The sequence below is a fragment of the Lithobates pipiens genome, unplaced genomic scaffold (genome assembly GCF_037356315.1).
Source record: "Lithobates pipiens isolate NorthernLeopardFrog02 unplaced genomic scaffold, aLitPip1_a1.2 Scaffold_13, whole genome shotgun sequence".
NCBI classification, from domain to species: Eukaryota; Metazoa; Chordata; class Amphibia; order Anura; family Ranidae; genus Lithobates; species Lithobates pipiens.
Window position 1 is genome coordinate 406655968 of NW_027507718.1, and position 144179 is coordinate 406800146.

Below are 144179 nucleotides of genomic sequence, written 5' to 3' on the forward strand. Positions count from 1 at the left end.
TGTCAGAGAATTCGTAGTGCTGCTGTGACAGGGAGAGGCGAGCTGCGGGCTGCCTGTGTATCTCCCCCGTTCGCCCCCTCCCCTTTCTCCTGTAAGTCAAAGGGAGAAGAAAGAGTTGGGTTTGCAGCGACGCCACCCACTGTACACTGTTTCCGTCCCTCCCTATTGGCCACAGCCGAGGGCCAATCAGAAGACACTGGGGGGGCATCATGGGAAATGTAGTCCCTCAAGATTGGCGGCCCCAGTATGTCCACAGACAGCATGCTACAGTCCCCCAGCATGCATGCAGTCTGCTGGGGGGAGAACCTGGAATCTGGCAAAAAGCAGAAGAATTGAGTGCTAAAGGAGAAGATAAAAACCGAGTACTCTGCTAGAGGAAGCCAGAGAAAAATCCACGCTGTACCCACACCACCAGAGAGCCACGCTGTACCCGCACCACCAGAGAGCCATGCTGTACCTGCACCACTAGAGAGAGACACACACTGTACCCCCACCACCAGAGAGCCAAGCTGTACCCGCACCACCAGAGAGCCATGCTGTACTCGCACCCCCAGAGAGAGAGACACAGTGTACCGACACCACCCGAGAACCACGTTGTACCCGCACCACCAGAGAGAGAGCCACACTGTACCCCTGCCACCAGAGAGCCACACTGTACTTGCACCACTAGAGAGAGAGCCATGCTGTACCCACACCCCCAGAGAGAAAGTCACACTGTACCCGCACCCCCAGAGAGAAAGGCACGCTGTACCCGCACCAACAGAGAGCCATGCTGTACTCACACCACTAGAGAGGGAGCCATGCTGTACCCGCACCACCAGAGAGGGAGCCATGCTGTACCCACATCACCAGAGAGGGAGCCATGCTGTACCCGCACCACTAGAGCGTGAGCCACACTGTAACCACACCACGAGAGAGAGCCACGCTGTAACCGCACCACCAGAGAGAGAGCCACGTTGTATCCGCACCACGAGAGAGAGAGCCATGCTGTAACTGCACCACCAGAGAGGGAGCGTAACCGCACCACGAGAGGGAGCCACGCTGTAACTGCACCACCGGAGAGAGAGCCATGCTGTATCCGCACCACCAGAGAGGGAGCCACGCTGTACCCACACCCCCAGAGAGAGGGCCACGCTGTACCCACACCACAAGAGAGAGAGCCACACTGTACCAGCACAACCAGAGAGAGAGAGCGCCATGGTGGCTACCGCTGTACCCGCACCACCAGAGAGAGAGAGCGCCATGCTGTACCCGCATCACCAGAGAGGGATACACTACCAGAGAGGGAGCCTCTCTAAGTGGCAAGCACCGTTCACTTCACTAGGGAGATTTACACCTTCAATAATATGTCTTCAGGAAACCAATTTAAATCCTGAGACGTTACATTACTTAAAACTAAATCAGTTTAAAACTCAGTATCATTCTACATATGCATCATACTCTAGAAGAGTGTCTATACTTACATCTAATGGATTGGATTTTACATGTAAACAAATTAAAAAGGTTGATTTATATTTTTATATTGTACATTATCAGACCGTTCATATGTGATTGGAAATATATATCCCTCCAAGTTATTCAACAAAGTATTTAAAGAATATATTCAGTTTATATTTGATAAATGGGAAAGTACATATCTATTGATTGGTGATTTTAATAATATATGGACTCTGCAATAGATAAATACAACATATACAATGAGGCCTACGGCCTTTGCGAGATATATAACGGAACTGGGATTAATAGATCTCTGGAGACAGCATAATCCAGCAAATATGCAATTTTCTTGCCTTTTAAGTAGTTATAAAACCTTTTCTAGAATAGATTTAGCGTTGGGACCTTATTCTATGCTACCATATCTTTATATTAAGTATGAGGATAGGGGTATTTCGGACCATTCCCCTATAGCAGTGATGGCGAACCTAGGCACCCCAGATGTTTTGGAACTACATTTTCCATGATGCTCATGCACTCTGTTGTGTAGTTGAGCATCATGGGAAATGTAGTTCCAAAACATCTGGGGTGCCAAGGATCGCCATCACTGCCCTATAGTATTAAACTTTTCTTTTAGGACCAAACTAGGATGTACTTTATGGAAGGTGAATCCATATTAGTTGTCACTTTTTCCTTCGTCTGAAGGAATTATGACTGAACTAATTACTTATCAGAATATAAATCTAATTTCAGGTTCACTTTTAATATATTGAGATGCAATGAAAGCGTATCTTCAAGGTCTCTCCTTATTGCACAAATCTCAAAAATTAAGAAACAATCTACACAATGGGAAAAAAACTCTAGCTGATAATATGATGAGGGCTGAACTCCTATTTATAACTAATCCAAATGAAGATACAAAAAAAGAATGGCTTCATAGCCAACTACATTATACAGCAGTGGCTAAGAAGAAGGTAGAAAAGAAAATATTTCTTCCTCATATTTTGAGGACGGAGAGGGGACAGAACATCTATTAGCAAATATTGTAAAAGCTCAGCACCCGACATCATATATAACTGAAATGCAATCATCTTTAAATAAGAGGGTTAATACTACTCCAGAAATATTGGAAGTATTCAGGGAATATAATCAGGCATTATATAAGAGCAGGGTATCCTACTCTGAGGAGTCCTCAGGGAGGGAAAGGGAAAGAAAACTAGAAGCTATTTGGAGGAAGGTACCATACACTGTCGAACGATATTGGAGAACCCTAAGTTGTAGTGCAGAATGTACTTATGCTTCTACTATGTCTCCTATATTATATGTTAAGATACTTTAGTCTGAAAGGTGCAAGGTTGTTTGTTTTGTGTGCTTCCTTACCTTATGATACCCTATGGATTAATTTGACATATATGTATCACAACAAAAATATCTTATGGATTGACTTGATATATTATTTGTTTATATGTATTATAACAAAAAAAATTAAAAAATTATTTGATTGAGGAGGGAGACATGCTGTACCCGTACCACCAGAGACGGAGCCACGCTGTACCCACACCACCAAAGGGGAGGAAAAAGGAGCCACTGCCAGGGTACAGACATGGTACACTACTGACTGTCGGCCTGGGCAACCCAAAGTGAGCAAACATCCAGACAAAAGGATCGCTGTTGTGGTTTCGCTGGGTCTGGGAAGAGGGCCTGTTGGCCATTATCCATTACTGCTCCCAGGGACTGAGCCATTAGGATGTGCATAACCTGCTATCCTCTAGGCCTTATTGACCACCACAATCAATTCCAACACTGGGCCTCTTGTCCTCTTGCCCTAGTGTGGGCACCGGGACATCTGCGGCCCGGGGTCCCACAATTGCCGATGAACATGTTTTCTGGGCGGGCCAAGTCCCAAAGTAAAAAAAGAAAAAAAAAACATTTATTTTGACAACTGCATGGAAAGTCAATGCATACCTAACTCTTGACTATCAGGGAAACAAGACTTGGACAGATGGGCCATGTCCAGGAAAAAGACCAACCAGGTATACCATAGGTCAGGCATGTCCAAAGTCCGGCCCGCGGGCCAATCGCGGCCCGCGTTCCGGTTTCGGACGGCCCGTCTGGTCATGTTCACATATATATCTTTTGTGGCCCCCAACGAATCCCCAATCGCCGGGGGCCACAAAAGATAGATGTGCTGGCTGCCATGGAGGGGGCGGGACGAGTGCCTTGGATACAGGACAGCGTCCTGTGTAAAAGGAAGTCCCGTCCTGCGCTGCCATTGGACAACCGTTTTGTCCATCACAGGAGGCGGGACTTTCAATTAAAGAGGCCGTCGATAGAAACAGGAGTTTCTCCTGTATGTCTATCGGCGCTCATCTCGCCCCCCTCCCTGTCTCCTCCAAGGCTGCAGAGGACGTGAATCAGGCTGCACTGATGGTAATGGTGAGTCTGCATTCATGGAAATGTGTGGGCTGTATTCATGGCAATATGGGGGCTGCATTCATGGCAATGTGGGGGCTGCATTCATGGCAATGTGTGGGCTGCATTCATGGCAATATGGGGGCTGCATTCATGGCAATGTGGGGGCTGCATTCATGGCAATGTGGGGGCTGCATTCATGGCAATGTGGGGGCTGCATTCCTGGCAATGTGTGGGCTGCATTCATGGCAATGTGGGGGCTGCATTCCTGGCAATGTGGGGGCTGCATTCCTGGCAATGTGGGGGCTGCATTCATTGGGGGCTGCATTCATGGCAATGCGCTGGGGGCTGCATTCATGGCAATACGCTGGGGGCTGCATTCATGGCAATACGCTGGAGGCTGCATTCATGGCAATACGCTGGAGGCTGCATTCATGGCAATACGCTGGAGGCTGCATTCATGGCAATACGCTGGAGGCTGCATTCATGGCAATACCGTGGAGGCTGCATTCATGGCAATACGCTGGGGGCTGCATTCATGGCAATACGCTGGGGGCTGCATTCATGGCAATACGCTGGGGGCTGCATTCATGGCAATACGCTGGGGGCTGCATTCATGGCAATACGCTGGGGGCTGCATTCATGGCAATACGCTGGGGGCTGCATTCATGGCAATACGCTGGGGGCTGCATTCATGGCAATACGCTGGGGGCTGCATTCATGGCAATACGCTGGGGGCTGCATTCATGGCAATACGGGGGAGGCTGCATTCATGGCAATACGGTGGAGGCTGCACTCATGGCAATATGCTGGGGGCTGCATTCATGGCAATACGCTGGGGGCTGCATTCATGGCAATATGGTAGAGGCTGAATTCATGGCAATACGCTGGGGGCTGCAGATGGGCACTGACCCTTATTTTGCTTCACATGTCTTTATTTAAAATGTAAGATTTTTATTTTTATTTTTTTCCTGAGACTTCCTTTTTAAAGTTAAGGTGTGTGGTATAAGCCGATTAAATACAGTATATCCAAATAACACACCCGAGCTCATCTGTTCACCACACACAGCACAAAGGCAAGATAATTCTTGTTGGGCCGTGTATTAGTGCTCGGATGAACACACTTAGACCGAATTTTAATGGTTTAAAGAATGTCAGACAAAATGGTCGGCCCTCGAGCATGTTCACTTCATCAAATCTGGCCCTTTTTGAAAAAAGTTTGGACACCCCTGCCATAGGTTAAGTTGATTACTTCCAAACTTGTTTTTTTCAGGTACAGGAAGGTCCAAGAAAAGACGGGATAATACATTAATTTAATCTTTCAAGAGGATATCAATAGAAGACAGAGCCCTCTACAATAAAATCCAAATATAGAGAAGAGAAAGAACCCTTTGTTGAACATAAAAACTGTAGGGTGATAACCCTGAATTTTTCTTAAAGAGAGAGTAGGGTGATCAACAACACCTATATAAAAAGGAAGGCATGAGACTATATTGTAACTCAAACTGGCATACAATAATCAATAGGATGAGAAGGAGTGATTCCAACCAACACCTATAGATGTTTTAGAGGTGAGGTAACTATGCTCCAAGCCTGCCTAACCTGTTATAACTAATATGATGTGCTGGGCTTCTGGTGTGTCCCTGTGCCTTAGGAAGGAATGGGCTGCTTTCAAGTCTCCAGGCTTACCTGTCCTTAATGTATTCATTGCTATGTATGATCCAACATGGAGGCTCTCATAGACTAGTGTAAGAACCACACTATACATGTGGGAGCAACCAACAGGGGGATCTCGTGAACACTTGGGAACTGTCTTTTCTGGAGAACCAGACTCAAGAGTAGGCAAACGGATACATCCCTTAGGGGATTCCTCCCAGGAAGGGACCAGTCCAGCAAATAGCTTCCAGAACAGCATGTAGAAACCAACTTGGTGCCTTGGCCAAATTCCAGATTCTCTATTTAAGGGAGAACTGAAAAGGCCTGTGGGACTTCAGGAGAAAGGGGGATCATGCTAGATGGGAATTGCCCAAACAATCCTACAAATCTTTAAGGTGTGTGAGAGAAAGAACTGACACATACCAGGAAAGAGTCAAAGGTCCATAGGGGGTGAGCTTATTAGCAAGAATTTGAATTGAGCAGCTTCCTTCGAGGATGGCCCACAATTTCCTTCAATTAAAGTGGAGGTCTACCCTAAAAGTAAAAATGACATTAACATTCTACAAAAAATATATAAAAAAAATTTGAAAAAAAAAAAAATCTTTTTTACTTACCAGAAATGCCTATTGCCTAAAACGGCCGGACCTCCGCTTTAATTACTTCAATACTGGGCACTTTTACCCCCTTCCTGCCCAGGCCAATTTTCAGCTTTTAGTGCTGTCACACTTTGAATGACAATTGCGTGGTCATGCAACACCGTACTCATAAGGAATTCTTATCATTTTTTTTCACACAAATATAGCTTTGTATTTAATCACCACTGGGTTTTTTATTTTTTTGCTAAATAAATAGAAAACAACGGATCATTTAAAAAAAAAGAAAATGAAGAAATAAAAAAAAACATTTTTCAAAATATTTTCTTTACATACTATCACCAGGGCAGTAAAGCATTATCATATAACTGGTGTGGTGGTGGTCAGGGACACTAAATAGTGACAGTATGAAATATTTTTTTTTTAATTTTTTCAGTTTTTTATTACATTTTTTTTTTTTCTTTTTTTTCCGATTTTGTTTTCTAACGCACTGTGACCAGAGCAATTCATTGTTACCATAGTAACACTGTACTACTCTGGGGAAGTGATAAGGATTTATTTTTCTTTTTACACATTATGATTGCATATACTAATGAATTTCATAGGTATAAGCAACCATTTTTACTGAATGAAACTAGTTCATTCAGTGTCCTTTGTTGATCACATTGTACAGATGTGCTGTGATTGGCCTGTCTGCACCATGTGTTCACTGTGACCACTGTGAATTGTCATGTGAACTGCTGTGATCACATGACACTGGCAGTGGGCAGGTGCAGTGATCAGTCATCAGTGACAGATCGCACCACTGAACCCCCCCCCCAAGAGGCGTGTTCTGGGAGGATGAAATATGACATTTTCCCAGAACAACAGTGCAGTCATTTTACTATAGGCCTAGCGAGAAGGTGTTAAACTGTGACAAGACTGAAGTCATGCTTATTGGCACCCCCATCAATTATGTAAGGCCAGCCCTGATAGCTTGTCTATAGACGGCACTGTATTTGAGCATCAGCCTAAATTGAAAAATCTAGGGGTGAAATTTGATGCTAGTTTAACCTTTGATCCATTCGTACAACATCTTTTTTCCACTTGAGAATCATTGCTTGGCTGTGTCCTATGCTAGCATGCACTGTAGCTGAAAAGTTGATCCATACATTTGTGTTCTCCCAACTTGACTCCTGCAATGCTCTAATCACTGGTGTACCTAAATCCCCTAATAATTGACTACAATATGTACAAAATTCTGCAGCCAGAATCCTCACTATGTCTGGTACAAGTGACCATATTACCCCTATCCTAGAGTCCTTGCACTGGCTACCCATCAGGTTTTGCATAGACTTTATGGTCCTCTTGCTCACCTATAAGGTTCTTCATGACTTGGCACTGTTATCTGTCCGAAATGTTATCAACTTACCCCAACCCCGTCCACCTCATAAGCTCCGTTCCTCAAATTCTTGTATTCCGTGTGCCCCCCCTGCTCACCTACACTTGATGGGAGACAGAGCCTTATCTATGCCCCAAAACTCTGGAATTCATTTCCAAAGAACAAAGAGTCATCTTCTCTAGACTCTTTCAAATCAAATCTAAAAACTTTTTTCTTTAGACAAGCTTTCATGTAATTGTCCCTTTTTTCCTTTGTGTTATCCTGTGTCTAATGTTTTCTTTGTAAAGCACTTTGAGAAGCTACCTTTAAAGGCACCATATAAAATAACGTTTATTACATTATTATTATTATTATTATTACTAGCACTAGATAGTTAATTCAAATTGCGCAAAGATTGCAGATGATAATGACTTCTGGAGAACACTAAAGAATCTGGTCCCTACTATAAAAGGGAGCAGTAGAGACTGATCCTTGTCGACCTTGTAGGTCAAGAGGTCCCTTAGGAGAGATGGTGCTGAGAAGGCATCTGTGAAAGGGAGATTCCTCTGCAGTGAGGAGTTTGAAATCCAATGGGATGGCATTCCCAAGGACAGGCTCCTATTAGAGTAGGAATCAGAAATGCCAGGGTGCGAGAAACTCACCAGAAGGCTGAGAAAAGGCAGCTGAATGAGGTGCCTGATTGACAAATCTAGAATAATAAAAAATCTACAGGCGGAAACCTGAGAATACAAGCTGGCAAGGAGCTAATTTACCAAGGAAACCAGTAGGCCCCCCACTTTTGTTAGTGCCCACTTGCAAAAGAGGGAGTGCACATTCATGCAGAAGGTTGAAAAGGAAGGAGGGCTTGGCTTCAGGATCTGCAGCTTGAGTGGGATGTAGCCTCTGATACATTGATACATGGTTATACTGATTTGATCACCTACAAGTTAGTATTGCAGTTGTAGATGAAGGTTGGGTTTACTCTGCCCCATTCATAGGTCTTATGAGGCATCTTGTGAGTATGTTTTCTACGATTGAATAAAAGATTTTATTTACGTATTTACGCTATGGGAGTTTCTATTTTACATTTATGAATGGCTCAACCGTGTGGAAAGATGAGTTGGTGTCCCGGTGTGATGACCCTTTGAGATCCCTGATAATATATGCCTATTTGATTTGGGATTTGGTAAGCGCGCATTCTTACTATTTATCAGCACGGTGTTGGTGAAGGAAGCTTGTTACTGTACCTGTACTGGATTTCCTTTGGAGATATATTTTTGCTCATTGGACTCACGTTTATGACTACACTTCTATGAGAAACATTTTCTTTGAGCACTTTGTGTATTATTTATGGTGCCTGTGACTGTTTTGTATATTTATTGCACTTTATGGATTGCATGAATTTATAACTATTTCAACATATTTCTTATTCATTTATTTATTAATTTATACTGTATATATTTTTTCACTAGATTGTAACTGTTCATAGTGCATACACAGTATTTTGTCTACACGTTATGGTTATTATTATTTTTTCACTTTTTATTTTTTCTTATAACCTTTAGGGGTTAATTTTTCTCACTAGAATTTGTTATATGGGAGAGCGCAGTTATAATTTTCTGATTTATATTATTTATTTTAATGCATAGAATGCATTAGGATAATAAAAACTTTTTCTGCCTTTAAAACCACTTTATGCCTAGTACACATGGGCCGAATATATCAACTGGTTCAATAAAAACCAGCGCACATTCGGCTCGTGTGTATGGAAGCTGGTCCAACAGAAGCCAGCTGCTCAGCCAGCTTCTGTCGAAATGAGCATGCTAGAAAACCAGCAGCCAGGTGTCTCCCTGTCAGAATACAATAGAACAACATGGAAGACTGCTGTACTAACATCTGATTATTACTACATAGGCTCCGACCAGAGCTGTCAGTTTTTTTTCCGTTCAACCCAGCGGTGGTGTGTACTAGGCTTTAGTAGTATGGCTTTTACGGTGAATGACTAGAGTGTCAATAGTGGCTAGAGACCACTTATCAGTAAATTCTCTTTCAAAGGGAAAAGGGTCTTTCACATTGTCAACAGAAGCCCACAACTTCACAAGTTGTTTCCAGTCATCCTAGAGGATTGTTTAAATTCACATTGAATTGTAAAAATCTTTGCAGGTGCGAGAGCTCCAAAAGACTCTGCACTTGGAATAGCTAGCTGATACTCTAACTGCATGGTAGAACGCACTGCATCAATCAGTTTAAAGACAACTACTTGTAAATCTGAGACTTATGGGATTTTCTGAAATACAGTCTCTTCAAAATTTAACTGTAAAGACTCTGAATCTGAATCACAGATGAATTCTTAAAATTTGAATCACAGATGATAATAAGGGCCTACGTAAAGGCATACGTAGATTGAACTTCAGTTGGTTCAGCGGGGACTGGCTGAATTTTGATCCATGTAAGGGGAGGATGGTTGTACACAAGCCAATCTACCAATCGACTGCTGTACAACTGTCCTGTTGTTTTGTTGGTACTCGATCAGCGCTGCAAGTTTTAACTGGCAGCAGTGATTAGTATATTATGTAGGCGGGGAAGTCTCCCCTTACAATAGCTCAGGGGGAATGATTCCTCCATCCCCATGCGCTCCACCATCCACATTCGCTGGTTGAATGAAAAAAAATGACTCCTTTGGCACACTAAGCAATGGAGGCCAGTTAAGGTCAAAGTTAGACTTTGTCACAGATGGCACCAGAGTGCGCTTAGAGCCTCTTCGATCAGATTGCTCCATTAAATGCACACAAACCAACAAATAAAACTAAAGTAGATATAAGGCGTCTTGTAGGCACAGGAGATGTCTCAGCCCCATGTGTCAAAGCTATAAAAAGACTCTGATGAGGAGAAAAATTAGAAGAAAACTGATTTAACCGGAAACTGCGTAGAGGGTTCTTTACGGGAAGAGCGGTAAGAGTGTGTAATTCTCTTCCACAAGCAGTGGTTTCAGCAGGGAGCATAGATAATTTCATAAAACTATTAGATAGGCACCTAAACGTCCACACCATACAGGGATATACAATGTAATATTGACATAAAAGCGCACACACAGGTTGGACTTGATGGACTAGTGTCTTTTTTCAAACTTACAAATTATGTAACCCTTTACTATTAGGGATCGCATGATCTAGGTTACAAGTGTCTGTTTCTTCTGAAAATACTGAGAAATCTTGTCTAGAAGCAATAGTGAAATAGGAGCTGCGGTCACCCATTGTGGTCATTGTGTCTTTAAAAAGACATTTTGCGCTGCATAGCAGAAAACTAACCAAAATGAGGAAAGGAGTAAAAGTTTAAATTCAATAATAAAAAAAATTAAATTAAATGGTGGGAAGATAAATATGGAGCACACACGCAATACTCCACCGGGCACCAGCACTCACTTCCTTTAATTGCTAAGGGTTAAAAAGGTGGTGGTGGGAATTTCAAAATGGTGCCCAGGGATATCAATTGTTCTCAGGCTCCTAGTCCTTTAGTCTGGTGTTCTGTTGAGAAATGCCCCCATCGGATAGTGCCTGGCCTGAAGTGCGCATGTGCAACCCATGCGCACTAGGTATCAGCACAACAGCTGATTTTAACAACAGCTGTTGTTACGGCCAGATGGTGCAGGCACACAATAGCCGACAGAAATTTATTTTCTCTGTCAGATTGTGCCCTGCGCTCCGCCGCGTTCCCGTGGCTAGTTCATGTCTATGATGGGCACTTTTCTAGACTTTGTGGGCGCAATTAGATGGCCAGTGCAGCAAAATTATAAAACTTTGTGATAGGCAGATTTTAACATTTCTTGTGTGTGCAATTAGATGGCCAATGCTGCAAACAAATAAAACTTTATACTCAAAAAATAAAAATTGATACTGAAAAATTAAAACTTTGTGATGCCCTGGGCACTTTGGGGCAGAATTAGGGATGTATGTATACAGCGCACATGTATTAGTGATGGATGTATACAGCACACATGTATTAGGGATCTATGTATATAGCGCACATGTATTAGTGATGGATGTATACAGCGCACATGTATTAGGGAAGGAGACCTTTCTTCCCCGGAGGACTTAGTAGCTGACTTTATCAAGCATTGTGAAGACAACAGAGCAATATAGACATAAGGGTGGGCTGTCATTGATTGGGTGACATGACACATCACTAGGAAAGATCGTGTTGGCTAAGTCTGTAAACATCTGATCAGCCTGGGCTCTACTTGGATAAAAGGAAGTGATGGCAGGGTCAGACGACAAGAATGTTAATTATAAGTGATGATTTCTGTGCCTGGGTGTTTGTGTCTAACAATCTACATAATGTGTAAAGTGAGTGCAGCAACATAAGTGTTTATTGTCCGTCAGAACATCTCCACATACATGAGACGAGATGTCAGAGAAGAAATGAAATGAAGAGGAGTAAACCTCAGGCTGCCCCATGCTATATACTGGCGATCTCATATCTGGATAGAGGAGGAGAATTTCACAACTTACGGAGACACAACTGAGGGAGGCGTAGCTACAGGAGTGGCGCCTGTAAGTAAAGTCCTTGATAGTCATGTAAGGGGAGCAAACAGAGGGGTCAGTTCTGATAAGAGTTGTCACAGGAGGTCCCTCGCACAATACACATGGCAGGCAGGGCGGTGAGGTTGGCACACATAGGGTGATCAGGTAGGGCGGTGAGGTAGGCACACATAGGGTGATCAGGCCGGGCGGTGAGGTTGGCACACACAGGGTGATCAGGCAGGGCGGTGAGGTAGGCACACATAGGGTGATCAGGCAGGGTGGTGAGGTTGGCACACTCAGGGTGATCAGGTTCCTGTTCTTAGGGGAGGTGGGGTCCTGGTCCCCAGGGAAGATGGGGTCCCTACGTGAGATGGAGTCCCCTTTGCCAGGGGAGATAGGGTTCCTGGCCTTAGGCAAGATGGGTTCCCCATCCCTAGGGGATATAGCGTTCCTGTCCCTAGAGGAGAAGGGGGACTCTGTCCCCAGGGGAGAAGGGTGTCTCTGTCCACTGGGGAGAGAAGGGTGTGCTCTCTTCCTACAACCACCCAAGGACCAGCTCTTCAAATTTTGGCCAACCCTGGGGCCATCTCCTTCTACTTCAAACAGCCAGGGACCCACTCCTTCTCTGCCAACCAAGCAGGTGCCTTCTCCTTTCCCCCAGCTGCCCTCTTCTTCACTAAATGGCCACCCAGGGGCTCTCTCCTCCTCCAAACACCCAGGTGTCCTCACCTTCTCCCCCAGCCACCCAGGGGCCCTCTCCTCCTCCAAACACCCTGGTGACCCCTCCTTCTTCCACGTCCACACAGGAGCCCTCTCCTTCTCCCACGTGTACTCAGGAGCCCTCTCCTTCTCCCACATCCACCCAGGGGCCTTCTCCTTCTCCCTAAGCCTCTAGTAACACCAAAGTGGGTCACACATGTGCTCTGCCCTCTGGGGACCGGTACCCACCGTCCTGGGATGCCATGATGATGTCTCCAGTGTGAGGGCTACAGGTAAACTTGCACTTAGCTTCTTTGGCCCCTGATTGGAGGAAAAGCAGCAGAAGCGATTCAGCCTGCACTTGACAGAGATCACAGACCAGTGGCGGCCTGTGCGTTGTGGGTGCACGAGCGTCGCCCCCTGACACCTCCACCGCCCTCCCTATTCATGTGCCTGGCCCCTTTCAGGACACCGGACACATGAAATACTATTGCGGGGATAGGCGGGGTGTGTATTTTGAAGCATGCAATTAGAGCCAGATGCTCTAATAGGCTTCATAATAGGGTGGGCTCGGGGCGCAGAGCACTACATTCCGATCCCACCCTGTTGTGTGGCATAGCAAATTCATTTTCGCTATTTCTACACTAACGTTCCTCCCTGCCAATCAGGAGGCAGGTCAGTGAGACCTGTCTCCCGATTGGTCAAAGCATTAGGTGATCCTATTGAATACCTAACGCTTTGGTGGAAGAGGAGACATGGTGGAGGAAGTCTGAGGAGCTGGGTAGACACAGGAATCGCAGCCGTCGCTACACGTGGCGTGGTAAGTGCCACTGGACCTGCCGTACGCAGGGGTTAGTAAAGTGACAGCCGAGCCGGGGGACGCTCCTGGCTGCATTTGACGGGCACAAGTGACTGCATATGATGGGCACAGTGGTTGCATATGATGGGCACAAGTGGCTGAATAGGATGGGCACAAATGGCACCCACAAGAAAAGTAGAAATCCGCCCATCACAAAGTTTTTATATTTTGCAGCACTGGCTATCTAATTCCGCCCCAAACTACCCATAAATCCGCACACAAGAAATGTAAAAATCTGCCAATCAAAAGTTATATTTTTTTGCAGCACTGGCCGTGTATTTGACGCCCATCAGTTAGCTAAACACGCCCCACAAGCATAAATCCGCCAATCACAAAGTTTCTTTTTTTTGCAGCACCTAATAATGGCCAAAAGTGTCCATTAATTTCGGCCACAAGAAATGTAAAAATGTGCCCATCACAGAGTTATATTTTTTTGCTGCACTGGTCATCTAATTCCGCCCACAAGAAATCTAAAAATCTGCCCATCACAAAGTTTTATTTTTTTGCTGCAGTGGCCAGCTAATTCCGCACACAAGGTGTAGAAAACCACCCAACATGCACATGAGCTCGCCACTGGAGCACGGGGCAGAATCTGAGCGAAAAGAAAAAATCTATTGACTCTTCTGCGCCTGCGCCCTCTCACTGTAAGAACAGCTGATGTTAAATTCAGCTGTTCTGCTGTTACGTATGGCGCATGCGTTGCGCATACGCAGTTCAGGCCGGCACGTCTCGACAGAAAACCAGTCCGCTGTATACATACATCCCTAATACATATGCGCTGTATACATGCATCCCTAATACATGTGCGCTGTATACATGCATCACTAATACATGTGCGCTGTATACATACATCCCTAATTCCGCCAACTCCGCCCATCATAGACATGAACTAGCCACGGGAGCATGGGGCACAATCTGACAGAGAAAATACATTTATTTTGGCTACTGTGCGCCTGCACCGTCTCCCCGTAACAGCTGTTGTTAAAATCAGCAGTTGTGCTGATACCTAGTGCGCATGCATTGCAAATGCGCACTTCAGGCCGGCCTTATCCGATGGGGGGGTATTTATTGACAGAACACCGGCTGGCCCTACTCACTATGTGAGTCCTGAAGATCACAGTCAAGGCTAGCACCACAATCTCCAGTCAAGTGGTGGCTTGGGTACAAGATTAAGCCAATCCAGACTGCTGCTGTATAAAGAAGCATAATTAAAGTCTTGATTGAAGACACCAAGGAAAAAAAAAGTACAGAGTAAGTCAAACAAAACATAGCTATAGAATTTGTCTCAGCAGAGCTGAGGAAAAGACATCCAAACTCCTAGGACAGTATAAAAAAACTGAGGCATGACGATTGAAGGCAGCAGAACAATTACTGTACTTATCTTCAAATTTATCTTTTGCAGCAGTCTTTTTTGGTTCCCAAAGCTGGTCTTCCCCTTCCCAAATTGGGCATTGCTATGTAGTGTATTACTGGAAACTGATATCAAAATAGACTAAAGGTACCCACACTATTTTCATTTTGAACAAACACTAAACAATCATTCACACTTATGTTTTTCGGCTTGTTTCCCTACATCTGACTATGCTCAGCATGCAGAATCCCAATCTATCTGTCCCTCTTCACACTTGTAAGCTCAGTTGCTCTTTGCTCAAATAAAGGACATGAACTTTTTAGTTTTTGTAATCGGCATTATTATGCCTGAAAAACACTCGTTCCCTAGAACTGCTCTTTTTCTTTGCCCAGCCTAGGAAACCAACATCTGAAGCTTGATACGCGATCAAAAACAACTTGCATAAGCCTTGTAAAGCCCTTATGCACCCTGCTTAAGTTAAGTGTTTCAAATGAATGCATAACTTCATCCATTGTTGATTTTTTTGTAACACTGCTGAGAGCCAAGCAGCAATGTTTTGTAATATATACGGCAGTACTAATATTCCAAGCCAGGCCAGATGAAGTGGAAACTCTGACTGAATAGCGTAGAGTTCATCTCTTTTTCAGAACAAATAATGTCCTTCATTAGGGCTTCTACACATAAAGTCTGTGGCGTTCCCCAATGGAGGTTACAGATAACCTTATTTTTGTATATAGATTGTAATTATTTTATGTACATGGGGTCAGCTATATATATATATTTTTTTACAACTCAAAGTCTTTGACAGGTTCAGTATTTTGCATTTTACTCCCCTTTCCTCTAATCCTAATTCAGAACTATAAAAAATATAAAAATAATGCTCCTTCAGAGTAATTGGGGGCTGTACGTGAAGCTGATAGATTCTAACAGCTGCCATTAGAATCTGTGTTTATTGCTTCACAAGGGAATGCACGTCCACTAAGCTGACAAAAATATAGACCTCTAGTAAGTCATTCTTATGGCATTAAATTATATGAGTATCAGATACTAACATTGATTTTACATGGAGTTCACAATTTTATGGACAGATGGGGCACTTCTATCTCAAAAAAATGACATCAGGCAAAGCTCAATGTCTTCACAAAGGTGTTGTGTCAAATGCAATATAGTCATGTGCTACTTCTTTATTCAGCTTGCATGTGAATATATGAACATACAGCTCTTTACAAACCATTCCTAATGCAACACTAAGGTGCTCAGCTATATATACCTCCCGTGATTCCTCCTGATGTATAAATGTATAACAAAAATCTGCACCGGTCAGATTATTTTCTTATAACAGACAGCTGTCTCATGTCGTTGGATAATAATAATATTATCCAAATAATAAGTCAAAATGTATGCATGGCCAAACATGGACAACTAGAGCCAGTGTTTAGCTAAAAACGGTCAGTCTGATAAGAACTGGCCAATTTTTGTCCAGTTTATACAGCTGTCTGTTCTATGGCCATGCTGGAAAAATAGCATCTGGTCAGCACTGCCAGCTAATGTCTACCAGCGCTGATCAGTGTGTTCTGGCAGGGGCTTAGTCCCCGTCAGAACACAAAGGCACAACAGGGCAGATTGAGTGCTGTGAACAAGGCTTATCGCCGAAAACTAGTCTGCTGCTGACTGTACTCACTGTGAAGGCTTGAAAATAAATAGGCTTGATGGTATGGAGTTGCCGGCTGCTTTTATTCGATGACCGTTTGTCTATTGGTGTGTGGGAGGACACCTCAGCTTGGACACCCTGACTGCAAACTTCGAAAGTAATACTTTGTTTCCCACTGCTCTGAGTCATACAATCTTTGATCAAAACAACAGTGCAGATTGCCGCACTAACAACGCTTGTGTTAGTACGGTGATCTCTGTTTTTTATTGTTCAGCACGCTGGGTTAAACGAAAAAAACATATAGTGTGTACCTAGCTTAAGGCTTGTTTGTGAATGAATGACTTGTATAGCGCTACCTATACGAACTGAATCGCCTCAGGGCGCTTTTCTTGCCACCAGTGTCCATCTGCAGCTGTTTATGTGGTCCTTTAATCTGTAGAGTCCCGACACACTTACAACATTGACATACACATATTATGGCTGAATTTGGACAGGGTCTAATTAACCTACCAACATGTCTTTGGAGTGTGGGAGGAAACCGGAGTAAATCCACACAGGCACAGGGAGAACATGCAAACTCCAGGCAGATAGTGTCGGGATTTGAACCAGCGACCCTATTGCTGCTAGGTGAATGTGCTAACCAATACACCACTGTGCTGCCTTGTAACTTATGTATCTCTATTTACAGCCTGTGGAGCAAAGCTTTTTATTAAAAGGCACTGTAGCTCAATCTGCAATTTACATACATAAGTGGATAATTCCTCAGCAACGATTCATCCCAAAACCTAGGGATCATTCTGAATGGGAGGATCAGCCAGACAAATGGAGACAAATGCAAAAGGGAAAGACCAATGTAACATCCATGGGACTGTTTATTATTAACAACGGCTCTTAATAACCAGGCAATATATCTCAAATATTTTGGAAACTTGCAACACTACTTACATCTATTTACATACATACAAAAATACTTTTGATATTTGGTTGGGAAAAAGGGAGGGGCAAAATGAACGTACTGCTACATTCTTATATGTACAGAAACAAAATAACAAACAAAAAAAGGAATGTCAACATCCAGTCACATTAAATGCAACAACTACATCACAAAAAAGGAAAAAAAAGTACAAAAATATAGCATCTTGAAACCATTAAAATAAAAATGTCTGACTAAGTGCCCCCAAAGTACCTTATTATTAATGGTCTGATTGCAAAGAAATGTTGCTTTAGTTTGCCCAAGGTCCTCTTTGTAAGCCTTGGCCAAACCATTCAGTCATCTAACAGCAAGAGCTAAAAGCATTTTTTTTTTTTTTTTTACAATTTTCAGAAAAGGCCAACATTTCAAAAGGTGCAAAAACAGCAAAGATAAAAGCAGTGCAAACAGGGGATGGTGCCTTGTGCACCTTTCTTATAAGGAACTGTAGGCTTTCTAATAAAGGGTTAACAATAGAACTCATAAAACCATCTATTTTTTGCCTTTAAGTTTGTTTGATAAAGATCCTTATCTGTAATGATTTAAAAATTTATGAGGGTCTTTATCTTTAGTACCGGCTCTAATCTTAAAAGACTAAAAACAGCAGTTATTATTTTGTTAGTACACCACAATAGTGCATTTTTATGCCACTGATGATGAGTCCATGAGCTCACAGCTTAGCATAATAGAAACAGGGCCAGTGCATATGCAACTTCATTTCAGCTATAACACTGGCATCACTTGGCATGACATCCCACCAGTACTAAAGAAGGCAAATTACCCAAATAATTTAACTCTAATAACTAAAACATTTGCCAAATCTCTCATATAGGAATAAGTGCACAAAAGAAATCCTTAATAAGAATATGCAGAAACTAATTTGTATGTAACCGACTCAGTAGGATGAAATGTGATATGTATTCCAACTGCTGGATTCCATGGGCATATTATCTGACAGCTTGTTAGCAGCAGTGCAATGGCTAGCCGATTGGGTAACTGTTACCGCAGCAGGGGCAAGTCTGCATTGTGCCTCCTTACCAGCATTTGTAAAGTGTTAAGAATCTGATAGGAACATTTTAAACTCTTCACAAAGATTTTCTGAATAAGGCTGAAAGTGTGTGAAAGTATTCAATAGGATTCTGCTTTTGCATTATTTTTGCAATTGCAAGACATCACAACATTGGCATGCTTTCCTATGTTACAAGAGGTGATTGTAGCCGTATTAAAATATCACGGACAGTACTCAATTTTGTTATGTTACAAGCAATGTCACATTTTACAGTCCCGAACAACACTCAGATAATCAGTGAGTTTGAAGAATGGATCTTAGAATTTACATCCGATATTGTCACAGGACATTATGAAAGGCTGACCTTTCATCTGATGCGTCCATACAAAGCCATCTCCATAAAGGAAGAACACATGAAAGTAAGTGATTATAGGCAGAGGTCACTGTCTTCAGATATCACATTTCCTGCAGGGGATGTTGCTGATAGCTTGTCATTCTGTAACATGTTTGGGCCCCCCTGGCAGTGACTGTTCTTTCTTCAGACTCAGCAGCTACATTGTGTCTCTTCTTCTACCCTCTCTGTGTTGCACAGTGGTAAGTCTGTATATGGAAGAGTGTGTGATGATGGAACATAAGGGGTCCCCAAGTAGCTTGAGGTGACATGAGTTGTCATTTAGAAATCCCTATGTGCTAGTAAAGGCTGAGTGGACGAGGTGCTGCTTCCTACGGAATTGATCCTCACGGAGTGATCCACCGGAGTGTGATTTGGACACACAGGAGACGTGTTTGAATATGTTTGTTTCTGAGAAAAGAAGAGGAATTGAGATTATTTCTTAGCTCCGAGAATCATATTTAATGCATTCTCTATAATAATCTATGGATTCCAGTGTGTCCACTAGACATATTTCTTAATTAGAGTTGATGGTGCATGAAGACAAATAACACTTAGAAGGCTTGTTTGATTATAAGTTGCGAGATAACAAGTCCAGAATTCAGAAACTATTCAGCTTTCTATAAGTATAACTAAAGGCAAAACTTTTTTTTTGTTTTATACAGAGTGGTGAAGGATTAGAAGACCCGGTAAGGTCCTTTTGTCATTGATAGGGAGATTTACCACCTCTGTTTGACCTGTTTATCATTATTACAGAGAATTTAAGTGAAACAAAACCCCAAATTCCTGTTTTTCAGAACAGGAACTCTGGAAATTTCCATGATAGACACTTGTTCTACTGATCCCGGAGACAACCAGGGAACACTTTGGAGGGATTTCCTCTTTTGGGACAGGAAAAGAAAAGAAACTTCTTCAATGAAACACAGATCACTATCCAAAAAATATGAAATGAGTGCCGCTTTTAGTTCTAGTTTACATAAATAATATAGCCAAATTCAGGTGGATTTATTAAAGCAGTATAAACAAGAAGGACAATGTGCAAATAAACAGTAACCAATAACGGCCTGGTTGCCTCTATTTAGAACAGTCAGGGCAATAAAAAAAGGATTGCTGACTGTTTGCTATGGGTTACTCCATATTGCTTATAACTGGACAAATATATGAAAATTTACATTTGTTTGTCCTTTGTATCACTCTGTTAAAAAACAAGTGTGGGTCAAATTATACCTACAATCCATATAATTATTAAAGGTAATATTAAATCATTAACCCCCCCTAGCGGTATTCCCGAGTCTGGCTCGGGGTGGAATTTTTATACCAAGAACGGTAACCCTGAGCCAGACTCGGGACTGCATCGCTGGATCCAGGAGGAGGTTTACTTACCTTCTCCCTCGGATCCAGCGTTGTCTCCCCGCTGTACGAGCGAGCCGTGTCTCGCTCTATCTATCACAGAGCCGATCTCCGTGCCCTGCGAGCGTTGCGACGCACGGGGACGGAGATCAGCGCCAAATTCAAAAAGTGAAACAGATAGTATACATACAGTATAATGTAATCTTACAGATTACATTGCTGTATGTAAATATTTCACATCCCCTTTGTCCCTAGTGGTCTGCCCAGTGCTCTGCATGCAGTTTTATATAATAAAAACTGTTGTTTATGCCTGGAAACTGGAGATTGTCCATAGCAACCAAACTGTCATTTTACATCAAAAATGGTTTTAGACCAGCTAGAAAACAGCAATAATAAATTGGAATCACTCGCAGAATTGAGCGACAGCGATTTGTGGGGAGATCCGTCATCAAATACTGAAAAGTAATGACAGTGAAAATTCTGCAACTGAGCAAAGTTCAGTGTTTTTGATTTGATTACATTATTGAATAATTTTAATTATTGTTATATTATTATTTGGTACAATTATTTATAGTTATTTATTATATTATAATTTATGATTTCATTTTTCAAACTTTATCATACCCGGGATGTCTGCTAGACTCTGGTTTGGACAGATTTAAGAGAGTTATTCCTAAGAATTACAGGACTACAATATAAAACGCCAAATTTTCATGCAAAATAATGGTACCGCTTTTAGCACCTAAAATCTGAAATAATCGTACCGCCAGGGAGGTTAAAGGTAAATATACAGTTTATACCCACTTATAAGTTACTATTACCTAAAGAGCTTCTCATTTACCTGCAAATTTTCACAATTAAAGAGAATAGGCTTGATTTTCTAAAGGCAAATAGGCCGTTCACTTTGCAAAGAAAATCAGCCTTAGGTTAGTGAATGAGGTGAAGCCATTCAATTGTGTTTTTATTTTCCTTGCACATTTTTGCCACATTCACTAAGCTAAGTTAAAATTCCCCTTGCAAAGTGAACAAGCATATTTGCTTTTAGTAAATCAATCCCAAACTCCTTAAACTGGAGTAAGTTGTTCCTTGAAAATATTATTTACTAATACCTGACGCCTTTATTTTATGGGGTGTCACAAGAACAGGAACAGAGGGGAAATCTTCCATTGGAGACACTCGTTCTGGTGACCCTGGGGAATGTTTGCCTTAATTATTGGACCATTTACGGAGCTAAAACAGCCAAATGGAATACAATAACACAAAAAAATTTTTTTTTTTAAGTGTTTAGCTTAAAAATTCGAATTAAGGTACAGCTTTCAACTATTTAAAAATTAATTATCTAATTACAACAATTTTTCTATTATCCAAGCAATTTTGAAGAATTTCCTGTAACACTAAGCCTTAAATATGTTCTAGGAGCACTGTGCCTTTTAAATGTAAATTGAACTTACATGTCCTTTGCTGTCTGACATCTGTTGTTCAACCATCTGTACAATCTGTTTAAAGGTTGGTCTCTTCACTGGGTCTGCATTCCAGCAGCTCTTCATTATTTCATAGCTGGAAAAAAATATATTTTCAATTGACAATGCAACAGAAGCAATTTTTCAATAAAGAACGTTGAAAGAGTCGAAGCACATTAAAAGAGTTGAAGATCACATTCCCTAAAGTTGCCTCAAAGAATATCTCACTGATTCCAACAGCACTAAAAGACCAATTATTGTCCATGCTGTAAAAAATACTGTAGATTACAATTAATACACCAGAATGATTCTATACAATGACAGCTTTTCTTGCTGTATACACATTTCTGCATGTCATTGTAAAGCTAAATAGTCCTTTAAACATCTAATAATTCTTTCACTCTTATGTTGGCCATACATGGATTGAAATTCGGCTGGTTCAGCAGGAACCGACCGAATTTCGATCTGTGTGTAGCGCTCTCTCATTAGACCAGCTTGTGTCAAATGGTCCTGCTGGAAAACCAGCACTGGATCACCGAGCACATGCAGCCAATGGGCTGCAGCACTGATCAGTGTATTCTGATGGTGGGGAAGTTCCGCTGTCAGAATACAAAGACACACCAGGGAGGATTTCCCCATTCACCTCAAATGTGTGGGGAAATCAGCTCAGTTTTTCTTTCAGCCAGCTGACTTGAGGCTGCATTCACACCTGAGAATTTTAAAAAGTTCAAAAATGCCCAACAAGCAAAATCCCATTCATTTAAATGGCCCCTGTTCATATCTGAGCGTTCTGTCGCCTGAAGCTCAAAAAAGTACACAAGCTTATTTTTTGGGCAGATTACAGGCGGTTTTCTGCTTTTTACATTGGTGCCCTTTTGACCTGTACAAAACAGCAGCAAAATCGCAGTAAAGCACGTAAAATAACATGCTCAGGTGTGAATGCAGCCCAAATGAAAAAAAATAAAAACGGGAGCCATGTATCGCCAGCTTTATTCAATAAGAAAGCACAGAATTTAATGACAGTGTGCAGAAATGCGCTATAACCCATTCTTACATGATTTCAAAAGCCCAGCTCTCTCTGGAGGCACTAAGATGTTTCCTTTTGTCATTTTTTGTACAGTAGACATTTAATGGCCTTTTTAAGCCATGTGTATTTTGGGTGTAGGGACTGTGAGTAAAACCAGATTTTTATACATCCCTAATACTTTTGGAGATATAAAAATTATGGGATTTCTTTTTCCCTGCAAAAGATATCACTTTTGAAATTTACGTGGCTTTGTCTGCAAAGCTGCAACATTTATTCACAGAGATCTGTAAGTGAATGCACTACAAGTCCCATATTCCACTGCAGCAGACAAACTTGTAGTTCACAAAGGACAGGTAACTGGAGGAAGAGTCTGCAGGAGCCTAAAATTATATTCCCTGTTCGTGATTGCAATGCAGGCAGATTTGAAAAAAATAAGAAATTAACATTTTGATGTAAATATATGAACATTTTAATTCTTTTTGTAAAGATGGATTTAATCTTTGAGTTTTGTCTGCATTATTTATGTACATTTAAATAAAAAACATAGTTACAAAGTTCACATGTTCTAGAAAATAAAATGTTTTCTGTGGTTACTTACAGTTCAGCTGGAGCACATTCTGGGCTTAACATGCGGTAACCATCCTTTATCATTTTGTAGAACTTGGAGTCCACCGGCATGTGAGGGTAAGGGCTGCTTCCTGTACATTAATCAAATTGTGAAAAGTTACAACACGGGCAGAGCAGAATGAAAGAAACCATTCACCTATCTGGACAGGAAATATATAAACAGAACACTTTTCAAACAGACCATTACCTTAAAAACTCATTATACAAAAAAAAAAATTGTATGAACTTTAAAAAATGAAAGCATATTTAATTAAGTGAGTGATAAAGCTACACAAAAAAGAAAATTAAGTATATGAAGCAGAAAATTAATATTACTGTAAAATGTAGTACATTAAAGTAATATAAAAATAAAGTATACAAAATCCCTATTTATAAAAAATGCCATATATATATATATATATATATATATATATATATATATATATATATATATATATATAAATAAATAAAATGAACACAACTGTTTAGCTGCTTGGAGATTTAGCTTTTTCTTTATATATATATATATATATATATATATATATATATATATATATATATATATATATATATATATATATATATATATATATATATATATATATATATATATATATATATATATTCTCATTAAACGTAAACTCCAAGCAGATAAACAGGGAATGCTGTTATGTCTTAATTAAATATATGAAATTAATATTCCAATACAACTTATGTATTTATCTGCATTAGCTTATTAAAGCCCTAGTACAGTAGAACTCAAACTGGGAGGGGAAGGGCAGCATTAAAAACCGGATGTAATGACAGTGACCATTATGACAAGAAGAGGAGCAGCAAAGGGTGAGCTCATCAGTCCGCTGTTGCCCAATCATGGACTGGAGGCAGAGACATGACCCAGCTAACTTATTTAACTGCAGTAGATAAAAGACAGGTCGGTAACTGTCTGCGCTGTGTGGCAGAGTTGTGTATTATCTGAACAGCCAGAAGGATACATTTTGTGGCATGGTTTACTGCTCCCATTTCAACTGCGTATTTAGCTGTCTGCCTAGAGTTCAGCTCTCCGATAAACTTGTGTACACGGATATGATTTATGCTCAAAGGCCTCAGTTAAAATATCTTCTTATTCTCTAATTTTTATTCCACTCTGGAAACATTTTTGGAATTCATAAGCCTTTTCTTTTTTTTTTTTTTTTAGAAAATATAACTATGGATGGATGTTATTCAATTTAAAAAACCCACTGGCTGAGGAATCCAACTATTGATATAATTAACCTGGATCTGGAAGTTCTTCCCAAATTATTATGGAGTCCTCCTCCTCCTGTTGCAAAAAGTGTGGTTTCACTCCTCCTACTTATTTTCCACAATATAAAGAAATGAAAGATCCACCAAGAGTGAGACCCCAAGTAATGGCCAAGGCATGTGGGTGTATCTAGGACCTCAAGAACAAGCCAACAGGTAATTCAGCTTGCCTGCATCTACCTAAAATGTCAAATCATTTTTCCTGTAGTCACCTCTTTTCCCTGGATTTAATATATAGTACATAGAATGACAGTAATGTATAACATACCTAAAGAAAAGATCTCCCAAAGAAGTATTCCATAGGACCAGACGTCACTTTCAAAAGTATACACACAATGAAATATGCTTTCAGGAGCCATCCACTTGACTGGGAGCCGAGCCTGGGAAAATGGTATTGAGAGCTCTAGTTAATCAGTAGTGAAGATGATAATGCCTTCATACTGAGATAAATTACAAAAGGAATGTTGCTTTAAGGTAGCTAGGTAAATATTTTCTGACCTAGAAAACCTCTTATACCACAGTTAGACTAACCCAGATAAAGGAGAGGCCAGGCCACAATCGTTGCTCTCCTTATACAAATCGTGTTATAACGGCACTTTCCAATTCTGAAATGTCTGTAGTGACAGATTGTACTTCAGATACTCTGAGCAATTTACTTCAATATTTGCTGATATTACAAGTCAGATCAAACCACTTTGTTGATCAAACATAAATAAGCATTTCTGTCACTATTACAATTTCGGCTTCATCTGCTACATCTCTGCTTAACGCAGGCGGCGTTTATTGACATTTTTATACAGTCTCTGCCTGTATTGTGTTTTGCATCTTAACTCAATCTATTTCAGGAGATAAAACAGAAGAATTGTTCTGCTTTTTGTAAATAGACTTGTTCTGGGAAGAAATTAACATTCAAACAGAATTAAACTAATATAAATCTGACTTTCTAAAACATCTTGTAAAGTTTCCTTTTAGCAGTTAGGGAAAAATTTTCTATAAACCTACAGAACCTCCAAGATGTTAAGCCAGCGGGTTGAACGTAAAATAAAAACCAAAAAAAAACAAAACTGTCAGCTCTGGCCGGAGCCTCTGTACTAATGATCCGATGTTAGTAAAGCAATCTCCCTCGCTGAGCTGTGCATTCTGGCAAGAGGATGCCATTGTCTGAGAGTGCTGATCTGGAGTCGGTTGTCTGCTAGTTTTCCAGCATTCACGTCTGACAGAAGCCGGGCAAATGGCTGGCTTCTGTCAGACCAACTGACATACACAAGGGCCGGTTTTTATTGAACTGTGGTCCAGCATTTGGCACCTGTGTACAGAGTTTTACAAAATATAGTCAATTTAAAGAGGTTGTAAACCCTCCCCCACAACTTTGTCCCATGTAAATCAGCATAAAAAACCCTAATGAACACTGCTTCTAGATATCTCCTTACTTGCTTAGTATTGTTGTAATCCTTTTTGTTCTTTAGAATGACGTCACTGAACATGCCCAGATTTCCCCTGATTTACGGCACACTCTCTATGTGCTTATCTATCTGTTATCAGGACTTCCTACAGCACAACACTGAACTTCCAGGAGGCTGCATAATCACTCAGAGCTTCCTACTACATCCCATGTGACCATGCGACATCAAATGCAGTGTAAAGCAGGGAATGGGACAGCATTACTGCAGTCTTATCAGCTGAAGCTGATAGGACTCACACAGGCAAACACTAGATAATCAGCACAAGTAAACTACTATGAAATAAAAAAAAAGTCAGCTATGAACAGGGAAGCAGGGTTGTCATAGAAACGTTGGATTGAGAAGGAAGCTTGGTTAACAGTACAGGAAGTGCTCAATGTAAGGGCGGAAATACACTCTACTGTGGACTCGCTGCCTAACCCCTGGAAACAAGTTTTTTAAAGTTTCTTTAAACAGTAAGTAATATGCCATTTGGGCTGAATTACAGTGGCTATAGTTTGATAATTACTTATTATAATGGACTAAATGAAAAGAAGCAGAGTGGGAGAGTCTACTTCCTCTTTAATGACATTTAATCTGGTAATATAATAATATACAAATAAAGTTGGTTTTGTACATGACAATATCCAGTAAAAGTCAAAAGTCATGAAACTTTGCGTCCTGTCTGCACCAAAAATTAAAGCTCTTGTTGCATTTGGCAGGCACTGCCAACGCAGGCGGTGAGGAGGCGAAATACTGTATCGTCTCCCAGCCTACTGTCAACCACCCTACAAAAGGATCCACCATAGATCTCTTTTAGAAGTGTGGCAAAGGCTGTTGCACATAATAACAAGCCTTTATTGTATCTAACAGTTCTGATAATGATTTCTTACGTTTTAAATAACTAAAATACTTAGATCTCTATTTCTTAAAATAAAATGATTTCTAAAATTTTAAACTAAAATTCCTAATTTACATTAACAGGCAAAAGTACTGTGTGAACCTGTCAAAAACTGGTTCTAAAGGCAAAAGTTTTTTTTTTATCTTTATGCATTCTATGCATTGATAAAAAAAAACTTCTGTGTGCAGCAGCCCCCTCATACTTACCTGAGCCCCATCTCGATTCAGCGATGTTGCATGAGAGCATCGGCTGTCCGGGACACTCCCTTCTGACTGGCTGAGAAACAGCAGTGGGTGTCATTGGTTCCCATTGCTGTGAAAGTGTGTGAGCCAATGAGGAGAGAGAGGGGACAGGGCCAAGCCACGGCTCCATGTCTGAATGGACACAGAGCAGTGGCTCAGCTCAGGAGACCCCATAGCAAGCTACTTGCTGTGAGGGCACTCAGCAGGAGGGAAAAGGCCAGGAGAGCAAGTGAGGGACCAAGAAAGGGAGGATCTGGACAGCACTGTGCAAACACTGCACAGAGCAGGTAAGTATAACATGTTTGTTATTTTTAAACAAAAAAGCAAGACTTTAATATCACTTTAAGTACACATCAGATTATAGATGTTATCTGAAATGACTGATTCAAGTACTGACTTAAATTAGGGAGCTGTTGGCTCAAAAGTATCTGTAATTTCTATTTCTAATTTCTTACAACTGTGCTACAACATTTTACACAGCAAACGATATTGATGTAAAGTTAATTTAAGCTATTAAAGGATCACAGTGGTATAAGACTTGATTCCACCACACATCTACTACTAAATATTAAAGCTTTCTTTTATCAGTAAGGGTTATTAAAGGAAAAAAAAATACGCTCACCTATATTGCTATAGTTTATGGCAGATGTAATACCTTTTCTGTCAACAATAAATCAGTTTAAGACGATCGATAGATTTTATATTTTTCACTGAAAAGTACATTATGAACAATCCTTCCATTAAGAACATCAAAAACGTGTCTCACAGGTCTACTAAAGTGTCATTTTTACATGAAATGCTAAATTATATCACCAAATCATTAAGCAGTCTACAAGCGAGAGAGTGCCCTGATGCGATTTGCTATCTTCTCTGTGTTTTCTAAGTCAATTTGAGAACGCTGAGTGACGCTAACTGAATTACACCTGTTTTGACTTACATTTCCTTTAACCACATAATTTGAGTCATTCTTGATGTCTCGGGCAAGGCCAAAGTCACAGATTTTCGTTATTCGACCATGAGTGAGGAGAATATTTCTTGCTGCAAGATCTCGGTGAATGCACTGTGGACAAAAAAAAAAAGTTTATAGAACACCCACTAGAAAAGACCTACTTTATAGAAGAATAGCAGAATTAAGAAGAGGGGGGAGTTCATTTACTAAAGTTGACGAATATCCAGTCGTGTTCAGGAGAATTATAGAAACAGAAATCTGGGAATCTGAAGTGAAACCAGACCAGTATAAAATTAGTCTTTACTAAATGTGGTCCTAATGAAACACCCAAAAAACACTTCTCAAAGGAATAGAATAAGAGTTTTTACCTAAAGGAATTGCTCAGGATCACACACTGAAATATTCCAGCTTGCTGGAAAAAAACACTGTGTGATGGGTGTGTTGCTTGCTTTGTCTATAGAGAGAGGGTAAGAAAGATAACTGAATGAGCCAATACATAACATTGGCTAATGAACATCTCCAATCTATAACGTCTGCATTGACCATCATTTTTATTCAAACCATGTACAGGCAGTCCCCGGGTTATGCACAAGGTCCTGTAGGTTTGTTCTTAAGTTGAATTTGTATGTACCGTATATACTCGAGTATAAGCCGAGATTTTCAGCCTCTTTTTTGAGGCTGAAAGTGCCCCCCTCGGCTTATACTCGAGTCATCGCCGTCTGACTGCTCGATCAGCGTATCGAGCAGACAGACGGCGGACATACTACAATTCGAAAGCCGCGCCTCCGCCTCCGCCTGTGATAGGCGGAACACTGAATTTCCCAGCAGCCTGTGTTCCGCCTATCACGGACATCGTCTCATCCTCGTCCGTAGTACGAGGATGAGACGATGTCCGTGATAGGCGGAACACAGGCTGCTGGGAAATTCAGTGTTCCGCCTATCACAGGCGAAGGCGGAGGCGCGGCTTTTGAATTTTAGAATGGCCGCCGAGGCGCCGACGAAGAGCGGCGATCCTGGCAAGGCACGGGACGGAGGCAAGGCAAGACACGGCACGGGACGGGACGGAGGCAAGGCACGACACGGGACGGAGGCAAGGAGGCAAGGCACGGCACGGGACGGAGGCAAGGCACGGCACGGGACGGAGGCAAGGCACGGGACGGAGGCTCGGGACACAGGTAGGCTGGACACACACACACACACACACACACACACACACACACACACACATGGACACACACACACAGGGATGGATGGATGGAGACACACACACACAGGGATGGATGGATGGATGGAGACACACACACACAGGGATGGATGGATGGATGGAGACACACACACACAGGGATGGATGGATGGATGGAGACACACACACACAGGGATGGATGGATGGATGGAGACACACACACACAGGGATGGATGGATGGATGGACACACACACACACAGGGATGGATGGATGGATGGACACACACACACACAGGGATGGATGGATGGATGGACACACACACACACAGGGATGGACGGACACACAGGGATGGACGGACACACAGGGACGGACACACACACAGGGATGGACAGGCATGTCTCACCCTCGGCTTATACACGAGTCAATAAGTTTGCCAGTTTTTTGGGGGTAAATTGGGGGCCTCGGCTTATATTCGGGTCGGCCTATACTCGAGTATATACGGTATGTTGGAACAGGTACATTTTTTAAGTGTAACTTCAGCCAAAAAAAAAAAAAAATAATATTTCTAAGTTTTATGGATAGCATAGGGAAGGGTTCACACCCCTGTAGTATTAATTTTGCTGTCTATGCCCCTGATCAGAAGATTTCACCTCACTTTCTGTGACAATAGGATTTTGATAGGATTGGTGATAAACCTTTAGTGGAGACAACTTTTTCTCATAATAACTCTTAAAGGAGTGAATTTCCCTGCCATGGGGTAGATTTCCTCTCACTTCCCTATGTTCGTAAGTACAAGTCATTCGTAGCTTGAATGATCGTAATTTAGGAACTGCCGGTAGAGTTTTATGTAAGAATACTAGGACTAAGACACTTATGGGGTCTATTTAGGGGTCAGTTGTCATGACATGGTCCTGGTAAGTTTTCTACAAAAAAATATGAATGGGGGTGATTCTTAACAGCTGTGCACACGTTCAGACATTCCCACAGCAAATTTTTAATAAACAGACCCCTAAATCTGGTTTGATAATTGGATCAAGAGTATGCTTATATAAATGCATAATTAGAGAAAACATGCTCTGAATAATGAAGGTGGCAATTCCTGACCTAGTTGCTTGGCTTTCGCAATGATGTCCTGCTCTAATACTTTATGGTCTTCTGGTCTCTTATCTGGGGCCATCATGCAGCAAGTGACGTCAGAGACAATTTGGAACACCTGGTGTACATACTTGGTACCAGGACAGTGAACAGAAAGTAGTGAAGAAAAAAAAAATAATATGACAGCCTGGGTATGAACGGTAGGGCCCATATTTCTATCAGTACCTGTAAAATTGCTCTAACAACAGGTAATTACACCACACAATAACTAATTTTGAAGTGTGACAATTTGTATAGGACACAACATGGAGCAAAGCAACTGCATAAACTACTTTCTTTGTGCTAAGTGAAACATTTAGTCCACAGAATGGATTTTTAATGGAATTTTTTGAGAGATTCCCAGTAATAGTTTCTCCAGAAGGGATTGACTGTTCTTAAATGACCATGTATGAGGACCTTTACAAGTTATTAAAGAGGGTTTGCTGGTCCTAGTATTATGGTAATGATATCCCGACGACAAGTACAAATGTGGGCATTGTCTCAGTGTATTAACTCACATTTTTAGACGCCAGGAAGTTCATGCCCTGTGCAACTTGATATGAAAAGCTAATCAGATCATCTGTATCTAGAGCTAAATCATCCTCTTCAGGCATTGCAATATCTTGATCCACATAGGATCCTGTTCAAAATAAACCATAAAAACAGTTATATAAAAATTTCAAACACAACGACTCTGATCTAAGCAATCATCACTTAATCTGTCCATACAAGCAAACAAGGACTTTGCTACTGAGATGTCTGCTTAGTGAAACTATGTGAAACATAAACCAAAAAATGTTCAGTCTGAATACAACATTACTCATAAATGTAATTTTTTTTTTAGCCTTAATGTTGGTATAAATTATGTTGCTTTCAAACAACGTTATGTTTAAATGCCAGCCAAAGCTTACTTAAAAGGAAACAGACATTTGGGTAACAAAATAGCTAAAGGGTTAGCACATCCAGTTTGCTGTTTTTGATTCTTGGTTATGTTGCCCAAGGACAATATCTGCATGGAGTATGTATGATCTCCCAGTACTGAGAAGTCATATTTCCAGCAGCAATCCATAAACATACTGACAATTTAACTTAAAGTATATGTAAACCCAATGGATGTATTTACAAAAGTATTGTAAATACATTTAAATTTGTAGCATTAACTAAAATAATTGCTGATGAACTTTCATGAAAGTCCTTGTACAGACATTTGTCCCTGTCTCCCAGTTGTACTCCTGCATTGTCACCCATTGTCACCCCTGGGCTTTCAGCTATAGACTACAAGTGGACATTTTAACACATATTACTCAGGCATGTTGTCACCATCAAGAAACCCACTTTGAGAAATGCCATGCAGTCATCACTGGAGTGCATGTAGGCAGGACGTGGTTGGAAAGAGGTTTCAGGAGACTATTAAAACTGAGATTAACAATAAAATGGGAAAAATATGATATGCAGTGTTTAAAAAATGAAATGCCATTTAGTTAAGTTGGCCATAGATACATAATTTTTTTTCTTTGATCAGCCAGCAGGAGCCCCCCATCCACACAATGGCACTCCTCCACTGTCAGAATACACTGATCAAAGTTGCAGCCGATTGGCTGCATAAGCTGATTGAGTGAAAGATTTCCAATATTCCCATTTGAGAGAAGCCAATCATTAAATCAACTTCCCTCAAGCAGGAACGGCTTGAAAGTCCTTGCTGAATAGGCCAATTTTCGATCCCTCTAAGGCTAGCATTAGGGTTTACATCTGCCTTAAATTCACACAGGATTGCTCCCACAATGGTAGGATTGTAATTTATTTCACAGGCATGGACAGATATCTAATTAAAATCAATAAAAAGGTAAATTGTTTGGAAATATTAATGAAAGGCTGATAATGTTAGGTAAATTGATTGGATCATAAAAATAAAAAAAAGACCATCACATTTAAAGTGGTTGTAAACCCTTACAGACCACTTTGACCTACAGGTAAGCCTAGATTAAGGCTTACCTGTAGGTCCAAGAAATATCTCCTAAACCTGCGTAGGCGCACTGGGCATGCCGCTGCTAACGGCGATATGACGTTAGTGGCGGCTCCCATGACGTCTTCACTGCTCCGGCGCTGTGAGTGGCCGGAGCAGCGATACACGGAAGAAGATGGACGCTTCGTGCTACAGGGGACAGCGGTGACATAGTAGCCCATTATGCTATACCTTTGCAGGGAGACAAAGAGGAAGTAAACCCATCAGGGTTTACTTCCTCTTTGAGTGGATACACATTGAAGGGACAAAGCATAAAGAATGTTGGCCTATACATTATGCAATGATAAACCATCATTTGATGATAGATGTGTTTGAAGTTAACTGAGTTGTTTCATTCTATAGGCTTTATGAGGATGGTGACTGTTGTGTTGGTAGAAATTCCAATTTCCACATGGACCGATCGCTTATTTTATTGAACATGACTTTCTATTGATCATGGTCCATTTAGTGTAACACATTCCAGACCTCATTCTTTTAACAAAACAAATCAAATATTAGTCTTTTTAGATATTTAAAAAGATAAAACCTGATTGGGTGTTATCATGAACAATAACTCTCACACATTCTTAGCTATAACATTTTTGATACATACAGATTCCATTACAGCTGGAATAGGACTCACCTGATTTCCGCTTGTCGGTTTTAGTTGGCACTACATAAGGTACTCCTGGCTTCATGTCCATGTATTCACTCATCCCTTCACTGTAAAACAAGAGGAGGAATAGGATTGAAAACAATGTCCTTGTCCTTGTCTACAACTGCGTAAATGAATATTCTAAGAACAAAGACAAGGATATGTGTTGTTTGATTTGGCAGAAGAACAAGCATAACAAAAGCCTTACATCCATATTCTTCAGCTCTAGCAGCACAGGATGAATGTCTAATTACTGATTGCCGAAGCTAAGCGCGGCACCAGTGCTGCTATCAGTAATGAGCCCATGGAAGCAGTTATTCTTTCATATGTGACGTCCTATCGCACCTGCACTTTCTACACTCTTATGTACCATACGGTATTTATATAATGTTGTGGCATTAGAGCTGCCGTCTTATAAAGTCTGCAGATGGCAGGAGCAGAAGTTTTAACAATTAGGTTGTATCAGAAGAAGACAGCAAGTGATGAACAATAGATCAGTCCCTAGAGAAATGTTACACCAATGTGGCTGACACGAAACCTGACCTACTACATAAGCCTTCATAGGTCAAAGAGAAGGCAATGCTTTCCTTTTATTCTTCCGATATGGTTGTAAGAGTACAACTATTACTGGATACTGTGTAAAGAGCAAGAATGTACAATATCCTGAACCACCTATATTTGCTGTGACCACATTAAACTCCTGAAATCAGACTAACTGCAAATAGGACATTGTTCTTCATAGTTTGTTGTCTTAAGGGGAAAAAAAAGCATTAAGGTATTTTTTCATTTAAGCTGACTGTATATTGTAATATTAAAAGGTTAGTGCGTGTGGCTTTTCCATGGTTCAAGCAGTTATTACCATAGTGTATAGCCACTCACAGTCATGCATTGCCGATCTTAGCAGACATTTTCAAATGTATGTATAGTCAAATGATTTGGATAGAGTAGGGAATAGTTAAAAACCCCTTGTCAGTTTTTATATTGTTGTCTGTGTCTTTTTGGAAACTTTTCCCTTCCCTCCCTGTCCCAAAGATTCAAGGAAGTAAGAAGAAAAAAAAACTCCAAGTTAGGAGAAAACCGCTCCTAGACAGATTCACCGAAGCAGGAGTCCTCCTTTGGGAGATATGTCCTCACTTCCTGTTTCCTTGACCATTGTTACACCAGAACATGTATCCCTGGGGCACAATCAGTACAAAAACCCAACATAGGGTCTTATCTGTCCCCAATGTACAAATACAGTTTACATTTTTTGTCTGAGAGACTTCTCCTCACTTTCTGCTCCCCGTAACAGGAAAAATCTCAAGGTACAAAAAATTCTGAGGCACAGACAGCTATAAAGACCCGGCAATGGTTGTAAGCCATTCCTTGCCTGTTCAAAAGAAAAATAAACTTTGGGCTGGAGTTGGACTTTGATTTTAATTAAAAATTGTAAGGATGAACTCCAGGCACATATATAAGACACAAGTAAATACACCTTTTTATTGTGAATACTCTATTAAATGCATTTTAAATGTACTTGAATTTGAGCTGATGTTAGGCTATTGCAGTCTTATGCCTCTTACACACGATCAGACTTTCCACCAACAAAACCGTGGAATTTTGGCGGGTTGGCTCAAACTTGTCTTGCATACATACGGTCACATAATTGTTGGCCAACATTTACAAACGTAGTGATGTACTACATGGTTTTTCAGCTCTTTAGCGCACCCTTTGGGCTCCTTCTGCTAATTTCATGTTAGTTTGGTGAGTGTTGATTTGTGCTTTTCAATTCCCGTTTTTCATTTTGCGCTTTTCAGTTAGTTTCTGAATGGCCGTCGTCAACCAGACATGTTGTGGAATCGGAGGAGATAACGTGTTATTTATTATTGGCCTTGGAGTTATTGCTTGGTTGAATTATAATTCGATTTTTCTAGATTTTCTATATTTTTGGATGCATAGAGTGCACTTTTTGTTAAGTTCTATTGGCAGATAGCAAGTCAAATTTTTTATTTTTTTTTACAATAAATTTTTTGCACAATAAAAAATTGTGGAGAATAATACTTGGCTATGTGTTTTACTTCAAATGACAGTTGGGGAGTAGGCAGGTACATTTGAAAAAATACAATGTAAAATTAACATGGGACACCAACATAGTTGTATCTTTGATCTTATAAACTACGGGATAATGGTGTTGTGGTAACTTGCACAAATACTAAAAAAACAAAAACATAATAATATTATTCTTGATATCACTAGAAAAAAAAACCTTGGAAAATTATTTTGCAATAACTCCATCAGTATCACCAGCAAAGCAGCTTCATTATTATCCCATTAAAGAAGAAGAGAATGTGTGCTGCATTTGGAGATTACATAATTTGCCATGTCACGAATGTCAATTCTCCATTACAAGCGCTAGTTTACGAGACCGACCATTTCTGGTTCGTCCTTGCTTCCGAGTGTTTGTACTTTGAACTTTTGTCCGACGGACTTGTGTGCACACGATCAGAAAATCCGATAACACACATTTAGTGGCGGAAAATTTGAAGACATGCTAGCCAACATTTGTTGGCGGAAAGTCCGACAACAATTGTCCAATGAAGCATACAGACAGTTGGATTTTCCGCCAACAGCCTGACATCCAACATTTCCCGTCGGAAAATCCGATCGTGTGTACGGGACTTTAGATGCAGTAGAGTTCAGGCTGGAAGAAGGAAGCAGCACAAGGAGCCAGTCAGTTGATCTGTAGTGCTTATATGCTAACAAGTAACATGCTGGTAGGAGGAGAGAGCAGAGTGGTAGAGAGATGAGCTCATTAGTCTGCTGCTTATCCTTTTAATCTCCAGTCACAGGCTGAGGGAAGGACAAAACTTGTACGTGTTACTTAAATGCATATGAGTGAAAGTCAGGTCTCCTTTCCTGCTAAGGCTATGCTGTGTGGCACTGATGTATAAATCTCAAAACTAGATGGACGGATATACAAATCCTATGTCAGGCAATACAGCTCCAATATATGCGTGTCATCTGTGTATATAGCTGTTTGTCAGGGGTTTAGCTTTTAATGCATTTTCTTGCTCACCAGACATTGTTCCGTGAATTGAGAAGATTCTTATATAGTGCTGTTTCAGAATGATCCTCAAATTTTGGGCAAATGAAGGAATCACGCTTTCTTCTTAAGTAATTCAGAAGGTCTCCATAGCAGCAATATTCAGTGATGACAAGAGTTGGGCCTGGTAAGCAAATAATAGTGCATACACATTATAAATGTGAACAAACGATGCACACAGAAGTGTGACACTTCAGTACACTTTGAACATTGCCATATCGAATCTGGTAACAGAAACACAAATGGATTTTCACAGCTCAGACTCAATGCCATCTAGAACTATGAGCAGGCAGGGGATAAACCATGAGAGGGTCACAAGATCCGTGTGGTATATGTTACATATAAAAATACAAGCCTAAGACGAATCGATATTCCCGCTGAATGCTCAGCTCATTTGTAGGCCAGTCTGCCTGAATATCAGTTTTATATATATAAGTTCTACATGCTTACATTATAATCATGCCTTTTATAATGATTCAGGATAGGTAATAAAACAAACAAAAACTTGATGTGCTTTCTTGGTTATTATGACATAACACTTCATATTTCAAGTAGTTTGAAGGAAAGGTCAGTAGGAGCAGCCAATCAAATTCCAGCTCCGTTTTTTAAATAGAAGGTTTTATAGTTTCAAACTGGAAGCCAATATATGATTGGTTGCTAGAGACATACAGACTGATTTACTAAAAGAGTTGAGACTCAATAAATTGCAGCTGTATTCACTTTAATACCCAATCGTGTGCAGATAAAAAAAAGAAACTTGAATTTGGTTCTCACATGATTGGATAACTAAAAGAATCTTCATTCATTGTGTTGAGTAAAGATTCTTACCACTAAATCAGCCTCTGTATCTCCAGTTTTCATTTGCCCTTACTTTTACACACTTGGTATACACTAGTAGTTTTTTTTTTTTCGTTTAACCCAACGGGCTGAACGAAAAGAAAAAAACGAAAGAGCTCGGAGATTGTTAATACAGCGGCTTATATTAAGCACCTCATGTTTTTTTTTTTCATTCAGCCCGCCCCCCCCCCCACCAGAACACAATGGTCAGCGTTCTTAGCCATTGGCTGAGAGCACTGATTGGGTGCCAATCGGCAGATCTTTTTCAGTCATGCCCCTTTGAAAAAAGCCGGCCAAATAGCTGCCCTATACAAAGTCAGAATGTTGTCTGGTTTCTATCGAACCACCTGATGCCGCCTGATGTTAGACCCATGTGTATGGCCCTTTAGTATACATTGTGAACCTAATGCCGCATACACATGACCGGACTTTCTGGCAGAAAAGGTCCGATGGTCTTCTCAACGGAGTTCCGACAGTCTTCCGATCGAACGGACTTGCCCACACACGAACGGCCCAAAGTCTGTTAGTTTTAAACGTGATGCCGTACGACGGGACTAGAAGAAGGAAGTTCAATAGCCAGTAGCCAATAGCTGCCCTTGCGTCGTATTTGGTTTGTCGAACTAGCATACAGATGAACGGTTTTACCGACAGAAATTGATTTAGTCGGACAGATTTGAACCATATTCTATTTCTAGGTCAGTCTGAATTTTTGAAGAAAAAAGTCAGATGAAGCCCACACACGATCGTAATATCCAACGGAATGATTCCGTCTGACCTTTTCTGACGGAAAGTCCAGTCGTGTGTACGCGGCATTACAAGACTTACTTATTAAGTTGCACACAGCAAGGAGCAAACAGTGATCCATGCCTATAAATTTTAACATCAATTTTAATTGATCAAATTTAGCAATACATTTATTTTTTTATTTTTTCATTCTTTGATTCTTTGTATCAAATATATAAAATATAAGTTTCAACAGAATAACATTATACATTTGTGTAAATCAACACCGATCCTCTCTCTTCCACCTTTTATAACTTATCCTCTCCCATTTCTCCCTGTCTCTCCCCTACCTCTGCTCCCGCTACTTCTGCATATCTCCTTGTCTGCTTGAATTCTATCCAGGCTTTCCACTTATTTTCAAATCCTTCCAATTCCTCTTCTCTACTACATCTTAGATATTCTATGTTATATATATCTTTTTTATACCAACTTCCCATCGTGGGGCTTTCCAATTCTTGCCACTGTCAAGGTATTAAACTGCGTTCATCAGATGGGGCACCAATGTTCTTTTATATTGTTTTATTGACATTTTAGCCCCATGAAAGGTTCCTCTGGTATCTCTATGTTAGTGATCTCCTTTATCACCTGCAACACCTCTTTCCAGTATTTTTTTATTTTTGGGCATGTCCACCATATGTAGGCCATAGTTCCTACAGCATCGCACCCCCGCCAACAAAACCGCGATACCCCACTTTGGTATTTGTATGTTATATCTGGTCTTATATACCAACCTGATATACATTTGTAGTTAATTTCTATGGTATTGCCGTACTATCAATAAATTTCAACCAATATTAGATCAAGTCAGCCAAATAAGATATATCTGTTTTAGGTGTGCTGTTAAAGGTTACTGCAACTGCAATTACATTTTTAATGATATTCAAGGACTAAAAAATCAAGGCAGAAAAAATATTTTAATATATTATTTTGTAATACTTTGGCTCCCTGACATTTATTCTGTTTCTACATGGTTCACAAACTGAACCAGTCATAGACTTTCAATACAAGTCATTGATGTTAAGTGGTTTGGGTTCAGATGCATTGAGCCTGGAGAATCCAAGATAAAAAGGACACAGAAAGGTCAATAGATAAGACTCTTGGAAAAAAAAAACAATTTATACCGGAACAACATAGGTACTACAGAGGAATCTAATGATTAATGCGTAAAGAATGCAAATGACAGTGTGTTCTAGGCACTGCAGCCCATCTGTAGGAGAAGAGTACATGTTCAAGCCGAATTCCTAATAAAAAGTGGCAAAACAGATAAAGACGCTGACAGAACATCGCAATGGCATTACTTTTCTAATTTGCCTGGTATGTAACTTCAGGATTAGAACTACACAAGCAACTAGTGAATGTACAACTTTTTGTAGCCTTAGTTCACATTGGGGAGATTACAAATTCATATTCTGAGGAATCAAGAGGGACAGGAAATGATGGGAAAGCTCTCTAAAAGAGGACAGACAGACACACAAGAAATATATAAAAAATTAAAAGGCAAAAGTTAGAATATTGGTGTCACTGAGACACACACGGAGAGGAAATCTCCCCAACAGAGTCACATACAACCAATTAAACCTTTTAGAATGCCTAACCCTTCTCCACTCCATCCAAAAGTAAATAAAGTAAATCTAGCTAGACGTTATTATATAAAAAAAACTCATAACATCCATATTTGTATATACAGTAAAACCTTGGATTGCAAGCATAATTCATAAAACATGCTTGTAATCCAAAGCACTCTTAAGCGAATTTCCCCATAAGATATAATGGAATCTCAGATGATTAGTTCCACAATCATTTATTCTTAAGTCCTTTGGTTTATAGTCTATATGAAAAGATTATAGCAATGTGATAGGTTGTGTAACCATAAAACAACGTCACATACAGGGGCTGCATGTGATAGCGTGTGGCGGGGAACACACAGCTATTAAAATGAAAGCTGTGATGTTCCCGGGGCTCTAATCAACCATGCGGCGGCGGCTCTCTTCTCTCTTCCTCTACACAGGTAGGCTGTACTGGGGACACACAGGCTGGCTGCACTGGGGACACACAGGCTGGCTGCACTGGGGACACACAGGCTGGCTGCACTGGGGACACACAGGCTGGCTGCACTGGGGACACACAGGCTCGCTGCACTGGGGACACACAGGCTGGCTGCTGTACCATGTCCGCAGTCTCTGACCATCTCCTGCATCAAAATATTTAATGTTTTGTTATCGGTCATTTTCGGTATCGGTTTTCGGCCTAGTGCATTTTTCATTTTTGGTATCGGTTTCGGCACCAAAAAACCCATTCGTTGCACCCCCAATAAAATGTCAATCCATAAATGGCAGCCTCCACAAGGGGATTAGAAGCAAAATCCAGCAGTATCTATAGAGTATAAAAGAGAAGAGAAGCACCTCTAAATGTAGCAATATGGTTACAATTAATGAAGGGACAACATTTAGCAACTCAAATGGTTGATGATTAAAAGAGGCCCATCTAAGTATTCAGGCATCTGGGGTAAAGCTGTTCACATAGACCATCCTCCACACCAGCGTGGAAGGTATGACATTGATGGAGGTGCGGAGGATGGTCTATTTGGACAACTTTACCCCGGATACCTGCATACTTAGATGTGCCCATTTTAATCATCAACCATGTGAGTTGCTAAATGTTGTACCTTTATTAAATGTAACTATATTGCTACACTTAGAGGCGCCTCTCTTCTCTTTTATACTGAGTTGTGACATGACGTTACTTGTATATCAAGTAAAAATGTATTAAAAAATGTAGCTGTCTTGCAAAACACACTCAAACCAAGTTACTCTCAATCCAAGGTTTTACTGTAATTACATTTTCACAATTATGTTTAGTCCATAAAATGCTAATATGATCATCAAATGTTTTGTTCATAAAAAGTTTTGTTACAAACAAAAAGAATATCAAAAAAGTTAAATCATTTTTCAATTGCTCAAAATAACAGACAGCAACCCGTACAAAATAAAGTCCTGTCCCTTCCCCCGCCTAAACTAATAGTTTCGGCATCAGCTACATGCCTGAGGTAAATAGCATGTGACTGAGACACTTGTCTGGAGAGCAAATAAACAAAAGGTGACAGGCAAAGAGCTGAGCGCAGTCAATGCTCTGATCATAACTCTCTTCAGTTACAATACAATGCTAATTGCTTGGCAGAAGCGCACTGACACTGTATCTACCGCATAAAGAAAAACAGAGAATGTCCAAGGATGGAGATGTCTTGTTATCACCCCTGGTGCATGTTTTCTGGCCAAAGATATCAATGAAAGATGATCACTTCTATAGCTGTGCTAAATAGGTTATCTGTCTCCATCTAAATATGAATGAAGACGTATTTATTATGCTCCACACTGAACAGCACAAGCCCACATAACAGCGTTTTACTTGCTGCTGGCTCCACGCAGGCTTAGTCACACATTAAGGCTTAAGCCATCTTGCAATTAAGTGATTATCATTAACCCCTTAGGCATCCAGGTGGCTAATGTACTATATGTTTGCGCAAGTCTGTGACAGCATTGTTTAATCCTTTTTACGAGCCCCATAAATGAAACACAACCAACTTATTTAAATATACTGAATATGCAGGCTGGCTTATATAGTAGAGGCAGAAGCAACAACAGAGATTTCTGAATACGTTTAGTAAGCTAATTAGATACTATATGGTGTATGAAGAAGATAATTGTAGACCTAAAGCCGGGTACAAACGGGGCCAAATATCAGAAAACAACTGCTGGTTCAAGAAAACCTGGCCGACATTCGGCCCGTGTGTATGTCAGTCATGCTTCTGTCGTACATGCATGCTGGAAAACCGGCAGCCGACTGACTCCCAATCAGCGTTTTTAGTCAGTGGTGGAGAGCTCTGATCAGAGTGTTCTGGCGGGGGCCGTCCCCTTGTCAGTACACAATAGCTCAGCAGGGGAGATCGCTGAACTAACCTTGCATGATTAGTACAGTGGTTCTGACCAAAACCATGTAGTAGTGTAAGGGCCTGCCTGATTGTATACAAATTGAAACTCCTAAGGTTTGACCTCATATTATATGGTTTTGGTAAATCTGAAGGAAAAAAATCAGCAGAAAAACTGATTACTGCTTACGACTAGCCATACAGGGCTCTATTTTCAGCCAATTTACACTAAATGGGCTGAAATTTGAGTCGTGGGGGACCTTGTTGGCACCACATGACTCAAAAAATGTAAATTTGTTAAAAATCTAAGGAGAGGAGCAGAAAATTCCTGGCTGAATAGCGATTGCAGCTATTCAGATGCTGACTGGTCAGAGACTCTGACAGCCATGGCAGCAGAAGCTGTCAGAATACAATAGGAGGCAGAGAGATTCCTCCAACCATGTTGCTTAGCATTGATGGGTGAATTGAGTGATTTCTTTCGTTCAGCCAGTGGGAATATACTAGAGCGGGGATATGCAATTAGCGGACCTCCAGCTGTTGCAAAAGTCCCATCATGCCTCTGCCTCTGGGTGTCATGCTTGTGGCTGTCAGAGTCTTGCTATGCCTCATGGGAATTGTAGTTCTGCAACAGCCTCTAGGTCCGCTAATTGCATATCCCTGTACTAGAGAAATCTTCTTGTGTATGGCTATCCAAAAATGACAGCAAGTCATAAAGTTGCCATCTGAACAGTGAATGGTCTTTTCTAATCTTGATGCTCATCAACATGCGCATGATTCTTTTCTATATAAAAGGCATGTAATGTGATACAAGTCATTGGCATTTATCAACTGTCAAAATGGCACAGGGCATTTCTTGTCTATGAATACTCAAAATGTGGAAAGAGATAGCTATCGGGGGTGTAGCCACCGCTAAGTGCAATTCTTGTGCTAGGATTGTTCTTTAAATGCTAAGCCAAATGGTAAAACAATGAACGGCTACCTGTTGACATCAACTAAAAGGCCAACACGTTTCCTAAACTTTCACCAGTGGGTTGGTCAAGCATTTATGTTTATGGGGAAGGACTGCTGGATAGCCTTGGCATTAATCTTTCAACACCAACTGGCCAGGTTTAATTTTTACCCTAAGAAAGAAGGAAAATCTAGAAAGGTTGGGAGTTTTTAGGGACATACATCTCTCATGTCTGCATGCCTCCTAAAGTAATGTAATGAAGCTACGTCTTTGTAAGAGTTTAACCTTAGACAGTGTTGTTTGTGTCCAGCTTCCTCCATTGTTACCACGAGGAAAGCCAAGTTTATATCTGATGTAATATAAATATAATGACACAACGCTTTGCCTCATACAGGAAGTCCGTAGAGTGTTTCATGGAACTCAGTAGTACTGATATCTTTATCTTGTTGTTTACTAAAATAGGGAAGTCCCATCAGCCAATATATGCTGACCACAGCTTCCCACTGAAAAAGTAGCAAGTATTGCCCGAACTCCGATAACATTGGTGTGAAGATAAGTAAACATTTTGCAAGGTATAACAATGCCTTAGTATCTGATGGAAAATATTATTTGTGTCACTAGCTTTACTGTGTTCTATTTTAGAATATTATAATATAAAATCTATAAGAAAAAAAATTGCAAGGTTAGATGGAAGTTCACTGTAACATACTGTTATTTTTTAGATACTGAAAGCATATATTAATTTACCTCCCACAGTGCATGCACCAAGCAGGTTCACAATGTTTTTGTGGTGACCAAGATAGCTCAGAACTTTCAGCTCCGACATGAGAGCTTCCCTCTCTGTGGCATGGGCACTTGCTGCAATGACAGTGAGAGATTTTTATACACCAATAGACTTAAAGTCCAAAAAAAAAAAAAAAAAAATGAATATCAAATAACCAATAGACTTACGTTTTAGCATTTTAACAGCAACAGTCAGTGCATTGTCAGTCTTAAGGAGTCCATAGGCAGTTGCTTCAACCACTTTACCGAAAGCACCAGCACCTAGAATCTTTCCTATTAAAAAAGTAAAAAAAAAAAATCTAAATACCTATTGATACTGTAATATTTAATACAATATTAAATAACATTTTATTACATAAAAAAATTATAGCAAAGACAAAACAACAAAACATTGAATACACAATGTACATGGATTATATGTCTAGATACTTTTTAGAAATGCTTACATTCAAAAGATAAGGCATAACAGGAACAAGGAAGAAATTTCACCATAGTGAGGTGAAATCCCCCCTTAGATGTCACTTCAATGGGTGTCCTTGGAAGATTTCTACTCTATCCCTGTCCCAGTGACAACTATAAAATTCTGACACACTGGGGTCAATTTACTAAAGGCAAATAGACTGTGCACTTTTGAAGTGCAGTTGTAGCAGTTAGGGAATTTGCTCCAGAGCTTAGTAAATTAGGGGAAGCTCTGTTGACTGCCATCATCCAATCACTTGCAAGCAAAAATTCAGTTTTTTTATTTTCCTTGCATATGATTGGGTATTCTTTGCAAAGTGAAACTTCACCTCATTTACTAAGCTCTGGCGCAAATGCTTTTGCACAGTCTATCTACCTTTAGTAAATCTACCCGTCTGTCCAAATGCAAATGGTGATCAGGAGAAAGGTAAATCTTTCCAATGGGTACACTGCCTGACAGAAGTTCTAACCTTCCTTCCCTGTCCAAACAAAATTTACTATAGAGAAATTCTTTTATGGCTTTATCATAGAATTGGATCCATTAATTCTGGTAATGTAAATAGAAAAATGGATACAGCTGTACACAATATGGTATTTTTTTCCATGAAATGTTTTTTTCCTGAAATGGAGGGAAATGAAATATAGTCATAACATACAGTAGCGTAGTGTAACACACTTACCAAAGCACAGTCTGTCCCTCGGGAATTCCCATTTGTTGTCATAGGGAAGTTGTGTTGGGTCAATATAAACATAATTATTTCCATTGATTTCTTCCACTACTTTCCACTGTATCTCATACTTTGGTTTCTTTAATAAGGAGAAAGAACAATTGTTGATTTTTTTCACACTAACACAGGATGATCGTGATTAGGAACTTACTAAATGTGCTGTACCTGCATGTATTTGTACATGAGAATCACCATCCCGAGGCACATCACTGCCGCCGCCACTATAAAGCCAATCAACAGCGGAGTGAACAATTTGTGGGAAATCCGTTCTTCTGAAAAAGAAAATGAAAGCACGATTTAGTATTTTAATGTATTTAAAAATATAAAACACACTGTTTTAAAATATTGCCCGCTCATCACAAATGTATAGCTTGCAAGCTTTCAGGCACATGCAATTAGGGCTGCAACTAACGATTTTTTTCATGATCGATTAGTTGGCCGATTATTGTTTCGATTAATCGATGAATCGGTTAATAACCTTTTAAAAAAACAAAAAACAAAATGCGATTTGCATTTTTACATATTTTTTTTGGCCAATTTGTTGTTGGGCAGATTAAAAAAACACAAATTGTGTTATTACATGCTTTTCTGCAGCTTCTCCATTGAAGTATATTGAACCGAAAAAACAAAATAGCACCATCTTGCGTTAAAAAAAAAGTCCTTGTCTTTTCCAAATATGCAGCAGCTGAAAAAATCATGGATGTGAACATGTCCCATAGGAAACCATGTAAATGAACTGTGTTTCTGCAAAAAACACCAAAAAACAGAGAGGTGTGACCCAGGCTTAACATAATGGGGTTAAAAAAACTAAATTTGTACAAAATGAGCAAACAATTGCCAGAAAAAGACCGATGAGAGCTTTTCATCGGAAAATGCGATCGTGTGTACGCTCCATCGGAATTTAGCTGTCCGAATTTCCGCCAGCCAAAAATGTATAGCATGTTCTCAATTTTCCCGACGGAAAAACTTTCTATCGGTAATTCCGATCGTGTGTATGCAATTCAGACACGCTAAAAATCACGCATGCTCAGATTCAACTACGAAACAGAAGCTATTGGGTACTGGCTATTGAACTTCCTTTTTCTGGTCACGTCGTACGTGTTGTACGTCACCGCGTTATAAATGATCGGAATTTGATGTGACCGTGTGTAGGCAAGACAGCTTGAGCCGAATTCCATCGGGAAAACCATCAGAATTCCGATCGTGTGTACGCGGCATAAGGGGCTCATTTTTTACTATGGGACAGTGAAAGTAATATTTACAGTAGCGATTTGCTCTTTTTGTACTATAAAGGGCTAATTTTAGTTTTTTTAACCCCATTATGTTAGTGGCCGATTACTCGATTATGAAAATAGTAATCGATTATTTTAATAATCGATTAGTTGTCGATTAATCGATTAGTTGTTTCGGCCCTACATGCAATCACAAATACTTCAGACTAAAAAACTGAACTCCAGTTGTAATAAAAAAAAGATTCCCTGTATATTAAGGTTTTAATGCTCACTCAACCTAAAGGGTATGTAATAGAAGGAAATTGACCCTCAAGGCTTCCCCCCTATTGGTTCCAGGAAGGATGACCAGTCCCATGAAGCTGCTCCTCCTCTCTGGTTGTTTTGTCACCCTTCTAGCCAATGTCCTCACTTACAATGCATTTCAACAACCAGCACTGGTCCTGCATTGTATATGATGTGGTTTAGTGCCTGCCCACACTCCAGGGCTGCAACAGGACTGATGAATAAGGTAAGTATTTCTTTGTATCATGGGCTATTAGACTAAAGAAACATAGATGTACTGGAAGAGAGGTCTATTGGCTCTTTATTTCTTACGACAATGTAAGGCAGTGCGGACAAAAGAACACCAAAAGATCTGAGTAAACCTGGTATAAAACCAAAAATTACCATTAATCGCAAAGCTGAAGATGGATGAGATGCTCTCCACATCATTGGATGCGATACATTGGATGGTACCATTCTTCCTGATGGAGCTTACATCTACGATGCTTTCTACCACCATACGACCCAGAGTTGAATTTTCCTGGCTGAACTTGACATCATAGGGGGAGATTCTTGGAGAATCTGTACACCTGCAAAAACAATGCGTGGTCAATTTTCCTTCATAGGGTCCTAACGTCACAGACTACATGGAAACATTTCCAGGCATGGAAAATAAAACACCAACCCCGTGACACTGTGCCTTCATTTATATAGTCAGTTAGGTCACAGATGAGACAATACCATTTGAACTGAGAACTGCAAAACAGCTTATTGTGTCTCCATCAAGGCAGGATGACACATTAGTAATTGTGCTAATGAACACAGTATCTCAATGCAGTACTTAAAAGATCCTTTGTCAATAATGCATGTATACGTAGGCATAGACAAAGCCTTCCTGTCAATCAAAAAGTAGCCAGGACACCTGACTGTCTGCTACTATAAATATAACATTTAATTTGATACATATGCAGGCATTTAGCCTTAAAATGAAACTCGCTTATACTGTATATGACGACGCTAGTTCATAGACTGCACTTTTTTTCGACATATTGCTATACTAATTTTGCATCAGCTATCATATATTCATTATTGCATACCGCTGCTCAGATCCTGGACAGAAAACCCATTCAATGGAGGGCACAGGGAACCCAGCCGCCACACACTGGAGCATGCCATTGCTAAGCTTATCGGAAATTAGGATTTCAGGTCTTGCTGTGAAAATAAAGGAAAACCTGGGATTAAATTCTGTCAGTTAAAACTACACCATGAATGGACACTGTGAGAGAGTTAAGGGAAACTTACTTTTGACAAATATATTGAAACTGACTGAAGCGTTGGCATCGGAATTGGAAGCATAAAAAGTATAAACTCCTTTCTCATTGCCTTTCATTCGAATCAGGTGCAGCTCACTAACATACCTAAAGTGAACAGAGATGGCATTCACTAATTAGAGATAGAATTAGTGGAACACATCCAGTTAGGGCAACTCACAGTCAGACAATGGGCTATATTTACTAGAGAAAGAGATTGTTCACCAAGTTCAAAATTGGTCAAAGTGTGAAATGGGCTGTAGTCAGTTTTTGCAATAATCCGTAGCCACAATAATAAAGGCTGATATATGATTGTCTACTATGCTTTTCCCCATGATACTGTAGGGGTTATTTACTAAAACTGGACTGTGCAAAATCTGGTGCAACTGTGTATAAAACATTCAGCTTCCAGGTTTTAGGGTCCTTTCACACGGGGCGGATCAGTGATGATCTGCCCCATGGATATCCGCTTGCACAGCGGGGATCGCTGGAGCGATCTCCGCTGAGCAGGAAGATGACAGGTCTGTCTCTGCACACTGCGCAGGGACGGACCTGTCATAGAACCGCTCTCCCCTATATGAGATTGGATGACAATGGACCGCAGTGTCCGTCGTCACCCGATCCGATGACGGATGGAAAAATAGCTTTTTCCTCCGTCACACTTTTTCGGAACGGAGCGGGTCGGGTGTCACCGCTGACATCCGACGCTCCATAGAGCTCTATGGAGCATCCGTTCAGGTCCGCCTGAAAAACTGACAGGCGGATCTGAACGGATCGGTAGTGTGAAAGGGGCCTTATTGTCAAAGCCTAATTGAAAAAGCTGAAGTTAGAAGCCGATTGGTTACTATGCACAGCTGTACCAGATTCTGAGTGCACCAGTTTTAGTAAATCTCCTATTGTCCTTTATGTTATCAAGCAAAGTTTTAGCGGCAGGGCCTCCCAGGGGAGCGAGGACATGTTTTTCAAGTGTTTGCAAGCATTTGATACAGAATGCAATGATTTTGCAACTTTTTCAAAAAGGTCTGTGTGACAGGGCCAATAAAGTTCTTTTTCTCAATTAGAAAAGTGAAAGAAAGGGTCGACCACTAAAATCACCATTTAAGTGCCAAGATGCAAGTTGCACTGCAATGGTTACCAGTGGGCAGAAGAACATTTAGACATTTCACTAGCCATCAAAGATCACTGGAGGACCCGGGTCAGCTTTGGACTTGTGTCCTTGGACATATGTAGCTTTATTCAGGCACATTCTCCTTTCATTTAACATCAGTTTTAGATGCTACAATAAATAGTCAGAGTTAATTGGCTGGTGAATTAGACCTTCAGTTGACTTCTTTCAGATCTGCATCTGACCTGCTCAGCATCCCCATTACATGAGGGAAGAAAAGTTCATCGACAAAAGCTTTAAGGCTCTGCCCTACTCAATAAGAATGTCAAATTGGAGGACTTTGGTTCTCCAACCCAGAAATGTACTATGATAGATTATCCTATCATTCATGCAAGATAAGAATGTTTAATGACTATTATTATACCTGTTATTGCCCTCATCTCGTGGCTGTACAAAGTGGTCTGAGGTGTTCAGAAGGGTTTCGTTCATGTAAGTCCAGTACTCTTCATCAGGGCGGGGATAGGCATCAATATAAACCTGCAATTTCATGTTCTCTCCATCATTTAAATTAATTGTAGTGTTCTCAGTGATGGTCAAGTTAAGGTAGCCAAATTCTATAAAAGTAGCAAAATTAGATATCATTATAATAACAGCTTAGAGCAAAGACAGTTCATTAAAAAAAAACATGTAAAAAATGACATAGAAACATAGAGGGGCCTTATTCGATACAGAGTTATTTTTTAATGCAGGAAGCCGTGACAACAAGAATCCACCATATAGTAATCTGGTGAACTCTGATTTGCTGCTATTTTTTCTTTCCAAATACATTTTATGTTAAACCCAAAACCAAACGTAATATATTGCAGCTTACCTTAGATGTGGTGACTACATACATATTTCTTACTTTTACTTTTTTTTCACCTCTGTTTTCACCTGGTGATCTGACCAGTAACACACCTCCTGTATTAGAGTGCCTCAATTCTGGATGAAGGAGCACAGGGGCCACCTTTGGACATTAGCATTGTCAGTCTGGGGGGGGGGGGGGGGGTACTAACCTATTTAAATGCACCATTAAATTGAAGCAAATCTCCAGCTAATACTTAATAAGCAGTTACAGCAAAAAGTTATTTTTTTCCTACTGGGATAAAGGTTTCACATAAATAAATAAATAAATAATGATCATTGCTGACCAGTGTGTTAAATGGTTTGTCTCATCCTTGTAACTGATTCCTCTGCAAGAGAGCTTGTTCTTTTGAAAAACAACAGACATACTGGCCAGATCACCAGATGAAAATAAAGCAAAGAAAGGCCAAAAGAGAAAACAAATGCAGTCAACACATCTAGGAATAGGTAAGCTGCAATATAATAAATGTTTGCGTATTAGTTTAATACAGCATTAAAGGCAGAAGGTTTTTACATTCTATGCATTAAGATAAAAAATGTTCTGTGTGTAGCAGCCTCCCCAGCATCCCCTAATTACTTACCTGAGCCCCATCTTCAGCAATGTCCACGACTGTCTAAGCCATCCGGGGAACACTCAGTCAGTCAGCCAATCAGGGGAGAGAGCGGGCAGGGTCAGGTCGGGGCTCCGTGTCTGAATGGATACACGGAGCTGTGACTCAGCTCAGGTGCCCCCATAGAGAGCTGCTGGCTGAGGGGGCACTCGATAGGAGGGAGGGACCAGGAGCAGCAAAGAGGGACCCGAGAAGAGGAGGATCTGGGCTGCTCTGTGCAAAACCAACTGCACAGAAGAGGTAAGTATGACATGTATGACCAAAAGAAAACCAAAAAACAAGACTTTACAATCCCTTTAACATTTTACTGAACAAGGCAGTGAAAAGAACAATGATATGATGCCAACCCTTGGCAAAAAATAAGATTGAGGGCACATGTCAATGAGTGTTATTTTCCTGAATTTGACGTATGTTTTGGAACGCACACCAGCAAAATTCTATTGACTTTTATGGGTTGTGCAACTGGCAGCTCAGGGGGTGAGGTTAACCTTTGCGATGTGTTTCTGTAGATGCAGCAAATCCTATTAAAGGGAGTCTAAATTGCACACAAAGCAGGTAAAACACACACTTTTCATTTCAAACAAATGCAGCTGGTTGCGTTTCAATGAAAAAAAGCAGCTTTTGACTGGCACACCCATCAAATATTTGTAACTGCTCTCTGCACTCCCCTTATTAAACCTTCCCCTAAATGTCTGATTTAAAGGCTCCCCAAAATCCATCGGCATTAGGCCGCTATGCTGTTCCTGCCTCCACTAAGAAGCTGTACTGATGTCTGTCTGTGAAGGAACATATCTCAGCAATACAGCCAAGCATGACCTGCATGGACACTGCTCACAGTGTTCAATAAACCCTATAAGAAGGCATGAAGGGTCACTTTATTGACGCTCCACTCCGCATGATAAAGACGTGATTCAGGCAGCCCCTAAAATGGACATCTGCTCAAACCCTAAGGAGGCACATTGTTGCAGGCTGGCCTTATGACTATCAATGTGTAAAGTAAAAGGTTCCTTCCTAACTAACAAGCTGGAGACCTTTAAGGAATACAATGAATGGTTGCTATGAGCTGCAAGATGAAATGCTTCAGATAGCAAAACTTTCCATAAACCGTAAACAGCCATACGCATACAGCAACCAGACATGTGACTGATGTCCACATCAGGCAATAGAAATCAATACAAAGAGATAAAAAAAATGGAAATCGGTGGTAAACGGAGCTCTTCAATTTAGATACAGATAAACGAAGCTTGGTAGATGACGTCAGTGATGCCACTAATACATTGCAAATATTTAACTAACAGTTACCTACCGAGAACTTCCAATGTGAACGTAACATTCACCACGTCAATGCTGTTCTTGGCTTCACAGATGTATGTACCAGACTCATTATACTGAACGGCTTGGCTGCTCAGAGTGCGGTTGCGAACAAAATTAGAAGTGGAAATAAAATCGCTCTTTTCAGTGTCTTTCTGCAATGAAATCACAAAATTAGCTATTATAATGAGAAAAAAAAATAAAAGATTTATTATGTCAAATCAGAAGTCTCGGAAGAAAGGCCTTGACAAGCTGTCTGCTGCAAGTAGCTTTTCATACAATTGGATAATGACAGATGAAACGATAAGGACAACAATGCAGGTGCTTGTGTGATGGAGAAGAGTTTATTACTGAGATATGGCTGATTATTAAATCACCTTTGCAGCTTCATTAAAATATGCTAATTACACATGACTGGGCCACCATATCTTTACATACGGACAAAAGGAAAGGAACAGCATAAAAAATAGGAAATGGAGGATGATCGTGCCGCAGGGAATATGGAGAGGGAGGAAGGAAGGAAAAGGGGGGCTAAGAATATTGTGAAGGTTCTCCAAGATGTCAATGCTAATTATGGCAGGGAATGTGAAAGGCACAGTTATAGACAGTATACCATGGAAGGTATGGCAGACGGTAATAAAAATGTCCTCGTCATTTATAGAGTGACAGTCATTGGAAAGGTGGATTTACTAAAACTTTAGCACCCAGAACAGTACAGCTGTGCATAGTAACCAATCAGCTTCTAACTTCAGCTGGTTCAATTAAGTTTGACATGTCAGATCGCATGCCAAATCGCAGCCTTTTGACTTTGCGACGCCACATTGATTTCCAAAAGTGGTTCCTGAACTACTTTTGGCAACTTGGAGGGCGATTTCAATAGACATCAGGGCATGAACCCGCAGACATGTCTTCCAATTCGCCCCGCGAACTTGCACTGAAATGCGGGTTTGAAATTGTGCGAGTTTGGCTGAACTTGCACGATTTCATACCCGCATTCAGTGTGAACGAGGGCTAAAACCTAGAAGCTGATTGGTTACTATGCACAGCTGCACCAGATTCTGTGTGCTCCAGTAAATCCCCTTCCGCCCTACTGTCTCAGTATCAGCAATAAAAATTACTATCTGTCTGGGAATCAGCTGTTAGCTCTATTTTATATATATATATATATATATATATATATATATATATATATATATATATATATATTACACATATCAGCTGTTAATCTTATTAACCTCATACACTAACCACAATCTGGGTGGTTCTTTCCGTTGAACATTTCTTTCATATCAATTTTGAATACATAATATAAAGGCAGATTGCGGAAGAAAACTGTGAAAACATTTTAGTTGTTTATATTTGCTATTGTGTTTTGTGTGTATACTTAATGGGCCTCATGTAAACCAATCAGCTTCTAACCTCAGCTTGTTCAATTAAGCTTTGACAATAAAACCTGCAAGCTGATTGGGTACTATGCAGAAGTGAGACTCTCCAGCTTTAGTACATAAACCCCTACGAGTTTGTATACTGCCTATAGCTAATCTGTTTGCAGCTGTTATTTCTCTGGTATCAGTTTAAATAAATTAAAACAAAAGATTTGACTGGTTACTATGAATAACAAACATTTAAATATCTGCTCCATTTTATATATATGTATATATACATATATATTATATATATATACCGTATATACTCGAGTATAGGCCGACCCGAATATAAGCCGAGGCCCCCAATTTACCCCCAAAAAAACTGGCAAACTTATTGACTCGTGTATAAGCCGAGGGTGAGACATGCCTGTCCATCCCTGTGTGTGTGTCCGTCCATCCCTGTGTGTCCGTCCATCCCTGTGTGTCCGTCCATCCCTGTGTGTCCGTCCATCCATCCCTGTGTGTGTGTGTGTCCATCCATCCATCCATCCCTGTGTGTGTGTGTCTCCATCCATCCATCCATCCATCCCTGTGTGTGTGTGTCTCCATCCATCCATCCCTGTGTGTGTGTGTCTCCATCCATCCATCCATCCCTGTGTGTGTGTGTATCCATCCATCCCTGTGTGTGTGTGTGTGTGTGTGTGTGTGTGTGTGTGTGTGTGTGTGTGTGTGTGTGTGTGTCCAGCCTACCTGTGTCCCGAGCCTTTGTCCCGAGCCTCCGTCCCGTGCCTTGCCTCCTTGCCTCCGTCCCGTGCCGTGCCTTGCCGCCGTGCCTTGCCTCCGTCCCGTGTCGTGCCTTGCCTTGCCTCCGTCCCGTCCCGTCCCGTGCCTTGCCTTGCCTCCGTCCCGTGCCCTCTTCGTCGGCGCCTCGGCGGCCATTGTAAAATTCAAAAGCCGCGCCTCCGCCTTCGCCTGTGATAGGCGGAACACTGAATTTCCCAGCAGCCTGTGTTCCGCCTATCACGGACATCGTATCATCCTCGTCCGTAGTACGAGGATGATACGATGTCCGTGATAGGCGGAACACAGGCTGCTGGGAAATTCAGTGTTCCGCCTATCACAGGCGAAGGCGGAGCCGGAGGCGCGGCTTTTGAATTATAGAATGGCCGCTGTCTGTCTGCTCGACACGCTGATCGAGCGGGCAGACAGCGATGACTCGAGTATAAGCCGAGGGGGGCACTTTCAGCCTCAAAAAAGAGGCTGAAAATCTCGGCTTATACTCGAGTATATACGGTATATATAATATGTTCCAATTACATTTTCGGTCAGCTAAAAGTTTTTTCTTGTTTAACATCTGTTGCATAAGCCTGTACTTTTCTGGGCTAGAAAAACGGTGAGAAGACTCCAAAACTCCTCTACTACTTCAAAGGTTCCTTTTACGTATCTATATCCCAGAAGACAAATTAAGCCCTGGACTGACAAGGGCAAAATACATGTCCAACTATTTACAAACAAACACATAAGTAGCTGACCTTCAGGCACTATAGGTTAGGGTGGCCATACATGTTGTAATAATTCCTTTGTTACTGAGGGAACAAGTATAGCAATTTGCCTACACCCGTAACCTCCGTCAGGCAAGACAGAGATACGTTTGGATACGTTTGTGGCAGGTAGTGCAGCAATGAGACTGAGGACAGGCAGATGCCCCACCATCCATCATTCTCTATGAACCCTCTACCTGTCTTCAGCCAGTTTTGGATGCATTCTGGACAGATTGGTAGAACAATAGAATCATGAGCTCTGCATTTAAGAGCACGACCTTTCATCTCTGTTACCATGATGCTGTAAACGGAGATGGCCATAGTAACCGGCATATGAGAACACAAAACATGCTTGCAGGCTTTTCCTGAAATACAGTACCTATGTCACGTGTAACAACAGCAAGTTCCCTAGACAGCTGGGCTAGGGTCATTGTGGTAAAGCTAACTTACAAGAGCCTCTTCATTAATTCTGTTGCGTAATTTTTGCATACATTATTTGTTAGCACAAACGTAAAGTATAACTATAGCAAAACTTTGTTTTTTGTTTTGGATAGAGTGGGGAGGGATTAGAGCTCCTGACAATTTTTATTGCTGTCTGTGCCCCCTTTAAGGAGATTCATCCTCTCTATTTGTCCTGTTTACCATTATCATTGAAAGTGAAAGTAAAAAGAAAACCCAAATTTTGGGTTGTCCCCAGAAAAGTAACAGGTGGGGACACTAGTTCTGGTGAGCTGGGGGACCCCAAGAAATGCCTTTAATTTGCACATTTCCTCTGACTTCCTGGTTGGCTATGGGACAGGAAGTGAAGGGAAATCTCTGCAATGGGACAGAGATGGTGGGGACAAAAAATCTGACAGGAGTTATAACACTCCCTTACTCTATTTAAAATGAAAAAAAAAAAAGTTTGCTCATAGTTCTACATTAATCCTAAGTGTGTGGTGTGTGGGTATATATCTATAAAACATCTTTCTCCAACATTGGTCTTACACAATTGTCTCCCTATTGCTTATTAGAATTAGGTAGCAAACAGAACCCCCTCTACAATCGGAAGCAAGGACCCGCTTCTCAATTACATTTCAAAACAGCATCTTCTGTTAGACCAGAAGAAAAACATGAATGCAGCTCACCAGTTCTTTTGGCTTCTACGTTAAAGTGGTTGCAAACCCTTTCGTCTAACTTTTATCTATAGGTAAGCCTAGAATATGGCTTACCTATAGGTAGTGGAAATATCTCCTAAACATGTGCCGTTTAGGAGATATTTCACTTGAAGTTCGCCAATGTCGTCATCGGCGCATGCACTGTGAAGAAACGCACCTCCGTGCCGTTTCTTCTCCAGAGTGTGCTGCGACTGACAGCATGCACGAGAGTGACGTCACACGGCTCCGGCCAGTCACAGAGCCAGAGTCCGCGGCCCCGGAACGAAGAGGGGTGAAGATCGATGTGGCCTGCACAGGGGACAGCGTGGGCTTCGTTTGCAGGTAAGTGCCACATAATGGACTAGTATGCAATGCATTCTAGCCTATTATGCTTTTAATTTGCAGGGTTTGCATGGAGCAAAAGAGGAAGTAAAACCCATTGGTGGTTTACTTCCTCTTTAAAGGGAATAACATAATTAAATAAGCAAAATTATGCTTAGAAGAATGATTTTACCTGCATTTGAAGCAAACCATAGTACGCACAGAGTATGCCAGGTGTAAATGGATACACGCTAATCAGCCTGTATGGCACAGATTCCCCCTGTTTAGACCCCTGCTATTTCACCAAAACCCCCTAATGGGGCTCCTAAAAAAAATGACTTAAAAATAAAAAATACATAAAAACTACTGGCCCTCTAGTCCCTCCTGTATTGATTTGTATTGTAAGTGTACTGTCTGCCCTCATGTTGTAAAGCGCTGTGCAAACTGTTGGCGCCATATAATTCCTGTATCATAATAATACTGATGCCGTCCACTGCCCTACTGACACCAATCTCTGTCCTACTGACACTGTCCATTGCTCTGCTGACACCGTCAGTATATATACACACACGCGCAAATATGTTTGAGCTTTGGGGTGCACACCCTAATGCAATAGGCTGTGCACACCTATGAAGCAAACACAGCTTCGCACTTCAGACGAGACTTTAATGTCAACATTAGTAGGCAAAAAACAACCGATTAAGCTTAGCTCAGCAGAGACGAGATGTAAAAAAAAAAGTCAGTCAACCGCATTGTAAGTGATTTTAAGCATGTAAACATAAAGTCAAACCTCAGAACAAAAATCTAAAAGAACAAAACAACACCCTCAACCCCACAAAAAAGTACCACTGAGTCTTTTTTTCCCATCACAATTCTATGCAAACAGTTTCATAACAACTCATACGTTCTGTATTTAGAAAATTAGTCCTAGATTTCTCGCTCAGAATATGTTACCCGCGCCTGGATCAATTGCATATTACTGTAAAACGATTTGTGTACATTCTTGGATTTCTTCTGAAAAATCCTTTTCTCCCAAGGTTAACTGACAATATGCAGACCTGACAAAAATGAGTGTTGTTTTCACATGTAAATACACTCCGGGGCGCCGGGCTCTAAATCTACAGACTTGTGTTTATAGTGCACTGAGAATTTGAGACACCCACCAGCTGTTACCACACTGCCGTCCTTCCCTCCATTACAGGAGCCTTTCAAATCACAAAAGCTTTTATGTGGCCAAAACAGCAAATTAATACGTAAGCGGCACAACCACGTTTTAATAATTTAGCGCTATTTGCAGGCCATTATTCAAAGAAGTGTTTTCATTTTAGACAGAGTACGAGATGTTGTTGAAAATACAATGTGACTGATATCATATTCAATTGGATGCAAGGTACTGTAGGTATTTAAGCCAAGCTATGACTTACCAAGGATGCTGCATTGATCCAACGGACCTCTACGACATTAACATCCCTCGCCGTGCAAGTAACCTCAAATGGCTCCCCAGTCTTCACAACTAGCTTGGATTTTGTTAAAGTAAGCCTGGGTAACATTTTTTGAACTGGAAAACAAATAATAAAAACATTAGCCATTACCGGCATTAGCTGGGTAGGATGTTCCATCAAAGAGAAACAATTTGACTGGAAAAATGTTTTTTATGTAAATTTCTTACAGATCACAGCTTACCCTTTTTACTTCAAAATCAGCTAAAAAAAATATATATATATTTTATTGTAGTCTGTACCATTTTCTTCCACAATATAAATAGTAACTACAGGGAGTGCCACTGCTGACCTCCTAAGAAAGCTCTGAGTTACTTACCGGGAAACAAAAAAAACGTACATTAGAAAGTCAAAACTCTGGCTCCAGGTCAGTAAACATACTTAAGGAATTTAAACAGCACGACAACTAGAGAATTTACATTTTCGGAAGGAAAATGTCAGTGATGCCAGCCTGAATATTCTATGGGTTTCCTTTACAGGTGTAGGTCAGGTGTTCCAACCACAAATACAAGGATGTTCACCCTCACTGAGAAAATGGTAATACTCCTTCAATAGGGGAGTGATTAAAGAGTAACTCCACTTTTGTTGAGAAAAAAATCATTCCCCTCTGGGCGATCTATGTACATTGCAGGTAAACTTTTTGTTGCAGATTCCTACCTTTTGTCTTCTGAAGAAATCCATTTTGTGTTTGTCTTAGCGCTGCACAATTCTGGCCAAAATGAGAATCACAATTTTTTTTTGCTTATAATAAAAAGATTGTGATTCTCGTGGCATAAAATCTTTCACATTATACAAAAAATTGGGCTAATTTTTTTAATTCATTAAAGTGTAATTTTTCCCCAAAAAATTGCATTTGAACGACTGCTGCGCAAATACAGTGTGACAAAATATTGCAACAACCACCATTTTCTTCTCTAGGGTCTCTACTAAAAAATATATATATACATATAATGTTTAGGGGTTCTACGTAATTTTCTAGCAAAAAAATAAATAAAAATTATTTTAACTTGAAACTAACAAATGTCAGAAAAAGGTTTAGTGGTTAAGTGGTTAAACTTCCCTCATTTACACACCAAAGTCTATTCCTTTGATCAAAAGGACAAATTGTTACAATGTTTATACTTAAAGGCGTTGTAAAGCTTCACTTTTTTTTTTTGGCCACATCAGTGAATACGTTTGGGAAACCCCAAATCAACTCTCACGTTCATCGTAGCCCAGACTCTCTTCAACATCATTTTAGCATTTATCTTTTGTTTCTGTGTGGGGAATTTTTTATTTTTTTCTTCCCCTCCCCTCTCTTCCATTTATCTCCATCCTTTAATCAAAACGTATGCAGCCATGGAAAAAAAAAAGGAAAGAAAAGAGGGAAAACCACTATACCCGCCCCCCCCCCATCTCCCCCCATGGTCTCTCCTCAATACGCATATACTACCACTTCAATCTACCATTTCCCTCATCCTTACGGCAAATCTTGGGGATTGTTTATAGTTTTCCCATGCTTTCCATCTCTCTATAAAACTCATCTCACCTGGTTCTCCACTATACTTTAGAGACTCCACGTTATGAATCCTATTGATTTTGCTAAACCAACTTTTTAGCAAGGGGGGCTCTGGATTTTTCTTTTAAATAACAAACATGTCATACATACCTCCACTGTGTAGCTCGTTTTGCACACAGTGGCCCCAATCCACGTCTTCTGGGGTCCCTCGGCGGCTGTCTCGGCTCCTCCTTGCATCAGCTAACCCCCTCTGGGAAGCGTTCCCAAGTCCTGTATCCGGCGTCCATAAGCCACCGACTACAGGACTCTGCCCGAATGTTTTTTCACCTTAATGCATAGAAGGCATTAAGGTGAAAAAACATGAACCTTTACAACCCCTTTAAGTTCCACTGCTAAAGAATGTTGTGATTCTTGGCAAACTGGCTGTTCCCCCCCCCCCTTTTTTTGACAGCTGTTTTTAGCAGAGCAGAGAGAATTCTCTGCATAGAAAGAATCGGGAAATACTTTGTCAAGATTGCAAAGGGGAAAAAAATCTCGATAACAATTCTTAACAATTAATCGTGCAGCTCTAGTTTGTCTGTGTCCATGTGGAAAATGCCAGGGTCTGCATCCCTTTAGATGTGATTTCCTATTGGGAGTATCTTACCAAAAATTATATTTTTGCTGCAGGGGATGCCGAAATCTAACTTGTATCTTAGTGCAGACTTCTGGAAAAAATCAGCGATCCAATCACACAAGCAGGAAATTATGTTTCTGGGGGGCGTTCTGTACACATTCTGTGTACAAAACACCTCCAGTTAGCCAAATGGCATTGGATTTTACAGAAAATTACAGAGCTGCAGATTGAAAAGGAAAGGCAATTTGCATTAACATTCAATTACAATACGATTTGTGTCGCAACTTGTATATACTATATCATTTTTTTTCTAATTTTTCCCCCCACAAAAGTGGAATTACTCTTTAAGGTTACACAGACAGCCACAAGGAACTTACAGGACTGGTTTAATTAAGACTGAACCATGTACATGAACCAGCACTGGACTGTGCCAACAAGCAGACCAGCTTAATATTTGAAACCCGTTACAATAGTATTATAATTTGGACCTCCTGATGGTATAATGGGAACAAAGTCAATGCAGAGGATTTTATTATTTACATTACATAATACTATATATTAGATATACTGTATATATAGTATTATATACTTAATATACCACAACTTGAGACTGCCAGCACTCTATCAAACATTTTGTAAATCCAGACTTTTTACATAGGAGTTTTTGGAAAGCACATGCTTACAGAGTTCAATCAGGTTTTTCCTTAGTCATAGGGCAGGGGTGTCCAAACTTTTTTCAAAGAGGGCCAGATTTGATGAAGTGAACATGCGTGAGGGCCGACCATTTTGCCTGACATTCTTTGAACCATTAAAATTTGGTCTAAGTGTGTTCATTCGAGCACTAATACACTGCCCAACAAGAATTCCCTTGCCTTTGTGGCTGTGTGTGGTGAAGAGATGAGCTCGGGTGTGTTATTTGGATATACCGTATTAATTGGCGTATAACATGCACCTTCACTTTAAGAGGGAAGTTTCAGGAAAAAAATCAAATACATTTTAAATAAAGAACTGTGAAGCAAAATAATGGTCAGTGCCCATCAATGCAGCCTAATCATTGCCATGAATGCAGAACCCGCCATAGCCAGGAACGCACTAATGAGTGCCAAAGATTACCTACAGGAGTATCTCCTGTTTACACGGCGGCCTCTTTAATAGAAAGTCCCGCCTCCTTTGATGGACAGAACGGTCGTCCAATGGCAGCGCCAGAGTTGGGACTTCCTATTACAGAGGCCGCCCGTAAACAAGAAATTCTCCTGTGTGTGTGTGTGCATGTATACGGCGTTGGGTCCCGCCTCCTCCCTGTCCCTTCCAAGGCATATACATCTTTTGTGGCCCCGACGTTGGGAGATCGTCAGGGGCCACAAAAGATATATATGTCCAAGTAACCAGGCAGGCCATTCAAAACCGGTACGAGGGCCGGGATTGGCCCGCGGGCCAGACTTTGGACATGCCTGTCATAGGGGTTTATTAACTAAAAAAGTATAGACTGTCTTCTAAGGACAAGCCTATCCAAAACCTGCATGCTTGTCAGTTACTGCTATCGATAAAGTTGGCTTTTACAGGATCTAGGCAGGTGTGTTGGTGCTATACTAAAAAGGCATTTGGGTCACACAAGCTGTATATCTCCCATCCCATGATCTGTAAAGGAGGATTCAAGGTTTAGCAGTGTGTAATAGGTCAGGACACCTTACATATGCCTTCACCTATTTACGCCAGAGCTGCCAGCCTCTCCAATTTGAAGGCTGCCACAGTGAACCAACTTTAATTAACATACCCTGGCTCTGCATTGGCTGTACAGTTCTGTAGTGGTTAGCACTTTCACCTAGCAGCCATGGGTCACTGGTTCAAATCCCAACCACAACACCATCTTCCTGGAGTTTGCATGTGCCTGCATGGGTTTCCTCTGGGTACTCTGGTTTCCTCCCACACTCTAAAGACATGCTGGTAGGTTAATCAGATCCTGTCTGTTAAATTGGCCCTAGTATGTGCATGTGTTTGTAAGCACATGTAGACCCTACAGGGTTCAAGAACTGCGCTATATCAAGATGCAACTCAACTGTATATTTAAATTGCCAAATTCTTCCATTAACAGATTACTATTTGCATTCTACCGTATTTCAGATAACTGCTTTAAAACTAAAAGAAAAGGTAGAAAGAGACATTTGTTTTTCACATGAGTGCCTGGAAAGATAACTTGGTCTCCATATGCCTATTACTAGAGAGAAGAGACTGCTCTATACTCTTGGGAAAAATTTAGGATCATTAGTAGAGGGGGGGTCACGTGTTAATGGATAAGACAGTGCTACAGCTCAAGCACAGCATCATGACTTCATTTAGTCAATTGTAAGAAAAGTCATTTTTGCTGGCGGCTTGGGAGTAGAGACAATTATTATATTTAGAAATGCGCACAGATATCTATCGAATAACATTACAATTAAACTGAAAAGAAGCCCAATAAAGTAGGGACATAATATGTAACATTCACATTATTTCCATTGCCCCTAAGATCTGACTGTGATTTAAAAGTAAAAATTTCGCTAACTTTTCTGAAGAGTTGCACCTTTTCAAGTTACGGATAACCTCATAGGCTGCTATGAGTGAAACTGACAAATACAACCACAAAATAACATTAGCATGAGAGGTCATTTCAGTTTCCAGAGCTCCATGGTACAAATATTGGATTGGAAATATAAAAATATTTCTGTAAAAATAATTTGGCCTTACAGTGCCTTGAAAAAGTATTCATACCTGTTAAAATTCTCCACATTTTATCATGTTATAACCAAAAATATAAATGTATTTTATTAGGATTTTATGTGATAGACCAACACAACTTGGCACATAATTGTGAAGTAGAAGGAAAATGATAAATGGTTTTCAACATTTTTACAAATAAATATCTGAAAAGTGTGGTGTGCATTTGTATTGGGCCCCCTTTACTCTGATGCCCTTAACCTCCCTGGCGGTACCATTATTTCGGATTTTAGGTGCTAAAAGCGGTACCATTATTTTGCATGAAAATTTGGCGTTTTATATTGTAGTCCTGCAATTCTTAGGAATAACTCTCTTAAATCTGTCCAAACCAGAGTCTAGCAGACATCCCAGGTATGATAAAGTTTGAAAAATTAAATCATAAATTATAATATAATAAATAATTATAAATAATTGTACCAAATAATAATATAACAATAATAAAAATTATTCAATAATGTAATCTAATCAAAAACACTGAAATTTGCTCAGTTGCAGAATTGTCACTGTCATTACTTTTCACTATTTGATGACGGATCTCCCCACAAATCGCTATCGCTCAATTCTGCGAGTCATTCTAATTTATTATCGCTGTTTTCTAGCTGGTCTAAAATCATTTTTGATGTACAGTGACAGTTTTGGTTGCTATGGACAATCTCCAGTTTCCAGGCATAAAGAACAGTTTTTACAATATAAAACTGCATGCAGGACACTGGGCAGACCACTAGGGACAAAGGGGATGTGAAATATTTACATACAGCAATGTAATCTGTAAGATTACATTATACTGTATGTATACTGTTTATTTCACTTTTTGAATTTGGCGCCGATCTCCGTGCCCGTGCGTCGCAACGCTCGCAGGGCACGGAGATCGCCGATGTGATAGATCGAGCGAGGCACGGCTCGCTCGTACAGCGGGGAGACATCGCTGGATTCGAAGGAGAAGGTAAGGAAACCTCCTCCTGGATCCAGCGACGCTGTCCCGAGTCTGACTCGGGGATACCGCTTTTGGTATAAAAAATCCACCCCGAGTCAGACTCGGGAATACCGTCAGGGGGGTTAACTAAAATCTCGTGGTACAAATTGCCTTCAGAAGTCACCTAATTAGTAAATAGAGTCCACCTGTATGTAATTTAATCTCAGTATAAAAGAAACTGTTCTGTGAAGCCCTAGGAGGTTAGTTAGATAACCTTAGTGAACAAACAGCATCATGTAGGCCAAGGAACTCACCAGACAGGTCAGGGAAGTTTGAAGCATGATTAGGTTATAAAAATAATATCCCAAGCTTTGAACATCTCATGGAGCATTGTTCAATCCATCATCTGAAAATGGAAAGAGTATGGCACAACTGCAAACCTACCAAGACAAGGCCATCCACCTAAACTGACAGGGCGGGCAAGGACAGCATCAATCAGGGAAGCAGCCAAGAGGCCCATGGTAACTCCAGAAGAGCTGCAGAGATCCACAGCTCAGGTAGGACAATCTGTCCACAGGACAACTATTAGTCGTGAACTCCAAAAACCTGGCCTTTATGGAAGAGTTGCAAGAAGAAAGCCATTGTTGAAAGAAAGCCAAAAAAAGTCCTGTTTGCAGTTTGTGAGAAGCCATGTGGGGGACACAGCAAACATGTGGAAGAAGGTACTCTGGTCAGATGAGACCAAAATGTAACTTTTTGTCCTAACAGCAAAACGCTATGTGTGATGGAAAATTACACTGCACATCACCCTGAACACACCATCCTCACCAGGAAACATGGTGGTGGCAGGATCATGTTGTGGGGATGCTTTTCTTCAGCTGGGACAGGGAACTGGTCAGAATTGATGGGAAGATGGATGGAGCCAAATACAGCCAGAGCTACAATGGAATGGTTTCGATCAAAGCATATTCATGTGTTAGGCCCAGTCAAAGTCCAGACCTAAATCCAATTGAGAATCTGTGGCAAGACAAAAAAATTGCTGTTCACAGACACTCTCCATCCTATCTGACAGAGCTTGAGCTATTTTGCATAGAAGAATGGGCAAAAATGTCTCTCTCTAGATGTGCAAAGCTGGTAGAGACATACCTGAAAAGACTTGCAGCCGTAATTGCAGCGAAAGGTTCTACAAAGTATTGACTAAGGGGGGCTGAACACAAATGCACACCACACACAACATTTTGAAAAACATTTATCATTTTCCTTCCACTTCACAATTATGTGCCACGTTGTGTTGGTCTATCACATAAAATCCCAATAAAATACATTTATGTTTTTGGCTGTAACATGGCAAAATGTGGAAAACATTTTTTTTTCAAGGCATTGTAGTACTACTTGAAGCACAGGTCTTGCAACTGGAAGCAACCAAGTTGCCAAACACAACCATTCAACTTATCCCTTTAATTTTCTACCCTTCACTAAAATCTAAAAGGGTGAAGATGTTTGTACTCAGAAACACAGAAGATTCTTCTTTTAGACACTTTGGGGTTGATTTACTAAAAATAGAGACTGCAAAGTCTGGTGCAGCTCTGCATAGAACCCAGCCGCCAGGTTTTATTGTCAAAGCTTAAAGTGATATTAAAGTCTTGTTTTTTTATTGTTTAAAAATAACAAACATGTTATACTTACCTGCTCTATGCACCCGCCCCTCTCTCTCCTCATTGGCTTACTGACTTTGATTGACAGCAGCTAAAGCCAATGGCGTCCGCTGCTGTGTTTTAGCGAATCAGGAGGGAGAGTCCTGCTCAGCCAAGGCTCTTGGGCAACAACGCTGAATTGAGATGGGGCTCAGGTAAGTATTAGGGAGGCTGCTGCACACTGAAGGTTTTTTTTTATCTCAATACAATGAATAAAAATCTTCTACCTTTAGGCCGGGTTCACACCGCTGCGATGCGGGAACGCCGCAAATCCGCGGCGTTTTCCCGCATCGCATTACTCCCGCCGGCAGTTCACACTGCCCTATGCGGACGGCTGGGAGTGTCAATGATATGTTAATGACACCCACAGATCCGTCCGCATATCGCAGTGCGATCTGCAGACTCGCACAGGAATCGGATCGCATGGTGTGAACCCCCATGCGATCCGATTCTGTTGCGGACCAAAAAAAGGGTCCCGTGCGAGTTTGCTGCGGGAGCGATGCGAATTCAGCCATACTATCTGTATGGCTGTACTCGCATCGCTACGGAGATCGGATGTGATTTGCGGTGCGAATCACATCCGGATCTCCCCCCGCAGCAGTGTGAACCCAGCCTTAGAACCACTTCAATTGAACAAGCTGAAGTTAGAAGCTGATTGGCTACCATTCACAGCTGCACCAGATCTTGCACTCTGCAGTTTTAGTAAATCAATCCCTTTGATCTTGATTTAATATAGGGCTGATGTACCATCTTTCATCCTTATTGTTGGCTATATTAGGAGATATCTTTTTTCCCCAAAGGCTAACATATTTTTACAAAGGTTTAAATCAGGGGTCTCAAACTGGTCGCCCTCCAGCTGTTGTAAAACTACAAGTCCCATCATGCCTCTGCTTGTGGGGAGTCATATTTGGAAATGTCAGCCCTCCAATGCCTCATGGGACTTGTAGTTCCACAACAGCTGGAGGGCCGCCAGTTTGAGACCCCTGGTCTAAATACATCCACTACCTGCAGATTAATCTAATCTGCATATGTATGGATACCCTTATCAAACATAACAAATCGTTTCTACTCACCAGGTCTGACCATCAGTTTCTTTTGTTTGGTATACTTCAATGTTCCATTATGCATTACCGTGCAGACATAGCAATCATCAAATTTAGTCTGCACATTTTTTATGGTGATTCCATTCCTAATATCCTTCTCATAGACAAAACCTTCAGGTAGTTTAGAATCATCACACTTCTTAATACCATAGTTGGTGACATCCGAATCAACCAGGGGACATATACCAGATGCATCCTGGCCTTCTGTTGCATCAACAAAAGGTGCACTGTCGTAGAATGGGTTGTCCGTAACTAAAAAACAAACACATATTTCTTATAGTACAATCTATATTCTTTATAGGGGATATCTACTCAGTAGTTTATTTTTCAAATGGAATGGTAGGTACATTTATAAATGCTTACTTTGTTGATAAACAATTAGGATAGTCCAGGTGATATCCTATGATGTCCTTATTCATTTCTCCATCTGTTCATAAAATGACTACAGATGGAACATGTAGGTTGAACATACATACAGGACCCACCATGTGGGCAGTACAGGATATTTGATAGCTCATCAGCAACAGCACATGTCTGTGGAAGTTCCGCATGTGTATTAAATGACTGCATTTGGCCATATGCCCGTATAGACATGTCTGTTTATGGATATCTTAGCTCACAAGCAAAAATGTAATATCTTGCACCTTACCAGAACTTAAATGCATGGGTTGCATTAGTTTTCATTTTTCAAGAACATTTTTGGCTCAATCAATGTTATCTTCCTTCTGTAAACTACTAATTGCCCCCACCCAGTGTAACTGAGATGAAGAGAAGAACATATATGTTTGAAGTGCATCCCAAGGTGACAACCATGGCTCCCTCTATAGATACAGTAGAGTGAGTAAGCGTAGCCAACCAGGGACAGAAACTGCTATTTGCAGGAAGGTAAAAATACAGTATAAAATCCTGAAAAGGGATTTCCAATGTATTACATTTTTTTTGTTTTAGATATGCTAGGATCTTTCTGTACACATTTTATTTTAGTTCAGAGAATGCTGGTATTGACTCACTGTTAACTAAAGATGGCTATACACTGCTTGAAATTTAGCCAATTCCTGTTGGCTCTGCAGAAATTTGATCAGTGTATGGCCAGCATCATCCAATTTGACAAAAGTTGATTGTTTAATTGTTTTTTTGTCAAAAGGAGCCTGTTAGATTTGTCAGCCCAACAGCACCTGCATCCTATCAGATGTAGGCACTCTTTGTATATTCTGATATACAGTGGTGCTGGCTGCCAGAATACTATTAATAGCTTGACAGGAGGGATGTGGCAATCCTACTGTTAGAGTTGAAGGATGAATCCACCAGATTTCTTTTGTTCAGATTGCAGACTCAAAGCAATCTATAATGCCCTGTACACACGACCGGTTTTCCCGTCCGAATTCCGCTCAAGCTGTCTTGCATACACATGGTCACACCAAAGTCCAACCGTCAAGAACGCGGTGATGTACAACACGTACGACGGGACTAGAAAATGGAAGTTCAATAGCCAGTAGCCAATAGCTTCCGTCTCCTACTTGCTTCAGAGCATGAGCTGTTTTTGGTACGTCGGAACAGCATACAGACGAGCAGTTTTCCCAATAAGAATTGGTTCCGTCTGAAAAATATAGAACATGTTCTCTTTCTAGGTCCGTCAGAATTTTTGACGTAAAAAGTCTGATGGGGCATACACACGATCGGAATATACGATGAAAAGCTCCAGTCTGACTTTTTCTGTCGGAAATTCCGCTCGTGTATACGGGGCATAAGTATATGGCCAGTTTCCAGGTATGAAGGACCTGGCAGAGACTGCCGATACATATGCACACTTGGGGCAGGATTTCTGCTTGTGTGCACAAATGCCACTAGGTTCTGGCAGACTGCCACTATGTGTAAGGGAAGGTGAGGAATACAATTAAAAAAAAAGAGTTTGTTGCAGTGAGTTTAGCTCATCCTTAACTCTAATGCAGCGTACACACGGTCAGAATTCTCGTCGGAAAAAGCTCTGATGATTTTCCCGAAGGAATTCGGCTCAAGCTGTCTTGCCTACACATGGTCACATCAAATTCCGATCATTTATAACGCGGTGACGTACAACACGTACGACGTGACTAGAAAAAGGAAGTTCAATAGCCAGTAGCTAATAGCTTCTGTCTCGTAGTTGAATCTGAGCATGCGTGATTTTTGGCGTGTCGAAATTGCATACACATGATTACCGATAGAACGTTTTTTTTTCCGTCTGGAAAATTGAGAACGTGCTATCAATTTTTGGCTGGCGGAAATTCAGACAGCTAAATTCCGATGGAGCATACACACGGTCGCATTTTCCGATGAAAAGCTCTCATCTGTCTTTTTCTGGACGGAATTCCAATCGTGTGTACGCGGCATAAGACTGCATTGACAACTGAGTGTGTTCAGCTCGTAAAACACCCGAAAAAAGGCCAACAGGCGAAATCCTATTCATTTAAAGCGTTTTGTAGCCTAAAGCAAAACGCCTGAAGCTCAAAAAAGTACATGTGTTTCTTTTTTGGTCAGATTACAGGCATTTTTCTGCTTTTTACATTGGTGAGGTTTTGACCTGTGCAAAATCATGGCAAAAAAACTGTCAAAAAGCGCAGCAAAATCGCAGTAAAAACTTGATTTTCTGCCTGAAAACAAAATGCTCAGGTGTGAATGCAGCCTTTTATAGGCATTTTTGGGGCGTTTTTTGCAGCGTTTTTGCAGCGTTTTTGTACAGGCGTTTTGAAGTTCAAAAGCTCACCAACGTAAAATAATTAAAACGTCTCTAATCTGCCAAAAAAGAAGCTCATGTACTTTTTTGGGTGACGGCGTTTTGCTTTAGGTGACAGAACGCTCAGATGTGAACAGGGGCCATTGAAATTAATCAGATCTGTCTTGTTTTTAGAGCTGAGGCTTAGAGCAGAAAAATGCCCAAAAATGCCTAGGTGTGAACGGAACCTAAAAGTATGGCTCTTTGTGTGTTAGCAGAATGAGAGAGAGGGGTAGCATCTCCTTACTCTGCATTTCATAGGTTAACGATAGCTTAGTTGTGTATTTCCACTGAAAGGCAGGAGTCAGCAGCCATGACAAATAAAGAAAATATGTACAAAAACACTATACATTTCTCTACACAATGCCCCACAACTTACTGCATAGGTTTGCCACAGTCACTGCATCTAATCAAACTAATTAGCCTTCTAAGCCTAATAAAATGCCACGATGTGACACTCTCAATGGTTGCTATTATTCTTTTTTGCTTGTACCCAATATTTTACAAATCAACAGCAAAGCCACGGGATCATCATACTTTGACAAAAATTAAGACAGAAAACAAAACAGGGGTATATCTTGCACTTTTGTTTGGATTTTGTAAGAATATTATCTATAATGTCTTAGTTTAAAAGCCCTGCCTATCTGGTAATTAAAGTACCTACATAAATACAACGAAAAGTAGCTTACCTTTAATGAACAGGTAAAAAGAAGAGTAGATGCTGCCCGTCTCTTTATCCACACATGTGTACAGTCCAACATGTTTAATTTCCACATTGTTAAGAGTGAGAACCAACTGATTGTTCTTCCCTTGAACCGGACTACGGCTCACCGTTCTCGACCTTTTACTTAATGGTCTTTGGTGATTCCACACCATCTGTGTAGAACCGGTGCAAGTTTTCTCATAGGATGCTCCCGGTCTCAGCAATATGTTTGTCCCATCACCAGATATAATTGGAAATGAAGCCACTGCAAAGGCAAAAAAGGAAATCAGTACCTTTCCTTTAAGACTGAAACTTAGATACTGGCCTATTACCTAACAATCTGTTTATATAACACCTTAAAACCACTTGTGATTTTCACAATGCACAGCCAAGGCACCAAGACTTTCGCTAAAAGGTCACTTCCAAGGCACTATTCATTAAGTTCTGAACACCCAACAAACCTTTTTGTTAGTGTTAAGTTTGATTATTCTGTACGTTTTTCTTCACCTTGAAAAGTTAGAATTTTTGCAAAAAGCCATATGACTTTTTAGGTTACAACGGTTCATATTCTATAGTTGGTCCTACTTAAACAGTTCCCTGAAGGAGTGCATTGGCTGGAGCAAAACTTGCCTGGAAACAATCCAGTTTGTGTAATGTTTCCAACTGACTCATACTTGTGGTTTTGTATAAAAATCTATTTGATCATCTCTTTGGTCATCAAAGTAAACAAAAGACTACATGGCAGATAGCAATAAAAACTAGAAAAGCTTGTAAAATCTTAATATATGTACTATATGTATTTGTAACTGTTATGTAGACTGGCCTGTTAGTCTGAATAAAAATGCAATAATGTCTGAAAACTAGAGTTTCAGTATCAGGCAGTGGCGGCCGTTCCATAAGGGGTGCAGAGGCGCCGCACCCTTAATCTCCATGCAGGGCACTGGACGCATGGGTTTCAATGAGATTTGTTTATTTATTTGAAGCACATGATTAGAGCTGGAGGCTCTAAAAATGGGTGGGCTCAGGGCGCAGAGCACTGCACCCTGAGCCTAACCACTCGTGTGACATTAGTGAATTAATATTCGCTATTGTCTTCCTGCTTCTCCTCTCAGCCAATCAGGAAGCAGGTTTTAAGACCCGATTGGTCGAGAGGAGAAGCGACCATATTGTCCAGTAAGAGAAGCAGGGTGGAAGATACCATGAAGAAGCAGGGTGGAAGCCACAAAGGAGAAGCAAGGGGGAAGCCACTCACGAGCCAGATGGGGTAAGTAGTGCGGGATGATTCCATGAAGAAGCAGGGTGGAAGCCACAGAGGAGAAGCAAGGGGGAGGCCACCCGCGAGCCAGATGGGGTAAGTAGTGAGGGATGATTGACCAAGTTGTGGGGGGGAGTTGTTGCAGACGGGGGGGGGCTGGGAGGTTTGTTTGCCGCCCAACCCCTCCCCAAAAAAAAATTGAGACAGCTTGATTTTCCAAATTCTCATACACCTCAGCAAAGGCCATACCTAGACAATTTTGAGTATCAGCATTTAAAATGGCTTTCTAAACAATAGAAAAAATGGCAGGTAAAAGAAAGAAACAGCTATAACTTGTTGATTAAATGGTTTGGATCAGTCCAAAATACTTATATATTCATCACACCACTACATGATGGCATTAACACAATACTAACAAGAAAAATGGCTGAACTAGAAGAAAAGGCTGCCTATTTATCAAAAGCTCCATACAATGAACTATCACATAACAATCATATCTCAGTTTACATGACAGTACTATACCTGCACTACTAAACTGCCCTTTGTGCGATTACTTAAAAAAGGAATTTTCAGTCTGAAAACGAAATAAAATAAAATCTACTGGCAAAAAGGATCTCATTGTCTGCGGTTGTAAACTTAATCTGCAACTCAGCTGACTTCCTCATATATTCGTCATGAAATATGATGCACTAAATGATATGAAATAAAGAAGAGGCTCGGCTCCACACTAACATGCGCTCAATTCAGTAGCAATAAACATATACTTTTAAGTACCCTAAACAGTTGTTCTCTCTAGATGATAAATGTGAGTCTCAGAATTCTAGAAGTAATTCTCTCTTACAATAAACTTCTTATCAAAGGCAGACATCTCCAGTGATTCACATATAACAAAACAATTTAGCAATTTTTTTTTTATCCCTATATTACCCTAATTAAAACATAAACAATAGGTTTATAGCACTAACAATGTAATAAATCCATATATTGGCCTAACTGTTTAAAATGAAGAGGCCCTTTTCAATTTACTGTATTATGGCTGCACTCTCCGTTGAATCTTACCTATCTCATGGCACATTACCTCTTTTCCAACGCCACCTTTCCATTGGGGTCCCCCAAGGTTCTATCCTTGGACCTCTACTATTCTTGATCTACACGCCCTCCCTGGGTCAGCTGATCACTACCATTTATATGCTGATGACACCCAAATCTATCTCTCTGCCCCTCAGCTCACCCCATTACTCTCCTCACGCATCACTGATCTACTAACAGACGTATCAGCCTGGATGTCAAACCACTTCCTCAAACTTAATCTATCTAAAACCAAGCTCTTAACATTTCCTTCCCCACGGGCCCCTTCCCCTGACTTCTCTGCCAAGATCAATGGCACATCTATCAGTCCGTCCCCACATGCCAGGTTGCTAGGGGTAACCTTAGACTCTGAACTGTCCTTTCAGGCCCACATACAAGCCCTGTCCAAATCATGCCGCCTTAGCCTCCGCAACATTTCCAGAATACGCCCCTTTTTAACTAATGACACCACCAAGCTTCTAATTCACTCCCTGGTCATCTCTTGACTACTGCAACTCCCTCCTCATTGGATTATCTTTACATAGACTATCCCCCCTTCAGTCCATAATGAATGCCGCTGCCAGACTCATCCACCTTACCAGCCATTCAGTGTCCTCCACCCCTCTCTGCCAATCCCTCCACTGGCTTCCACTCACCCAAAAAATAAAATTCAAAGTACTAACAATCATTTACAAAAGCCATCCATAACTCTGCCCCCAGTTACATCACTGACCTAGTCCCAAAATACCAACCAAGCTGCTCTCTTCGGTCACATTAAGACCTCCTGCTCTCTAGCTCCCTTGTCACCTCCTCCCATGCCCACCTCCAGGATTTCTCCAGAGCTTCTCCCATCCTTTGCAACACCCTACCCTAATTTGTTCGACTGTCCCCTAATCTATCCATCTTTAGGCGAACCCTGAAAGCCCTTCTCTTCAAAGAAGCCTATCCTGTTTCTAAGTAACACTATTTTTATTTCATCAGCTCATCCCCCCACAGCTATTACCTTTTGTATCAATTGACCCTTGCTTTTTAGATTGTAAGCTCTAACGAGCAGGGCCCTCTGATTCCTCTTGTACCAAATTGTAATGTAACTGTAATGTCTGCCCCCATGTTGTAAAGCGCTGCGCAAACTGTTGGCGCTATATAAAACCTGTATAATAATAATAATAATAATATATCCGATTACCACAGCAAACCCCACTATGGATCTGGATGATGAGGGTCTATGTAAAAAGACTTAAGCGGAAAGTTTACTTTGCTTGTTTGTAATTAGTAAGTAAAAATAGGATCTGATCCATAGTACTTTAATATATACATTCAAATACCATTACATTCCAAAGCAAGAGGTATTTCATCCCTATCTGCAAAAGAACAAGGAGACAAACTTTATTCTTTGCATACAATGACTAAGATTAATGTAAAAACACTTCTACCTGTCACTTGCTTGGTTTTTAAGTGTGAATTCTCATTCAGGATTTTTAGACTGTGTTCACAATGGCCTTAAAAACATAGAAAAGACCTGAAAAGCCCAAAACGTTGATCTGGCATTCAGCCCGCTCATCAAACATTCAAACAATAGAACAAGGATGGGTAGAAAGCCAGCAAGCGAGAGGGATGTTGCTAAAATTACAACAGGAACTGTATTTGCCTTTTAAATGAATATATTTTCAGTTCCGGGACATTATAATGGTACCAGGCGTCTGAAACACCCATTTATAACTGTAAGCAAACAAATGATATTGCAAGTTAAATAAATGAACATTGTACATTTACCTAATTCCTGAATGTAAAAGACACAAATAATATTTAAAAAAAAAAGTAACTAATATAAAGAATTGCTAAGTGCTAGGAACTATGAGCAATAAGGTATGCCACTTTAACTTACAAATTGCACCCACCTAACTTGCTCCCCCTTCCATGGATTCCTAAAGCCGGCCATAGATTATTCAAATCTCGGCCAATTCAGAGATTAGAACCATCCGTGGACAGGCTGACTGTATCCAAGTCGATTCTTTGATCGACTTGCTTACAACCTGCCTGGAGCACCACGTTCCCATGGTTGCAAGAAAGAAAATTGCATCATCTGTGGCCTGCATAAGTTGAAAGTCCAGGTCTGAGTAACTATAATGCCACGTACACATGACCGGATTTTCCGGCAAACTAGGTCCGACGGTCTTCCCGTCAGACTTTCAGCAGAGTTCCGATGGACTTTCCGAACGAAGTCCGTTCGAAAGTCTGTTCATTTTGAACGTGATGACATAAGACGGGACTAAAAAAGGAAGTTCAATAGCCAGTAGCCAACAGCTTCCCTTTTGTCGTATTTGGTCCGTCGGACCAGCATACAGACGAGCGGTTTTCCCGATAGGAATTGAGTCCGTCGGACAGATTTGAAACATGTTCTATTTCTAGGTCCGTCCGATTTTTAAAACAAAAAATTATCGGATTAGCCCACACACGATTGGATTGTCCGATGCGCTGATTCCGTCGGACCTAGTCTGCCGGAAAGTCCGGTCATGTGTACACAGCATGAGATTATGCTAACGCTGTCTGTACATGGCTCAATTTTGGCTGATTCTTGCTGAACTGGAGCTGTGAGGGCACTGTTAGCAATACCCAGCTTAACAAACTGTGGTTTGAAAGCCCAAGGAGCCAGGTGGAAAATTCTCAGCCAAATGGTGACTGCAGCCAATCAGAAGCAGTCGCTGTTCTGTAGTCTGACAGAAGCGGAAGCATCGGCTAACAGAATAAAATAGCTAGTAGCGGCAATGGAAGAAGAGCATCGATGGAGGAATTGGGTGATTTCTCTTGGACTGAATGAGAGAAATCTATGTGTGTATGGCTAGTCTATCTGCATCTTCCATTACAAGGTGTCAAGTCCATAATAATCAATGAGAAATACTCTGGCAGATGGGGAAATGAAAAGATATGAGAGAGGTTGAAACATAGTTGATGGGCTTTTCTTTGCTTCAGATGGATTTTGCATTCCAATACAAGTCTGTGGGAATGCAAATTGATGTTGAACTGATGCCATCAACATAAGCCAAAAGCCTGTCAATACAGGCCCTTACTCTGTCTGCTACCAGGTATAAAGTTTAGGCACCTAGAATTGTCTACAGATATATGCAGTAGATATTCCTGCCCCTGATACGTGAATGAGAAGTTCTGAATTGACAAAGCTTCGACACCGCTACAACATATCTTTTGGATAATAGGGCAGCCTTCACATAGTGATGGAGGGGTTGGCAGGAGGCAGTGGACAAGTGGACAAGCTTTGACACTATCCAGAAGTGTCAGAGCTTTGCCTATGCAAAATGGGCTGATATAAGAAACAAGAGGCGATCCTGCAGGGTGTACCGGCATCTCTGGATACTTAGTTAATACCTGCTAAAAGCTTCCTTTTTTTTTTTTTTAAGACAGACAGAGGTGCAGAATTTTTCTATTGAACTGGACATTCGGCCCGCGTGTATGGTGGCCGGTCCGACAGAAGTTCGCCCGGCTTCTGTCGAAGACTCGTGAGCAAAAAAAGTGTGCAGACAGATCAGGTGCTACAGATCAGCGCTCTCGGCCAATGGCGTTGACCGGAGTGTTCTGGTGGGGGGGGGGGGGGCGCACCCCTATCAGGACACAAAGGCACAGCAAGGAAGATCGCTCTACTAACATCGGATTGTTAGTACAGTGGCTCCGACCTGAGCTGTCGGGTTTTTTTTGTTCAACCTGCAGGGTAAACGAGAAAAACTGGTGGTGTGTACTAAGCTTTACTTTATTCAGCAAGTAATAATTCCAAGGATACCTTTGTTTAATTAAACGTACAAACTACGCTATGGTAATTATCTTGATAGGAAACAACACTACAGGTATTAATTTCTAACTTCGCCGACTATAAATCTTATTTTGGAAACACACAGAGAAGAACAAGAAAATGAAAACGTACACACATTTAGACAGTGTAAAATTGCAGATTATTCAAAATGTCACACTCAACAGGTGTTCTAAGCCAGCAATAAATTTACAGCCTTACATAGAATAAACTCTTGGTATTCATTATTGTGTAATTCTATCCCAAGTGACAAAGCCCTTCAAACTCACATCTAAAATCGGTGTTCTAAGAAAGAATGACCTGCACATGTGCAAAAATACTTTCGTTTAGGATTTTTTTTTATGTATTTCAAAGTGGGAGGTCAGTTGAACTTGTGTTTTTTCTCAGCGCAGTCTATTTATTTATATACGCTGGAACTCAGTAGTGGTATTTTTAGGAAAAATAGCTATAAAGACGCATGCACACTGCAGCTCAAAGAAGCTCCTCCACCAGGATTTTGAGCTTTTTTAAACCCCCGTTTTTTCTGCCTGAAACCCCCCTCCATGTTAGTCAATGTGTCCATGTACACTATTGCTTGTTTAGGCTTTTACAGGCATATGCTCTTACAGGCAGAAAAAAACCCCCACCAAACTCGCGTTTTAAAGAGGAGCTTTAAACGTGCGAAAATGAGAAAAAGCATGAAAAAGCTCAAAGAAGCTTGAGAACACAAACAACAAAATAGAAAAAATTAGGAGAGAGTTTGTAAAAAAGCGCTAATGCTCAAAAGGAGCTCAAAGAAACTCAATAAAAAAACATTCAAAGGAGCCAAAAAAGTACAAGCTTCTTCAAGCTTCAACCTATCCAACACTGAAAAATGATAATTTGCTAACCTCTTTGCGAAACATGTATAGGACCAAGGGGTGGGGGCATAGCTTTCCACCCAAATGTTTCGATTTTTGGTAGATGCTGGAAAATGAAACCACCTGGCAGTTCCTTACATCTTACGGGGACACCGCAGGTGAAATTTCTAGTAGACCTGTGACCACTATGAGGGTTCTCACTGTCTTGGAAACAAGAGGTGCTGGAATGCACAAAACTACCAAATGGATACAATTATAGCAGGGAGGTCTCATTGCTGCATCTAATACATAGCCCAAAGCTGATGCAGCCCAGCAGTTTTCCTTCTATAGCTAAAACATAACCTATGGGTGGACTCAACTGACTTGTTTCACTTAAAGTCCTTCCTTTGAAATATAATGAACAGGAACAAATAATGTACAGTACATGCAATGCTTTTATGGCCGCTCCACCACAATACTTCATGCTATATCTTAATCATTTACTATTAACCCTATCTAACTGAGAAATCCCTGATGCATTCAAAGCTAAGATATCATGATGCGCTGCATAGTTATACAATGCATATCCATTTCACTGACGTGTCAACAGATCATTTCTGTTATTGATTACTTTCCATCATTTCGAACTCCTAATGCCGCGTACACATGGTCGGAATTTCAGCCAGCAAAAGACCGATGAGAGCTTTTCGTCGGAAAATGTGACTGTGTGTATGCTCCATCGGAATTTTTCTGGCTGAATTTACGCCAGCAAAAGACTGCGAGCATGTTCTCAATTTTTTCGATGGAAATTCCGATCGTGTGTATGCAATTCCGACGCGCAAAAACTCAAGCATGCTCAGGTTCAACTACGAGACGGAAGCTATTGGCTACTGGGTATTGAACTTCCTTTTTCTAGTCCCGTCATACGCGTTGTACGTCACCGCATTCTTGACAGTTGGAATTTGGTGCGACCGTTTGTATGCAAGACAGCTTGAGTGAAATCCCGTCAGAATTCTGTCGGAAAACCATCAGAGCTTTTTCCAACCAAAATTCAGATCGTGTGTATGCGTCATGAGAGTATCAAAATGGTCCATCTTCCCAGAGCAGATGATAATTATCTGACAAACTCAATGTATATATACCAGCCCTCATAAGTACCTCAGTCAACCCAGCTGTCCACAGACAGGGGAGCTGCCTTCTAAAGTACCACCTATATTTCAATAGGTATATAAGCACAACGCCCAAACTTAAGGAGACTAGACATATCCCAATTTCTACTCTCCAATGTAAATGATTTTTATATGATTGAGTTATAGTCCTCTGACAATGTAGTCTCAGTATACATAGGATACACATCACTAAACAATCCTATGAAAAGCACACATCAGACATGAGTAAACTGCTGCTAGGGATATGCCATGTTTAATTTGGGAACACGAATCAGTGCTCAAAACTGCACCTTTCCTATGGAACATTCAATAAAATACTGGAAAGTTAATAATGCCCCAAATAATGTTGCCTTCAAGGGTGAACAAAATTATTTTCAGTAAATGGAAATTTTGAAAGGAAGTTAGTCTGACAAGAGATCAGCAAGAAAGTCCTTTAAAGTATATTTGAATTCTAATAAATTAAAGCCGAATTATAGACAAAAAAAACTTTTTTGGGTCATTAGCTAGGTACCCAATAAGGTATCTCTAATGGTTGCTTTTTTTCAACAAATGTTACATGAAGCCTCTGATGGTGACCGCTGAAGTTCCGGCGGTGAAACTGACAGTCATCACTGCAGCACAGTGATCACAGCGGTTCATTGTTGTGAACTCCTCCATTCAGAGATAATAGAAGGCTTTCTGTGATTGGACAAGGGTATACTGTTATGTTTATATTACCCTTGTCCAATCACAGAAAGCCTTGTGCTCTCCTAGAGATATATTCCTGTGCCCAGGCAGATTTTGTTTATAGATGAGTACAGAGTGACGTTGTCTGTCAATAGGAAACACCATGTACCCCCACTTGGGCAAATATGCTTAGATACCTATGGATAAAACACCCTAAACAGCATCATAGTTCTACTGTACAGTGAGGTAACTCAAGGAAATGTATTTTGGCACATTGAGTCAAGTTACTATTGTAGCGCCGGCTCCTGAAGAGCATGCGCTATGTTTTTATAAATTTAAGGTTACACCTGAACTGCAGTTTTGTTTGGGTGAAATTGTCTAAATTTGGACTTCAGCATCAGTCTGACTGGACTATGGGATGTTCTGCCTGGCCACAGGGGGCATTGTCTCTTATGGCAGGCATGGAACTACAGTCTGGTTGGGTGCCTTAAGATTACTCTCTTTCAGAGCATGCCCAGTGGGAGTGGTGCTCTTGCTGTGCTTTCTGAGAGAGGGTACTTAAGATGCGGATGTCACGTGGTTCGGGGTTCCGGTCCAGAAGGATGTGCTGACTTCATGGTCCTGGTCCTCCTGACCAGGCCCCAGGAAGGCTATGGCCTGGGGTGCGGATCCACCCGACTTGTTGTCTCGGGGCTGGCTAGCCCGAGACAAGGAAACTAAAGGAGGATTCTGAGGGATTTGGGTGCCGTCTCCGGTTTGGCAGAGACCCATTAGCTTCATAGCATTCCAGGGGAGTACTCTTCAGAAGAAGACCACGTATGGATTGGTTTCCTAGCAAGAGCCTGGAAGGGCTGAAGTACCAAAGTGAATCCGGTCTTGTGAATATTGCCAAGCTGGCTGAAAGATCCAGGTATCACACGAGTGTTCTACAAGTTTAGTTTTCCTACGTGTTCTACAACAACGTCTGTGGCAGAGACTTATTCTTGTATGTTCTACAACAACGTCTGTGGCAGAGACTTGTTCCTGAAGTTAAGCACCTTGTTGGCTGCTAGACCTTATGAGAGAGGGATTATCCAACTTGAGTGGACATCCAGTTGTGAATGGCTATTCTCTGGATTCAGTCAAAGTAAGCAAGTTCTTCATTATTGACTTTGACACTGAGGCCACGTACACACGGGCGGACTGTCCGCCCAACTAGGTTCGTCAAACAGTTTGACAAACAGTCCGTTCAAAATTAGCATGAACGGACTTGACCACACACGACGAACGAACAGTCCGCTGAAAACTTGCGCGATGACGTGAACGGCACGTACGACGGGACGAGAGATTCGAAGTCCTATACACTGCAATGCAACCTTCGGCGTGTAAATCCTTTCTGAGCATGCGCGGAACTTAGTTTGACGAACAAGCCTACACACGAGCGGACTGTCCGCTCAAACCAAGTTTCAGCGGACAGTCTTACGGAAATTCCGAAAAACTTTGTTCGTCAGACTGTCCGCTGAAACTGTCCGCTGAAGCCCACACACGAGCGGACTGAAGCCCACACACGAGCTGAACAGTGTTTCAGCGGACAAAGTTGGGCGAACAGTCCGCCCGTGTGTACGCGGCCTAAGAGTACCTGAACTTTCTTCCTAACCCTCTGATCCCAATTTAAGAGACTGTTTATTGTTTTTTTTGCAAACAAAATCCCTTTATGCGGATCTATCGTCAGTTTGTCAAGTTACTGGGCCATCTAACACGGGACACCCCTAGACGTGAATTGAGGATAAGAAGGTAACGGTAAGCCCAATCAAACCAGCAGCTCCTTAGGGGGTTAGTGCTACACTATGTTGTAAAAACATTCCCTTCTCTGGGCCAGATTAGTTGTTAATGCTAAATGAGCAGTAAAATGGTAGAAGACTGCACACAAATGAAAAAAATAAAACACATTTTCTAACTAAAAACACTTAAAGTGAGACTTCACCCAAAAGGGAAAGGTCAACTTGTTCGCGTCCTCCACAATCGGAGCAGAAGTTCGTTCCCCCTCCTTCCCCAGCAGGCTTCTTTAGGATCATTTACACAGAGCAACGCAGCTTGTGCATGCACAGTGGGAAGCCAGGTTTATGACCTGCTAGATATATTGTATTCAGGTGTTTTGGTGCGCTTTCAGAAAGCACATCAAACCCGCAGGATATAATAGAAGTCTATGACTCAGTGCAGCTAACCCAAAGGTGCAATGTGCTGCACCTGTGGATCAGTGTGAACATAGCTCAATAAACTTTTTTAAGTGCTAATATGCCCATTGCAAAAGCTTCTTCTGGAATCACTCTTCATGCTGCTTGAAATGACCCAGACAAAGTACACTTGGTGTCACTGTCTGGGACAGGAGCTGGAGCTACATAGGAAGCATCAGCTTATGCAGCACCTTCTCCCTCCACAGTAGCCTGTCTCCACCCCTGCCGGTGCCATGCACTCATGATGCTCTGGGATGGCTGGAGCGGCAACCCATAGATCGCAATTTGGGCTTGTCAGCCTGCCATCCCAGAGCATGGACAAGTGCTTCCCTGGTTTGATGTCATGGGCCACATCAGCGTGTCCTGGGTTGATCACCCCTGGTTTAAGCTGCCAGTAAACTCTTAGCCCCCGTACACACGGTCGCAGATTCCGACAACCAAATCTGTCTGAGTTATTCCAATGGATTAATTCCGGAAGAGGTCCGGAAGTGATGTTGCATACACACGGTCGGACTCAGTTGTCGGAAAATCCGATTATACATAACGTGATGACGTTATTTCGTTACGACAGGACTACGTTCAGGCTAGTAGCCAATAGCTTTGGTCTAGGAATTTGATCTGAGCATGCGTGGCACTTTGTCCGTCGGAGTAGGCTACACATGATCGGAGTATGTCCGATCGGAGCATTTTGTCGGAAAATTTTAACGGCAAGTTGGAAAAGTTGGTCCGTCGGAAATTACGACCGAAACAGTCCGATGCAGACCACACACAGTCGGAATATCTGACAAAACGGTCCGATAGGAAACATTCCGTCGGAATCTCTGACCGTGTGTACAAGGGCTTAGAAATATGCCCTTAACTGGAGGCTCAAAGATTAGGTAAACATTCAAACAGACAATCTTGTAATTGCAGTATGTGAATCCAGTGAAATACCACCATATGACTTTTAACTATCACTTGGGTGTGAACATTTTCTGGGCAAAGTCCTAGAAGAGAAGAAGTGTTTACAACTGTGCAGTCATTTTATAACCATTAAATAAAGAACACTGCAATAAAATGAACTTTTTTCATCCAAGGGTTAACGTGACCACCGACATATCAATATGAATTCCGCAAAAGTAAATATGAGGTCGCTTTACTTTGCATTATAAGTAAAATAAAAGCATAACTGTTTACATAAAACTGACACCAGATCACAAGCTCTTTTGCCGGAGATGAGCAACACCAACAGTTAATTTGGCTTTATGAAGATGCTTTTTGTTCTACTCTTGACTGTCTCTTTCATGAACCTTCATACAGAATTCCATTTCAATCAATTTCCAGGATGAGCTGTAGTTAAGTTACCATGTAAGTAACACAAGCTCCGTTTTGTAAACTTCTTCGGACAAGGCTGAAAATTGTTTCCTTTGCGTGATAATCAGAAGCGCAATATGAACATGTCATGAGATGAAGGTATATACTAGTGAATGGGGCTAAAAACTAGGACAAAGCATGTCTTCATTTAATCTTAGCTAAATGCCACCTTGTATGATGTCTCTACTAGACACAGCCCAGAAATCTTTTTTTATTTTTTGCTGGTTGCACATTGCTAGTGTGGCTGATCCGTAAAACCATAATGAGCTTTGTACGGTTTTACACCTGAACATCTTGTTCTCAGATTCTTCCACCTTTCAAGTTAACAAACCCTGACTGCTGCGTCCTACACATACCCCACCTCTTGTTTATTTTCTGCAAGTTGTCTATGAAGTTCTTCCTAGCCTTACATAGTTATGCATTGTTGTCCTACATAAGGATTATCTAGTGTCTTAAGTATCATCAAGATGAAGAATAACGCTTAACGAAAAGGGTGTGTGAAGCTGATCTTTAAAAAAACTGCTCATGAGTTAACCTTTTTTTTTTTTTTTTTTTTACTTTTTCCGTAATTATAATAAAGGTCACTGTGTTTATGTAAAAAAAACTCATTCTTTAAGGGGCACTAATGGTATTCTCATTGTTTGATTTTGCACTACAACATTTTATATATTTCTTCTATTTGCACAAAATTGCCAAGAGTTTAGGAACTTGAAGATGCTTTGGTTGCAACAAACAGGTTTAGTGGGCACTATTTTGTGTATCATAAAATAAAATGTATTAAAATTCTTTGGCATGGTGCCTGTTGTAATACAGAAGGTATTACTTTGGGTTTATAGGGTACCAAGAGGTACCAAGAGAGCAAGGGGTTTTTAGCTGAGCATGGGTCCATAATGCCTCTTGCAGAGTCAACCCCTACCCAACTTTGCTATTAAAGCGTATATCACACTTACTTGAAGAGTAAGTCTTTTTCAAAGTTCTACTTTACTGTCCTGCAGACTTTAAAGGGGCCGAACTGTAACCAGTGTGAGTAAAAAATGCCCTGGCATCAATGGGAGTAATAATGTCCCATCATTGGTATTGGGGAAGGAATAGTTTTTCCATCATTTACGTCAGTATGGAGGATTTGTGCCCTATCATTGGTGTCAGTGGGATGAATAATTCCACATTGTTGGTGTCAGTGGGAGTAATAGTGCTTTGTATCAGTGGAAGGAATACTGCAATAAGGCCGAATAGAGGCAAACAAAAGGCCGCATCTTGCCTCGGGCCGCAATTTGGAGACCACTGATTTAAAGCATAGACTATGATCTGAACAGGTAAATTATGTATTCTTAAGCCGCGTACACACGGGCGGACTGTATGGCCAACTTAGTCCGTCAGACAATCCGACGGACAGTCCGTCCTACTTTCGAATGAACGGACTTGACCACACAGGGATGCACAAACAGTCCGTCGAAAGCTTGCGCGATGATGTGTACAGCACGTACGACGGAACTAGAAATAGGAAGTCCAATACACAGCAATGCAACCTTTCGCCGTGTAAATCCTTTCTGAGCATGCGCCATACTTAGTCCGTCGAACTAGCCTACTGACGAGCGGATTGTCCGCTGAAACCAAAGTATGACGGACAGTATTACGGAAATTCAGAAATACTTAGTCCGCCAGACTGCACGCTGAAAAAGTCAGCTGAAGCCCACACACGAGCGGACTGTCCGCTGAAATGTGTTTCGACGGACTAAGTTGGCCAGACAGTCCGCCCGTGTGTACGCGGCTTTAGCCTTGTGTGTGATGAGTGTGTCCTCTACCTACATAGATTGTGCTACATCTCTTCCCAGAAAGTGTATGTACGTGCGTGTGTGTGTTTTGGAGGATATGCATAATATCACATTCTATTCCTTAAGGCCCCGTTCATACCTGAGTGTTTTGGAATTGTGTGCAGAATCTCGCAGCTCTGCCTGCGATTTCTTAATGGCACCCCAAACTCAGTGCGATTTTGTCACGATTAACGTACTACAAAATGCATGCGTTTTTGGAATACAGGGAGGCCCATTCAAAATGACTGGTGCGGCTCCAAAAACGCACCACAAAATTGTGCGCAAAAATAAGGCAGCATCGCGCCGTGTCATGTCAGGTGTGAATTGGGGCCTAAAAAAAAAGTAGTATGTATATCATACATGTATGTTTCAGGAGCCAGCGAGGGTGTCCCTCTACATTATGGCTAGGAGGGACATGACAGTATATCCCTGCGAATCACACTTTTGATGCAAACCACTCTATATAGTAGCCTTTGGGAGTCTTTTGGTGTTACAATATATACAGAGTACAAAGAACATGTACCCTGGTACATTTCAGTGATACTTATGCCTGTTACCATGTAATCCCACATATTCTTAATACACTCTTCTCCCTTTCCAATCATGTTTGCTACACCCTTCACCATTGATTAGAGCTTGTTAAGCAATACGGCAGTGTATACTTTATTGGTACTTTTTGATACTCCTTGCCTCCTCTACGTATAGTGATAGTGTTGGTGATAGTAGTGTGACTCTCTCTCCTTTCCCCTCCCCATTTCCTTCCTCCTGGGGGTGTCCCCCCTCTCTGCAATGTCCCCTGTATCTTCCCTGGTTGTAGGCCACCCTCTCCTCTGCATCTAAAGTTGATCAGCCCCCACCCTATCGGTCCTGAAGAAGCAAGTGTAGTTTGCGAAATGCGTTGACGTTCAAAGTATGGATCAACAAGTGGCCCGATTCCTGTGATCCACATCAACCCTAGATTTCAATATTGGACTTCTACATACTCTCTGATACACTGTGGCTCTGTTTCTCCATACATTAGGATTGGATATCTGTTGACTTTCTGTAGAAGGAGGGTGTTTTTAATCTCCCCTTTTTTATGTGTTTTGTATTGTCTTTTTTAATGTATAAAAAAAATGTTGTTAAACTTTGTATACAAACCGCCTCATGCAGTGCCTACAAACTGTACAACTCTTTTTGTCCGGGTGTGTGGGTATCTTTAACTATCTAGACCCGAATTTCAAGATAGACCTCTTAAAAATGAATTGAGTAATAAAGTTACTACTTGCTACGACTAAAATCTGTCCAATTCAGAAATAACAATGTGATTGCAATACTAATTAGTGCCTTTTCACAATCAGCTAAAATCTATATACAGAGCTGACTGCACATAGGACAGGATGCTAAAAGAACACAGCATTTTACAACTAAAAGGCAATTTATGTATATGTCTGGAATCATTTAAAGGTCGTGCACAATCAGACACATTATTTGCAATAAAAGATTAACAATTGAGCGTGTTACTTTTTTTCTGTCTCCCAAAATTATCTTGGTAAATAAGCACATATAGAACTGACTTCTAATGAAACAAACTGAAAGACATTTCCCTGCTAATGTGTACCAGTACCACGCAGCAATAAAGCAAGGAACGAGCATCCAGGATGTTATGAATGCTGTTTCCTAATGTCTTTTCTATAAAATAAAGTTTAAGGAAATGAGTCACATTCCTGAAAATTGTCATTTGTCCAAAAGGAACGACGCAAGGTGTAAAAATAAAGGGACAAATAAATGGGCCCCCGATGGGGTTTGTGGCACTGCTGAGTTTCTGTGCAGATGGGTAATGTTGACAGTAACTGCAATCAATGATGTTTGCCACTCAAAAGGCAATAAAACTGCGGCTTTGCCACACATCTCTGATATTTCCAAACATCAAAATGAGGCAATCTGTGCCATCTCTGATCCCTAGGCAACTTACATCTTAGCTGTTGATAACACTGACACGAGAATATTGTTTTGAGTATTAGCCCTTGTACACACGGTCGGAGATTCCGACGGAATGTGTCCTATCGGACCGTTTTGTCGGATAATCCGACTGTGTGTGGTATGCATGGGACTGTTTCCGTCGGAATATCCGTTGGACCCAATTTTCCAACTTGTTGGAAATATTTTCCGACAAACTGGTCCAATCGGACATACTCCGATCATGTGTAGAGAATTTTGATCGGACAAAGTGCCACGCATGCTCAGATCAAATTCCTACACCAAAGCTATTGGCTACTAGCGTGAACGTAGTCCCGTCGTAATGAAATAACGTCATCACTTCTGAACGATCGGATTTTCCGACAACTTGGACCGACCGTGTGTATGCAACAGTTTCGGACACAATCTGTCGGACAAAATCCGTCAGACAAAATCCAACGGATTTGGTTGGCAGAATGTCCGACCGTGTGTACAAGGGCATACAGTTTGCAAAACAAAGACTGCTCCCTCAATGAAAAATGTAGGATATAAGGCGGACATAAGCAGTGGAAGGATTCCCAGAGTTCCTAAAGGTACAGAAATTGGAGAAGCCTCAAAAAAAATCTGCTATGACCATTATATCCATTGTAAGCAAGAAGGTTTCTTTGAGAAAGTGCTGTGCCTAGCACAAAACATGTCAGATTAGAGTTTGTTCCTGCTGGCTATTTTAAGAAAGGAAGATTATTTTTTATCTTGGTATGCAGCATCCCTGTTGTTCAAACAAATGATTGCTTAGATGGAGCCGAGCCAGCACTTGAGATATGATTGTGGAGTGCAGAGCCTGATGTTGCCTGGAGCGACAAGTGAAATAATTGCAAGATGTTTACATTGCTGGAACACACAGGTGAAGGGTAGAGAACCTGTGCTTTGCAAAAGCATGGTGGAAAAACATTTCAAGTGGAAGAAAAGGCTAATTCTAACCACTTTTAAAGAGGAAGTAAAGCCTTAATAAAAATAAAAATAGACCCTGCAAGGCAACGGCATAATGAGCTAGTATGCATAGCATACTAGCTCATTATGAATAACTTACCTGAGATGGAAGCCCCAGAAGCGACCCTCGTCATCCTCCTCCGACACCGCCATGATACCCGGAGTGACTTCCGGGTATCGCAGCTCTGGCCCTGTGACTGGCCGGAGCCACGATGACGTTAGCCCTGCACATGCATTCCGTTAGCAGCGTAATGCTTAGTGTGCCGTAGACAGCGGTGCCTGTCATTTTCAAATATCTCCTAAAGCGTGTAGGTTTAGGAGATATTTCTTGGGCCTACAGGTAAGCCTTAATCTAGGCTTACCTGTGGGTCAAAGTGGTCTGTATGGGTTTACAAGCATTTTAAAAGTGTTCCCTCTCCACTTTTTACCTATCTTGCACACCCTGTATGAAAAAGATCTGTGAACTCTGGTCCACAGACCACTGATGGTCTACGAGAAAATTTTGGTGGTCCCCAGGGGTCCTGCCACAAATCTACATTGTAGTTGTCAATACTGTGAGCAAGCATTGATACCCGGTGCCTCCTCTGTAGCTCCGGCTCCTGTGAACTCAGAGGGAGGCACTGGGAGTAGTGCAGAGAGCAGGAGGTGAAGAAGGAGTGTCTTGCAATGGCAGCGCTGATCACTGACTGTGGGAGGGAGAACGGAGTTCGAGCACTTGGCTGGATAGGAAGGTGAGATCCAATGATGAATCTGTGTAAGGCAGCAGTGTAATGCAGGGTGTGGGGGAGGGGGTGGTTGGGGATGCAGAGAGCCAGAGCATTGTGTATATAGTATGTAAAATTCATGTTAGTGATCTGCGGGGTTCAAAATTGTGAGTTTAGCGGTCTGTGAGGTCTAAAAGGTTGGCGACCACTGCACTAAATGATTAAAAAACAACTGATCTACTGTATGTATGGCCAGCCTAAGCTTCAACTAGAATTGAACTTAGGCTTGCCACCTGTCCAGGATTCACCCAGACAGTTTGGGTTTTTAATCATGTGTCCAGTTTTCAGGCTGACTGAAACCCAGACACATTGCTCAGATTGGGCTGTGGCTCCTCAAGTAACCAAGATAGTTACACAAAAACCTGTTGCCATCCGGGAGCTGCGGGCTGCTGTCCGGGGGTAGGTTTGGCATCATTGGGGTGGCAGGGTGATGATGTCATTATCAAATTGGCCACAATTGCTGTTCACTGTGGCACGCTATGCGCACCACATTACTACTCTCCTTGGGGCACCCAAAGGTGTCCCAGGCTGCTACAGTGTTTGGGGTTGGCTTAAAGGAAACGGAAACCCTAGATTGAACTGCAGCTTGCACAGGGGCTTTTTCTACTTCAGATTTAGAATACTTTATTGATCCCAAAGGGTATAGTTTCTTTCTGTATAGTTGGGTAGCTGGTACCCTTCTGCTCTCTGGGTTTCTCTTTGCATGTATACTACACAAACTGTAATTATACTTACTATACCTTCACCCATGTAGACATTATTAAACCTCTTTTTTGCAAGCTGATGCACCAAACCATCAATACCATCCTTTATTTTAAAGCTTAAAGAGGAAGTAAACCCTGATGAGTTTACTTCCTCTTTGATTCCCTGCAAAGGTAAAGCATAATGGACTACTATGTATCGCATAGTAGTCCATTATGTGTCACTTACCTGACACAGGAGCCAGCGAAATCACCGCTGTCCCCTGTAGTCCGGCGCATCCATCTTCTTGGTGGGTCTCGCTGCTCCGCCGCTGTCATTCGACGAAGCCGCGATGACGTCACTCCCCTGCATGCGCATGGGAAGTGCCACTCGCAGCATATCGCCGTTGACAGCGGCGCGCTCAGTGCGCCTGCGTGCCGCTGTCTACGGCGCATGCGCCGTAGACAGCGGTGCCTTTCTTTCGGCAAATATCTCCTAAACCGTGTAGGTTTAGTAGATATTTCTTGGACCTACAGGTAAGCCTTAATTTAGGCTTACCTGTAGGTCAAAGTGGTTTGTAAGGGTTTAAAACCACTTTAAGTGTTAGCAGCCTTAGTGAACTTTTTCCTGAGTAGGTAAAAATCTTTTCACACAATAACAATTTTATCTCATAGCATCCAATTTATCATAAAATTCTGACATTTTATGCCCATGTACATTTATATCATTTACAGCTTTCCTACATGTTCCAAGTTTTTTCATTAATTAACATCCATAGTCTACATGTACAGCATTCTAGCTTCCAATTATAAAACCTGATTACCTTCCCCTGGATGAATTCCATATTTCACACATTGTTGGAACACAGACAAGGCACACACATAAAATGTTAGTACAGGTATATGGTTAGTTCATGCTCTTCTGATAACTAAGAGATTTCAAGGACCAATTACATTTACTGTCCACTTAAACCTCTCTTGATTGCACAGCAGAGATGGTTAGTGGTTTCAGGCTGAGGCCAGCTCCCCTAAAGTCAAATTATACCATTAAACCGATACTCAATTACTACTCAATTACCACCCATAATAGCATCCGAGAGACTGAACTGCACAACTCACTTGTGGTATTAAAAATAAAAGAGACGTTTTTGACCCAAAGATCGTGATCCGTGCACTTAACAAGGGTCGTGATTCCAGAAATACCAATGAAGTAGAAGTAACCGTTTACACCAGCACTGCCTGTGATTACAAGAAAACTATAAATCAAGTCGCTTGTCTTACTTGCTGTCAAAATACTTCCATAAATACACACCTGCAATCTGCATTAGACAACAGAAATCATGCAATCAGCTTCTATACAAAAATAACAGGGATATGCAAATAATAAGTTCCTGCTGAGACGGGAGGGAAGGAGTGTCTGGAAAGCAGCAGGTCTTTTGCACCGTTGTCTGGGAAGGCAGCACTACCCATAAAGGTGTGAACACAGAGGAATTATTTATTCCAATATAATAGAATACAATTTAAAGTGCCTTAGGTACAACAGTCATGGGCATTTGATCAACATACAGTTAAAGCTGAACAGATATGAAAATTTTATTAAAAAAAAAATATTAAGTACAGAAAGTAATACTGCCTAAACAGTAGTCAGGGTCCTATTACTCTGTACAGTGCTAGTGTATCAGCCTACAACTGTAAACAGGAAGGATGAGCACAGGGATTTAGGAGCCACCTCCAAATAGACCATAACCGAAACCAGACTTGAATGCAAATGTATTTGGTGAGGAGCTGTCTGACTCCAAGGAGGAGTCACCATGTAAATGATACTGTTACTATGTGCTAGAGGACCGGAAAGAAACTAGCTCCATGTTTTCTTGTACTACTTGGTGGTAGAGGACCAGTAAGAAGTCATTAGCCCCATGTTTTCGTATACTATTTGGTGGTAGAGAACCAGTAAGAAACCATTAGCCCCATGTTTTCTTATACTACTTGGGGGTAAAGGACCAGTAATAAATCATTACCCTCATGTTCTCTTATACCACTTGGGGGTAAAGGACCAGTAATAAATCATTACCCTCATGTTCTCTTATACCACTTGGTGGTAGAGGACCAGTAAGAAACCATTAGTCCCATGTTTTCTTATACTACTTGGTGGTAGAGGATGAGTAGGAAACCATTAATACCATGTTTTCTTATACTATTTGGTGGTAGAGAACCAGTAAGAGACCATTAGCCCCATGTTTTCTTATACTACTTGGTGGTAAAGAACCAGTAAGAAATCATTAACCCCATGTTTTTTTTATACTACTTGGTTGTAGAAGACCAGGAAAAAAACATTAATCCCATGTTTTCTTATATAACTTGGTGGTAGAGGACCAGTAGGAAACCATTAGTACCATGTTTTCTTATACTATTTGGTGGTAGAGGACCAGTAAGAAACCATTAGCCCCATGTTTTCTTATACTACTTGGTGGACCAGAATCCAACAATAGAGTATAGTTTCTCCCATAGACAGCCACTAAGTGCTGCTGAAATAAAAATATAATTCCAGTACTCTATGTAAAAAAAAACTAGAAACTGAATGAGGAGGACCTTTCCCTGTTACTATACAGGGGGTAAGATTTCCACATAGGGGGTTGCAAGTTTTACAGGAAATACACTTCAACAGGATTCAACATTTAATTGGTATTTCAAGAAAAATTCTTGGCATAGTATATTTTACATAGTTACATTTTTCCAGCTTGGGCTATTTATATATCATATCTGGCCAATGCCCCTGGAAGCTGGAAATCACTAAAGTGGACAGTGCTACTCTAGTGATCTCCACTTGTTTCTGGGTCCCTGACTGAGCGGTCGGACTGATGGATTCTGAACACAGAAGGTGTCACACAAGGTTGGCTGCTCAGCATGGGCGCCATTCAGATAATGAATAAACACAAAGCTTTCCTGACTGAATGAGGTGGAGAAGAGGGGCAGTGATGCCACGTTCTCCACCTTGTCCAATCAGAGAACACTTTGCATTCATTCAGATAATTTCGGAATTTCCTCAATAATGCAAAGCGTTCTCTAAATAACGCCCGTGCTGAGTGACCAACCTCCTGTTTTCAGAATGCATAAGGCTATCAATTCAGCACAGGTCTCGAAAACAAGTGGAGATCACTGGTGTCTACTTCAGTCATTTCTAGCTTCTACGGACATAGGTTAGGTATGGTATACTCATAGTTTACTAAATAGTTAAGGTATACTGTGGCTTTCTAACTGTTAAAGACAGAAGTAGCCCATGGCTATAATAAAACTTGACAGAAGTACACCTGTTTCATTATTAGTCATTATGGGAATTTTCTTTACCTTCCAATTGCTTACAAACAGGTCATTAGTGAGCTATGAAGATTTCTAATGAAGGTATTTATTACAGTTAGGGCACCAGAATTTAAAAGGCAGTCAGGCGTCAGATACAAAAAACACTGAATGCAGTTGCGTATATCTCAAAACAAACAAAAAAAAAAGTATCTGGATATCCTTCGTCTAGAAACCAGCAAGGTAGGTTTACTAATGGCAAATATACATTGCATCTTGTAAGTGCAGTTGCACTCTGCAAGAGCTTTAGTTTAGCTTGAGTAAAAGAAGTGAAACTTCACTTTGCAAAGAATACCCAATAATATGCAAGCAAAATATATAGAACAAAATGCATTTTTGCTTGCACATGATCAGATAATAGAAGTCTGCAGAGCTTCCCTCATATACTAAGCTCTGGAGCAAACGGCTTTGTAGAGTGCAACTGCACTTGCAAAATGAACAGTCTATTTGGTTTTGGTAAATCAACCCCAATAATACTGTTCTACGTACTCAGAGGAACAGAAAGCAGAGTAAAGCTGGACATACACAGTTTGAATTTCGGCCTGAAGCCAAACCTCAAGCCTTGTGTAGCCCTGCCGGAACCACCCAGCTATGGAGTTAGTGGTCTGTTTGTCAAGCTAAGCATCAGTACTCTTTATTGCTCAGTGAAATCTCTCAAAAAGCTACAAATAATTGTAACCACTGTATCAGGGCTCAACCTTGATTGAAGCTTGGCCAAAAGTGATAGCTGGTACATCGATATTGCAGGTAGATCTTCCCATCTATGGGCAGTCTAAACCATCACAACCAATTACACCACCGCAATATACGTTTAATAAACCACATTATTAAACATCTGTATTTGAGCAATTGCTGACTTGTCATGTGGTTCCTGTTTACCATTACTACCTTCATTACGCACAGGAAGTAAAAAAAAAAAATCTGAAGTCTTTAATAACAAGCCATCTTGGTACGTATTTAATTCATGTGTGCAACAAATAAACATTACCTGACTGAGCACCAGGTATGTGGATTTTCGGTCTAGACTTAGAAAAATGTGCAGAGGTTGCTTGTAAATTCCTATCCATATTTGCTTTCCAAAGATTATAACAAGCAAACGGCAGCTCAGCAGCTATTATAACTCTTTGAAGCCTCCATTAGCTGGCCATCTACACAGGATTTAACTTGGGTTTTACATCTTTATTAACTTGGGCACCACAAAGGAAATGGGAAATGGTAAAGACACCTTCTAACATTGCGTAAACTCTCTTGTGGTGACAGGCTCTATAGAAGGCATTGTTACCAAAGTCACACATGTAGGGGGGTGGAGGGCAGTTTAACTCTTTCATGACCTTATTTTACATTATGAGCCAAAAGGACAGATTGAGGTCAGGATCAATTAAGTGTAGGTCAGTGCAATATAAAAACCCATACGCAGTACATCTCTGCAATACATGCACATTTCTCAAAGTTTTATCATTTTAAAGATTGTGCATGAACAGAAGAATACCGGTTGATCAGTCATAAATGTACTGTGGATTGAGCCTTGCCTGGTTCACTCTTGTCAAACATCTTAAAACCACTTAAAGGAGGAGAAGTACACCCAATGCTCATTTGGCTGTACTTCTCCAGCGGATCACAGGATTGCAGTTCATTCGGGCTGAAGCCCACTGTAGGCTGACTTCACAGAGCGGGTCCAGGCTTGGGCAAGATCACGACACTGGAGTGAGGATCTGCTCACATGCCTGGACCGGTGCCCAGCTAAGTCTCCTGGTGAGCCACTGAGAGCCTGAGTCGGCCGCTCCCACCCCCTCCACAGCCCAGTGCACCACGTCGGGGGGGGGGGGGAGGGGGGGTTGTATAGAGCTGACTGACAGTCCCCAGCAATCTGCTCAGTGTGAAATGAGGGATCAGCAGTGTTTGATCGCTCAATTCTCAGTGTTAGAGATACTGGGGGGACAGATGCAGCATCAGACCAATGCTGCATCCACCTAGGTAAACATACATCTTTTTTTAAGCTGACCATACATTACTCAAATGTTGCCCAACTCTTGTAGAACTGGGCAAAATAGGAACTGTGGGTGACTCTGTGGGTGCAAAATTGTCATCTGAACAGTGACTGCATCCTATCATATGCAGTCACTGTTCAGGTATTCAGGTAGCCGATGGTTCTGCGATTGTCTGAATACAATAGCTGGCTTCTGAGATGTCTCCATCAATTTTGGCATGGTGGAATGAAAATTGAGCCATGTGTGGCTAGCATGACTCTCCCACCTTCACAACATAAAAGCTAATCATTCTGTAGTATCAAGGTAAGGACTGGGAAGGATAGTTACTCTCCTTGAGACAGCAACACAAAAATTGTGCACAAGACAAAGGACAGCTCTAAATTTCTGACACGATCAACAGGCAATTTTGAACAGATATATCAAAATGCTTCCAACTGTATTTTTAACAGAGCAAAATATGAGAGGTTCATTGTTAACCCTTGTACACATGGTTGGACATTCTGACAACCAAATCCGTTGGATATTGTCTGACGGATTTTGTCCGAAACTGTTGCATACACACGGTCGGACAAAGTTGTTGGAAAATCCGATCGTTCAGAACGCGGTGACGTTATTTTGTTACGATGGGACTACATTCAGGCTAGTAGCCAATAGCTTTGGTCTAGGAATTTGATCTGAGCATGCGTGGCACTTTGTTCGATTGGAATTCTCTACACACAATCGGACAAAGTCCGATCGGATCATGTTGTCGGAAAGTTTTATAGCCCTGCTCTAAAACTTTGTTGGTCGGATATTCCGACGGAAACAGTCCGATGGATCCCACACATGGTCGGATTATCCGACAACACGGTCTGATCAGACATTTTCTGTCGGAATGTCCGACCGTGTGTACAAGGGCTAAGGGTTTACACTTTATATAGAATGCATGTAAACTATAGAAAGTCATAATACGTGTATGTACATTGCCTGATAGCATTTAAGAAGAAGATCGGCACATTGATGCTTGGTGGAACTGTAGGAGCACACAAGTGGATGCATGGAGCTGAGAAGACACCCTGGTGCTCCCTTTATCCCAGCTCCGAAAAATCCATCCATCTGAGAACATTCATTCTCTTATGATGATTGGCGTGTGAAGTCATATACTGGGTGTAGTCTTTTGCCGTCACAATCAAAACCACAAAAATCTTAAATGTACTAGTAGGAGATATTCATAGGAATTAGCTTTTCCAAAATATAGGGATGCAGGATGAGCAGGCACAATTTGGTCACCTTCAAGGCATCACAGTTTACAGAGTTCTGAAGCTATAACAAGGGAGTGGTGCTGGTGCCTCATATACCATAGTGATCTGTATAGTCTTCAATGTCTGTGTGATTGATGTCACAGCCGAGACCTGTATGTCTACCATCATGGATAAGATATTGTTTTTTTGAGCTGCTTGTACCTTAAATCAAAAACTGAAAATAAAACATACTTCCAAATATTATACTAAAGGATCTACTAGCCACAAACACCTGTATACTTCTTGCAGTTGGCACGCACTCCCTGCACAGCCTGAAAAGAGCGCTCTGTTATGTCTCTTCAGTGTGCCAAAACCTGCACATTCCGAACATTGACATGAGCACCAGACTTGCACTTTATCCCTCTATTATGTGTGGATCAGTTGGTTGAAACAGTTGGACTAATAACGAATTGAACTAACCAACAACAGTCACTATTGGTAATTCTAAATTCTAATGCCCCGTACACACGACCAGACTTTTCAACATCAAAAGTCTGACGGAATGATTCCGGCAGACTATTCGATCGTGTGTGGGCTGCAACGGACTTTTGATTCGCAAAAGTCTGACAGACTTTAGAAATGGAACATGCTTCAAATTTTTCCGCCAAAACTCTGCCGGACCCAGAAATCCGCTCGTGTGTGTGCTAGTCTGACGGACTAAAACCGACGCTAGGGCAGCTATTGGCTACTGGCTATGAACTTCCTTATTCTAGTCCAGTCATACGTCATCACGTTCGAATCCGTCGGACTTTGGTGTGATTGTGTGTGGCCAAGTCCGTTCATTCGGAAAGTCCGTCAGAACTCTGTCAGAACTCCGTCGAAAGTCTGCCGGACTCAAGTCCTGTCGTGTGTACGCGGCATTAGTGGATAATTTTCCTCTTCAAAACACAATAACCTTTGTCAGTATTAAGTCAGAAAAACGTTACTAAATGCTCTCAGCCATTATCAACCAGCATTCCATGGAACCCTGAAGTTCCTTCAGAGATTGCAAGGGGTTCCGGTGGCTGATTGGTCTCCAACCTCATGGTGCTTGTATAGCCCAATGCTACTTGGCAGAGCCAGAATCATGATACAAGTGATCTTTTTAGCAGGCTGTGGGGTTGGCATTCGGACCACCACCGAGGGGAGGGCATTCTTCCCACTGACCACTAATGAATTCATTTTTTTACGGGGGTCCCTGAGACCTAAAAATGGTTTTAAGGGTTCCTTTATGGTATAAAATTTGGGAAAGCCTAGGTACGTCAACTTCCTAAGGAAAGGGAAACATGGTATTGCCTCTGGACTTGACAACAGAATAAAACTAGCGTTGACACCAAACAGCAGTCATGCATTAAAAAGTTATCCAAAGTTTGTGCCTGGGATGGGTGGACTCCACTGCCAAGCTAGTCAGTCCTTGGTGGACTTCTCACTACCTATCATTGTTAGTGGAAAACCTACCAGTGTGTTACAGCCCTAATATAAAGAGTTGTAGCACTTTTCCAAATTGTCACTGAAGAACTTTCCTAAACATATCCACACCCTCTGCTAGTGTCTGTTCTTGAAGGTCATCTCCTGGGGTTAGTAGAGGCAATCTGTGTTGTCTCAGGCTCTCTTATCTCTAGTCTAGTAACCGTAACAACAACTTAAGGCACTCATTTTCTACTATCCTCTACAAAGACATGTCTAAGGTTTCAGCAAAGTTTTCATTCAGTGCCACGGCAACTGTTCAAAGGCACAAAACCGACACAGCAAGAAAAAAATAAAACAACTAGCTTGTCCAACTGACCTGTTAGCTAGCTACTAGAGGCATTCTATCAGATGAAAGCCATAATCACTTTGAAAATAAGTTAAGACTGCATCAGTTCAAAGATTCACAGTGACACTATATGAAAAACACGCACACACACGCCAACACACAAGCTAACAATTGTTGCAAACATACGTAATAATAATAATAATACGTAAAATCAAACGTAATCATGAGCATCCTATAAATATCACATTCATTGATCATAACAAACAAAAAAATGGTGCTTTGCTGAAACTTATACTTCAGACTCTAATCCAGCTATTCTCAACCAGGATTCAGTGGAAGCCTAGGCTTCCTCCAGAGGTTTTCTAGGAATTTTTTTGGCAGTGGCTGATTAAATTCCAATCTGATTGTGCCTGCTTAGTTCTGGAGCCAATACCACTTGGCAGAGCTTGACATGCCACCAATGATCGCTGTCTGAAAGGGCATTATGCCCCACACTGAAAGTGGGGCATTCTTCAAACTGACCACCAGTATAAAGTGCATTTCTCCCACTGATCTCCAATGACTTGCTTTTCGAAGAGGTTCCCCAAAACCTTAAAATTCAAAGGGTTCCTCTGGGGTAAAAAGGTTAAGAAAGGCTGCTCTAGTCCAATATTTCTCAACTGTATTGAGACAATCAAGAAGAACTTACCCCCTAATAATAGTCAGTGTTTACTGTGCGCCCCTTGATAGGTATCATTTATGATGGAACCACACTTGTGCATTTTGGCAAAATGTGATTTTTATTGAAATAAAAAAGGAAAACGCATCTTGCCAAAACACAACACATGCGTGGCTCAACCCTATTCTAAAGTCACCCTAGATGCAAGTTATAATTTACATTCTTGTTTTCTAAGCAATCCACTGTTTTTTAAAATAGCTAAAAGAATGATCTCTGTGTTACGATTTTTTTTTTTTATTAATCTTCATTCTTATGAATTAATTTCTAAGAATCAGAAGTGATCCCCCACCAATACTCCCTCTTCATACCAATTCATTAGTAAGAAAATGAAGTGATCCCACCACTATTACTCCCTCTTCTTATCAATTCATTTCTAAGGGAAGTGATCCCACCACCAGTACCCTCTCTTCAGAACAATATATTTCTAAGCAGAAGAGATCCAACCACCAGTACCCCCTCTTCAGAACAATATATTTCTAAGCAGGAGAAGAGATCCCACCGCTAGTGCCCTCTCTTCAGAACAATATATTTCTAAGCAGGAGAAGAGATCCCACCACTAGTACCATCTCTTCTTATCAATTTATTTCTAAGAAGGAGAATCGATCCCACCCCTAGTACCATCTCTTCTTATCAAGTTCTTTCTAAGAGAAGTGATCCCAACACTAGTACTCCCTCTTCTTATCAATTAATTTCTAATTAGAAGTGATCCCACCACTAGTACCCCCTCTTCTTTTCAATTAATTTCTAATTAGAAGTGATCCCACCACTAGTACCCCCTCTTCTTTTCAATTAATTTCTAATTAGAAGTGATCCCACCACTAGTACACCCTCTTCTTATCAATTCAATTCTAAGAAGGAGAAGCGATCCCACCACTAGTACACCCTCTTCTTATCAATTAATTTCTAATTAGAAGTGATCCCACCACTAGTACCCCCTCTTTTTATCAATTCATTTCCAAGAAGGAAAAGCCACCCCACTACTAGTACCCCCTCTTCTTATCAATTTGTTTCTAAGAAGGAGAAGCGATCCCACCACTTGTACCCCCTCTTCATAACAATATATTTCTAAGCAAGAGAAATGATCCCACCACTAGTACCCCCTCTTCTTATCAAGTCATTTCTAAGAAGGAGAAGCGATCCCACCACTTGTACCCCCTCTTCATAACAATATATTTCTAAGCAAGAGAAATGATCCCACCACTAGTACCCCCTCTTCTTATCAAGTCATTTCTAAGAAGGAGAAGCGACCCCACCACTTGTACCCCCTCTTCATAACAATATATTTCTAAGCAAGAGAAATGATCCCACCACTAGTACCCCCTCTTTTTATCAATTCATTTCTAAGAAGGAGAAGCGATCGCACCACTAGTGCCCTCTTCATAACAATATATTTTCTAAGCAAGATAAATGATGCCACTACTAGTACCCCCTCTTCATAACAAGATATTTTAAAGCAAGAGAAATTATCCCACCACTAGTACCCCTTCTTCTTATCAATTTATTTCTAAGAGGAGAAGCTATCCCACCACTAGTACCCCCTCTTCAGAACAATATATTTCTAAGCAAGGGAAATGATCCCACCACTAGTACACCCTCTTATTAATTATTTTTTTAAAAAGAGAAATGATTCCACCAGTAGTACCCCCACTTCCCTTCAAGTGATTTCTAAGAAGCAGAGGTGATCCCATCACTAAGCCTCTCTTGGCCGAGGAACAAGCCTCTAGTCATGTCGGTTCTCTGCAGGCACCGATGCTGAGATATTAAATTCAGAGCTTTCCCTGGCACATAATGTGAAATCGTTATAACATGCAAATGACATAGACCCAGGTCTGAGCCCCTGGCAGCACCCTGGCACAGAGAAGCTGTCTGCCCTGGCATCGGTTAGCCACGTGTACAATCAGCTTCTCCGATTGGTCACCTGCCAGTACAATGTATCCAAACCTGACCATGACCTGCGCAAGTGTCCATGTCTGACCAGATAGCATGACCCCTGTACGATAATACTAGTAGTACTGCGTTTGTCCTAGTAGTACTGCGTTCATCACATTCACTACAAAACCTTTCTTGGGAACTACAAGTTGCAGCACCTCCAGAGCTGTAAATGCACGCTGTGACTTGTAGTGCCACAAGCGGTGGTCTGATGTGACACAACCTCTCCCCCAGCACCTGCATCATGTTAATCATTACAGAGAGGTGTACACAAGCAGTGTCAGCCCAGACAGTGCGATCATTGCAATGTCACAACCCCACTACAATCATCACAATATTTCCCTGCACTGTTATCAAACACACGTGTGCCGAGCCCCTGGTATGATAACAGAAGGAGACGTGGCCGGACGTCCCATAACACACATATACTGTATACTGCTACATCGCAGCAGCCTGGAGAACTTCTCCGCACATCGGAGCACACAATACAGAAGGAGGAGGATGCTCAGTAATAGGAAAGATAAAGGAAGATCCAAGCTGACCTGCAAGAAGCAGCAAGCACAGAAAATCCCAGTCCATGGTACAAGCAACAGGAGGCGGAGGGTGGGCGGCTGCGAGCACCCCGGACAGTCCCGATAATGTCCCCAATCCACAGGCTGCACTTCTTCCAACTGACCTCCTGAACAGGAGCAGCCAAGGTATAGAGCAGGCACTACTGTCCCGACACGCCCCTGACTCCGCCCCCTATACACAGCGCTGTGCATGGTGCTGCTACACAGTGCGGGGAGAGATCAGCATCAGATCACAGCTCAGTCCATAGACAGCTCAGCGGGGTCAGTCCGTGCACAGCTCAGCGGGGTCAGTCCCTAGACAGCTCAGCGGGGTCAGTCCATAGACAGCTCTGTGGGCTCAGTCCATAGACAGCTCAGCGGGGTCAGTCCGTGCACAGCTCAGCGGGGTCAGTCCCTAGACAGCTCAGCGGGGTCAGTCCATAGACAGCTCAGCGGGGTCAGTCCGTGCACAGCTCAGCAGGGTCAGTCCATAGATAGCTCTGTGGGGTCAGTCCATAGACAGCTATGTGGGGTCAGTCCATAGACAGCTCAGCGGGGTCAGTCCATGCACAGCTCAGCGGGGTCAGTCCATGCACAGCTAAGCAGGGTCAGTCCATAGACAGCTCAGCAGGGTCAGTCCATGCACAGCTCAGCGGGGTCAGTCCATGCACAGCTCTGCAGGGTCAGTCCATGCACAGCTCAGCAGGGTCAGTCCATAGACAGCTCAGCAGGGTCAGTCCATGCACAGCTCTGCAGGGTCAGTCCATAGACAGCTCAGCAGGGTCAGTCCATGCACAGCTCAGCAGGGTCAGTCCATAGACAGCTCAGCAGGGTCAGTCCATGCACAGCTCTGCAGGGTCAGTCCATAGACAGCTCAGCAGGGTCAGTCCATGCACAGCTCAGCAGGGTCAGTCCATAGACAGCTCAGCAGGGTCAGTCCATACACAGCTTAGCAGGGTCAGTCCATAGACAGCTCAGCATCAGATCACAGCTCTGCAGGGTCATTGCATGCACAGCATACACTCACAGGCAGATGGAGGGTGCTGAGCTGAGTCCTTCACTTGCAGGCTTCAGATCCCAATATAGTTTTTTGGGTGCTCCTGACACTATTGGGGAACCCCACTTCTCGCCTGAGTCCCCATCCTTCTGGTATATGAAAGAAGGAAAGCTATTATACTACAGAGGACCCACACTTGGCACCCCTGCTGGTTATGTGGATTAGGATTTAGCGCTCATTCCCAGTGCAGGTTGCTTATGTCCTTCTGTTTCACTCCATACTAAAAGCCCTGCATTGGTGTGTACTGAAAAAAAGTAGGAGGGGATGCATTTTTATGCAGCTGGTTGGGACACTCTCCTCTGTATTGCAATACACTGATGCGCATAGATTTGATTGAAAGGTCGTTTTGTGACAATTTAATAAAGGTTAAAAAAGAAGCAAACAGTGTGATGCTTTGTGGCAATGCAACGCATGGCCACTACACAACGCATGGCAGGGGCATATACTGTATAGAACATAACTCACTTCCACTGTGAATGGGCCCTTAGAGCACAAGGGTCACTTAAAGTGGAACTAAAAGCATTGTACTTACCTCCTCTCTAATGGTCTGGGTCCCTAGCTGGTGCTGTCATCTTCTTCCCAGGTTCTGGTATTCAGGCATTATTATTGGCCATTGGGGGATGATGTCACTCCTGCGCAGTAATCTTGGAATGCAGGGACCATGCCAGCAATGTAAGCTGAGCTGTGCAAGAAGACTGCGAGCAGACAGGTAGGTAGGTGTATCTTATGGCAGAAGAGACATTGCTGCTCGCAATCTTTTATAAAATGCCTATTGTTCTGTTTTGCAGGCCGGTTCACACCACAATTTCTGCGTTCAAAATGCGCTTCTGCATGCATCTTTTTTATGATGCGTTACATTGTGTTTTTTCCTCTCTTTTTTTCTTCATCTCAGTTGAGGACATGTGCGTTCCGGTGCATTTTTTATGTGTTTTGCTGCATTCCAGATGCATTCCATACAGAAAAAATGCAACATATTCTACTTTTGCTGACTGCACTGAAACAAAAGAAAAGCACCCTGCAATAACAGATTAAACCCTAACTCTGGGCTGCTTTTTAAATGTATCCATGCAGTGCCCTCCCCCACCTCATGGGTTAAATAGGAGCCACAGTCTGCTCACATCATTTGTAATAAAAACATCTTTGCCATTCTGAAGCTTCCTTCCAACCACTTTGCATATTATTTTATATATACTGTGATTCTGTACTTGCCAAATATGCTGCAGAAATCTCCCTCCACTGAGTCTGGCTGCAGCCATTTTAACTGTGGGCAGCTGAAGCTGCTGCCTGTTCACTTCCTGGATTTTCACAGACACACAGAGGCAAACCTCCAGCTCTGCAGCTTTCATTGGCCCTCTTATGACTCATCTCTTGCTTGCAAACTCTCATGAGAGTGAGAGAGAGCTGTGCATGATGTCATAAGCCTAAGCTTTTTACCAGACAATGAACAGGAAGTGAGCCGTGTTAGGCATTTACTGGCAGAAAATCTATCCAAAATTAAAACAACATGGGCAGAAGATTTAATAGATGGAAAGATGAAAAAATGACAGAAGAGCTGCTTTAACGTCTCTTTGATGAGGATGAGGGTAGGAATAAGCGCAAATAACTTATAATTTGCCCCCCTGGCAGTTGGTATTCTTCTCAGCTGTCTAATATAGTGGGTTGTGGATGGGTCCTCACCAACCTTCTCAGCAATGCAGGACTGCTGGCCTTGCATTGTACATGATAATGTCAGCACACTGCAACCAGCCTGGGTGGGGGCTTCCTGGGAAAGAAGAGGAAGTCTGGTTCATAGCTCCCAACTGTCCCTGATTTCAAGGGACTGTCCCTGATTTGGAGCAATGTCCCTCTGTCCCTCCCCCCCCCCCCCCATTTGTCCCTCATTTTGGTCTGATCCATATAGCTGTATATAAAATGCACTTTTTATCTTTCAGAAAGTGTTTCCCAGTGCTAAACCTTTCTTCCAAATTCTAAATAGCTGCATTTTTATATTTTAAAAATCATAGAAGTGAAAAAAAAGCTCTTGTGGATTTAAAGTGGAGGGCCGGTTATAAAAAAAAAAAAAAAAAAAAAGTCAGCAGCTGCAAACACTGCAGCTGCTGACTTAATAAACACACTCACCTGTCCAGGGCGCCCGTGATGTCGGCCGCCCGAGGCCGACCCGTCCCTCGGCTCTCGGGTCCCGGCGCCGCCATCCCTTGTAAGGGAAACAGGCAGCGGAGCCTTATGGCTTCACTGCCCGTTTCCTACTGCGCATGCGTGAGTCCCGCAGCTACTGCGCATGCGCGAGTCCCGCAGCGCTTTCTGAATGGGACGTGCTGTGTTCTGGAACACACAGTTCCCAGAACACAGCGCGACTCATTACCCAGAAGACGCCGCGACGAAGACAGAAGACAGAAGATCTCCGCGGAGGAGGAAGAGGAAGATTAGGAGAAAGTGCCTAGCAACAGGCATTTCTGGTAAGTAAAAAAAAAAAAAAAATTTTTCATTTTTTTTTTTTTTTTAGATTTTTTGTAATTTTTAACATTTTTTTGTTTTTCAGGGTGGCCCTCCACTTTAATTAACAATTTTCTTGGGTTAATTCTCCTTTAAGGGGGTGTGGCATGTATGCCTACATATGTTTGCTGGTAGGTGTCCCTCATTCCCATCTCAAAATGTTGGTTGACCAATCAATAAGGTAGATATTTGTATAGATATTTGTGCTTATTCGTACCCATCTCTTACCAAATGGCCATTTAACCCATGCAGTGCACAGAAGATTCCACTGCATTGGATCCTCCACACACATTTGCTTATTATTAGGCTCGGGTGATAAGTGTAAATACTTACCTCGTTCCTCCCTCTCCCGGCAGCCAATGCTGTTCTCTGCTGTCCAATGTCCAGGGCCCTAGGTTTTGGGCTGGCCCCCACTTTCCTCCTGTGTGAGGGGACCCCACTGCATAGATACATAAAAAAGCAGCATGGAGTTGGGCTTTGATACTTACCTCATTGGCAGGTGCTGACTCTTTTGAAGGACTACAGGTCATGACATATCTTCTGCATCTGACAAACTTCCAGGAATGACACATGTCTGGCCTATGGACAACTGATGTGGTTCCATCGGCTGGCCCCCGAGTCACTAGCGTGTCCATTTATTTCCATAGGAAGCCCAATTATCAGTCTGCCAGACTCCAATGCCACACATACCCCCTGTCACTTTTTATCATCAGCTTTTTCAGAATTGTATTTTATTGTATCAGCAGAACTTTAGAAATGCAGAGAAATTGTCACATCACAAAAAAAAAAAAAAAAAAGAAGATGAACCAATTTATGAGCACATCATTCACATTACAATTAAATTGAAACAAAAAATCTTGCACCACATCCTGATCTAACTGGAGCTCCCATAGCATCTGAACCACAATGGCGCTATATACAATGCAGTTATTATTATTATACAGGATTTATAGCGCCGGCAGTTTACACAGTGCTTTACAACATAAGGGCTGATAGTACAGTTACCATACAATTCAATACAGGAGGAATCAGAGGGCCCTGCTCCTTGGAGCTTACAATCTAAGAGGGAGGGCCAAGAGATAAGAGAGGTAATACTGTGGGGGATGGGCTGATGGAGAAAATAAATGTGCAGTTGTTAAGTGGGGACCAGATAGGCTTCTCAGAAGAGAAACGTTTTGAGGGATCGTCTGAAAGTTGACAGAGTAAAGCACACGATCGGATTTTCAGCAGGGAATTGTGTGATGACAGACTGTTGGCCTGAAAACCGACCGTTAGTACGCTCCATCAGACAATTGTTGTCCAACTTTCCTCCAACAAATGTTGGATGGCAGGTTAGTACATTTTCGGTGGACAACGGTCTGTTGTCAGATTTTCCTATCATCTGTACACAAGTCCGTCACACAAAAGTTGAAAGTAAAAAAAGCACGATCGGAATCAATGCTCACTAAACATGACATTAGCAGAAGGTACTCAAAGGGTGGTGCTCAAGAGCTGAAATTCCTCATAGTACCTCACTATGTTTGTGTTTGTTGGCTGACAATTGTGTGCCATTTGTATGCAAGACAAGTTCCTGGCACACGCCCTTCGGACAAAAGTCTGACGCTTTGTTGGCCAACAATCCGATCCTGTGTACGAGGCTTAAGAGATAGTCTGACTGACAGGGGTAGAGAGTTCCAGAGGATTGGAGAGGCTCTGGATCATCGAACACATACGGTATGGTGGCCACACACACTTTGATTTTATTATCTGATCGATGTGCATTTCAATCAAAACAATCAAATCCACAAACAACTGAATAGCCAGATCTTCCCTTTCAATCGATGTTGACCTGATTTTAGATCGGATTCGATCAAACGGATTCATTTGGCCAGGGTGGAAAATGATTGTTTTGCATCGATTGGCAGCTCTGAAATACTTTGCTTATGATCACATTATGAGATTGCATGGGCAGGAAGAGAGAGGCGATCGCTAACTTATGATTACAAGTTACAATCATATCCTAATTATTTATTTAAATCCACTTCTCTGTGTAGGGCATATAGATTAAATGGGTTGTCAACTACGGATTGATTATTCCTATCAGAAGAGGATCAGAAAATAAATCAATCATTTTCTGAAGCATGTATGGCCACCATTAGCGTAAAAAATCAATAAAAATAGGGAAGCTTACAATCATATAGATTTCCAGGCTTAGAAAGCTGTATGACTCAATGACGTATTTCCCATGCCTGTAATATTCATGTCAGTTATTTCTCACGTGTTAAAGGGATCCTGAACTGTTTTTTTTTTTTTTTTAATAAACATGATATACCTACTGTACCCGTTCTGTGCAATGGTTTTGCACAGAACAGCCCTTATCCTCTCCTGGAATCCCCCACCAGCACTCCTGCCTCGTGCCCCCATTTGAAGCCACCATATTTGGACACTCATTCAGGCTTAAAGGGGCTGTAAACTATCAAGGCATGGAATGCTTTGAGGTGAAAACCCTTCTGTAGTGCAACAGCCCCCCAAAGCCCCCCTTTACTTACCTGAATTTCAATGATGGGACAAGCAGAGCAGCTCCAGCTGCTGTCTTGGGTCCTCATTGGATAGTCTGATAGCAACGGGAGCCATTGGCTCCCGCTGCTGTCAATCAAATCCAGTGACATGGGAGCCAAGCGGTGGGGCTGAGTCCCCTGCTGTCTGTGTCAATGGACGCAGCAGCAGGACTCCGGAGCCTGCCCGTACCCCCATGGAAAGCGTTTCTCCGTTGGGGAACTCGAGAAGAGGAGGAGCCAGGAGCACCTCCGGGACACCCCAGAAAAGGAGGACTGGAGCTGCTCTGTGCAAAACCCTTGCACAGAGAAGGTAAGTATGATACGTTTGTTATTAAAAAAAAAAGCAAACCTTTACAACCCCTTTAATATTGAACTGTGCTGCCTGTGTCCAAAGACACACCCAGCGTGGCTTGGCCCCCGCCCCTTTACACTGAATTTGATTTACAGAAGCAGGAACCAGTGCTTTCTGCCTCTCTGTTCTGTGGGGAGGAGAGAGCTGTTGATCTTGGGCATAGCGCGATTGAGATTGGGCTCAGGTAAGTATTTAGAAGGGGCGGGGGGGGCACAACATTTGAAAGTTTTTTTTTTTTACCTTTTAAAGGATATCTAAAGGTTCCTCCTCCTTTTCTGAGGTCCCCCAGCGGCGCTCCTGGCTCCTCCCCTTCTCGAGTGCCCCGTTAGAGAGCCGCTCTCCCTTCGGGGCACTCTCCCTTGTCCTGCTGGAGCCAATGGCTGCGCTGTTATCATTCTATCCAATCAGGACCAGAGACACTGGCTGGAGCTGGTGTGCTCGCCCCCCCCCCCCCCCCCCCGGCGCTGGAAAGAACAGATTCAGGTAAGTAAAAGGGGGTCTCTGGGGGGCTGCTGCATGCATAGAATGCAAACCTCGAGGGTTTACAGAATTTTGCATGTTTTTTCTACCCAAAAACGCATTGTGCAACTGCGACCATGCGATGGATAGCAGAGGTATTACACATTAAAAAAATTACAGGAAAAGAATAATCTAAAAATATTGTTTGAAAAAAATATATCAGTAAATGATCCAATAAAATTATCTTTTAATCGGTCAGCTTTACAACTAGTTCTCTGATTCACATATATTTGTTTGATCAATCTGAAGCCATCAATAAAATTCTGCCACAGCTGATCGAATTTGACCGACTGCTCATTAAATCTATTAAATGGAGGTGCTTTTGGTTATTAAATTCAGTTAGATCAGTTTATTCACATTGAATGATTGTTTGATCACATTGATCACGTGTGCGGACATTGTAAAACAGAACTTTCCTCACCGTGTTTCCAGCACTGCTGTGTCCCATTGGTCGGGCCCAGGTGATCAATACATCTCAGCATTGCTGAAATAGTATACTGAGCTGTACATTTATTTTATTTTTGTTTTATTCGATTATTTATTATTATTATTTATTATATTTTTGTTCAACATAAAGATTTATTACTTCCTACAAAAGGTTGGAAGGTGTGTGGGCAACTTTGCCACCTGCTTAGATATGACCAAATCTTGTTCAATCACATGCAACCTCATTAACAAAAACAATATGTACAATATATATATATATATGTATTTGTCTATTTATTTGTTTACCATTTTCAATTCGATTTCCAATCAAAGAGAAGTATAGCGAGTGTATAAAATGTGAGTCCAGTGTGCAGATTATAGGGTGTTCCCCTTAGAAGGGCTTCTTACTATGTATACAGGATGAGCGCCTCTACTATACTCCCCACTATTCATGAAGTCCAGTACATCGCTTTACATTTGTATGGAGGAGTTTTCCCTCTCATCTCCCTCATCTCCCTCCTGTGCAGTCTGTGAGGAGGACTCCATTGTATCCTATGTAGATCTTATCCCCGGAGAGTCTCGCCTCAGGGCTCTCATGTGGTGCCGCTCTCCGGCTCTATTTACTACCAGTGAGGGCTGTAATGAGAGCCCGCCATATGAGAGCCCGGACACCCGGGAGGGGGAGGTCCTACTTCTATTTACACAGACCTTCTCCTCCCCATACACACTGCAACATGATCGTATCCCCGACATATCACTTGTCATAGAGAGAGCACTCACACTGTTAGGAGCACAGCACTCTCCTCTCCTCATAGGTTGCATAAACATATATACACTAAAGCCTATACTTTTGAGGAGATGTACTGTATATGTAATATTATATATGGTGTGTGCTAGCAATTTACTCTTCATATTTCAAGAACCCCCCCCCCCCATCTTCACTCTTTGTCATTCCTCTTTCTTTCTGTCTCTTTTCCCCACTCCACTCCCCCCCCCCTCTTTTTGGCCCCCCTCCTCTTTTTCACTCTCCATTCCTCCCTTTTCCCCCTCTCTCTTTCTGTTTGTCTCTCTCTGCCACCTTGCCATCTCTTTCTCTCTGCCCCCTCTCTTTCTCCTCTCTCTCTCTCCCCTCTAACCCCGCTCTCTGCTCCCCTCTCTCTTCCTCCCTCTCTCTCTCCCCCTGCCCCCCTCTCTCTTTCTCATATCACTGCCCCCCTCTGTCCCTCCTCTCTTTCTCCCCTCACTGTCTCTCTCCCTCTTCCCTCTACCCCCTCTCTCTTTCTCCCCTCACTCTCTCTCTCCCCTATGCCCCCTCTCCATTTCTCTCTCACTGTCTCTCTCTCTCCCCCTCTCTTTCTATCTCTATCTCTCTCCCCCCCTGCCCCCCTCTCTCTTTGTCACCTCACTGTCTCTCTCTGCCACCTCTCAATTTCTCTCTCACGGTCTCTCTCACTCTCTCTCCCCACTCTCTTTCTCTTATTTCTCTCTCTCTCTCTTCCCCCTGTCTCATTCTCTCCCCCGCTGTATCACTCTCTCGCCCCCTCTCTCTTTCTCCCCTGACTCTCTCTCTCCGCTCTGCCCCCTCTCTCATTCTCACCTCACTGTCTCTCTCTCTCTCTCCCCCTCTTTCCCATTCTCTCGTTCACCCCGCTGTCTCTCTCACTGCTCCCCTCTCTCTTTCTCTCCTCACTGTCTTTCTCTCTCCCCTCTTCCCCCCATCTCTCTTTCTCCCCCCACTGTCTCTTTCTCTCTCCTCCCTCTGCCCCCCCGTATCACGCTCGCTTCCCCTCTGCTCCCTCTCTCTCTTTCTCCCCCCCCCCCCCCTGTATCATGCTCTCTTCCCCTCTGCTCCCTCTCTCTCCCCCCCGTACCACGCTCTCTTCCCCTCTGCTCCTTCTCTCTCTTTCTCCCCTGACTGTATGTCTCTCTCTCTTCCCCTCTACCCCCTCTCTCCCATTCTCCCCTGACTTTATGTCTCTCTCTCTCCCCCTCTCTCTCTTTCTCCCCTGACTGTATGTCTCTCTCTCTCCCACTCTGCCCCTCTCTCTCTTTCTCCCCTAACTGTATGTCTCTCTCTCTCTCCCCCTCTGCCCCCTCTCTCTCTTTCTCTCCTGACTGTATGTCTCTCACCCACCTCTGCCACCTCTCTCTTTCTCCCCTCACTATCTCTCTCTCTCCCCCATCTGTTCCCCTCTCTTTTCCCCCCTCACTGTCTCTCTCTCACCCCCTCTGTCCCCCTCTCTCTTTCTCCTTTGTGCTAGTTTTGTGCTAGGAGGATCTAGGGGAAGAAAGGATTACTGCTGGGTGGGGGATTTAAGGGGTGAAGAGGATTTTTGCTGAGGAGAAGAATTTGCAGGGGGGTGGTTGTGCTGGGGATGGGTGAGAAAGGATTATTGCTGGGAGAGGGGGATTGGGGGAGAGGGCTTATGGGGAGGTGGAATATGGGCGTGGGTGATTTGTGCTAGGAGGGGAAATTTAGAGGAGTTTGTGCTAGGAGGGTGAGGATGATTTATGCTGGGAGGGGAGATTGAGGGAGGGTTTTTGATAATAGGTGGGATTGATTTGCGCTTGGAGGAGGAAATAAGGGGGAAGATGTATGCTAAAAGGGGGGATTGAGGGGTGATTTGTGCTGGGCAAGGGGATTTGGGAAGGATAATTAGTGCTGTGGGAATTTAAGGGAAGGGCAGGATTTGTGCTGGGGGAAACAAATTTATGCTGCTAAGGAGGTCGAATCTGGGGAGGAGAGGATTTGTGCTAGGGCAGATTCGTGCTAGGGAGGAATTTTGGGGGGAGGTTTGTGCTAAGCAAAGGGATTTGGGGAAGTTATTTATGCTGGAGGGGGATTGTGGGGAGGATCTGTGCTAATAGGGGGGTTGATTTGTGCTGGGAGGGGGGAATGAGGGGGTAGATTTGTGATAAGGAGTGGGAGTGAATTGTGCTAGGAGGGTGGATTTGGGGGGGATTATTAGTGGATTTGTGTTGGGGGCAAACTTGGGGAAGATTTATGCTAAGAGGAGTGATTTAAACAGGAGGAGATGATTTGTGCTGGGAGGAGGGATTGGGGGGGTCTGTGCTAATTGGAGGGATCTATTTGTGCTGGGAGGGGGAATGAGGGGGCGAGTTTATGGTGGGAGGGCTTGGGGGTGGTTTGTTCTTAGAGGGGGGACTTGGGGGGGGGGTGATTGGCACGGGGAAAATTTGGAAAATTTAAGGAAGAACAAGATTTGTACTAGCTCATAAGAATTTGAACTGGGGGGGGGGGGGGGGATCTGGGGAGAGAAATTGTGCTGTTGGGGCTGTGGTTGGGGGGGGGGGGGTAAGGGTGCTGGGGGGGTAGTATTATGCTTGGAGAGGGAGATCTTTGGGAGGAATTGTACTAAGAGGAGGAATTTGAAAGGAAGATGATTTGTACTAAGAGGGGTTTGAAGGAGTTGTGCTAAGAAGGAGGAATGGGGGGGGGGATGCTAGCTGGGATGGGGGTTTTCAGGGGAAGAATAGTGCTGTGGGAACTTAAGGGAAGGGCAGGATTTGTGATGGGGGAAACAAATTTAAACTTGGGAAAGGGGATTAGGGGAGAGGATTTGTCCTAGGGAGAATATTTTGTACTTAGGAGAGGGGATTTGGGGTGGGGGGTGGTAGAGGAATTATGCTAGGAGTTGAAATTTGGGGGAGTCTGTGCTAAGAGGGTGAGGATGATTTATGCTGGGAGGGGAGATTGAGGGAGGGTTTTGATAATAGGCGGGATTGATTTGTGCTTGGAGGGGGAAATGAGGGGGAATATTTATGCTAAAAAGGGGGGATTGAGGGGTGATTTGTGCTGGGCAAGGGGATTTAGGAGGGATAATTAGTGCTGTGGGAATTTAAGGGAAGGGCAGGATTTGTGCTGGGGGAAACAAATTTAAACTTGGGAGGGGGGATTAGGGGAGAGGATTTGTCCTAGGGAGTATATTTTGTGCTTAGGAGAGGGGATTTGGGGTGGGGACAGGGGTGGGAGATGATTAGTGCTTGGAGGGGGATTGATGGGAGAGGAGGTGGAATCTGGGGGAGGGCAGATTTGTGCTAGGGGGAAATTTTGGGGGGAGGTTTGTGCTAAGCAGAGGGATTTAGGAGGGGGATTTATGCTGGAGGGGGGATTGGGGGAGGATCTGTGCAAATATGGGAATTGATTTATGCTGGGAGGGGGGAATGAGGGGTCAAATTTGTGATAAGGAGCGGGAGTAAATTGTGCTAGGAGGGTGGATTTGGGGAGGATTATTAGGGGATTTGTGTTGGGGGTAAAATTTTTACGTATATATTCATAAATTCGAATATTTGGAAATTCGAAAATCTGAAACCCGAAAAATTGAAAAATCTGAAATAATAAATAACTAATAATAACTTAACTATCACTAACTATTAAATTATAGGTATTGGAATTTCCTTTCAAATTTGGCTGTTAGTGAACGTAACGAATACGAATTTATCCGAAGTTACGAATTATCCGAAATAACAAATGCCGTATCTAAATGAATGGAACTTAATGAATTAATAATAATAAATAACAATAATAATAAAACCTTTTTCTTCTTCTTATTTATTAACCACTTGCCAACCAGCCGCCATCATACTGTGGCAGGTCGGCATGATCCCGTAAATCGCCGTAGGTGTACGTCGGCACCTTTAAGGGAGATAGCACCCGCTGCATGGCGGGGGACCCGATGTGTGTGGCCAATGGCCGTGATGTCCACTGGCCTCCCGCGATCGTGGGCACGAGAGCCAGAATGGAGATGTGTGTATGTAAACACACAGATTCCCGTTCTGACAGGGGAGGAGAGACAGATCTGCTGTTCCCAGTGATTAGGAACAGCGATATGTCTCCTCCTCCAGTCAGTCCCATCCCCCCACAGTAAGAAACACACATGAGGGAACACATTTAACCCCTTGATCACCCCCTAGTGTTAACCCCTTCCCTGCCAGTGGCATTTATACAGTAATCAGTGCATTTTTATAGCACTGGATGCTGTATAAATGTCAATGGTCCCAAAGAAGTGTCAAAAGTGTCTGATCTGTCCGCCACAATGTCACAGTCCCGCTAAAAATAACTGCTCGCCGCTAGTAAAAAAAATAATAAAAAGGCCATAAATCTATCCCCTTTTTTGTAGATGCTGTAACTTTTGTGCAAACCAATCAATATATGCTTATTGTGATTTTTTTTTTACCAGAAATATGTAGAAGAATACATATCGGCCTAATTTTTTTGGGGATATTCAATAGAGCAGAAAGTAAAAAATGTTGCTTTTTTTTCAAAAATGTCACTCTTTTTTTGCTTATAGCGCAAAAAATAAAAACCCCAGAGGTGATCAAATACCACCAAAAGAAAGCTCTATTTGTGGGAAAAAAAGGACGTCAATTTTATTTGGGTACAATGTCGCACGACCACGCAATTGTCGGTTAAAGCGTCACAGTGCCGAATCGCATAAAATGGCCTGGTGATTAAGGGGGTACATTTTCCTGTCTGTAAGTGGTTAATTCATTCCATTTAATTTGTTTAGGTGTAGAATTGGTTATTCCGGATAATTCGTTATCTTCGGATAAATTTGTATTCAATGGTTCGATAGATATTGGAATTAGGAAATTCCAATACCTATCATTTAATAGTTAGTTGTTAGTATCATTTAATAGTTAATAGTAACTTATAATAACTAATAGTTTACTAATAGTAAATAATAATAACTAATAGTTTACTAATAGTAAATAATAACTAATAGTTAGTTATTCTTTCGAATTTCTAATTTATTAATTTTCAAATTTACGAATTGCGATCATAACGAATGACCCGAAAAACAGAAAAAAAAAAAAAAACCAACGACAAATGAAACGTAAACAATTGAATTTTTTGGCAGTGCATACGTCTACTCCTGACACCTTCACTCTGTAAATTTCACACAATTAATTCACACATTTTTAGTGTGTTACAGACTTCCTTCACTATAGTCACCGTATTGTACATTACATCTGACCAAAATGTTTATTGTCTCAACAGTTACTGGTTGTAATCGAAGTTTCATTTAAAAAAAATGAGTGTGCTTAGGTTTATAAATGTCTTTGAGACTCTTGCTTGAAGCACAGCAATCAAAGCATATTTTATGGGTACAAGAAGACTTTTATTTTATTTAGCCATGCCTCTTTAATTGCCTCCCACTGTTAACACAATATAGCCACAATCACTATTTGCCGCAGTTATACAGTAGATGTTGGGATCTATATATAGGTAGCATCTCCAGGTATAGGGACAGTTTGTGGTCTCTCTGCAGGTAGGAACAGGGGTGGACTGACCATTCAACTACTCGGGCACTGCCCGAGGGCCCCGGGCCACTAGGGTGCCCCATCAAGGTTGCCAGCCTCAGTAAAACCATGCATTAGTATGTAAAAATCTGTGTTTTTTTTTTACATCTGTCTTTGAAATGTCCCTTACCGACATCCTTTTGGTCTAAAAATCCAGAGATTATAGCTGCCCCACCTCTCCAGTACCTTCTCAGCCAATAGAAACATGTCTGTGTATACTGTGTGATTGTATACTGTGTGTTTGTGTATACTGCGTGGCCCCATAATGTCTGATTGCCTGGGGGCCCCATAATCTCCTATTTCTCAGGGGGCCCCATGAGTTGTCAGTCCGCCCCTGTGTAAGAACAACCCCTAGGACCTTATTAGAGGTAAATGATAATATAGAGGGTATAGGAGTCTAGGAATGTCTCCAGGGTAAGGGATAATATAAAAAGAATAAGAGTCCAGGCAGTGTCTACAGTTTCCCATGTCCCTCTCCATCTATGACATGATGTAATATATTGTGCAACTATTTTCACCATTGGCTTCACTTCTTCAGGTAGAATGTGGAGTTTCCTCTTTTGTTCTAAAGAAGTGACATCTGGAATTAGAGGAGAGGATCTCGGGAAATGAGTGACCCACACTGCTGAGTACTTAGGGCCCCATAGTGGGCCTTGTCCTCCAGGACCCCCTGATCACACCACTGGCACAGTCTACTTTTCTTGGCCTTGTAGGTATGTTTCTGCCACCCTTATTCAATTTCCTAGCTGTGGATGCTTAATCTGCACAGGCTCAGAGTCTGTCTATCTGTCTTTGGGGTCTCAAACATCTTCAGGTATGGGACCAGTTTGTAGTTTCTCTGCAGTGACTGGTAAATAGTTAGTATCTGGCAGCTTCATTTAATTTCTCCATGCTTAGACGTATTTTTCTTTAAATCGTTGATTGTGTCTTTTATTTGAGACTTTGGGCTGCACTGCTGGGAGTTTTGGATAAATAAGGTACTGTTGTTGTGGTCACACATTTGGACTGGTCCCTGTTGCTCAATAAGGCTTTATGGTGGTATGATTTGGGGTTGCTGTTCTATAGGTGGTCCCCGTATGATGGTTACCTCTTCTGGTCTGTAAGCTTTAAGGAAAATTTGTCAAGCTCAGCTGAGCATCATTTCTGCTAGTAGCAGAAGGCACTTACAGAATTCCAAATAGCACTGGAACAAATAGTCGCTGTGTCTGTGAATTTTTCAAATGACACAATGGTGACTATCCAATGCCTTTTAAATTTGCAAAATGTTATTGTCAAACATCCTGTAGTTCACTTGAACTGTGCAAATAAGTAAAAAAAAAACTGAGATTTCACTTCACACATATTGGAAAGTGACCATAAATGGAGTTTCCATATGGGTTTTAAAAAAAGAAACCTTAAGATCCCTTTAATGGTATTAGTGGATGACACTTTAATTCAATTTCAGCTTTTTACTTTTTTATCTGCAGCACTGCTATTGGTGAAAACTGGTATTACAGCTTGAGCATTCAAGTTCATATGAATTAGGACAGGCATGTCCAAAGTCCGGCCCGCGGGCCAATTGCGGCCCGCGGCCCGGTTTTGAACGGCCCGCCTGGTTATTTGGACATACATATCTTTTGTGGCCCCCGAGGATCTCCCAGCGCCGGGGCCACAAAAGATATATATCAGCCGTCACTAAATGGCGGCCCGCGGTCCAAGTTCGGACAGAGCAGCGCTTCTGCCCGGACCGCCATGCCGCCAGTGTAGCAAGCGACAGCAATCACTGGTTTGCTGGGACCGCGGGTTTCCCCAGCAACCAGTGACGCTGCGCGCATGCGCCCGCCCCCTGCTCCTGGCCGCGTCTCTCGGAGCTGAAGAGACACGGGCAGTAGGGGTGTGACGTCACGTGCACGCCCCGCCCCCCTGCTGCCCGCGGTTCCCGGGTCCTGGATCTCATCGAGAGGCAGCTTCAGTTGTGCCCACACTCCTGCAGTTAAGGTATGTGGGCACATTAGTTATCTATTAGTGATCAGTGTTGTGCACACTGTTGGGCATATTTTAAGGGGCTTTTTTTTGTAAAGGGCACGCTGATGGGAAAATTTTATGTTAAAGGGCACTCTGATGGGCACATTTTATTTTAAGGGGCACGCTGATGGATATATTTTTTATGTGCACACTGATGGGCATGTTTTGTTAAGGTGCCCCTTAACAAAATATGCCCATTGATGTGCACATTAAAAATATACCCATCAGCGTGTCCCTTAAAATAAAATGTGCCCATCAGAGTGCCCTTTAACATAAAATTTTCCCATCAACGTGCCCCTTAACATAAAATGAGGGTCACGCTGATGGGCACCTTTTATGTTAAGGGGTAATCCGATGGACAAATTTTATTTTACGGGGCACGCTGATGGGTATATTTTTAATATGCACATCGATGGGCATATTTTGTTAAGGGTCACGCTGATGGGTACAACAAAATGTGCCCTACAAAATATGCCCATCGATGTGCACATTAAAAATATACTCATCAGCATGCCCCTTAAAATAAAAATTGTCCATCAGAATGCCTCCTAACATAATAGGTGCCCATCAGTGTGACCCTTATTTCATGTTAAGGGGCACGCTGATGGGCAGATTTTATTTTAAGAGCAACACTGATAGGTACATTTTATATTAAAAGGGGCACTTTGATGGGCAAATTTTAAGTTAAGGGGCATGTTTTGTTGTGTCCATCAGAGTGCCCCTTAATATAAAATGTGCCCATCAGCATGACACTTATTTTATGTTAAGGGGCACTGTGATGGGGACACCTGATGTAAAGGGGCACTGTGATGGGGACACCTGATGTAAAGGGGCACTGTGATGGGGACACCTGATGTAAAGGGGCACTGTGATGGGGACACCAGATTTAAAGGGGCACTGTGATGGGGACACCAGATTTAAAGGGGCACTGTGATGAGGACACCTGATTTAAAGGGGCACTGTGATGGGGACACCTGATTTAAAGGGGCACTGTGATGGGGACACCTGATGTAAAGGGGCACTGTGATGGGGACACCTGATGTAAAGGGGCACTGTGATGGGGACACCTGATTTAAAGAAGCACTGTGATGGGGACACCTGATGTAAAGGGGCACTGTGATGGGGACACCTGATTTAAAGGGGCACTGTGATGGGGACACCTGATGTAAAGGGGCACTGTGATGGGGACACCTGATGTAAAGGGGCACTGATGGGGACACCTGATTTAAAGAAGCACTGCGATGGGGACACCTGATGTAAAGGGGCACTGTGATGGGGACACCTGATGTAAAGGGGCACTGTGATGGGGACACCTGATGTAAAGGGGCACTGTGATGGGGACACCTGATGTAAAGGGGCACTGTGATGGGGACACCAGATTTAACTTGATCTGGGATCACCAGATGTAACTTGACAATAAATATTGTTGAAATGCTAAGGAAATTGTACATTTCTCATGTTTTTGATAGATATACAGTTACTACAATATTTCTGAGTCGTAGCACAGACTTGAGATTCGGACCTCGGCCCAAAGAAAATTTTGGCGACCGGACCTCCTTTAATTTTAATTCATTACCCCTGATATATATGCTTCGGAAGGTACAGGGAGGACAGGACCGAGCGCCGTACACAGGAGAATTTCCTGTTTACGGGCGGCCTCTGTAATAGGAAGTCCTTCTCCTGCACTGCCATTGGACGACTTTTCTGTCCATCAAAGGAGGCGGGACTTTCTATTAAAGAAGCCGCCGTGTAAACAGGAGATTCTCCTTTGGCGCTCGTCAGTGCATTCCTGGCAATGGTGCTGTGTTCCTGGCAATGGTGCTGCGTTCCTGGCAATGGTGCTGCGTTCCTGGCAATGGTGCTGCGTTCCTGGCAATGGTGAGTCATTCCTGGCAATGGTGAGTCATTCCTGGCAATGGTGAGTCATTCCTGGCAATGGTGCTGCATTCCTGGCAATGGTGAGGCATTTGGGGAGGCATTCCTGGCAATGGTGAGGCATTTGGGGAGGCATTCCTGGCAATGGTGCTGCATCCCAGGCAATGGTGCTGCGTTCCTGGCAATGGTGCTGCGTTCCTGGCAATGGTGCTGCGTTCCTGGCAATGGTGAGTCATTCCTGGCAATGGTGAGTCATTCCTGGCAATGGTGCTGTGTTCCTGGCAATGGTGCTGCGTTCCTGGCAATGGTGCTGCGTTCCTGGCAATGGTGAGTCATTCCTGGCAATGGTGAGTCATTCCTGGCAATGGTAAGTCATTCCTGGAAATGGTGCTGCATTCCTGGCAATGGTGAGGCATTTGGGGAGGCATTCCTGGCAATGGTGAGGCATTTGGGGAGGCATTCCTGGCAATGGTGCTGCATCCCAGGCAATGGTGCTGCGTCCCTGGCAATGGTGCTGCGTCCCTGGCAATGGTGCTGCGTCCCTGGCAATGGTGCTGCGTCCCTGGCAATGGTGCTGCGTCCCTGGCAATGGTGCTGTGTCCCTGGCAATGGTGAGTCATTCCTGGCAATGGTGAGGCATTTGGGGAGGCATTCCTGGCAATGGTGCTGCGTCCCTGGCAATGGTGCTGCGTCCCTGGCAATGGTGCTGCGTCCCTGGCAATGGTGCTGCGTTCCTGGCAATGGTGCTGTGTCCCTGGCAATGGTGCTGTGTCCCTGGCAATGGTGCTGCATTCCTGGCAATGGTGGGGGAATTCCTGGCTATGGTGGGGGAATTCCTGGCTATGGTGGGGGCATTCCTGGCTATGGTGGGGGCATTCCTTGCTATGGGGGGGCATTCCTGGCTATGGGGGGGCATTCCTGGCTATGGGGGGGGCATTCCTGGCTATGGTGGGGGCATTCCTGGCTATGGTGGGGGCATTCCTTGCTATGGGGGGGCATTCCTGGCTATGGGGGGGCATTCCTGGCTATGGGGGGGCATTCCTGGCTATGGTGGGGGCATTCCTGGCTGTGGTGGGTGTGTTCCTGGCAAAGGTGGGTCTGCAGATGTGCACTGATTAGGCTGCATTGGTGGGCACTGACCATTATTTTGCTTCACAGTTCTTTATTTAAACTTTTTTTTTTCCTGAAACTTCCCTCTTAAAGTGAAGGTGTGTGTTATACGCCAATTAATACAGTATGTACAAATACGCCCAAGCTCATTTCTTCCCACACACAGCCACAAAGGCAAGAGAATTCTTGTTGGGCAGTGTATTAGAGCTCGAACGAACACACTTAGACCGAATTTTAACGATTCAAAGAATGTCAGGCAAAATGGTCGGCCCTCGCGCATGTTCACTTCATCAAATCCGGCCCTCTTTGAAAAAAGTTTGGACACCCCTGAATTAGGAGGTAACCAACTTGAACATCTCTATGATCTTGTAGGGAATATGGCAGTGGTGTAGAAAATGGAGTAGCGGAGGTTGTGGTTGCAACCAGTGGCGGCCTGTCCATAGGGGGCGTCCCGGGCCGCTGCCCCCCCCCCCCCCCCCAGGCAGTCACATAAAAAAATAAAAATAATAATAATACATTTTTTTTTTTAAAAAGGCCCTTTAAAAAAAAGAAAAAGTCCTTAAGTGCATTATGTTCGGGCGCCAGATGCAATCACGAGACTGCAAACGACGAGGTGCTTCATTGGCAGGGTTTGGAGCTGCTTTGTGGCGCAATCCAGGGGTTGACAAATTTGCTTGGAATCTAGGAGCCAGCTAAAAAAGTTAGGAGCCAGGTCCGTGACGGCGATCTGGACCTGTCCCTGGCCTGACATATGGAGACGAGTGAGGGGAAGATAGCCCCCAGCCCCCCACCTGTCTCCAAGTCATTGCCCATAGCTCTTAGAGGGACATTTTTAAATTGCATTTTAGTGTAAATATGAGATGTGAGGTCTCTCTGACCCCAGATCTCATATATAAAAGAGGACCTGTCATGCTTTTTTCTATTACAAGGGATTTTTACATTCCTTGTAATAGGAATAAAAGTGACACACATTTTTTTTTTTTAAAAGAACAGTGAAAAAAATAAAAATAAAAGTTAAAATAAGAAAAAAAAATTGTTTTAAATGCGCCCTGTCTTGCCAAGCTTGCGTGCAGAAGCGAACGCATATATGAAAGCGGTGTTCAAACCACACATGTGAGGTATCGCTGCGATCGGTAGAGTAAGAGCAATAATTCTAGCCCCAGACCTCCTCTGTAACTCAAAACGTGCAACCTGAAGAATTTTTTAAACGTCGCCTATGGAGATTTTAAAGGGTAAAAGTTTGTCGCCATTCCATGAGCGGGCGCAATTTTGAAGCATGACATGTTGGGTATTGATTTACTCAGCGTAACATTATCTTTCACAATATAAAAAAAAAAAATTGGGCTAACTTTACTGTTGTCTTTTTTTTTTTATTAAATAAAAAAAAAATTTCCCCAAAAAAAGTGCGCTTGTAAGTCCGCTGTGCAAATATGGTGTGACAGACAGTATTGCAACGACCACCATTTTACTCTCTAGGGTGTTAGAATAAATAAAATTAAAAAAAAAAAAAATATATATATATATATATATATATATATATATATATATATATATATATATATATATATATTTTTTTTTTTTTTTATTTATTTATTTTTTTTTGTTTAGGGGTTCTAAGTAAAGGGATGGAGAAAGACTGGCCCATTAGCATTGTTGGTTGTAATTCCAACGGCCACCACAAGAGGGCGCCAGATTCCAGAAGGAACCATAGGATCACAGAAGGCCTCAAAGCCGGGGGCTCAATTACCGGCCGCCTGCGGCGCGGCCCGACGCGATCGCGCGGGGGGGGGGGGGGGTCCACGGAGACGGGATACCCCCAGCTATGCTGCCCCAGGCGTAAGGTCGCTGATTCTAGTCGCCAATGCGACCTGGCGACCGGGTTTTGTCGAGCACTGGCGCAATCCATCGCGCCCGAACAGCTTCCGCTCAGCGCCCATAGTGTATCACTATGGCCGGGTGCTTTTTTCTCTTTGTGAGAACAAAGCCACTTCTGGCGGGCTACAAAAATATGGCCGCCATGAGCCCTCCCCTCTCCACTGAACACAAGTAGAAAGCCAGGAACTAGCTGCCGCTGAAGGGGAGAGACAGACATGGCATGAAGGAGGGCTGTGCTGCTGGGGACACAGATGTGAGGACTGAGGATGACTCTTCTCTGCTGACGGGACACAGATGTTAAGATGGACTCCAGTGATGGGGACACAGATGTAAGGAGGGACTCTGCTGACGGGGACACAGATGTAAGGAGGTACTCCACTGAAGGGGACACAGATGTGAGGAGTGAGGAGGACTCTGCTCTTCTCTGCTGACAGGGACACAGATGTAAGGATGGACTCCGCTGATGGGGACACAGATCTAAGGAGGGATTGAGGGATTCCAACGATGGGGATATAGTTGTTAGGAGGGACTCCGCTGACAGGGACACAGATGTAAGGAGGGACTCCGCTGACGGGAACACAGATGTAAGGAGAGACACTGTGCAAAGCAGAGATGGGAGTAAATTGCAGTTATAGTGTTGTGTGTTTTATGGTGAAGTGAGGTGTGTATGCTCGCAGGAGATTTAAAGTGGTAGGTAGTAAAGTAAACCAAAAAGAAAAGAAAAAGGTACCCCTCTGCAGGTTTAAGCCATAATGTGCTAGTATGCACTGCATATTAGCACATTATGTTAGACTTATCGGATCCCTGCAGTGGCGCCCTGTCACCGCTGACAGGGGTTCCATCTGCACCCAGTCTTCCTTCCTGGTTTGCAAGTTCTTGCTGTCTGATTGGCTGGAGCCGCAATGATGTCACTCCCGTGCAGGAAGGAAAGAGAAGCCCCGGATTGGAAGCCTGGAAGGGGGTAGAGGAGGGGCTGGCATGACAGGGTGACAAAAAGAGCATAGAAGGGGTTAAGGTGAGAGAGTGAGGAGAGAGGGGAGTGTCAGCAAGTGGAGAACGGAGCAGAGGGGGGCGGAGCCATATAAATAGGGGGCGGAGCCAAAAACGGGGACAGTGAGAGAGAGAAGCAACGGAGGAGGCAGTTTTTCTCACTGCTCCTCCATTTCCAAGATGGCGGACGAACGGGACCTCGTGGCGCAGTTGCGGAGGGCGGCGGCGGAGAGGGGCACAGCTTGGCTGCAACAGCAGGTGGGAGAAATACTGGCGGCGGGGAGGCCTGCGGAGCGGGTGGAAGAGCGGCAGCCGCGCGCGCGGAGGTCTCGGCCTCCGGCGCGTTTTTCACCTGGGCCTGCCACTCGGCCACCTCGTGCAGATAGGAGCCCTGGGGAGGACAGCACATTGCCCCCAGCTAAGAGACCACAGCCTGAGCACCTGGCGACCGGGCGGTCCACACGCCGCCGGCCGGTGGCGGGGGGCGGGGCCACAGGCCTGCATGGCGCTGGTTCCCCTGCACGGAGGAGTTCTTCGGCCGGGAGGGGGGGGTCCGTGGCAGGGCCTAGCGGAGTGGTCGGAGGATCCAGGAGGACGGATGGATTGGGCGGAGGGATGGCTGGAGCCAGCACCGGGGATCTGAGGCCGAGGCAAGACGAAGAGGGACGGGCCCACCGGTGGGACGTTCGGCTGGGAAGAAAAGCGGCAAGAGCGGTTCGGAGAGTCGCACGGAGCGGGGCAGGTCCGGTTCACATCGCCGGTCTGCCATGGCGGAGAAGAGTCCGGCCGTATCGCGGCCCAGGCCAGCGGCCTCCGGGGTTCCTTCACCTGGGGGGCTATCGGCTTCCCCCATCTGGGGAAGGGACGAACGGTCTGAAGGCGAATTGTCGGAGGAGGAGGAGGAGCCGGTGCCACCGAGGGAGAGCAGCGGGTCGGCTGTGGGAGGTGTTCCTGGTCAGCCTGGTAAGTCCAATCATACAGTGTCTTTGTCTACTGCTTTGCATGACTTGTTGGGGGGGGTGCAGATGGGTGCGGGGCTGCCGGCGGCGCCGCTGGTGCAGGAGCAGGTGGTACTCCCGCCGCAGGTGGCGGTTCCTACCGGAGTGGGTGCAGCGGCACAGATGGGCGACCTCTTGGAGGGCCTGCGGGCGTTAGTGGGGAAGTTTGCGGGGGGTCCGCTCCAGCCGAGTGCAGTGGCCCCGTGGACAACGCCGGGGCCGGGGGGGGCCAGCAGCAGTGCGGGGGGCGCTGGGGGGGCCGTGCCTGCCGTGGCATCTCCCACGCCGCAAGCAGGGGTGGCCGCAGACGCGGTGGCGGACAAGGGGAGCAAGGAGGCGGTGGTGAGGAGCGACGTGGTGCGGATTGCGGACGCAGCCAGATGCGAGGTGTACGTCTGCTTCGAGGGCCCGTTGGGAGCGCACCTGAAACCGGAGGTTCGCGAGAAGATTTGGAAGGGTGAGTATGTGGAAATCTTCTCCCTGCTTCCATTGGAGAAGTTCAACTTGGATAGGGTGAAGCCCGATGATTCCAAAAAGGAGGACGAGGAGAAGAGGCGGTACAGGTTGATACCGCGCACTTTTTCCAACTGGCTACAGGCATTCGCCATTTTGGCGAGTGTCATAGGCGAGAAGAGCCCCGAGCATTGCTCGGCGCTGTTCTGTTATATGGACGCCATAGGGGAAGCTCACAGGGTATATGGGGGGCTGGCCTGGCTCTGCTACGATGAGCAGTTCAGGCAGCGGAAGTCGGTGCGTCCAGAACTGCGTTGGGATCACAAAGACATCAGTCTTTGGATGAGGCTTATGTCCTCGGCGCGGGCCCCGTCTCAGTTTCTTTAGGGGGGGCCAGGAGTGCGCCATCCTCTGGACTGCCGGCCGGAAAGAAGTGGGGGGTGTGCTGGCAATTCAATGAAGGTGCCTGCAAGTACGGGGGAGCGTGCAGGTTTAAGCACGAATGTTCGGGCTGTGGGGGGACCCACGCGCTCGCCAGGTGTTTCAAGAAGGGAAAGAGACCTGGAGACGCTGCTCACAAACGGGAGGACTCCGGTGATGCTGGAAAGGATGTTGCCTTTCCTAAGTAAGTATCCGGATGGGGCGGCGGCTCGCTTGTTGACGTCGGGGTTTCGGGACGGATTCAGGATTCCGTGCGCTCTGACGGCGCCGCCACCGATGACCGGAAACTTGAAATCAGCCTTGCAACACCCGGGGGGTGGTGGATGAGAAGTTGGGGAAGGAGGTGGCTTTGGGACGCATGGGGGGACCATTCGAGGACAAACCCTGGGGGGACTTGGTGGTGTCTCCTTTGGGGGTCGTCCCCAAGAAAGAGGTGGGCAAGTTCCGCCTGATACATCATCTGTCCTTTCCAAAAGGGGGCTCGGTGAATGACTTCATCGACCCTGAGGCATGTGCGGTATCGTACACATCGTTCGATGCGGCTGTGCGGTGGGTTAGGCGCTATGGGCAGGGGGCACTTATGGCTAAGGCTGATATTGAGTCAGCTTTCAGGCTGCTCCCTGTGCACCCGGATAGCTTCCGGCTGCTGGGGTGTCACTGGCGGGAACAGTTTTACGTGGATAAGTGCCTGCCCATGGGTTGCTCGATTTCCTGTGCCTTCTTTGAGGCGTTCAGCTCCTTTCTGGAATGGGTGGTGAGGGATGTTTCGGGCCTGGAGTCGGTTATCCACTATTTGGATGACTTTCTATGCGTGGGCCCACCTGCCTCCGCTGTGTGTGCGATTCTACTGTCCACGTTGCAGCACATCGCGGGCAGGTTTGGGGTCCCATTGGCCGCGGATAAAACAGAGGGTCCGACGTCAGAGCTGAGTTTCTTGGGGATTGTGATTGATGCGGTGGCTATGGAGTGCAGGTTGCCTGGTGACAAGTTGGAGGCATTGCAGCGGGACATTAGGGAGATCCAGGGGCGGCAGAAGGTTCAGTTGAGAACCTTACAGTCGCTGCTGGGCAAGCTAAATTTTGCCTGCAGGATCATTCCCATGGGGAGGGTTTTCTGCCGACGGCTCTCGGCGGCCACTGCGGGTGTGCAGGTTCCCACTCATTTCATTCGGCTGCGCCGGGAGCATAGGGAGGACTTGCGGGTGTGGCACGACTTTCTGGCCACCTACAACGGTAGGGCTATGTGGATGTCCGGCCCGGTGAGCAACTTCGATGTGGAGTTGGTCACTGACGCTGCGTGGTCCACGGGCTACGGGGCGTTCTTTCGGGGCCGGTGGAGTGCAGAGCCTTGGCCACAGTCCTGGAGGACGGCCGGGTTCCTGGGAAACTTGTTACTGCTCGAGCTCTTCCCAGTGGTCCTGGCTTTGGAGCTCTGGGGGGAAGATTGCAAAAATTTGAAGCTGCGGATAAACTGCGACAATATGGGTGTGGTGCAGGTGGTCAACCGGATGTCGGCCTCCTCCCCGCCGGTCGTACGGCTAATGAGGCAGTTAGTGTTTAGGTGCTTGCAGTTGAATGTTTTTGTTTATGCCGTCTAAATATCCCCGGGGTCGAGAACTCATTGGCGGACTCTCTATCTCGTTTCCAGTGGGACAAGTTCAGGGAGTTGGTGCCGGACGCAGAGGCGGTCGGGGTGTCTTGCCCGGACTGGATGTGAGAGCTGCCGTTGGCGTCATCGCGGGATGGGTACGACGGTCACTGAGTGAGTCCACCTGGTCGGCCTATTCGAAGGTATGGTTAGAATGGTCGAATATGGTGCGGGAGACGGGGGTAAGTGGTCGGGGACCCGATGGTAGGTTGCTGATGCTGTACTTCGTGACCAGGAATATGGAAGGAGGAGTGTCCGCAGCTTCGCTGGATCGGAAGTTGGCGGGTTTGGCATTTTTGTGTAAGTTGATGGGGGAGGAAGACTGGACGAAGGACTTTTGGGTTCGGCAGGCGTTGAAGGGGTATCGGAGGCAGTTTAAGCGGCAGGATACTAGGCGACCGGTTACGTTTGCGAACCTGCAGGTGATTTGTGCACGGCTGGGCTCAGTGTGTACTGCGGGATACGAAGCGTTGCTTTTTACTGCTGCTTTCTCCCTGGCTTTTTATGGGGCATTTCGTATTGGGGAACTGGTGAGCCCCTCAAAGCGGACGGCAGGTGGGCTGTTGGAGGAGGATGTGACATTGATGGAAGACCGGGTGTGTTTGCGTTTGCGGAGATCGAAAACGGACCAACAGGGCAAGGGGGCTGTTATTTCTTTGTTTGCGCTCCCGGGATCGGGGGTTTGCCCGGTGGCGGCAGTGCAGAATTTCCGGGCGGTACGTGGGTGGGGGACAGGCCCTTTCCTGCGCCATGAGGATGGGTTTTTCCTGTCGAAATTTCAATTTATAGCAGTGTTTCGGCGTTGTTTGACGGAGGTGGGGTTAAACTGCACAGAATACGCCTCGCACTCCTTCCGTATTGGGGCGGCCACGGAGGCCGCCAAGTGCGGGTTGGACGAGGCGGTGGTTCGGAGAATTGGGAGATGGGAATCTTGTCGATTCCGGACCTACGTGCGACCACAGTTGGCAAGGGAGTGATGTTTTACAAAAAAAAAAAAAGGGAGTTGGGTTGATGGTGCACATGTTCAGTTGTGGTTTGTTTTGTTTTTACCTTTTCAGATGGAGGTCCACATCGCCTCGTCTGGATTGTTGGGCACTCGTATGTGTGCTGGGGGGCCAGGAGGGGAGACGAGCGACCAGACGGCAGGCAATTGGGGATTTCCAGGAGGGATGCTTGCATAAGATGGTTGGGGATCCCCGGGATGAAGTGGGCGAGAGTGGTGGAAGAGGTGGACAGGTATGCTCGGCTGGAATGGCCCCCGGACGTTTTGGTCATTCATGCCGGGGGGAATGACTTGGGGGTCCGCAAGGTCAGAGACCTGTTGGCGGATATAAAGGCTGACTTCATGCGTTTGAGGTTTCAGTTCCCCGACACGATCCTGCTCTGGTCGGATATTGTGGCCAGGACGGTTTGGAGGTGGGCGAGGTCTACAGTCAGCATCAATAAAACGAGGATTAGAATCAACAAGGTGATAGGAAGGTTTGTGGTGCAGAATGGGGGAATAGTGATTCGGCATAGAGAGTTGGAGGTTAATGTGTGTCTGTACCTGAGGCGGGATGGGGTCCACTTGACCGACATTGGAATCGACCTTTGGTCAATGGGACTGCAGGATGGTATTCAGAAGGCCCTGAGGGTGTGGGGTCGCCCTCAAGGTTGAGGTATCTCCCTTTCAGGCTGTGGCGGTTCGTCTGGTGGTCTTTGACGGTTGGCGGTAAAATCAGTGGTGATCTAAAAGGGGTGGGGGGCTCAGGGGTGGTATGGGCCCCTCCAGTGTATTCCTGAACGGTGGAATGGGAATACTGGTGTGTTTTTCACTGACGGAAGTTGTCTCACGAGCGGTCACAGCTGGAGGCCTGGTTAGGTTAAAATGGGTACCGCAGTGAATTGGTTATTCTGGGGATTATGTTGGGTCACCGTCAGAGATCACCAGACTGGGGTCATGTTGTTATATGTTAATGTTTAATTTGTTGTATATAGATATTTATATATTTATATATATATTTTGGTTGGAGTAATTTATTGGTTATTGTGTAATAAAAGGCTGTTATGGCCATTATACTCCAAAGAAGGTGTGGTGTCGTCATTCAGGTAAAGATGGTAAGGGGTGGTTGAGGGGTATAGTGGGTAACAGCAGAATGGAAAGGATCATTTTAGTCTACACTGGTCAAGAGAAGCCCCGGATTGGAAGCCTGGAAGGGGGTAGAGGAGGGGCTGGCATGACAGGGTGACAAAAAGAGCATAGAAGGGGTTAAGGTGAGAGAGTGAGGAGAGAGGGGAGTGTCAGCAAGTGGAGAACGGAGCCGAGGGGGCGGAGCCATATAAATAGGGGGCGGAGCCAAAAACAGGGACAGTGAGAGAGAGAAGCAACGGAGGAGGCAGTTTTTCCCACCCGCCCTCCCTATTGTTTGGTTTGTTGGTTGTTGGTCGTGTTCTGTTTGTTTGTTTTTCTTTTTCAGGTTCGGTGGTCGTCATAACAGCGGAATGGTTCTGAAGGAAGGCGGTTCGTCTGGTGGTCTTTGACGGTTGGCGGTAAAATCAGTGGTGATCTAAAAGGGGTGGGGGGCTCAGGGGTGGTATGGGCCCCTCCGGTGTATTCCTGAACGGTGGAGGGAATACTGGTGTGTTTTTCACTGACGGAAGTTGTCTCACGAGCGGTCACAGCTGGAGGCCTGGTTAGGTTAAAATGGGTACCGCAGTGAATTGGTTATTCTGGGGATTATGTTGGGTCACCGTCAGAGATCACCAGACTGGGGTCATGTTGTTATATGTCAATGTTTAATTTGTTGTATATAGATATTTATATATTTATATATATATATTTTGGTTGGAGTAATTTATTGGTTATTGTGTAATAAAAGGCTGTTATGGCCATTATACTCCAAAGAAGGTGTGGTGTCGTCATTCAGGTAAAGATGGTAAGGGGTGGCTGAGGGGTATAGTGGGTAACAGCAGAATGGAAAGGATCATTTTAGTCTACACTGGTCATGGGACTACTCGTGTATGCCGCTCCTTCAGAGTACATGCGCTGGTGACATCACTGGCTGCCGCTCTCTGGATTATCTCCTAAACGGAGCACGTTTGGGAAATATTCATTTTACCTACAGGTAAGCTTTATTATAAGCTTACCTGTAGGTAAAAATGGCACAATAGGGTTTACTACCACTTTAAGTATTTTTGAGGGCAAATCTGTCTTGAGAATAGGACTGGTGAAAGGAGCTTTTTTTTGCATGCAGTAAACTTTTTTTCTTTTTTCTTTTTTAACTAAGATTAAATTGTTTTGAGAAGATACAATGAACACAACTTTGCAATGAGCTGGGAGCCATGGTGCCCAGAAGTACTGGAATACAGTGTTTATCTCAAGGATTGGCAAATCTTCATTCCCTGTTTTAAAATGTTATTTCTGTTTAACCAGACCAATTCTGAAATGTATCTTCTACATGTACAAATACGTTTTTTTTTTTTTTTTTTAAATCAACTTTATTGCTTTCACAATGGATGCAGAGCCTGGGAAAGGCGGCAGTGGTGGGGGGAACCCCATTCCGCCACCTACATGTGTGATCGAGTGGCTGTTCAACTACTCAAATAACTTCTGGTAAAGAGGGAATTTCCGGCTGAAAATGGTCATACCAGTGCAGGTGATGCAGGTGTGGGCATCTTCCCGATATAGCCACTTTAACTTGTGGATGTCATATGATGTGATACGGGCAGAAATTGCTTAAAAATGCAAAAGGCTTTGTTTATACAAGTAACAAGAACTATATTTTTCCTACCAATGAGACACTTTTTTCCTTTTACTGTATGTTTCAAAGAAGAATAAAAGGGAGAATCATATTTGCAACACAGACTACTGGAAGGTCAGGTTATTTGATAAATTAGGTCCTTGCCATGTTTTCTGATAGCATGGCATAAATGCTGTGCAAATAATAATATAACATGAATCTTATTTATTGTGCAGCCATTTAAAGTTACTAGAAGGCATTCTATATCTACAAGTTATACAACAAAAAATTAATTAAAAATATGATTGCATGTACTCACTGTCCATCTACGCATTAAGCCCCTAGGTAATTGCATAACCCATTGCTTCTCCTGGATAGGTCGTATTAGAAATTGGTGATGGTAACCTGAATATTGCCTTAAGGCGATTGAAATGCCACTCAAAAATACACACTGTATTGCCTTTTTTTCCTTCCTAAAATGGTGATCTCATTAAAACTCTATTACTTGGCTTGACATAATCTTTATTTCAAAGCAAGTCATTTATGCAAAGGTCAAAAAATGGCTTACACAGTACAAAACAGTTTCTCTTAGCATTAATTTTCAGCATTTATTTTCTAGCAAAGATTTTGCCAGGCAGAAGTTTTATTTTACTTCCCCATATTTTTTAGCTACCCTTTCGATTTTCCTATAATCACCCTTTAACCGCTTGCCGACCAGCCGCCGTCATTATACTGTGGAAGGTTGGCTGTAGGTGTACATCGGGCGCTTTTATGTCGTAAACTCAAAAAAACAAACAAACAAACAAACCTGCAAGACAAAGGCATAATGAGCTAGTATGCTAAGCATACTAGCTCATTATGAAATACTCACCTTAGATTGAAGCCAACGCAGCGGTCCCAGTACACAGCTCCGGCCGGCGACATTGCTCCCTGAGTTACTTCCGGGTATCGCAGGCTCCGGCGCTGTGATTGGCTGGAGCTGTGATGACGTCACTCCCGTGTGCATGGGCGTGGGAGCCACTGGTAATGGAACACTAGCTGAAGCAAGGGCACGAACGAGCCAATGCTTCAGTGCGCATGTGCCGATGACGCTGCTAATACAGTGCATATCTCCTAAACCATGCAAGTTTAGGAGATATCCATGGTAGCAACAGGTAAGCCTTATTATAGGCTTACCTGTAGTAAAAAGCGCATTGTAAGGGTTTACAACCACTTTAGAAGTGATAGGGGGCACACGTGCCAGCAGCACGATGCTGGAGCCCATGTGCGTGGCCGGCAGCAGCGATGTCCACCAGCCATCAGCTATTGCTCCTCAGAGCTCCAATCGCTTCTCATGTAAACAGACAGATCCCTGTTCTTACAGGGGAGTAAAGAGAGATCTGCTGTTCCTAGTGATCAGGAACAGCGATCTCTCTCCTCCTCTAGTCAGTACACTGCCCCCACAGTTAGAAAGTTAAGTTAAAATGACGAAGTGCCGTATCGCAAAAAATGGCCTGGTCATTAAGGGGGCAAATTCTTCCAGTCCTTAAGCGGTTATGGTGGACATTTGATTTTGTTTTAAAAATGTAAAGTTTTGCCTATAAATCTGTACAGGCATATGCTTGTAAAACAATTGAATGCTTTATGGAAGATGTGAAAATGTTTGTTAAAACCCACGCCAGCCCTCTGCACCGAAATTCTACAGAAATATGAGCATTAGCTAAAATCAGGAAGAGTTAAGGAAAATGAAACAACAAACTCCCAGAAACAAAATACTTCCAAGTGACCGCAGAGAAACTTCAAACTGGTCCCTTACCTGCAGATGCTACAAGAAACCCAAGACAGACAGACCCTGAGTCTGTACCGATTGATGGGGACATTTATCAAAAAAACTAGCTGCACAATTAGTCCCTAATCAGGCTGCGACTTCTTCAGCAAAGTATCGGCAACGGATTTATAAAGCTGTATACCTGTATTCTGGGCAGCCAACTGGGACAGTTTGAAAAGTTCAAATTTGCACTCTAAACAGACACATCATTAAAATCTCCCTCTGGGATAATCCTTACCTTTGCTGCCGGGACAAGGCCATCCAGCGCCCAGGGCAAAGATGCCAAACTGCACTCCCCTTCCCCTAGGATTAGGGTCAGGACACCCACATCCCTGCAATAAACCTTTGTGCCCAGGGCAGTCGTCCCTTCTGCCCACCCCTTGTCCCAGCCCTGCCTCTTCTCAATCCTCCCTCCCACCCCCTCTGCTTGATCACTGGATTTAAAAAAAATCCCAATCTGAATGCCTTTTTTTCCCCTTAATGTAGTTGTAAACCTCTGACATGAAATATAAACAAAGCATATCCTTCTATAGTGTGTACTTGTCTCAATTTAGAGCACTACGTGCCATTTCTCTCTGCTGCCTTGTTCCTCTGCTTTCAGCATGAGTCACTTCTGACAAGTTTTCTCGACCAAGAGAAAAATGGTGATGGGAAGGGAGCTCCAGGACACAGCCTGTAATTGATATTACAAAAACAAAAAAGGAAGGCACAAACCCCTTGTGCATTTCCCAAGTAAAAAAGGTGTAAAATGAAAGGCAACCAATAAAATGCATACTCACAAAAGTGCAGAGGTATACAGCATGTACGTGGAAGGATACCATGAGGTAGAAAGTGCAAGTGCTTCTAGAACCTCACATAAAGCACGCTGATACGTTTTGGGAGCGCACCCCCTTCTTTACAGCTGTGCTGATCAGCACCACCAGAAATTGAAATACGAGGAAAAGAGAATCTCACCGCTCCAGGAACACACACGTAGATAATGAACTCCTCTCTCGGCCCGGAGGCCACAGGTGCAGGCAATTGCCGATAGCAATAAACGAAAATAGACTCTGGACTGCCGCACTTCTGGAAAAAATCGCCTTCCTTTATTTAAAAAAATCACATAAAAAAGCAAAGAACACAGCAAACAAAAGAGCTGATGTTTCACACTAGCAGTAGTGCTTACTCATAGCTCAGCTCCTACCCTATTAACATTATAGTACTGAGGCTATACACCTTCTGATTCAGCATCCTGAACAGAGAAGAGCATAAATCCCTGGCGGTTTCCAGGTCACCCTTTGCTGCTCGTAGAATTCTTGTTGTTAAATGGATCTCAACGTCTGCCCCCTACAATATCAAAATGGCTACCGGAACTGAACGAATGTACTTGCAATCATATTTCTTTTGTAATGCTATAATTAAATGTAACCGCTTATGGAAATGCTGGTTAGATACTACATATTTAGATATTCTGTCACTTCTATGTATCACCTGTATTCCGTGTCTTCTTTTATATATTTGTAATAATTAATTAGGCTGGGTAGACTGTTAGGTACAACCTACTATTAGGTTTATTGTCTAACATATTGTTGGCGGTACTAAAGCTCTATTAGATCAAATCTAGGGGCTTTTTTATGTTTCTTTTTTTGGTGGATATGTTATGTTTAAGTGTACGGTTGTGCTCAAAAGTTTGCATACCCTGGCAGAAATCATGGCATTTTGGCATTAATATTGAAAATATGAATGATCGTTTCAAAAAGCTGTCTTTTATTAAGAATAGTGATCATATGAAGCCATTTATTATCACATACAGGCAGTCCCTGTGTTACAAACATCCGACTTACAAATGACTCCTACTTACAAACAGAGGGAGACAACAGGAAGTGAGAGGAAATCTACCCCTAGGAAGGGAAATTCTCTCCTGTAAGCTCTATCATGGGAAAAAAGGTGTCTCCAATGAAGCTTTATTACCAAGGCTTGTTTCCACAACAACCCAACATTTTCAAAATCCAATTGTCACGGGGACAGAAAGCGAGGTGAAATCTTCTGAATAGGGGCACAGACAGCAAAACAAACCTTACAAAGGTGTTAACCCTTCCCCATGCTATCCAAAAAAAACGTAAAAAAGTTTTGGGCTGAAGTTACACCTAAAATATGTACCTGTTCCAACTTACTTACTAATTCAACTTAAGAACAAACCCTCAGACCCCATCTTGTTTGTAACTCGGGGACTTACTGTAGTTGTTTTGCTCCTTTTTAAATCATAATGATAACAGAAATCAGCCAAATGGCCCTGATCAAAAGTTTACATACACTGATAAAAATGATTCTGTTGGCTTGTAATTTTAACCACTTGCCGCCCGCCATATAGCAAAATGATGGTGGCAAAGTGGTTTTAATATCCTGACCAGACGTCATATGACGTGATCAGGATATTAAGCCGCTGCGTGCCCCCGGGGGCACGCATCGCGGCAATCATTGTTGCAGTGTGTGTCATTCTGACACCCTGCAACTATGATCTCGGTAAAGAGTCTCCGACGGACATGTCCAATCATGGCTAATCACAGTGTAAATAGGAAGAGCCGGTGATCGGCTTTTCCTCACTCGCGTCAGACGCTAGTAGAGGAGAGCCGATCGGCTGCTCCTCTGACGGGGGGGGGGGGGGGGGGGGGGGTCTGTGCTGATCGATTATCAGCACAGCCTCCCCGAGGATGCCCTCACTGGACTACCAGTGACGCCACCAGACCACCAGGGATGGCCAGCACCAGGTATGGCCCCCTAGACCACCAGGGATGCCAGTCAGTGCCCATAATGAATGCCAATCAGTGCCCATAATGGATGCCAATCAGTGCCCACAATGGGCATCACTGATTGGCATGCATTATTGTTTGGCACTGATTGGCATCCATTCCTACAATACTTTACATTACAATGCCACCTATCAGTGCCCATCCATGCCGCCTATCAGTGCCCACCCATGCCCATATGTGCCGCCTATCCATGCCCATCCATGCCCCCTATCCATGCCCATCCGTGCTGCCTATCCATGCCGCCCATCCATGCCAATCCATGCCACCTATCCATGACAATCCGTGCCACCTATCAGTGCCTATTTGTGCCACCTATCAGTGTCTATCTGTGTCGCATATCAGTGCCACATATCAGTGCCGCCTATCAGTGCCACTTCATTGGTTCCACCTCATCGGTGCCCATCAGTGCCGCCTTATCAGTGCCCTTCACTGCAGCCCCGCCAGTGCCCATCAGTGAAGGAGAAAACGTACTTATTTACAAAGTTTTGTAACTGAAACAAAAAAAAACATGTTTTTTTTTTAACCACTTGCCGCCCGCCCTATTACAAATTGACGGCGGCAAAGTGGTTTCATAATCCTAACCGGACGTCATATGACGTGATTAGGATTATGAGCCGCTGCGCGCCCCCGGGGGCGCGCATCGCGGCGATCGTTGTTGCGGGGTGTCAGTCTGACACCCGGCAACTACGATCTCGGTAAAGAGTCTCCGACGGAGACTCTTTACCATGTGATCAGCCGTGTCCAATCACGGCTGATCACAGTGTAAATGGGAAGAGCCGGTGATCGGCTTTCCCTCACTCGCGTCTGTCAGACGCGAGTAGAGGAGAGCCGATCGGCTGCTCCTCTGACAGGGGGGGTCTGTGCTGATCGATTATCAGCACAGCCCCCCCGAGGATGCCCACACTGGACCACCAGGGACACCACTAGACCACCAGGGAAAAGGTAATAAAAATCCATAATCCTCCCTAGACCACCAGGGTGCCAGTCAGCACAATGGGTGCCAATCAGTGCCCATAATGGATGCCAATCAGTGGCCACAATGGGCATCACTGATTGGCATGCATTATTGTTTGGCACTGATTGGCATCCATTACTATAACACCGATGCCGCCTATGAGTGCCCACCTGTGCCGCCTATGAGTGCCCACCTGTGCCGCCTGAGTGCCCACCTGTGCCGCCTGAGTGCCCACCTGTGCCGCCTATGAGTGCCCACCTGTGCCACCTATCCATGCCCACCTATGCCGCCTATCTATGCCCACCTGTGCCGCCTATCCATGCCCACCTGTGCCGCCTATCCATGCCCACCTGTGCCGCCTATCCATGCCCATCCGTGCCGCCCATCCGTGCCGCCCATCTGTGCCAGCTATCAGTGCCAATTTGTGCCACCTATCAGCGTCCGTCCGTGTCGCCCATCCGTGTCGCCCATCAGTGCCGCCTATCAGTGCCACTTCATTGGTGCCACATTGGTGCCCATCAGTGCCACCTTATCAGTGCCCATCAGTGTAGCCCCATCAGTGCCCATCAGTGAAGGAGAAAACGTACTTATTTACAAAGTTTTGAAACTGAAACAAAAAAAAACCTTTTTTTTTTCAAAATTTTCGGTATTTTTTTATTTGTAGCGCAAAAAATAAAAACCGTAGAGGTGATCAAATACCACCAAAAGAAAGCTCTATTTGTGGGAAAAAAATGATAAAAATTTCATTTGGGTACAGTGTAGCATGACCGCGCAATTGTCATTCAAAGTGCGACAGCGCTGAAAGCTCAAAATTGGTCTGGGCAGGAAGGTGTTTAAGTGCCCTGTATTGAAGTGGTTAAGATCTTCTGTGTTTTTTTATTTGTTTAGCAGAAAATACAAATCCCAGAGGTGATCAAATACCACCAAAATAAAGCTCTATGTGTGGGAACAAAATGATAAAAATTTAATTTGGGTACAGTGTAGCATGACCGCGCAATTGTCATTCAAAGTGCGACAGCGCTGAAAGCTCAAAATTGGTCAGGGCAGGAAGGTGTTTAACCGCTTCCCACCCGCCCTATGGCCGAATGACGGCCTTAGAGCGGGCGGCTTCCTTCGCCTGGCCGTCCCTGGACGGCCTGGTGTTTACTTCCGCAATGCACGCCGCCGGGGGCGCGCATCGCGGAAGTATTGTATTTGCCGTGTCTCCCGGAGACAGGCGAATACAGATCGCCGTGAACGGCCAATCAAAGCGGCCGTTCACAGCGCGATCACACCTGCCAATGGGAGATGATCTCATATGTAAACATATGAGATCATCTCCCATTGCCGTGTCTCTCCCTCCTCACACAGAGACAGCGTGTGAGGAGGGAGAGCGATCTGTCAGCCCCAGTGCAGCCCCAGTGCCAGCCCCAGTGCCAGCCCCAGCCCCAGTGCCAGCCCCAGTGTCAGCCCCAGTGCCAGCCCCAGTGCCAGCCCCAGTGTCAGCCCCAGTGTCAGCCCCAGTGCCTGTGTCAGCCCCAGTGCCATCTGTCAGCCCCAGTGCCAGTGCCATCTGTCAGCCCAGTGCCATCTGTCAGCCCAGTGCCATCTGTCAGCCCAGTGCCATCTGCCAGTAGTGCCAGTGCCGCCAGTGCCACCTGCCGTCAGCCCCAGTGCCGTCAGCCCCAGTGCCGTCAGCCCCAGTGCCGCCCGCCAGCCCCAGTGCCGCCCGTCAGCCCCAGTGCCGCCCGTCAGCCCCAGTGCCGCCCGTCAGCCCCAGTGCCGTCAGCCCCAGTGCCATCAGTGCCGTCAGCCCCAGTGCCGCCAGTGCCATCAGCCCCAGTGCTACCAGTGCCGTCAGCCCCAGTGCCACCTGCCAGTGCCACCTGCCAGCACCAGTGCCACCTGCCAGTGCCACCTGCCAGTGCCATCCGTCAGCCCCAGTGCCGTCAGCCCCAGTGCCGTCAGCCCCAGTGCCGTCAGTGCCGCCAGCGCCAGTGCCACCTGCCAGTGCCACCTGCCAGCGCCAGTGCCACCTGCCAGTGCCACCTGCCAGCGCCAGTGCCATCCGTCAGCCCCAGTGCCAGTGCCGCCAGTGCCACCTGCCAGTGCCACCTGCCACCACCAGTGCCGCCAGTGCCAGTGCCGCCAGTGCCACCTGCCAGCGCCAGTGCCACCTGCCAGTGCCACCTGCCAGCGCCAGTGCCACCTGCCAGCGCCAGTGCCATCCGTCAGCCCCAGTGCCGTCAGCCCCAGTGCCGCCAGCCCCAGTGCCGCCAGCCCCAGTGCCACGTGCCAGTGCCACCTGCCAGTGCCACCTGCCAGCGCCAGTGCCACCTGCCAGTGCCACCTGCCAGTGCCACCTGCCAGTGCCACCTGCCAGCGCCAGTGCCATCCGTCAGCCCCAGTGCCATCCGTCAGCCCCAGTGCCGCCAGCCCCAGTGCCACCTGCCAGTGCCATCTGCCAGCCCCATTTACCAGAGCAATTAGCCAGAGCAAATAGCCAGCACCATCTGCCAGTGCCAGCCCCAGTGCCAGCCCCAGCCCCATCTGCCAGCGACATCTGCCAGCCCCATCTGCCAGCCCCATCTGCCAGCCCCATCTGCCAGCCCCATCTGTCAGCCCCATCTGCCAGCCCCATCTGTCAGCCCCATCTGTCAGCCCCATCTGCCTCCAGTGCCATCTGCCTCCAGTGCCATCTGTCAGTGCCACGTGTCGTCAGTGCCACGTGGGGTCACTTTGTGGGCATTTCCATTGTCCTGGTACTCCAGGGCCTTCAAAACTGTAATAGGTGGTTGAGAAATAAGATGTGTAATTTATGCTCCTAGAACGCCTTATGGTGCTATTTCAATATTGGGCCTCTGTATGTGGTCAGGCTGTGTAAAAGTCTCACACATTTGGTATCGTTATACTCAGGAGGAGTAGTAGAACGTATTTTGGGGTGTCATTTTTGCTATGTACATGCTATGTGTTGGAAATATCTTATAAATGGACAACTTTGCGTAAAAAAAATGCGTTTTCATTTTTTTTCCACATTTTCCCAAAACTTCTGGAAAAAAAATGAACCATTCAAACGACTCATTATGCCTCATAGATTATACGTTGGGGTGTTAGCTTTCCAAAATGGGGTCACTTTGTGGGCATTTCCATTGTCCTGGTGCTCCAGGGCCTTCAAAACTGTAATAGGTGGTTGAGAAATGAAATGTGTAATTTATGCTCCTAGAACGCCTGATGGTGCTATTTCAATATTGGGCCTCTGTATGTGGCCAGGCTGTGTAAAAGTCTCACACATTTGGTATCGTAATACTCAGAAGGAGTAGCAGAACGTATTTTGGGGTGTCATTTGTGGTATACACATGCCATGTGAGAGAAATAACCTATTACATTGAAAATTTTGTGAGAAAAAAAAAATCTTCATTTTGCAAAGAATTGTGGGAAAAAGATGACAACATCAAAAATCTCACCATGCATCTTAGTAAATACCTTGGAATGTCTACTTTCCAAAAAGGGGTCATTTGGGGGGTATTTGTACTTTCCTGACTGTTCGGGTCACAAGAAGTGAGATAGGCCACCAGTACATCAGATGTGATCAATTTTGTGCGATTCGCACCACAGCTTGTAGACTCGCTAACTTTCACAAAGACCAAATAATATCCACTAATTTGGGTTATTTTTACCAAAGATATGTAGCAGTATAAATTGTGGCCAAAATTTATGAAAAAAAAATTATAATTTGCAAAATTTTATCACAGAAACAAAGAAATATGCGTTTTTTTTCAAAATTTTCGGTCTTTTTTCATTTATAGCGCAAAAAATAAAAACCCCAGAGGTGATCAAATACCACCAAAAGAAAGCTCTATTTGTGGGAAAAAAATTCATTTGGGTACAGTGTTGCATGACTGAGTAATTGTCATTCAAAGTGTGAGAGCACCAAAAGCTGAAAATTGGTCTGGTCAGGAAGGGTGTTTAAGTGCCCAGTAAGCAAGTGGTTAAGTGGCTGGTATTGAAGTGGTTAACATTAAAAATTTATAAAAAATAAATGTTAAAAATGTACTTTGATATTTTAAGTACCTTACTTAATTTTTATTCATTCTTAAAACACACCTTTTACATTTACAAAAATAATGTATAATATTGAGTATTCTAGACAAAACTTTTAAGGTATGTGCATTTCCATATTCTAATTGAGTTACATTTACGTAAAAAAATTATCTTTTCATTTGACTGAGATATTGGACATTCAACATTAGATTATGTAACCTAAAGCCCCGCCCACTTTGCACTATGTTATTACGTTTCAAAAACAAATATACCATATTTATGCTGCATTGGCAGGAAAACAAGCATATTGGTATAGAGTATTTTTTTTTTCATATAGCACTCTCACTTTGTATCAGAAAGAATGATTATGGGACTCATTTATGCTTTTAGCCTGAGCTACTCTGAAAAACCTAAAAATATACCTTTAAAGTTTTTCAAAAGATCTTTTTAGAGCTAGCTGTGCGGAATCTATCTTCAAAAGTTCACACTAACTGCTTGCCAACCAGCCACCATCATTGAACTGCGGCAGGTCAGCTCTCTTGCACAAACTGCCGTAGGTGTACGTCGGTCTTTGCACAAGAGATAGCGGGCACTCAGTGTCCGCCAGCGACCCGCGATCGCGGTGTACAGAGACAGAATGGGGAACTGCCTATGTAACTAAGGTGATTCCCAGTTCTACCAGATTACACACAGGGAACACACTTAACCCCTTGATCGCCCCATTGAAGTTAACCCCTTCTTTGCCAGTGTCATTTATACATTGATCGGTGCATTTTTATAACACTGATCAATGTAATAATGTCACTGGCCCTCAAAAAGTGCCATTTGGGGTCAGATTTGTCCGCCACAATGTCGCAGTCCTGCTAAAAATCGCAGATCGACGCCAATACCAGTAAAAACAATACAAAATAAATAAAAGTGCCTAAATCCATCCCATAGTTTGTAGACGCGATAACTTATGCACAAACCAATGAATATACGCCTATTGCGTTTTTTTATCAAAAAGTCGGAGGCTCTTTAACCGGAAATTATGTGTGTGGGTAGCTCCGCCTTACGTGTTTTGTCATAGGACTTTGTCCGAGGTGGTGCCTCATCATGAACATCAGTCACGTGGAATGATACTTTGGACTGCCTAATATATTTTTATTATATTTTTATTTTAATCTCTCTCTCTCTCTCTCTCTCTCTCTCTCTCTCTCTCTCTCTCTCTCTCTCTCTCTCTATATATATATATATATATATATATATATATATATATATTTTTTTTTTTTGCACCGAAAAACGCTCTGAACACCTACACCACTTTGAAGAGTCATCCAATACCACTTTGAAGAGTCATCCAATACCTGTTGGAGGTGGCCTTCCTTTGATCATCTCTGAATGTGGCTATATTTATACAAATGTTATAGTTTATGTTGATTGTTTTGATATATATGCACGTACTAGTAATTTATAATCACAACAGTGGGTTTTTGGGAAACCTGGAGCAGCAAATAAGGCCCCAGGATACTGTGATTCTTATCACATACCTGATAAGGAGGATCCAACACATCACTTTTCACTGAGTTGAAAAACACTCTGAACGCCTAAATCCCTCTGAAGAGTGATCCAATATCCCTTTGAAGAGTGATCCAATGCCTCTTTGAGGTGGACTTCATTCGCTCACCTTTGAATGTGGCTATATTTATAAATGTTATAGTTGACGTTGATTGTTTTGACATATATGCACTTACTAGTAATTTATGATCACAACAGTGGGTTTTTGGGAAACCTGGAGCAGTAAATAAGACCCCAGGATATTGTGGTTCTTATCACTTACCTGATAAGGGGGATTTACTACGTCACCTTTAATACCTACCGGGGAAGGGGGGGTTTATTATTATCACTTTTCAGTTCATAGGCAGCGCCATCTATTCCCTATTTTATATACCTTTAATTTCTTGGTGCTCCATTGGGGCATCCCAGGGAAGGCTGCAGCTTAGCCTACACCTGAGCGTGGATTCTAATACATACATATTTACTTAAACCTATGGTCTATAAACTGGAAAAATTGAGCTGGCTTTACTTAAACCTATGGTCTATAAACTGGAAAAATTTAGTTGGCTATACTTAAAACGATAGTTCGAGACAAGGTATGTATTCCTAACTTAAAACACTATGGTCTATAAACTGAAAAAATGTACTTGGCTTTACTTAAAACAACAAAGTTGAAAACATGCAAAGTCAGAGAAAAATACGTTTAGTTGACAGTAGGATTAGGTGAACGGTTCGCCCCGAGCATAAGTTCGGGCCGAACTTTTGCTGTCCGGGCGTCCGGCGAACAACCGAGCAAATGGGTCGTTCGACCGTTTGTTCACCCCCCCTCGAACTGACCACAATGCATTCCGGTGCTAAACAGTGCATTGCATGCCCTGATTGGCGGAAGCAGTGAAAGCTTCAGCCAATCAGGTCACAGAGCACTTTCAGAGTCATGATTGGACACTGTCATCATGACATTATCCAATCATGGCTCATTCCCGCCACACAGTATAAAAGTATTGTTTCAGTGGCAGCCATTTTCAGTGTGATTTCGGTGTGGAGAGAGATAGAAGAGAGCTCTGTTCAGTGCTATTAGTTAGTGTGCTATATTGTGCTATTTTGCTTCAATTGTCAGTGTAGAATATTAGTTTAGTGTCAATCTAGGGATAGTGTGAGTGTAGTAAAGAGGAGGACCATCATTCAGCTTAGCATAGTGTTTAGCTAGAGTAGGGACAGCCCAGATAGTTTCACTGTAGTGTAGTGAGACCGTGTCATTCATATATACACTAGTGTAGAGTAGGGACAGCTCATATAGTTTCAGTGTAGTGTAGTGAGACCGTGTCAGTAATCTTTACATTAGTGTATAGCTAGAGTAGGGACAGTTCAGATAGCGTTAGTGTAGTGACGGTTGAACACCATCTATTTGATTGCGTTACTGCCAGTTTTTTGCCATTTACTTCTGTGTGCGTTACTTCTTATTTAATGCCATTTACTTCTGTGTGTGTTACTGCCAGTTTAATGCCATATGGTTTTGTGTGCATTACTGCCAGTTTAACGCTATATAATTTTTTGTGTGTTACTGCCAGTTTAACGCCATATAGTTCTGTGTGCATTACTGCCAGTTTAACGTCATTTACTTTGTGTGCGTTACTGCCAGTTTAACACCATACAGTTTTGTGTGTGTTACTGCCAGTTTATTGCCATATCATTTTTTGTGCGCTACTGCCAATTTAACCGCTCCGCGCCCGCCCTATAGCGTAATGACGGCTACAGAGCGGACGCTATCTGCCGGGAGGCTGTCCCTTTACTTCCACAATGCACGCTCCCGGGAGTGTGTATCGGGGAAGTTCTGTGCTGGCCATGTCCCTCGAACAATCACAGCGGCCGTTTACAGCGCGATCGGCCTATCCAATGAGAGATGATCTCATATGTAAACATATGAGATCATCTCTCAGCGCCGCTCTCCCTCCTCACACAGACAGCGTGTGAGAGGGGAGAGATGAACGGCTGCAGCGGCCGTAAGTAAAAAAAAAAAAAAAAAGTAAAGTAAAAAAAAGTGCCATCCGCCCCAGTGCCATCCTCCCCCAGTGCCATCCACCTCAGTACCATCCTCCCAGTGCCATCCTCATCCAGTGCCATCCTCATCCAGTGCCATCCTCCCCAGTGCCATCCCCCCTAGTGCTACCTGCCCCTAGAGCCACCTGCCCCCAGTGCCACCTGTTAGTGCTATCTGTCCCCAGTGCCACCTGTTAGTGCTATCTGTCCCCAGTGCCACCTGTTGTCAGTGCCATCTGTCATCAGTGCCACGTATAAGTGCCATCTGTCATCAGTGCCACATAGTGCCATCTGTCATCAGTGCCACATATTAGTGCCATCTGTCATCAGTGCCACGTATCAGTGCCATTTGTCATCAGTGCCACCTGTCAGTGTCACGTGCCATCTGTTGTCAGTGTCACGTGTCATCAATGCCACTTATCAGTGCCATCTGTCATCAGTGTCACGCGTCATCGGTGCCACGTATTAGTGCCATCTGTCATCGGTGCCACGTATTAGTGCCATATATTAGTGCCATCTGTCATCAGTGCCACATATAAGTGCCATCTGTCATCAGTGCCACATATTAGTGCCATCTGTCATCAGTGCCACGAGTCATCAGTGCCACGTATAAGTGTCATCATTGCCAAAGTATCAGTGCCATCTGTCATCAGTGTCACGTGTCATTGTCCTGGTGCTCCAGGGCCTTCAAAAGTGTAATAGGTAGTCAACAAGTTAGATGTGTAATTTATGCTCCTAGAACACATGATGGCGCTCCCTGCATGTTGGGCCTCTCTATGTGGCCAGGCTGTGAAAAAGTCCCACACATGTGGTATTGTAATACTCAGGAGGAGTTGCAGAATTTTTTTGGGGGTGTAATTTGTGGTATACACATGCCATGTGAGAGAAATAACCTATTACAATGACAATTTTGTGGGAAAAAATAAAAAAAATAAAAAAATCTTCATTTTGCAAAGAATTGTGGGAAAAAAATGACAACATCAAAAAGCTCACCATGCCTCTTACTAAATACCTTGGAATGTCTACTTTCCAAAAAGGGGTAATTTTGGGGGTATTTGTACTTTCTTGGCTTGTTCGGGTCGCAAGAAATGAGATAGGCCACCAGTACATCAGATGTGATCAATTTTGTATGATTCGCACCACAGCTTGTAGACTCTCTAACTTTCACGAAGACCAAATAATATCCACTAATTTGGGTTATTTTTACCAAAGACATGTAGCAGTATAAATTGTGGCCAAATTGTATGAAGAAAAATTAATAATTTGCATAATTTTGTCACAGGAAAACAAAGAAATATGCATTTTTTTTTCCAAATTTTCGGTCTTTTTTCATTTATAGCGCAAAAAATAAAAACCCCAGAGGTGATCAAAAAAAAGAAAGCTCTATTTGTGGGAAAAAAGGAAAAAAAAATTAATTTGGGTACAGTGTTGCATGACTGAGTAATTGTCATTCAAAGTGTGAGAGCACCGAAAGCTGAAAATTGGTCTGGGCAGGAAGGGTGTTTAAGTGCCCAGTAAGCAAGGGATTAATGCCATATAGTTCTGTGTGCGTTACTGCCAGTTTAACGCCATATAGTTTTTTGTTGTGCGTTACTGCCAGTTTAACGCCATATAGTTCTGTGTGCATTACTGCCAGTTTAACCTCGTATAGTTCTGTGTGCATTACTGGCAGTTTAACGCCCTATAGTTTTTTGTGCATTACTGCCAGTTTAACACCATATAGTTCTGGGTGTGTTACTGCTATTTTACCGCCATATCGTTTTTTTGTGCATTACTGCCAGTTTAATGCTATATAGTTTTTTGTGCATTACTGCCAGTTAAAAGCCATATAGTTCTGTATGCGTTACTGCCAGTTTAACGCAATATCGCTTTTTGTGCGTTACTGCCAGTTTAACGCCATATAGATTTGTGCGCGATTCTGCCAGTTTATCGCCATATAGTTCTGTGCGTTACTGTACGTTTGGCGCGTTATATATTGCAGTATATTATAGTGTATCCACGGAGTGTGTCAGTGTACTGCCAGTTTAATGCCATATAGTTCTGTGTGTGTAACTTCCAGTTTAACGCCATATAGTTTTTTGTGTGTTACTGCCAGTTTAACGCCATATAGTTCTGTGCGTAATGGAACTCAGTCAAGTAATTGCCAGACCATTGTTCCTGATTTTTACTGACAGTCTACTGACTGGAATGGTACCAGCTGATTGGAGAAAAGCCAATGTAGCACCAATAAAAAGGGGCCAAAATACATCCCTGGGAATTACAGACCAGTTAGCCTAACTTCAATAGTATGTAAACTCTTGGAGGGGATGATAAGGGACTATATACAAGATTTTAGTAATGAGAACGGTATCATTAGCAGTAATCAGCATGAATTCATGAAGAATCATTCTTGCCAAACCAATCTATTAACCTTCTATGATGAGGTGAGTTGCCATCTAGATAAAGAAAGGCCCGTGGATGTGGTGTATCTGGATTTTGCAAAAGCATTTGACACAGTTCCCCATAACTTTTACTGTACAAAATAAGGTCCGTTGGCATGGACTATAGGGTGAGTACATGGATTGAAAACTGGCTACGAGGGTCAGTTCAGAGGGTGGTTGTTTGTATAGCTACTGGCCTCTGAGCCTGACTCCAGATCGTGACAGAATATTCTGGCCGAAAACATGGAGGCCGTTGTAGCAGCTGCTCTCAGGGTTCAAATCGCTGAGTTACAGGCATTTGGTGTTGACTACCAGGAAAAATTTTCTGAGTTACAAATTGAAGTGAAAGGTCTACAAGAGGAAATCCTTGAT

The 144179-nt window shown here is 43.1% G+C and overlaps 1 protein-coding gene across 1 annotated transcript; it reads right to left on the reverse strand.

Moving 5' to 3' along the window:
- Nucleotides 1-17389: 17389 nt before the first annotated feature.
- KIT (KIT proto-oncogene, receptor tyrosine kinase) lies at nucleotides 17390-99567 on the reverse strand. The gene is made up of 21 exons (XM_077477477.1): nucleotides 99415-99567; nucleotides 69313-69591; nucleotides 65845-66126; nucleotides 57222-57355; nucleotides 51428-51587; nucleotides 49032-49221; nucleotides 47495-47610; nucleotides 47290-47404; nucleotides 46598-46782; nucleotides 44865-44971; nucleotides 44652-44778; nucleotides 43681-43785; nucleotides 43477-43587; nucleotides 36209-36359; nucleotides 33142-33221; nucleotides 31015-31136; nucleotides 28167-28289; nucleotides 24916-25027; nucleotides 23341-23440; nucleotides 21707-21812; nucleotides 17390-19316 (listed from the first exon to the last, which is right to left on the reverse strand). The coding sequence occupies exons 1-21, from the start codon at nucleotides 99449-99451 to the stop codon at nucleotides 19188-19190; spliced, it is 2871 nt and encodes a 956-aa protein (XP_077333603.1). The 5' UTR covers nucleotides 99452-99567; the 3' UTR covers nucleotides 17390-19187.
- Nucleotides 99568-144179: the final 44612 nt, after the last annotated feature.

Bases quoted from the DNA above. Each gene is read 5' to 3' on its own strand.
- KIT (XM_077477477.1), bottom strand. From the start codon at position 99,451: ATGGACTGGGATTTTCTGTGCTTGCTGCTTCTTGCAG. The intron at 69,592-99,414 runs GTCAGCTTGGAT...TTGCCTTTGCAG, and splicing joins GTGCTTGCTGCTTCTTGCAG to TGGCTTCATTTCCAATTATA. The intron at 57,356-65,844 runs GTGAGTAGAAAC...TTTGTTTTCCAG, and splicing joins GAAACTGATGGTCAGACCTG to TTCAAAAAATGTTACCCAGG.